The following is a 144,179-nucleotide window of genomic DNA, read 5'->3' as shown; positions in this document are numbered from 1 at the left end:
TGAGGAAAGAGACACGACATCAATTGTCCAATCTCAAAAAAAGAAGAAAACACGACGGAAGAGATCGCAATAAACAGTGAAGTCAGACCACAGTTCAAAGACCAACATAGGGACTGGTGACGACCCCGTATATATGAATGACGTTGAAGAGGATTATGATTCAGGTGAAACCATGGAGACCAAGACAACCACTAAGATAGAAACCAACAAGCTTCATGAGCCACAATGGCCAGGATCCAAGAAGAAGATAGAAACTTATCCAAACCCTACAGAGGAGATTGAGCGAGTCAAGCAATTAAGGAGTTTGGTAGAAGATACCCAAAGGGATCTAGAACCAGCACCTAGGCAGATCGAGATTACAGACATCGTGTTCCCTATGCAACAACAACCTCACCAAGTCCATAAACCCTTAGCCATACCTAGAGTCATCCAAGAAGAAAGTGACTTAAAAAAGTCATGGGAAAGTGGGCGTACTCACTTCTTGATGGAAAGAATGTTTATAGAGGGACTACCTGATCCTATCAAAGAAATTGAGATCTCGTCTTCCCCACGTCAAGGGACTGAAGTCCAAAAGGTGCCGTTAAACATTGCTAATTTGATGGATTTCATGTCTTCAAAAGTTAGAACCACCATCATGTCCATACTATATAAAGACCCTGAGCTAGTCTCAGCTCTTCGAGCCTTCCTCAATGGAGAACTAAAGTTTGGGCTACCACAATTTGCATAGATGGATGGGATTGGGGAGATGCCAATAGAGGAGGAACACTTAGATCCACAACCCAACCTAGATGAGAAACTTGTTATAAAAATACCTATTAACAAGTTGGGACAATACTTTGAGGGTGATGAATCCAATGCGACCATACCAATCACTACCAAGGGATTAACTGTGAAGGAAATCCTTGATGGTGGCGCTGGGGTTAGCATTGTGACTAAAAATTGATGGGAAACTATGGGAAGACCTCACCTTGCGACCACCACCATAGTAGTGAAGATGGCCAATGGGTCTATTGTGAAACCTATTGGGATGCTAGAAGATCTCAAGATCAAGGTCTTTGGACGCATAATAAGGATTACCTTCATTGTTATGGATTTCTCCAAACACACTATGGCATCGAAGATGATCTTAGGATGTCCTTTCATGAGGGAAGCAAAAATGGTGCATGACTGGTCTAAAAACCATGTCTACTTGCAGTTCCAAGATTCTGTCATTCGAGTGGATCTTGTGACTGGTTGAGCACACCCTCTACGAAACAGGTTTATAATTGATCATAGATCTGACACCACAGTTCACTCGGCCCCATTGCAGTATTGTTACATGTGTAAAGCGGACACTGATGTTGGGCAAGATTCTCCTTTTATGGATTTACGACTTGGGATGACTGAGTCGGACAATGTGGATTGGGTCCACCTAGCAGCAACCATAGACACTTGGGGAAATAGGGGGACGACCTGGGTAACACCTGAGGGGGATAAAATGCCCGTACAAGTGGGTCCCTAAAGCTTCTTTATTACCATAGCTAGTGCTAAAAGACAAAAGCCTGGTAAGAGATGTCCCACTCGCTCTAAGAAATGTAAGGAAACGTGGTGTTGGATTCCTAAACGACTATCGGAAGCCCAAGGCTACTATCAAGGAAATGATCAAATCTGGGTGCCAAAACGCAGATTGTGTTCTTACATGTCACCTGACCCATGTGAGAGCAATCCCATAGCTCCAAAACAAATGAACAATTATGGAAAGAAAAAAATCACAAAATGCTACACACCCGCTCCAGAGCTAGTTTGGGTACCGAAGAAAGAACGATTTGTTCCACCTAGCTTAGGAAGGGGGGAGTCCCATGAAGCTTCCAGCTCCTCGTGTAATGCATCCATAGAGGTAAAAGCTTCTCCACAACCTCCACCTACAATAGTGGACCTCCATAAAGCTACAAAGAAATCCACACTTCCCAGTGTTCAAGAATCACCTGAAGAACCACTTCAAGTTTGATCCTAGGAGAGTACCTTACCACCCTTGCAACTCGACGAGGCACCTAAGGTAATAGAAAACTATTGGTTAAAGCCTTCACCTATAACAAATTGGAACAATTGGTTTCAAAGGGTGACGAGCATTTCAAACGGTATAATCTACCCAAGGAAGGGGCGAGTGTTTGCTGACATCCATCATTCACTTGCTTTCCTCTCAACCTTCCTCCCCGACCTCCCGATCTCCCAATCTTAGGGAATGTATATATAAAGCCTTATACTCATAAAAAATAAAAATAATAAAGAGCAAGAGCAATTAGCATATGAGTATGCACAATAAAAGTCAAAACATTGACCCATACCTACACATTCACATCTGGTACACTGAAACAGAAACCTATGTCATAAAACACATTTGATCCTCATCACTCGAGTGATGGAGGGTAGATAGGATTAGTATGATAGGAGTGTTTCTGTTTTAGAGTTTAGTGATTAGCAAAGTTCTTCCCATTGATGTGCCTCCTAGAGGTATTCTTTGTGTTTCCTCATGTGTACAGGAACATGTTGCTGTGGTTAGGATTTGGACCTCCATGGAATCTTCTCTCATTCACTCTTCAAACCAAGCGTGATTATCAACACAAACAGGTGTTTCTTGTCCATTAGCATTGCCCCTTATCTTTTTGCATCCATGTTTGTCTACTTTAATTGTGATTGGTAGCATAATATCCAACACATTTGCTTGGTATCAAACATTAAATTCAATGTAATTTTTTGTCATAATCACTTGTCTAGGTTTAAAAATCATAATCACTTGTCTAGGTTTAAAAATCAAGCAGTCTGACTAAGCTAGTTTAATCAAGCTAGGCGTTAGAGATCTTCTCTTAATACCATGGGGAATGCCTTCCTGATTATCAATGGTTACTTAGGTTCTTAATCCGATTTAGGCAGCATTGTGTGAAATGAACTAGGGCTTTCTAGTGAGCTTAGTCCCTATTGACCTTTAGCTTAAGTATTATAAAGGGAGTTTACTAGTGTGATGAGCCTGGGGAGGGTAACAGTGTTATATGACCCCCCAAAGTTACAAAATTAAAATGTTGAAAACGAACAAACAAAAAAATCAAAGTGCCACAATGTAAAATCTTAAGCTCGAAGAGAAATCTCAGTTTGATTGGGTACTTCACTCACATGTATCGCCTATGGTACTAGAGCCTTAGAGGTTCCCAGTGTGGGCGCTTTTCCTTGAAAAGCAAAAAACCCAAGGCATACAAAATAAGCACACACATCAAAATTGAAACAATGTGAAAAGACTTTTGGGGGTCAAAGAAAAGGAAATAAGTCAGGCGATGATTTCATGAGCAATTTCATTTATCGTAGCTTAACTACACCTCTAGGTATAGCTTCTAGTCAGCCCTTGGACATGAAATACTTGGCTCTCGCGATTAAACAACTTAATTGACCAAAGAAAATTGAGAAGTTTGCCCATGGTATTAATAGTCGATCTTTAGTGCCTTTCGACCGTTAAATTAGCGACCCCATACTTGTTTAATTTTTTATCTTTACAACTGTTTATGCATTTGATTATATTGCAATTTAATGTTTATTGCTGACAAATGGTTTAAAATCCTGTTACCAATCAAATTGTCTGCCTACAACTGCATATGCTTTTTAATTGTATATGAGAATGCAATTATTGTGCCAATGTTGTTTTATTTTGCAGTGGATGAAGAAGGCTAAGGACATTCATCTCAAATGCTCTTCCACCTCGACGAATGAGCTTCAACTCAATAGCTTCCGAGGACGAAATCTACATCAGGAAGGGGGGCATGTTAACCCTCACGCACATTCCTATCACCTAAGACGGACGCTGTATTATTTATTTGGTGGAGTCAGGTACCGAGCTTGTCGGTCCAATAGGTAAGAGTGATCGCCGATGAGAGGTGCACTCTAATTGGAACATTCAAGGGATTAGTTGGCTAAGCAAGGGCACCCAAGTGTGAATGGGGCGAGCTCATATAAAAGTCAACTAAACCTAAAATTCACTCATTCTCTCATTTGTGCAATTGAAGAGTGCTCTTCCTCCATCTCCATCTTCTTCTTCTTCATCTCCTTGTGTGTATGTGTGTGTGTGTGTGTGTGTGTGTGTGTGTGTGTGTGTGTGTGTGCGTGAGAGAGAGAGAGAGAGAGAGAGGGAGTGTGTGTGTGCGATCGAGCATTGCGGTGGCACGATGGCGGCGAGACGGTTGAGCGCGGCGTCTCCCTCTTCTTCGTGGCGAGGAATCCTCCACGACAGCAAGCGTAGAGCGATGAGTGACACACCATCGCCATCTTTGAGCTTACTAGTTTAGGCTTGTTGTGTGCTTGGAGCCATTTGTGGCTCGCACACAGTGTATCAGTAAGTTCCTTACATTGACACGTGCGACATACGTGCACACTTACATAGCAATGTCTCTATGTAACTTTTTTGACACAAGGCAATACCACCATCACACTGCTTAAACTGTATACCCAAGTAATGATGCAACAGCCCCAAATCTTTCATCTTGAAAGTAGCATTCAAATCAGCCTTAAATTCAACAATATGTCTCTCATTTGGTCCAGTTATCAGCAAATCATCGACATAAAGGACCACAATGAGAAGTACATCATCCTCACACTTTACATACAATGTGCTTTCTGTTGGACTGTTACGAAAGCCTCGTTTGACCAAATGAGTGTCAGCTTTCTCACACCAAGCACGAGGAGATTGCTTCAACCCATACAAAGCCTTCTTACATCTGCACACTTTGTCCTCTTGTCCTTTTATGACAAAACCGCGAGGCTGCGTTAAATAAACTTCCTCAAATATGTCACCATTCAAGAAAGCAGTAACAATGTCTGATTGATGTACATCCCAACCAAAATGAGCTGCCAATGCACATAGAAAACGTACAGTAGTCATACGAAAAGTGGGAGCAAAAGTCTCTTCATAATCTATGCCTTTTTGCTGTGCATAACCCTTTGCAACAAGGCGAGCCTTATGGCGATCGATCTCACCATCCAGCTTGCGTTTCAACTTGTAAACCCACTTCGTACCAATGGCCTTTTTGCCAGGAGGCAAATCGCATAAATGCCATGTGTCATTTTCTATAAGTGCATCATATTTTGATTGCATGGCAGCCATCCAATTTTCTGAATTTTGTGCTTCATCAAAAGTCAGAGGCTCCTCAACATCATGTAAGCTAGACACAGCCAAAGCATAACAATTTGATGCATAAGATGCATGGCGAGAGCCTAAACGAGTACGACTAGAGAAACGTGCATCCAATTTACTGTCACGCAAAGTGTGCACCAGCCATTTTGGCATACCTCTAGCCTGCTCATTTTCAGCCCTTTCCTCATCTAGTACATCATGTACATCTGCATCAGTAATAGGCTGATCTAAAACATTTTCAGTACATTTGCCTCATTAGAACTTACATTCGTATTTCCACCACTGAAAAGAGGCAACAAAGTGTCATAAATGTCCTGTGAGCTTACATTACTGTCTCTAGTACATGACAGCAAGGGCTGAACAGAATCTTCCACAAACACTACATCCCGTGAAACCAGAATACGCTTTGTTTGCGGATGATACAACCTGTAACCTTTGCTTTCAGCACTATAACCAACGAAAATACATTTGACAGCCTTATCATCCAATTTTCTGCGCTGCACTTGTGGCACCAAAGCATATGCCAAACAGCCAAAAACACGCATGTGCTCAATAGAAGGCTTTCTATCATGCCATGCTTCATATAGAGTAATAGACTGCAAAGCTTTCGTAGGACACCTGTTAAGTACATAAGTGGCACACATGATGGCCTCAAGCCAAAAAGAATGCGGTAAAGCTTGACTTTTGACTATACATCGTGCCATTTCCGTCAATGACCTGTTTTTCCTCTCAACAACACCATTTTGTTGAGGTGTATAAGGCACTGTACATTGGTGTTTTATCCCACGACTAGCTAGAAATGCATTAAATTCATGAGACATATACTCCCCCCCTCGATTGGAACGGAGGGTGCCCATAGTACATTTCGAGACATTTTCAGCCATAGCCAGAAATTGTTTGAAGCACATAAAAACTTCGGACTTCACTTTAAGCGGAAATACCCATGCATGCCTGGAGTAATCATCAATGAAAGTCACGAACTACAGGTAATTGCCCAAGGACGGAGTTTGCATGGGCCCACAAACATCACTATGCACAAGCTGCAACCTGCACGTGGCCCGAACTGAACCATCGTGTGGAAATTTAGAACGCTGCATCTTACCCAAAATACAGCCTTCACAAACATGTTTGACAGGTGCTTCAAGAGGCGGCAAAGAAGCAACCATATGAAATTTCTGTAAACGCAGCAAACTGGCAAAATTCAGATGACCAAAACGTGTATGCCAAAGTTTTGCATCTGAAATTAGCCCTTGAATCTGCAACATCATTTGCAAAATTTTGTCGACACTTGTCATACAAAGTGAGCTTATACAACCCACGGCACAAAAGGCATGATGCAACAATTTCATCACCAAAACTGAGATCATGAACTGTACATCTGTCATCCACAAATTTGACTACAAGTCCAAGTCTAGCAAGTGCGGATACAGACAAGAGATTCTTCTTGATCAAAGGTACATAAAGTGCATCAACAAGTGTGAAGGAACTGCCATTAGCAGCAGTGAGCACAATCTTTCCAACTCCTTGAACTGGATAAGAGGCGTTGTTGGCACAAGTGACCTAATTCCCATGAGGGACAGACTCGAGAGAGGTGAACAATTCACGATGTGAGGTAATGTGCTTTGTAGAACCACTATCGAAATACCACACATGTGAATCTGCAACAACTGATAAGCATGCATCATGGACAACAGGATTGTAAGTGCACTCTGTGCTAAAAGCCCGTTCTGCATCAACATCAGCAGTACAGTCTCCTTTTACAGAAGACTCAACAATGGCTGCATTTGTAGTGGAACTAGCATTTGCAGTGGAACCACCCTCTTTCTTCTTAGCCTCTTTGGCCTTCAACTTAGGACACGACTTGATCAAGTGATCATTGGCTTTACAATAATGGCAACGCGTCTTCTTTTTGCCCTTATCACCAGAATTGCCAGACGAAGTGCTGCGTGCAGAAGCATTGGGAACATAAGTTTTGCCACTCGTCGCAGCAGAACAATAAGAAGTGGCTACATTGCTGTTACCACCCTTTCTTTGAGAAGCAATAAAAGCCTGTTCAACTGCACGCTATCTAGTCCTGTTTTTTCTGGAAAGTGACTCTTGCGATAGCAATGTGCATAATGCATCAAACTTGACAACTTCTAGATTTCCTTGGGTCATTTGTGTTGCTGTTAGCCATGGTAAATGCTGCACCTGATGTGAAAACTGCTCGAAAATAGGAGAAACGGAGCGGGAACAACACGTGCTATATAGCACAAACCGTAGAAGACTGTAAGGCACCTGTTATGCAAAAAATGGCACTGACAAAAATTTTGCACAAAATGACGAAATAGCCTGTGCAGACCTACCTGTAGTGGAAACGGAGGCCAAAATGAGCCCGAATCAAAAATCTGAGCAGATTGAGCTCTACAAGCCTTCCTGAAATATTTGTCGACTTGCGAACACTCGCCAAACCTCACTGTAATCGGAGAAAGTGAGCAAGCGTGTGCTAGAGCAGCTGGCGACTAAGCCCGAGAGGATGCATCCTGCTTTGATACCAATTGTTGGAATTAGGGTTGCAGAGAAATGCACACAGCTTGGAGAAGACGAAGGAAGCTCAAGGCATAGAATAGAGAGTGTATTACTTAGTGTGCAATGAAAAGATAGATAGCCCTGGAGTGATGGGCGTATATACAATGCTCGGGGGAAAAAACCTCCTAAAGAGGAAAAAAATGCCCTGGCAGTCCTAGTGTGTTCACACACATCACTACCACATGTATATGGTAACAAACCTTTTCAATCAAAAATTAGTGACAAACCACTTATACGGAGCATATTGCCAAAGTAGCGCATGTATAATCCTCATAATGTTAATTGTTAGGTAAAGGCGGTGTGCCTCACCATGCTTTACCCATGTCCGCCGACCAGTGTCCGGCCGCCCACATTTATCTCCTTATTCTTTATACATACAAAGAATAAGGAGCTCTCACTCACATTCTCACATGGTGCTCACACTGTGAGATTTGGGAGCTCCACCCCACATCCTCTCTCTCTCTCTCTCTCCTCTCTCTCTCTCTCTCTCTCTCTCTCTCTCTCTCTCTCTCTCTCTCTCTCTCTCTCTCTCTCTCTCTCTCTCTCTCTCTCTCTCTCTGCACGCGCACCGCATCCGCCTACTCACAACTGGTATCAGAGCTGGTTTCATTCACGAAATCGCTTCCGCGTGCGCGCACCTTCAAGAGTGCAAACAGGGTTTCGACTTCGGCATCGGCAAATTCAGCTTTTCGAAAGCGTTTCCACTAGGTGTACTGGCGTTTTACCCCCCTTTCGAAGCCATTCGAGTCATCAGAAACCTCATTCGAGCTACGGTTGAGGAGTTGCATTTTTCAGCCCTCTTTTGGCAGTTTATGCTACGTTTTTGGGCCGACACGGAGGTTTTTGGCATAGCTTTCACACCTAGACTCAGATACATGTGATCCAGGAGTCAACCTTGGGGTTTTGGCACACTCCGGACGCGCTCGTTATATCAAAAATTTAAAATTCTGAACGTTGAATTTTCTGCAGCAGCAGTTGTTTATTGTGTGGTGAGGATTCCACACATGGTTTGCTCTCAAATATGAGAGTGATATTTGCTGCAAGTTTCCTCACAGGTGGGAGGATACGATGTATGCCTTATGTGGTTTGATGCTCAGGGAGACTAATGTGATTGCATTTTGAGCTCAGCAATGTATGCCTCGAGCATGTTTTTTGGCATCACAGGTAGAGCAGATATTTGTGTAGTAGATTTGCAGGTGTTTGCGATGATGTATGCAAAGTGTGGAGATAGGTGCATGCATTTGGAGTGCGATTTGATGCGCTTTGGTTGCTCATGGTTTTGAGCATGCGGTCAGTTTGGTTACTGGTTTGGTAGCCGTTTTATTGACGAAACTCTGGCGAAATTTTCCCAGGAGTTTTATCCGCATTGTTGGTGCGATCGAGATTGCAATTGCTTATAGCACTCAAGATTTGCGTGCAGTGTTTTCCCTTTTGGGTGGTGCATTGCGAGCATGTTTTGCTCTACATTTTGGTCTTGAGTTGTGTGTGCTCGGCCATTTGGAGCTTCCAGTGTTGACTCCTAGCTATACAGGTTGAGTCTAGTACTCCCACAGGTGTTGCCATTTGCAGTTGAGGACATCTTCTGCAGTGTTTTGGCTTGCATATCGGTTTCGACACAGCATGTGTCTTGAGCTTTTGCTTTGTGTATGCGTTTGTGGGATAGTAGTTGGCGATTACTCGCCATAGTTTGTGATCGAGCTTGGCTCTCACATTGACAGGTTTGCCATATTGTTTGGCAGTTTGGATTGCGACGTGTATTCCGCATCCATCTCTTTTGCCCATAGATTGTGGTTCTAGTGGGAGACCTTGTGCGTATTTTGTGCCGAGCTATTCCGCACTTGCTTTTTTTGGTTCTGTCTCACTTGTGTGGTTGCCAACAATTTTTTGGATTGGTTTTACTGCTCTTTGGTTGTACAAGTTGCCAGACATGGCAGTATGCACGTCAGAGTTTGAGCTCTTTGTTACGAGATTTGATGGGTCAAATTTCGCTTGGTGGAGCTCGCATATGCTTGATGCATTGACTTGTTTGGGCCACACATTGCCACTGCAGGGCAAGGATGTGTCATAATAATCAATATCTAATTCTCCTAAATGATTTTCTCATATTAAACTGATCATTTAATGTGGGGAAGGCCAGGGGAGAAAAAGCTAGAATATTGGTTAAGCTAGCAGACCGGCCACAGGATCCAAAGGAGGGAAAATAGGGATCTAAAGGGGGGGCCATCTGCAAAAGAGCCATGTGCAACAATGGGCTAAAAAGACCCTAAGGTTCAGCCCATTAAGACTTCCAAAATGCTAAGGTTCCAAAATTCAAAGGTTGTGTCCAAAGGTCAATCCTAGGGAAAATTGGATGCTTTGTGTGTGCCCTGAAAGTCTTTGCACATCCCTACATGGGAGGGGGCGAGCCCTAAAGGTAGGGGATGAGAGAGAAAGCCACACACACACACACACAGGCTCCCTTTACACAAAGGGAATGAGGGACACATGTCAGCTCCCTAGCCAGATGCCCACAAGGTGTGCCCAATTTCTATTGGATGACCCTTGAAGTGGACCAATGAGAATTAAGCTAGAGTAAATCTAGTTTAATTAATTTAAAAACATTTAATAAAAGAAACCAATGAGAATTAAGTCTCCTAGAAGACTATTGGGCAGTCTCCCAAGGGGTCCAATGAGCATTCAGGAGCCCCATGGCTTGCATGATTCCTATTGGCCAGGAGGCAAAGGGGTCCAATGAGAGTTTAGTTTAATTATTTGATTACTTAAAGCTCTCACAAAAGGGGAAAGGGGGACACATGTCAGAAGGCTATCACTTATGCTGCTTAACACCCATTGGCTTGACTTGGGGAGGGCCAATGAGGCAAAAGCCAGACCAAATTAGCAGCAAGGGCTCGCCCAAGAGAGAGAGGGGGCTGATTTTTGCAAGGCATTATCACACATACACTCACACAAGCTCATGTGTGAAGAAAGAATACTCTATCTCCTCCCAAGCTTTAATGGAGAGCTCATCACCTACTCCAAGCTTGTGAGATAAAAGCCTACATCAACACTCTCTTGGCATGTGGATGCAAATCCAACCAAGAGCCAAGCTTCAATGCATGCTCATCTTCTCTACCAAGCTAATTACTAAGCTAAGCTATGCTAATATGAGTGATTATGTGAGGAGATGTACATCTTTCTCGTAAGATACTCCTTCTTCCTCTCAATCTACTCTCATACCCTGCTAGCTCTCACCATCTTCGAAGGTGTGTGAGGTCTTGGGTCTGAGAACGGGGATAATTCAAGTTGTGTTTGATTAAGTGTTTTGCTTAGTGCATGAAGCTTCCATCTTCATTGCACTAGCTAGTCTCGAAGGAACACAAAGAATTGTATTGTACAATGTCTCTCTTAATGGGAGAAACCATAATACAAAGCCTTTTGGAGGGGGGACCGGCTCCATGCAAATCCGGTCCTCAATTGTTGTCAATAGCTTAATTTCTCTCTCTTTTGAAAGTATTGTTGATGCTATCTAACTAGGTGTTATGCTTTTTGTTGCTCTCTCCACCCAAGCACTCTTGTAATTCTCATTAGGAATCTATTCTAATGAAATGCCCACTATGTTCATGCTAATTTCCGCTACACATAAGTTATTAAGCCATTAAATGTTACAGGATGCGAGGCCAGAGTCTATGTCTAACAGTGCATGGGAGGACTTGGATGCACTAGCACGGTCGACGATTATGTTGAGCCTAGTAGAGTCAGTCTATTGCATAGTTATGCATGCATGTACAACTAGAGATTTATGGCAGTTGTTGTGTCAAAGATATGGCTCTTCACAGTCCAGAGATGCGCCTAGAGCGAGATGCAGGTCTCAGAGACGGAGACTACACACTTGTTGGCATTGTGGACACACAGGACACATTCAAAGGCATTGTTTTCGCACGATGCGACAGCGCAAACGTCAGTACAGGTTGGATGCTTCAGCTTTGACTACATCGGAGGCAAATGTTGTGTACGAATCTACACACGACGGTGAGGTCGTTCTTGCTTCCATGTTTACTCCTGAGGTTCTCATGTCATGCGATGGCACATTACCTTCGCAGTGGATGCTAGATATTGGTGCTTCATTTCACGTCTCAACGAGACGCGAGTACTTTTGCTCGTATGCTAGTGGTTTGCTTGGACATGTGCGCTTGACTGATGGTTTAGTCCATGACATTGTTGGTGCAAGAGATGTTCGGATGTCATTGCCGAGTGGAGCAATGCTAGTGCTGAGGCATGTTCGCCATGTGCCGAGTTTGACTCGGAGTTTGGCCTCCATGAGTCAATTGAGAGACAGTGGGTGCCATGTTGTGCTAGATGAGCATGGTTTTAGTTTGCATCATGGACAGCTTGTTTTAGCTAGAGGTGCTAGTGTTGATAGCACATAACCGATGCATGTTAGTCACGTGAGAGAGGGCACTATCTCTGTGACATTGTTGTAGCCATGTAGACAATAGAGACGGGTTTCCTTTGCTAGTGGGTTGCATACTACTTTGCCTTTGTGTCAGCAGAGCAGTGAGACAGTTGTGTGTGTGCCTACTGAGGTTAGACAATTAGAGCAGGGAGGCTCTTGTGAGACACAGCAGGTTGTGCATCTGTCTTGTGGTGACGTTCACGCAGACAGTGGTATCTCTGGGGATGCACACCTTGGTCAGTCATCCATTGAGATGGCATTAGTTGAGCCAAAGACCGATGCATTATTCTATGATGCGTCTGATATGTTTGAGGGCGATAGTGTCCTTCAGACAGCTGTGTGTGATTGCAGTGGTGCTTATTTTTTGGTTTTGCAGTCATTCTCAGTAGATATGCCTTTGCCAGAGGATGCTGACATGGTGATGCATAGTCAGGTGGTTCTTGATGAGGATGCATATGGCACTAAGGTTGCTGACAGGGATAGGTTGGCACACATAGTGCATGTTTCGTCAGCTTTCGGGTCTCTCATGTCTGACCTTTTGGTCTCGAGACCTGATCTTGCTTATGCGGTTGGTGCATTTGCAGTGGGAGTTGTTAGTCGTGCAATGACTAACACTGGCATTGTGCATTGTGGAGCCATGCAGGTCATCACTCGATACCTGCATGAGGGGTGTCATAGTGGCTCTAGCCATAGTGGTATGCATGTTGCATCTACACTAGAGCGGTTACAGAGTGAGCCAGTGGGCATAGGTTGAGAGCCGTCTTCTCTCACCTCTTGTATATACTAGCTGTAGGCTAGTCTTCTCGCCACTTATCGGCACACAGCCTTTAGTGGGAGAATGTTAGGTAAAGGCGGTGTGCCTCACCGTGCTTTACCCGTGTCCGCCGACCAGTGTCCGGCCGCCCACATTTATCTCCTTATTCTTTATACATACAAAGAATAAGGAGCTCTCACTCACATTCTCACATGGTGCTCACACTGTGAGATTTGGGAGCTCCACCCCACATCCTGTGTCGTGCTCTCTCTCTCTCCCTCTCTCCCCTTCGCACTCTTTGTGCACGCATATCGCATCCGCGTACTCACATTAATCAAACACCATAGTCAAAAAACCATTTAAAACAACAAGCTACGGTAGAAAAAGACTAGAAACAGATTGCAGCAAATGGTTCAGCAACCAACCTGAGAAGCGGTGCTATGCTCAACCAACCCCATAGTGCAAGGCCTTAGTGCAAGAAGCTCATCAATCCAACACATAAAGACTTGTAGTAAGCCCACAAACTTTCTTTCCATGACACACACAAATGCAAGGCAAGGCTATGTGATCTTTCACCTTTGAGGAGGTACCCCCTGTCAATTTCGGACAACGACACCCAACCCACAATCTCCGTTTCCAGAATCGTCCTAGAATCCAAGTGACCAAGCAGATCCATTCACCACATATTCCTACATGAGTCTATGGTCATGGCATGGGGGGGGGGGGGGGGGGGGGGGGGGGGGAGAGGGAGAGAGAGAGAGAGAGAGAGAGAGAGAGAGAGAGAGAGAGAGAGAGAGAGAGAGAGAGAGAGAGAGAGAGAGAGAGAGAGAGAGAGAGGATCAGATATAGCACTAGGCGGGAATGAAGCACTCACTGATTTTCATATATGGCTCAGAAGGATAACCACAATTCAAGGGCGTGTACTCGAATGTACCAGGGTAATTAACCCCTTGAGAATAACTAATAGGGGGTGTTCATACCACTACAGGATGTCAAGTTACCCCCAATGTATTTAGGGATAAGTTCCACCATAATTTAAGTGCCCAAAGAGCTATGCCAAACTCGGGATAGAACTAGCACGGGTTCAACTCACTAGGATAGCCTATAGAGTATAAGCATTAAGTGAAAGGTCATTTAGGGCTAAAAATTTTCCAAGACATGATTTTTCTAGAAAAAAGTTAGGTTATACAGGAGTGTTTAAAGGTGAGATCATCCCTACTGGTCATACAAACTTTAGGCCACGTAGGGGTGTTTAATGGTTAGTTCATCTCTAAAGAAAAACAACCAAATTACTTTACTTAACCTAAGGTATTGTCGGAAGGGATTTGGCCCGAGAGGGAGCTATATTACTAAAGCCTCCAATGGAAGGTCTTTCCTTGAATAGGGTCAGATCCAAATTAATATTGTAGTTTAAACATTTGAGACATAAGTTTCAAGGTATAGAATAGGCCAATAGTAAGTCACAGATAAAAGTGATGTGTGTGTGTGTGTGTGGAAGCTAGGGGTGAGATCAACCCAGAGCATAGTAACACCCACCTCTTACTTGAGCCAAGAAAGTGCCAAAGGTTTATTGTCACTTGTTATCATTGATCTACCCCTTTTAGGGGAAGATTCTGATATCCTTGTACCTAAGACCATCATAGACCATTGAGACACTTTGACATGTAGTGGTATATTCCATCGCAAGTATTTGCTTAAGGATAAGAAACATGGCCTTGAAAAGTGTCAAGTGGATGTCAAAGAGGTTTTTTCGCTCTCATCCTAGTATCCTGGAAGAATAACAAACTTCTAGAAACTGAAAGTTTTTCTTCTTAACCTGAGCTGATGACTATGGTATTTCATACATCAGGTTCGTCCTTTGACAGCTCATTCGGTGGTAATTTGATGTTGAGGATTGATTGCCCTTGACTGCTAGTTTGTGGTATTTGGTACCTGAGGTTTGCCTTTGATAGTTATTAAGTGTATCATTTAGATCAATACTTGATTGATGTTTTTCCCTTTGAATAGTATAAAAGGTGATTGCTTTTTGTTGTTGTTATGCTCTTCTTGTATTTATTAGAGGGCATGCTAACAAAGATCTCTTTGAGTTTTGTAAATATTTTGATATGTGAATTGCACTTACCTTTTTGGTCTCCTCTTTGTAGAATTTTATGATGAGCAGTGGGAAGTTCCCTTTTACTTGATTCAACATATGTCATATGGAGATATGCCTCGTCTCCACACAAATTTTGAAGATTCCTAGTTTTTTTATTTCCCACAATTGAGGGCAGTTGCTTCCCCATTGGGAAGGATTGTTATCGCTATTAGTACTTTTTAGCATTTTATCAATTTTGCTTATGTTTTATTCCCAAAACCGTTCAAAAGAAGCAATGTAAATAGAGCTCCCCTTATTGAGAGTTTAAGTGAAAAGCAACCTCTTATATTTTGGGTGCATGCATGTAAGTGATGAAGAGAGAAAGAGAATCACGTCATTCCATACACGGCACTTTCTCAGCACGAATCATCTTCTTGACCCTCCACAAGGAATGAGTAATATGTGAGTATCTTGATTAGATGAGCTATTGTTTTACCCCCTCTTTGAAGCCAACAAAGCCATCAAAATCTCCATTAGAGCAAAGCTACAAAAGATGCGATTTTTTTCTCTTTTATGCTAATTTCTCTCTTAATCATAGCATACACTCTCTTGATTACGTAGGTCACGCTCTCTAATCTTTCACATGTTTATCTTATTGTAATTCATGCTCCATAACATGAATAAAGAGGCAGAAGGCAAATACTTAAATCATATTGATTGAGGGAGATGGTTGGTACCCACTACAGTGTCTTATGTTTTGATTCTTGTTAATGTTGTTCTCTTTACATGTTGTGATTATTCAATCAACTGTTTTGTTGAATTTATTTTGATTTAAGGATTTGAAATTGTCTTAAAAGTGTTCGAAAGATATCAAGAAGCCAACATTGTAATAGTCATTTTTTCTATTCTAAGCCAAACATATTCGGTTTCTTAATAAGTCATTGATCCACATTTCTTTTTATCTATTCGATGCAATGACCTTGATGTTTCTGAATAGCTCAAGTCACTTCGGAAAGAATTTGAGTCCAATCTCTAGCTATTCTATTCAATAGGTATGAGTGAGCTTTACCAATTGTGCACTTTTATTGCACGTATCGGAAGTTGGGTGTTACCATATACATGCGGTAGTGATGTGTGTGAACACACTAGGACCGCCGGGGCATTTTTTCCCTCTTTAGGAGGTTTTTTCCCCCCGAGCATTGTATATACGCCCATCACTTTAGGGCTATCCATGTTTCCATTGCACACTAAGTAACACACTCTCTATTGTGTGCCTTGAGCTTCCTTCGTCTTCTCCAAGTTATGTGCGTTTCTCTGCAACCCTAATTCCAACAATTGGTATCAGAGCACGTTGCATCCTCCCGGGCTTAGTCGCAAGCTGCTCCAGCACACGCCTACTCACTTTCTCTGATTATAGTGAGGTTTGGTGAGTGTTCGCAAGTCGACAAAAAATTTGGGTGAGCTCGTAGAGGTTACTCTGCTCAAATTTTTTATTCGGGCTCATTTCGGCCTCCAATTCCACTACAGACAGGTATGCACATGCAATGTCAGTGCCGTTTTTTGCATAACAGGTGCCTTACAGTCTTCTATGGTTTGTGCTATATAGCACGTGTTGTTCCCACTCCGTTTCTCCTCTTTTCGGGCAATTTTCATATCAGGTGCAACATTTACCATGGCTGACAACAACACAGATGTGTTAAAGATGTTTGCTGTTGAGGACAGGTTGGATGGGGACAATTACCCTATGTGGGCTTATATGATGCAACACGTTCTTGTGTCAAAGGGCATCTGGAATATTGTGCAGGGCATTGATGTACGTCCTGGTTCTGAGGATGTAGGCGATGTTGAGGATGTTGCAGGTCTTGCTGCAAGGATTGCTGCTATTAGAGTTGTTTTGCCTACGGCAGAACAAGCTCATTGGGATGTAAAGGATGCGCATGCTCATGCATTGATTGCGATGTCTGTGAAGCGCACCATTGTTCCTCACATTCGTTCAACAAAATCTGCAAAATAGGCTTGGGATATTCTAGCAGGTCTTTATGCAAGCCGCAATGAGGCTAAAATTGCTTTGTTGCGTAAAGAGCTGAAATCGAAGATTATGCTTGAGGAAGATGATATGGACACTTTCCTTGTTGGTGTCAAGGATATCAATGAGCAACTTATTTCTGCAAAGTGAAGTCATTTCAGACAGTTCCCTTGTGCAGACTGATCTTCATGCCTTACCAGATTCATACCAGACTTTTGCTAGTACTTGGAGACTGATGACCCAAGGAAATCCTGAAGTTGTCAAGTTTGATGCATTATGCACATTGCTGTTGCAAGAGTCACTTTCCAGAAAAAACAGGACTAGGCAGCATGCAGTTGAACAGGCTTTTATTGCTTCTCAAAGAAAGGGTGGTAACAGCAATACAACCACTTCTTAAATTCTGTTCCTAATGCTTCTGCTGGCAGCAATTCGTCTGGAAATTTTGGTGATGAGGATTTTAGGTCAAATGGACCTTTTATATGAATCGGACCCATTTACACATGGGCGCCCACAATGGTGAGTCATAGCAAAAATGTTGTAAAAATAAGATAAGTGGTGCGCCTCTCATCGGCAATCACCTACGCACCTATAGGACTGACAGGCCCGGTCTAATAAAGTGATAAGGCGTCTGTCAAAGGTAATAGGGTGTCCGTAAGTGGTTAACATCAATAGACAATTTCAAAAGAGGCGCTTTGCTTTGGTTGAATGCACATGGTTGCTACAAGCAAATTGTAGTCAAGTTAAGTCTTTATTTGGAAGAATCCAACAAGGTACCATGATACTTGGAGGATTTGGTATATCTAAAGATGATTTCCCAAAATTTTCCAAATTGTAGTCACGGCTACTATTTGAATGGATATAAAAATACAAAAAAATGAGTCCTTTTAAGCATGAATGAGTTTAATAAGGTTTATATTATTCAGTTTGATAATATTATGCTTAGAGCAGAGCTATAGTCAATATTTAAAGCCTAGGTATAAATTCTAACTCCCAATTAGAGATAAGGATCTCCAGTCTAGTGTCATTACTATAGAGAGAGAGAGAGAGAGAGAGAGAGAGAGAGAGAGAGAGAGAGAGAGAGAGAGAGAGAGAGAGAGAGAGATCGAGATCTTAGTATGTTGCAACAAGGAGCTCCATTTAGCACATTATACTCAACATATGGTGCAATTAGGAAAAGTTTAGTTGATTCGATCCATTGTAGTGTCACTTTTGCTAAGTAAATTGCTTTAATCACAAAGGATTTCTCACATATAGTGGATTCCTACTTGCTTTTCAAGCTTCTTTGGTGAGTTATAGTAGATTTATTTTTCATTTCTTTAGCATAGTCGTATTGATGCGAGCTATAGATGCTCGCATGTAATCACTTGCATATTCGTGCTAGTTGTGTATAACTTTCTATTTACAAACACTAAGTGTTACCACTTTTATATTTGAGAGATCTATCCCTCATTACGGTCGAGTCTGCTACACCCTGAGATGGCTTAGTCTATAGTTGTTGTGAAGTTGCTTCATCCATCACACAAGAACTTGCTACATTTCCATCATTGTCAAGGTTCTAGTGGCCTAAACTAAACAAATAGAGTAGTATAATTTAGCTCTTGAGTCCCTCTAGACTTCACTATACAATGACGTTCACAAGATGATTGATGTAGGAGAGATATATATGCAATCCCATGCTTGCGTGGTTGTTATTCTACCCTCTGGTAGGCACCATCAAAGTACAGATTGTGAGCCTCTTATAGAAGCTCAAGCTCAGGGAGGGGTGGAGCCTTGCTAGGTTGCACCTTCTCTGGTCTCTCATAGCATCGCTGTGTTAGCACATCTGCCAAGCATGCCTTAGTAGCCTTCTCCACTTGTAGTGTGTAGTCAAATTCTTATAACTACACCACCTATTTTGTTATCCTTGGGATACTTCCATGTGTTGCAAAGCATATGGGAAGACATCCGCAATGTGGTAAACACAACAAACCTTTTAGGTAACAAGTAGGCCCTAAACTTTTCCACCACAAATTTAAAGCCCGAGACTAATTGTTCTATAGAGGTGAAACTCTTCTCAGATGCAGTCATAACCCTACTTACAAAATAGATAGGTCTCATCAGAAGTGTCTTTGGATTCTTTTGTATCAAAATTGCCCCCAATGCTTCACATCCAAGGCTAGGGTTGACATACAAGATATCCTCCCAGCAAGGCTGCAAGACAATAGGTAAAGAATCCAAAATTCTCTTAACCTCCTCAAAGCACCTCTCACTACTCTCATCCCATGCCAAGGTTGCATGTCTCGTCAGCTATTATAGTGAATAGATTTCCCGTGAGAGGAGGTGAATAAAGTGACTCAAATAGCGTACCTTTTGTAGAAATGATACCAATGGATTCATATCTAAAGGTGGGTAGAGCAAGGAGTGACTTCAGTTTTCTGCGGTTGGCGTCTATTCCTCTTTGGACATTACATGTCCCAAAACTCTCACCTTGGACTCTCCAATATGACATTTATCCTTGTTAAGTTGCCGCCCAACTAATCCAATCGTGTAAATCCTTCATCTACCTTGCTCAAGTGTAATGTCGTTGAGCTATAGATGCAAAAATTATCAATGAACACTCTTATGGACTTACCAAAATATGCTCTCTTCTCCCATTCTTGTGCTAGTGATTGTGGATATTCCTACATTGTTGTCATGCTCTTGTGTCGCCCCGAGAGTGACCTCTATCCCCCTTTATAAAGCAAAAGAGAGGGGATTTAGAGAGATTATTTTAGTGGAAATCTTATCCCAGACACGTGGGGACCAAGCACATGGCCCCGATGCCCACCAAAAGACCACTATCTTGGCTTATTAAAAAAGGAGATGCAGCTAGATGCTCCCTCTAGTGTGTGGGTGGCCACAACAGCTACTAGAGAGGGAGAGGATGAGGGGGGGTGTATGGTGTGTGTGTGGTCCTGCTTACACCACCGAAGGAGGGAGAGGGCGCTTGTATGCTCTAATAATTGGGGGGGGGGGGGGGGGGGGGGGGGGAGAGAGAGAGAGAGAGAGAGAGAGAGAGAGAGAGAGAGAGAGAGAGAGAGAGAGAGAGAGAGAGAGAGAGAGAGAGAGAGAGAGACTCATATGCCAGAGACAGGAGGAGAATGAGTCCGAGGGAGAGAGAGTTGAGGGGAGAGTGATGCATGGCAGTGTGGGGGAAGGTCCCTCCTCCTCCTCGACGCTTTGGGAGGGTGGCGGCAAGCTGCCACCTTCCAGCATAATAAATAACGTTTCTTTTCTTTATCAATAATGCCCTCATGGGCTAGTTCCCACGGCCAAGGGTGGTCAAGGCTCTTCCCTGACTCGTTCTCGAATGGTAGTGCCACAAATTCTACCAAGCTTTTCGGACTTAGACACTCGTCAAGCCTTTTTTGTGCTAGTATCCTACATTCAACCTCCGAGTAGCTTGTGCATGTGTATGTCATCGAGACACGAGTATAGGTAATTGCATTTGGAGAAAGACCCTTCCCTTGGTGAAAATGGTCTCCTCGTGAACCCTTCTGCTTCTTAATTTGTCATACAAGCATACATCTCAACCAGAGCATTGCCGAGCATTTCTTTTCCAAGAATCTTCCGACTAGCTATGGTACTTTGCCACCCACATCGGCATCTCGTATAGTGTCACATACCTTCAAGATGCAAGGTGGGAAGTTATATTCTTTTTTTTAAAAACTTCTAGCTATATACAGTTGATGGCTTCTAGGGATAGTGGTGAAAAGCATGCATCACCAAGCATTCCATTATTCAACACATTTACTCATAACACACAACATGACACGCAGGGGATAGACTGCCTTCTTTCTATGTAGGTTCGAATTCAGTAAAATTTCTTACTTGCATCGTAAGAAGCTAGAGTCCAAGGTTATGCATGAGGAGGATGACATGGATTTGTTTATTGCAGAGGTTAAAGATTTGAACAAGGAGTTATTATCCATTGGTGAGGTCATTCCTAAAATAGAACTCTTACATAGACACCTCTGATGCTTTTCCATATTCTTATCAGTGTTTTGCCTCTACATTTAAGAGTATAATGTGAACTTTGATGGTATTGTCCTTCAATTGTTGTAAGAGGCATAGTAAAAGAAAAAAAAGACCTAAGCAACTTGCTATTAACAAGCATTTGTGGTTGCACAATACAAGAAGATTACCATTGTTGCCACCTCCAATGCTTACAAAATTATATTTCTTTAAAATACAAGGGTTTATGTAGGGGGATGCCTTTGAAGAGGCAACAATTGTGTGCTTGAATTCCAAAATCACAACTCAATCCAAAGCTACAAATATTTGTCACACGACAATTGGATGATATTTTCACCAAGGTTGTATCAATATGAGAAGCATTTTTTGTGCATGTAACATGTTTGCCAATAAGATCCCTTGATGAAGAGAACTCGATGAATAGTTGATGAATGCAGGCATGGTGAGCAGGTGCGTGACTATGTAGGGTTCTGGGTGTGCAGGGCTAGGGTTAGCTCAAGCACTGAGAGCAATTGAGGGAATTGTGAAGAAGGAGAGGTAGTGGGAGACATAAAAGGAGAGTTGCGTTTAGGGATTCCAAGTTGAGATAGGCCGCGCACTAGTCTTATGCTCCTTCGTGCTTACCTTCCTCTAAGGACTACCTCAATGTGCTGTTGATAGCCCCTATTGCCACCTTTTGGTGGTGCCATTACTCCCCACCCCTTCACTCAAATCGGGATTAATAGCCCCCCTTTTTGCTTTGGGTGTTGTTCTTGATTACAATGCCTTCAATTGTTGTCAAATCGTCATTAATAGCCCCCCCTTTTTTTTGCTTTAGGTTTTGCTCTAGATTGCAAAGCCTTCAATTGTTGATACAACAACGATATTAATCGTTGTTTTTTCAACATTTACTATCATCCCGCTTGTTAGTAGAAGCTTTTTTTTCTCCTCCTTGAACTTTGCAGGGATTTTTGAGGGTGTGTAGTTGTGCTTGGTGTGGCACGGATAGTCAGTGCAAGCAATGGATATTGAGACCTTGCCCATGGAGGAGGATATTGTCAAGTTCTCACAAACATTCATTGATAGGAAATTATCGTTCGTCAAAGCAGTTGTGCCAATGGAAGAAGGGGGAGGGGTCAACCCCGACCGTCGATCAATACTATAATGACAGGTGGTGCCTCGTCAAGGAATCCGACCACGGATAAAGAAAAAGATAAAATGATTGACCAAACTGCTCAAAGGACTAATTTTGAGATAAAGACCCTTAAGGCCAGTGAGCCCCAGGGTCTGATATGTGCGAATGGAAATAAAGTGGCAACTGGTTGTGCATCTCTCAAACCAGGCATTTCATTTGCAAGCATTCTTAAGGGCCCTAACTATAATATTTGCGCTAATGTTAAATTGGATGAGTCATTAAAGGATGGAGACATTGAAAAATTGAAGAATCTAAAGGCTCGTCTTGAACACGAGCTTAAAGAAGTCAATAAACAAATGGAGTATGGCCTAAATGATAATAAAAGATCTTGCTCTCGGGCGGATTATAGTGGGCCTTTCAAAGACGGGTTGGTGGATGGGGCCTTTAGTGGTATAAAGAGATCTCTGTAGTAGAGCAGGTTGAGATTGCATAGGCTATTTTTGTGGCGATCCCACCCATTCAAATTAAATAGCATTGAGCCATGCAAGATAACCTTACACTGGTATTTGGATTTAGTGGGAGAGTCCCGAACAAATTTGAGTTGATTCAGTGGCTGCAGGGACCGCAGGTGATTGGGCATGGAGGAGCAATTGTGAGAATTTCTTACTTTTCCAAGGGGTTCTGTTCAGTTAGATTCAAAGAAGCCTCCGATGTATCAAAGATCCTGGAAAAAGGTCCCCTTATATTTAACACGACTATTGTCTGTGTTGTGCCATGGGAGCTAGTGTTTGACTCGGCAGAATCCCTCCATGGGTTTCATCCAATCTGGCTAGAGTTTGTGGAATTGTCTGTCTGGCTTTGGGATAATTTCAAGATGCTTGCCAGTCAACTCGAGACCCTTTTGTTTGTGCCTAACAAGAGAGGCCTAGGCAAGGCCTCCAACCAGGTTTGTTTTGGTTTTGACTGTTTCTTAGACACCACCTATACGAGCATGGTGATCAATGTTGGTGCAGGGCTGGTTAATATTCCACTCAATTTTGTGACTTACTTTGGGGCATGCTTTGAATGCAACAAATTTGGACACTTTGCCAAAGATTGTCCCATGAAGGCTAAACTGACTATGGATCCTACAACACAGGTCTCTGGTGAAAGGGAAACCATGGTGGAAGGGATTAAGAAACAGGTAAAGAGTAATGAAGGGTCAAATTTAAAGGAGGTAAAGGAGGATATGATATGCGACAAGATGGGCACCGAGCGAAACCCTCTCAGCAAATCCCTGAGGGCCCATGCAAAGATAAAGCATTTGTTTCTCCTTCTTCCACCCTTAAGTTTATGACAATGACAACTGCATGGGCTATGCAAGTACCAGGTTTCAAGAGGGCCAAAAGGTGAAGGCAGTGGCAAGAGATTCCATGGCAATTTACGCTACAAGAGCCTTGAAGGGGAAAGGCTCTACTCCACCCCCCACCCAACTAAAAGGAGGGGCGTGTGTAGTCCCACTACACACAACCCATTTGCGGTGTTGTAGGAAAAGAAATCCCCTAACCTAGAACCCTCAGATTCTCCTAGGGCTAGGGTTATGGTGGTTGGGACGTTGAAGAATTTTTCCCTCTCTCCCAATGATGGATTCTCTCGCTATTCAAACTTGGAATGTGAAGGGATTGAAGACTCGAAATAAGAGTGCCCTCTTTTGGGAGGAAGTTAAAAAGGAGAAGGCAATCAATTGTTGGGCCATCCAGGACCACCATTTGCATGCTCGCTGCAAGAGAAAGCAGACATTAGGAAAAAAGCTTGTGTTTTATGGAGAAGGAAGTGATGGATTTAGTGGCATTCTTCTCATGCCGATAAGTAATTGGAGCCAAAGATGGTTTTGAACCACCCTTTGGCAGAGTCCTTGGGGTTAGGATCAGGTGGGAAGATCGGACCCTAACCTTATTGAATGTGTACGACCCTTGCAATGCAAAAGATAGAGCTAAATTGTCGATGCATTATAGAGATACTCCTATTGAAGGGGAGTGGCTGATGGTTGGTGATTTCATTATGGTAGAGAAGAGCGAGGATAGAACAGGTGTCTCTAGTATACTCAATGGCATAGAAAAGGATAACTGGCAAAGCTTGTGTGAGAAGTGGGCTATGATAGACTTATGGGAAGTAGGCACATGGAACAACATGCTTGGCTAGTCTGCAGTATGCCTGCACCGCCTCCAAATTGGACAAATGTTATTGCTGTCACCAAGTTGATTGGATCTCACCGTTGCTAGGGATGAAGGTGATTTCAACAAATTTTTTTCCGATCACATGCCCTTGCACATACAACTCAAGAAACCTAAAGGGGAGTAGCAGATCCCGAGAGAGGAGAACAACTCCTTATAGCAGGGGCACACCTGTGCAAACACCCTCTTTTCAGAAATCTCACCAAGAAAGTAGTGGATCTTAATTTTAAAAATGCTTGGAACCTATTTTCTTGGAGCATACAAAAAGAAATCAAAAGCTCGGGCCCTCAAAAAAAAGAAGGCTGTGAGATGCACCTCAAGCGTCTCACATAGGAGGTGGCTTGGTGAACCTCGAGGAAGGCTGTTGGACTGGCTACTAAGTATAAGCATAAGAGGTGGCTTGAAGCTAAATCTAACCTGGCCAACAAGTAGCTCGAGGAAATCAAGAAGGCAAGATTGCTCTCCAGGGAGACCTTCCTCCAAACAAAAGCCTCTAATCAAGCATATTCCTTTAGGGCTGTGAAAGTCAAGAAGAGCCGAGGGCCACGTCCAATTGCTCTTGATGAGAATGGGAATGCCATCCAAAACCAAATGAGATGGATGGACTAATGCTTAACTATGTTAGCTAGATTATTGGCCAGCCAGAAACCCGATCGCAACAACAAGTCGATGAAGCGAGAGCAATTGTTCTTGAGAGTGTTGAGAAGAAGTCTTAGATTCCCTAATCAGAAGCCAACCACGTGGAAGTTCCCTTTTCCAACGACGAATGCTCTCTTGCATTACAAGACCTGGGAAAAGAAAAGTCCCCTGGCTAGGTGGGCTATCGGCTGAATTTTTTTGATAATTTTGGGATGATTTCAAGGTGCCAGTTGGCTAACCAAGCCATTATCGAGTGTAAAGAGTCGTTAGATGCAAGTGTAAAGAGAGGGCTTATCAAACCCATCCCCAAGTAGGTTTGATGTTCTTAGCTTAAGCATTAGTGCCCCATTATTATGATGTCAGTAACATACAAAATTATTGCCAAGGTGGTCTCCCTCATAATTGCCCCCATTTCTGAACAGAATCATTTCTCCTCATCAGCATGGGTTCATTAAAAAAAGATCCATTTATGACAACATATTGGCAGCAATGGTGGGCAATCAATATGCAACCTTCACCAAACAAGAGTGCATTCTGTTGCAACTTGACCTCGACTAGGCTTATGATAGAATACCATGGTTATCAATAAAAGATGTCATGGAAGCTCTAGGCTTTGAGCCTTACCTATGTTGTCTCATTCGTGTTCTGGGTATTGGCAACCATCAAAACTCCTATTCAATGATAGAATTATGGGCTCGTTCAAGATTAGAAGGTCTATTAAGCAAGGATGCTCCCTGGACCTCTTACTTTTTGCCATCAGGTCGCATCCTCTTGTAATGATGCTTGAAGCCAATGTTGCACGAGGGGAGATACAAGGCTTGACTTTGTCTGGCAACGACCAGCTCCTGGAAAAAATATTTGTAGATGACATGATTATTTTTTTGAAGGCGTGCCCCACGTTGTTAGGAAAGCTCTAGAGATTGCGCAAACATTCGTCGTGGCCTCAGGTTTCAAGTGTAATATAGAGAAGTCCATGTTGATCTCCCTATCGAAAAAAGACTCTTTTGATCCTTCTGTTTGGACAGGGGAGATTGTTTCAAAAGGGAATATCTTAAGACATTTGGGAGCCCCCTTGGGTATTCTTGTTACCCACAGACAAAGATTTCAATGGGTCCTTGAGAAAGTGAGAACAAAAATGAGAAGGTGGGAGTATACTCTTCTCCCGTTCCCAAACAGAATTAAAGTGATAAACTCATTTATGCTCCCCTACATTGCCTTCACAAGCCCTCGTCTCAAGATGACTAAGAAAAATTGGAAAGAGTTCTTAAAACCAATCAAAAGTTTTTTATGGAAAAACAACACAAAAACCTCCCGGCCATGACAGTGGGCGAAATGGGAGTCAATCACTTGTCCAGTTGAACAAGGAGGTCTCGGGATTATCAACCCACTTGTCCATGTTGTGGTCTTGTGTGCCAATTTTATGGTCTCAATGGCTAAGCAGGACCAAGTCTGGGCTACCATGACCAAGAACATGTTAGCTACATCAAAACTTGGATCGAAAGGCGGACAATTAAAAGGGGTTGATATTCACAACAAACTTATCGCCCTAGATTGGTTCAATTGATGTCTTGGGGGCATCTCAGGGGAGCTGGTGAGGAAGTGCAAAAGACTAGCCGAGGTACTGGGGTGGGGGGAAGAAACCAGGTACTTCAAGAACTCCGTCTTGCACTAGTCCTCCCGGCTCTCCAAAGTACTAAGGCCACTTCAAAGTCCCTTCTAGATAGAAATTGCTAGGAAAGTGAATAATAAGGTTTATAATGGCTTTGTCACGTTTGGAATGGTAACAATAAGAGTTGGAAATACATTGACGTGCTAGCAATTTAGTATCAACTAAATGGCTATGAGATTTTTCTATCCACCAATAGAGTGCTTAAAGAACTTAACAAGGTTGTAATGCCAATATGTGAATCCAATTTTGAGTAGAACTCCTAGAGATGGCCCGGAAGTAGCCTATAATGGAAACCTAATTCAAAAGGCATTTATCATAGATTAATGCATGAGGATAATTGGTTTAGCCCCCTCAAAAAAATATGGAAGAGACAATGGCCTAGAGAACAATGGGAAGAAGTCATGGAGGACATCTGAAAGTCAAAGTGGTCTCAAAAGGTATTCTTGTGGAAGGTGTTATGGTGTGCTCTGTTGACATGGGTAAAGATCCAGGAAAGAGGAATTGGATCAGATCGTTGCTCAAGTTGCAGGATAGCTAGTGAGGACCTAGCCCACCTTTTCATGGAACGCCAGGTTATCAGGGGCCTGGCAGGGAAGCAAGTGGGTCTAAAAGACATGGCAGATCAGGTTCTTCAAGACTGATTTGTTCTTTGGAGGCAAAAGGATGAGAAATCTTGCTCTTCTTATTTGCATTCAAACTGTCTGATACTTCTTTTATTCCATATATGGCAGGCAAGGAATCATTGGGTGTTTGAAAGAGAGCCTACTATGGCAAGCTTCTCAAAGATCATCTAAGAAAGCGAAGCAACGATCTATCTGCTCGAAAGAAAACAAGACTCGAACGATTAGTCTAGGGCTACCCATGCCATCTTGGAAAACTGCGATAAGTAAAAGCTTGTCATTATAGTACATCTATTGTGTTCTTGAGGACATCCAAGTTCTAATGCTCAGTACCTCGAGGCTTGGCCTCAATAGCTATTGTGAGTTTGACAAAAAATAAAAAAATTCCTTGATGATATAAAATAGATCCTCATCAAATGCGATGTTCTTATTTGAAGATCATCCCTATGCCTCTTGATCCCCTTAAGGCACTCTAGCTCATGGTCCCACTCTGTTTGAATAGCCATGCGCTTTGTATATAATTGGTTAAGGTTATAAAGTGGGTTTCTTCACGATAATTCAAGCTTATGTATATGCACCTACTATTGGGGATAGCTAAAACCTTACCCACACATATGTTGGGCCAAATACCACAGTGCTTGAGACACTTGAAATATCATACAAATAAACAAGAAATAATGTAAATTTAAATACATACAAGAAGCTACATTTGCATCATTTGAAGTGAGCATTGAAAATAAATTACATGGTTATTGGACTCTTTGAAATCTCTCTAGGTTTATGAGAATAATGGCATTCTTCTTTCCTTACCTCTTCAACTAAGACTTCATTCTCACCTTTTAGTATGTTTCACACTCTTGCCTTTACTTCAAAAAACTAAGCCACCATTGCTAATATTAGAAACAAACGTGCTCTTTTCTTATGTATTATACTGGCTCCTTTTGATTTTATTATGCGGAATCTCTGCATTTCCCACTCGTCTCCACACCAAAAGCACCACAAAAGGGGGGTTGAGAAATGAACATTCTAGAGTAGGTATCAAGCAATGGTGGCATACTTGGGGCCAAAAATACAACAAGGGAGAGCACAAAGATCCTAAAAATCACATGAAAATACCAAATACAAGTGAGGAACTCAAGCATGCATTACCTTCAACGACAATTTATGCATAGATCTAATGGCAAGCCATGCAAGAGAGGGTGAGAGTGAGAACAAACATGCATGCCTAAACTCGAGTGCTACTGATGCACGTGAGAGCGAAGATGAGAGGTAGAGAGGAAGGAGAACAACACAAAACTGGAGAGTGTGACAATCATCATTCCACAAAAAAGATTTGACAACAATGAAAATCGAGTAGTAATGCTCCTTTTACAACTCATCAACAGGTTAGAGTGTGCCCCAAGGCAAAACTAGGCACCCCTCTTCTGCCAAGAATAGGCCCTGTTTTTTTGGGTTTCTAGCTAAAAACATGGCATAGCATTTGAAAGTTGCACATAAGTTAGAGATAGCCTCCTAATAATGCTCCTAATAATCTATTTTTACGTTGTTTTTGAACTACAATTGAGTGTATTTACCTATTCTTTGATGAGTGTGCTGCAAAATGCTAATGAGAAGCTAATCTTTTCAAAGTTATTTACTATGAATGCTTGCTCATTTTCTTCTTTTAAGGAGTTTTAAATTGTGAATTTGTTTTCTACTTTTGAATTGTGAATTTGTTTTCTACTTTTGTGATTCAAGCTAATGTTTCCTAAATCAAAATTCCCACAAAGATTGAATTAATTTATCTTTAGCAACATATAAGACCTTATACATAAAATAGGAGTATGATATATTTCTAAATTGCAAATCACGAAAGGGCCATCGTATTTACCTTTTATATGTCGTAAATAGAGGGTCTTCTCAAACTTTTCACTCGTAGGTGACATGTTCCTTTCTATGGGTAGTAAATTGCTAGGGGGTTTAGGTAATGCCACCTTAGGGTAGATTCATCGATTTATGAGCACAATCTCATTGCAAATTTGTTGGTTTAGGCCGCACACACCAAATGCCAATTTATCGAATTAAGAAACATGTCTAGTGGGTGTTGAATTACCACTTCGGGATGCACCAATTACAAAACCACTTTCATTCATGGGCTTTTGGTAACTCATTGTTTTCGTAACCAATCGGAATGTGTATTTGGATTTTTTAATAATGTGTAGCTGCTTTTGATTTTACAAATGGTGCATTGACTAGGTGCCCAAAATTACTTTTTGAGAAACCCATTAATTAGTTTGGGGGGGAAAGAAAGGAAAAGGGAAGGGTGTGGGAAAAAAGGGAAAAGAGAAGGAGGGGGGGGGGTGGTTTTATTGATTAGGTCTCCCAGATCTTAGAAAAAAATTTAATCAAAACATATTATGTGCATAAGTGAAGGGTGAGTTTAAGGAATGAAAAAACAAATGAAGGTGGAAAGTTAAAAGACTAATGAAGGTAGAAAGTCAAAAGACAAATGAAGATGGAAAGTCAAAGAACCTTTTGTGTTTATATAAATAGGTTTTTCTAAACTCTTTCATTTTTCCTTTAGCGTTTTTTTTTAGGTTCTCTTTAGAAGTTTTCTTGCTCTCTCTCTCTCTCTCTCTCTCTCTCGTAATGTTGTATTCATCTTTCTTAAGGTAATATTGTTGCAAATCTATCTGCTTCGTTATTGTCTGTCATTACGTGATATAGATTAACGCATCGTTTTTCTTGTTTTTGAGTGGAATCTTTGAATTAAGAGAAACTTTTAATTTTTTTAAGCCATTAGGAACACTTTTTAATTTTTTAAATTTAAGAAATAAATGGTGCATTGATGATGATATGATGACATTGTATTAATCATTATGTTTGGTTATGTTTGACATAGTATCAATCATTATGTTTGGCATGATGAGCAATGGCTTCAAGTCTGGATTTATTCAACTACATCTTGTATGTAGATCACGTGCACCAATTATATCTACTTATTGGCTACTCCGTTGGATTAACAAGAATCTCCAGAGATTCTTTATTTTTGCAAAAGCAAAAAAAAAAAAGAGCGATGTCGCCATCATCCCCTGGCTCACGATCGCCTCTGCGAAAAAAAGATTGATGTCGCCATCATACCCTCGTTCGTGATCGCCTCTGCACAGGGCTCTCTCTCTATTTCTCACTCCTGCCTTTGCCCTGTGACACACAACGCCCCACTTCGCATGCGCCATCTCTGTCTCCGAGTCTCTTTCCGTCTCAGTTTCTGTACACACTATCTCCTCCTCGCACTGCAAGGCAGCACTAAGCTATGATTTGCAGCAGCAGATCGACCTCGCGATGGAACTCTTCCATTGTAGGGCTCCCTAGTCTTCCCACTGGTCTGCAGCACGACGCCGGTCCCCTGCAATTCCTTTGCAAAACGATGATTGCTCTACAAAGCTCACGGCATTGTTTGTTTTGCTCGATCGCAGGACTACATCCCGATCCCCATCGTCGCAGGCACAATTCGTTCCAACTATAAGCCAAACACACACACACACACACACACACACACACATACACACACACACACTGACCTACATCGTACAATGCTCGCAACAGAGAGATACTTTTACTCCTTTTCTATGTGCACCACGCCACCAATGGATATTTTTTTAAACTCTGCTGACAGCTAGAATGTTAAGGCCCTCTCTCTCTCTCTTACTCTCACTCCTGACGTGGCACTCCTCCCCTTTTTTCCCCTCAAACGCTTGGGAGGATCTCATCAGATTCTCCCTAATAAACCCGTTTTGCAAATTTGGGGACACCTACTGGCTTTTTAAAAGAAGCTTTAGTGTTGTGTTGGGTTAGGAAGACTTTCATTCTTTTCAGTGCCATGATGGAGATTTACCTTAAATGTTATTTCTATTTTAAAATATTAAATGAATTTTTCTATTTCACCTTTCATTTCACATCCTTACAGGGCTTGACTTCACTTGCATTCTATTCTTTTAGAATGCTAAAGTGAAGCTTCACCTTGCATAATTCTAGTAAATTCTATATATATATTTATTTATCTTACACACACACACAAGCACATATATACACTAAATGAGCAAGCCACGGTAAAGGGAAGAAAAAATGGTGAAATATGTGACAACTTAGTTCAAAAATCTTGCAAATTCAAAAATTCGACTATTATTTTCAGTTTGCTTCTTTGCAAAGAGGAAACTCGGTCCGAGATATTCTTGAATAATGCTTTACCTTATATAATTCTAGTTAAACTCAACCTAATGATTTTATCATTTTCTTGTTATTTTAGAAAGCCACCGTGACCCTTTCACTTGTTATTATAATGATTGTCATTTATTCTAAATAGAGCTTGGGGACACTTCTTAACTTTTATCCAAATTGGAATTCATCAATTTGAGAATGATTTTTTACTCATTTTTATCTCTCTCTCTCTCTCACATTCTCATTATGATTTTCATAGGTTAACCATGGACTCCACTACTACAAAAAAGAGTAGAAGATGCCAAGCAGCAAGTAGGCCTGCATTCAGGGGAAAAAGAGAAGCATGGAAGGTGGATCAACGTGGAAGAGAGAGGGAGAGAGAGAAATGCCTCTCTGTCTCGCTATCGTTTGTGTGCAGGTGCACTGTCAATCAACTCTCTCTCTCTCTCTTTCTCTCTCTCTCTCTCTCTCTCATTTCTCTACTCGGAGAGTACAACATGCTTAGGGTCATGGAGATATGGACATGAGGAGAGCTGGAGGATGTGTGTGTGGGGGGGGGGAGAGAGAGAGATGAGGAGAGTTGGAGGATCTGTGTGCCGGGGGGGGGGAGAGAGAGAGATGAGGAGAGCTGGAGGATTTGTGCGTGGGGAGAGAGAGAGAGAGAGAGAGAGAGAGAGAGAGAGAGAGAGTTTGTTATGTCTCGCACTCGTGCAGACTATGGGCGTTGTCCCTCTTTGATTGTGAATGCCATGGCGAGGAGGGCGGTTCAGTTTGCAGAGGCCATGACGGCAAGGGGGTGGGTTTTTTTTGCCTTCGAGTCCTCAGATTAATGTGGGTGGAGAGAGAGAGAGAGAGAGAGAGAGAGAGAGAGAGAGAGAGAGAGAGAGAGGTGCCCATTTGTCAGGCCGAAGGGGGAGAGACAGAGATACATATTTTGGTCTGAGTCTTCATTAGTAAGTGATTGCAGCCATCCGTTGTTGCCAACGGCGGTGGGAGTGTACGTGGTTGTAGCTATTGGCCCATCGCACCTCAAGCTGTGTGTGCCTAGCAACTCAGAGATTGTGGGGAGACGTCTATCGACAAAGTAAGGGTCAAAGCTATCATGTGCAGACTATGGTGAAGAAGGGGAGGCAGAGGACTGGAGCACACGATAGAGGGGACGACGATGGTGATTGAAAAGATGGAGGCGACGGCAGGCAGGGTTGGGAGAGGGCTGCCATTACCTAAACAGAGGAGCAAGCAACAACACATCGAGAGAGAGAGAGAGAGAGAGAGAGAGAGAGAGAGAGAGAGAGAGAGAGAGGATATGGACGATGGGAGACACACAGAGAGTTATGAGGATGAGCAAGTGGGAGAGGAGTAGGGTTGGACTGCCGTGCGATGGCGGACGGAGCTTGGAGCAGGCAGCCAAGGTGCAGGAGGGGGGGGGGGGGGGGGGGGGGGGGGGGGGGGGGGGGGGTGGGTGGGTGGGTTTCGCTTTTCCCTTAGAATTGAGGAATCTTCTTAACTAATTAATGGATTTTGAGAGTGTAGACAACATTGCTAAACAATATCCATTTTAGCAGGGCTATACCATTTTTATAGACAATGATCGTAAAGAGAAGAGATATAATCGTCTCTCTCATCTTCCAAATGACAAAGGGAAATCCATTTTCTATATAAAAATAAAAAAAAAACACAGACATATAGGATCACTCATATGGCTTTAGAGTTTTGGCTTAGGAATTATGATAAAATGTGAGTGACATGCATACCCCTACTCATGTCTTTTGGACCATGTTCTTGTTAGACTTTAGGCATCTCAAGTGAACTTCCCAATGTAATCCCATTATTTGGTTTTTCTTTTAAGTATTTATTTTAGTTCTTTGTCAAAGCCTAGGTAGGGTAATTTATTGAGGCTGCTATATAAGCAACCCCCAACCCCCATTGTAATTGACAATCAATTATTCATTGCCAAGGTTGGTTGGTTAGGAGTCTCTCTCTCTCTCTCTCTCTCTCTCTCACACACACACACAGCTTTCACATATTGTCAACTTTGACATGGTATAAGAGCTTCGTGCTTTGTGACCTTGGTGGAGCAAGGCGACATCTTTGAGAACAGGAGATTTACCTTGAAGAGGTCTCACCCCCTCCCTTGTCGCCAGAAAGCAAAGCCCTCCCCCCCCCCCTCCCTTTCTGTGTCTTGTGTTTTAAAATGTTGGCCAATCGGAGCACCCCAAAGCCCTCTAGCCCTATGCGGTGCCTCTCCACTGTAAAAATAGGGCCACTGTAGCCATGGTTTCAAAACACTAGTGTTGTGCCCTCTTGGCGACGACAATACCAAGAGAAGCCTAGCGTTTTTGTAGGTGTGTTTTAAAATGTTGTAGCGTGTACGCTCTGGCAACAAGAAAATCAGGAAGCCTCTTTGCGCCGACAGTAACACCCCAGTGCGTTTTAAATGCTCGTTCATCCCATTGGAGACGACAACCGACTCACCAATCCCTTTTGCGTAGACAAGATTTAAAAATGCTACCGTGTTTCCCTTTTTTTGCTCTCTCTCCATTGCCGACAACTTACCCTTTATTCCCCCTCTCGGTGACGCTACCCTCAAGGCACCCTAAATTGCTTTACAGGTGAAACATAGAGGAGGGAATCAAGGGATCTTTCTTTTCTTGATCGGCTTTGGGAGAAGTGAAAGAGGTTTGCGAGCTTTGAGCAGCGATTTGGAGCGAGGAGAGTGGAGTCCATAAAGGGGCCTTATCGAGCCTTGATGAGTGGCTTGGAAGACGTGCAGATTGGAGCCTAAGAGAGGGATAACAGATTTTGCGGAGCCGTTTGGGAGTACCAGACGAGTGGACCGCTTGGGAATTGGTACAACTTGGAAAACTTATGGCTTGAGTAGTGCGGACATCTCTTGGAGGGCGAGAAGGATCCCTAGATTTCCAGATCTTGTAACTTCAACATGCCCCCCCCCCCCCCCCCCCCCCCCCCCCCCCGGCCCCCTTGCTCGAGTGCCAACAACATCAACCAAAACCAACAAATGGCTATGGATAGCAGATCAACCATCCAGCTAGTGGCCTATGCACCGTCACAACTCTCTAGGAAACCATCAAATTGTTTGGCTCAAGATTATGAAGCAAAAAGCAAATGCACAGGTTCGCTAGAGGACAGAGGCAAAGGCAAGCTCGACAAGGATGACAGTAGCAATACTAGTTAGCTGCCTTGGTACCCACAAGGTCCAACAACATTTGTTATAGATGTGACACGATGCTTTGTTTGGCTCGAGAGTTTGAAGCCAAAGGCAAAAGCAAGAAGTCAAAGATAGACAAAGACAAAGACAAGCTGGACAAAGATTACGGTAATAAAGATTTGACAGAGGAGATCAACATGGCACATGTGGTGGCAACCACAGTGGCCATGGCATCAAATGTCTAGTTAGAGGGCAATTGCTGCCACTAGCTTCAGCCAGGGAGAAGCTAGTGAGTGGCAGATAGGGTCAATGTGCTCCTTATAATGAATTTGGACCCTTGTGTTGGAGTTCAATTATCGGTGTTTGAACTTGTGGGTCAGAGTTCAAGGCACATGCATCTGGCCGGGAACCAATCCATTGTTGTTGGTTGGATTATAGATAGGATGTGTTTCAAAGTTCATTGTTTGGAAAGTATTTTGAGGGTGATGTGTTCACAATTCATGAATGGGAATTCTCAGACATAGGTGGTCTATAATTTAATTTTCTATAAGGCAACTGATGCTCAAGATGGAATTCTTCTAAGGTACAAGTTGAGGAGTAGCAAATGCGAGGTGTATCCAGTAGTCTGCAGCTCTAGGGATGTCCATGGTAGCTTCTTGATTTACTTCGTCTCACTATTGCTATCCACTATGAGCTGCAAAGAGAATGTTAGAGTTCAAGTGAACTACCCAATGTGATCCCATTATTTAGTTTGGATTTTAGGCATTTATTTTACTTATTTGTCAAAGTTTGGATACGAGAACTTACTGAGGTTGCTATATAAGCAACCCTCAGCCCCCATTGTATTCACAATTAGTTATTCATAGCCAAGGTTGGTTGGTTTAGGACTCTCTCTCTCTCTCTCTCTCTCTCTCTCTCTCTCTCTCTCTCTCTCTCTCTCTCTCTCTCTCTCTCGTGCTTTCTCCCTACGCTTCCACATTGTCAACTTTGATAGTTCTATGTTTGTGAGTGGTACATGTGTATAGAGAATAGATAAGACAGGAATGACACGAGAGAGGTAAGTGGAGCTCAACCTGCAATGTGCAACAATATGCTACATAACTCCTTATTGTGTATATGAAAGTATGCATGGTTTGGTCAGTGGTTGGGAGATCCATTGGACACGAGCCACCAAACAAAGGGCAACCAGGCACTTAGCCTTTATATCCATCGACCTCCAACTTAAAATCCAACATGGCTTGTAAGTGGCAAGCAATGAGAATGAGAGGGGACATGTCAAGCGATGTGGATGCTTATGTGGCAATTGAAGAGAGAGGAGAGGGAGGGAGAGAACGATTAGAGAGAGTGAGAGGGAGGAGGGGGAGAAAGTAATGGATATACAAATAAATGATGAAAGATGATGTCACAAATGGGCAAACCATGTTCCATTTAGAGAGAGAGAGAGAGAGAGAGAGAGAGAGAAAGAGAGAGGGACTCAACAAGGAGAGAAAGATAGAAGAGGGGGGGGGAAGTGATGTTTGGAACTCTCATCTAATTCTTAATATTTAAACCCTCAACTAACTATACCTTTCTCATTGTGTCTCTAACTCTTTCATTCTTGTTCTCAAATCTCCTACCCTTTGCCCCATCTAGATGTATTGGTTTCTAGAGTTTCCCATGGAAACATAATATATTCCCTTCACTAGAAGCAAAGTTTTCATCAACAATGTGCTGTTTGTCGAGAAAGTCAAGCCAAAGAAGTTTGAGCGGTTGGGCGTGAAGATTCAAATCAGTACAAAGGATGTCACGATGGCCGTTTCTTCTTTGTGTTACAATAGTCCTTTTCTTCAAACTGCAAGCTTTCATGTGGGGCTGCCTTAGAAGAGGCAATGAATGTGTGCTCATATTTTAGAACATCCGTGAAATCAACTCCACCCCATAAAAGGGAAGAGTGTCGTGGAGTACTTACTAAGCTTAAAGAAAAGGAATTTCTTGTGCAAGATTCTCGAGTGCAACACAAAGGAGCTAGACCCCAAAGCACTATAATGGTGACGATACCTTTGAGTTTCCACCTATTTTTTGGACAATGTCATACAAAGGAATGGATGGAATGGAGTCCAAGTATAACGGTGATGTTACCTTTGAGTTTCCACCTATTTTTAGGACATACAAAGGAATGTATGGAATGGATTCCAAGTATAATGGTGATGTTGCCTTTGAGTTTCCACCTATTTTTAGGACATACTAAGGAACGATGGAACGGAGTCCAATTATGATCCACACCTTTAGATAAAGGCCATAATGACCAATGTTTCATTCCGTGGAGTGTACAAAAAAGCCTATGTATTGGAAGTCCAAAGCTACGCAAACTTTAGTCATCCTAGATTTCTCACCAAACAAATTATATAAGGTAATTTTTATATATTTAATAGTGCATCATGCACTGTGGCCTTATGGCATACCAGGTACACATCACTTTGAATTTGACCACAACTTACCTACTTCAAAGCATGCTCATCCTCTCCTTCATGTTTGTAGGGCAGGCAAAGAGTAGGATATCATCAATGATGCAGAGTATGTTTAGTCAAAGGAAAGGATTTAAAGCATTAGATGCAAGCATTGATGCATTAAAGCACCAAATTATAGCATTGAATGACAATGTTATACAGTCATGGATCTAATTGTCAATTGCGTGAGTCAGCAGGATGTAGTAGGGTTGCAGCTTGCAACAACGAAGGCCCAAGTAGCTGCTCTCGCAGGAGAACTCACTCAAGAGGTTGGTACTTCGAATGAGACTAATTTGTTTCCATGTTTAGACCTAAAATAGGTGGAGCAATTCTATCACCATTTTTTTGTGGTGAGGAAAAAGGCCGCAACAAGGATACAATGCATATATTTTGTAATACCATTTACATTTTAGTATTGATGCATTTAATGCATTGCAGATACATCTTTCCCTTGAAGCCAAGGCCTATGAGTGGTGAATGACTTATGAATCACAAAACCATCCTAAAACATGGGCTACCTTTGTGAAAGCATCTTGAAAGGAGTTCCTTCTTGCCAATTAGAAGTCCCAAACTTGGTCACATTGGAACTCAAGTTGATGCGCCAACGTCATTTATAGAATCAATATGTCTCGTGTTAAAATTGAACAGGTTTGATGATTTTCAACAAATTCATAGTTTGTTATAGGTATAATCTTAAGAAGTAGGTCAAGACCCAGGATCCTAAGACTCTTGAGGATGAAATTTCTTAAGCACACATTCATGATGACCCCAATAATGATAAGCCACTGGTTCAGCCATTGCACAAGCCACACCACATCATGCACCATACTACTGAATAAGAGGAAGTCTTCACGTGTAGCTACTAGTGATCAATCCAACGGACTAAGGGGGCATGAAGTACCTTCTTTCTTGTCAAGACTTTGAGAGAGTTAGACGGTGCAACTAATATCTCTTTACTTTTCTTCCGAGTATGTCAACGTGGAAGTTCTAACTACCTATATGTGGCAACCCACTTTTGGACAACACAATCTTGTAAGAATACATGGAACTGTCGAGGGGCACTAAATGCATATCTTGGTAGATAATGGTTCCAACAACTTCCTTAACTATAAGTTAGCTAAAAGTTTAGTCCCCCACATTATCCTAGTTTAGATCTCTACGAGGTAGTAGTGATTGATAAAAATGACAATGAGATGTGGGAGATTGAAGCTAAAAACATCCCCTCAAGGTGCAAGAGCATAGCATGAATTTAGATTTCCAAATTATGAAAATGGATAGGGCAGCTATGATCCTTAGCAAGGAGTGGTTGCGTGGGTTGGGTCCTATATTACACCGTAGCAACAAACACAATATTCTAATGTTTGAAGCCAATGATTTTTGCACATGCTACTATTCAAAGACAAGGACATCCCTCCCAAAGCACTTGCGTACATCTGAAATTTCCCAACTTGATTCTGATAAAAAAATAGATTAGGTTTTGCTTTGTTACTTGATAGTAGACATATCATTTTAGCACACAACATATTAAAAAATACTTCCAAAGTGGCTCCTATTCTTTAATGGCTTCATGCTACTAAATTGGGAGAGCTCCAATTTTGTTTGGGATATGTTGGCTTCAATTGCAACTTTGTTAAGAATTATACAAAATTTGTTGTTTCTATTACGGACCAAGTGAAAGATAAAGGCAAGACTTTCTTTTGGGGAGAAAATCAACAAAGTAGTTTGGAAAAGCTCAAGGCAAGAGAACAAGAATTTTAGTCACATGTAGCACAATTACTTCACTTACAAAAAAGAACTCTATGCTATACTTTACTCTTTGAAAAAGTGGAGACAATATTTGTATGGAGCTCAGTTTGACATTGTGTTTGATCATGAAAGTCTAAATGGTTTACAAATGAAACCGATTTTAGGGTTGATAGGCCAAGTGAATTGAGATTCTTCATGAGCATGATGATGGAAACCTCTGAATAGAACACCAAATACTAACTCTTTCTTGTTCACAAAATACAAAGTGAGTTTTTAGAATCACTAAAGAGAAAATGTGAGCATGCCGATGCATGCTCAGAGGTGTGGAGGGCCATGTTAGAATTAGGAATCCTTCTCACACTAATGCTAGTAGTGTTTATAGTACCTCCACAGATGGTTCTCCTTTATCGATTAAAAAACTAAGCTGATGGAAAAATTTCTCTATCAAAGATGGGTATGTACTCAACAAGGGGAGAGCGAGTGCACTAGTGGGCACGTTGTTTCAACTCCAATTTGTTTATGAATGTCATGATAGTTTAAATGTTATGCACCCAGGCATATGGAGGACTTATGCATTTGTACAACACCAATTTAGTTCTAGGTTTACATTGTCATATTCAAGATTTTGTCTTCCATTGTCAAACATTTTAACAATGTAGAGAGCATCAAAGCATGTGGACTTTGCATCCCCTTGAGATTTCAATGGTAAATGGCTACACTGACTAGCTTTAGTTTAATGTCTCAACACCCTCCCTCAAACTCTACATTCTAACCTACCTAAGGCTGGGTACAGACAAGCTGTTTGGCAAGAATCCTTTAGAGCATACAATACAAGTGTGGTTTGAGCCCACCACAAAAGTGGGCAACATGCCTTGGAAGAAGAAGGTGACTTGCATGTTTTTCAGTATGAAAGGTAGGCAGTGGCCATGATCTATACGTGTTCTCGTCCCAACCAATAGGCATCTGACAAAAAGAACCTTGTGTGAAAATTCCATTGGCTCTTGTAAAGAAGGTGGTGGCCGGCTCACTTTTCAACACGAAAGGTAGATAATGGCCATGACCTGTAGGCGTACTCGTCCCAACTAATAGCATTTGAAAACAAGAAGCCTACGTGCAGCTTCTATCTGATCTTGTGAGCTGAAACAGTGGGCGGCATCCCCCTTGGGAAGAAGAAGGTGGCCTGCTCACTTTTCAACACAAAAGGGGATAGTGGCCATGACCTATAGGCGTTCTCTCTGCTTGATGACGAAAACCCCGCATACAACTTCTATTGGCTCTTGTGAATTGAAATAGTGGAGGCAAAAATGAAGAGAGAGGCCTACCCCTTGTTTGAACCCGGCCCAAGTATACAATGCTACCGCCTAATCATGCTAAGGGCATTATCTCCACACTTATATCCGTGGTTGTTACCATGGTGAGCCTAGCAGAGCTTGTAAGCATGTGTAAGATGAGATCTAGCCTAGCTGTATGGTGAGCAATGTTTGGCTCAGCTAGGGTAAAATTAGCATTGTGAGGTTTAGAGGTTGTATGTACAAAGGCTTAAGCTCATAGCGATTATTATTTGAGGTTTTACCGACATGCTAAATAGCATGGACAATGTCTAACCCTAGACATATAAAAACTAAATTAAGTTTTCATAGACCCAATAATATTTATTTATTTTCTCATTTTTCAGGGTGAAGATGCTTGAGGGAAATCTCCTTCCATCATCTCCCAAAACCTATAGTCATGGTTGAAGTCATACTTGCTTGCTTATGGTTGGCTTTTTTGGCTTGTTCCCTCCTTGAAGCAAGGATATTGTGAAGCCCATTTGAATAAAATTTGTGAAGTCAAATGAGGCATTATGTAGCTCACTGAGAAACCCTTACCAAGCGTTTTTCACATATAAATCAAAGTGGATGACTTTAATGAGAAAGCAATCAATTTTCAACACCAAATAGAGAAAAGTCAAAATTTTAAGTTTTCTCCTTTTTTTTTTTAGTAAGATTGATTGGACAACAATCATCAAACTTGGGTAATGTTAGGCTTGATCAATATTTTTGGTAAGCTTTTTAAATCCACAGAATATTGACAAATGAATTTTTCCCCAGGCTCAAAAGATGAAAAAAAATAAAGCCAAAAATAGCATGTTTGCCTCTTTTTCAAGAGAGATTGGCTGGTGCGAAGCTTTAACAAATTTCAAATTTGACTACAATGGGCCTTGATATAAAGCTCTTGGAGAAGGTTGTACACACACATGTGAGATTATAGAGAGGTAAGTAAAGAATAAATAATGCTTATAGTTAAGGCTACTATGTGGATGTACTACAAGAAGTTTCAAATGTCATGCTTAATCAAGGAATAATTTAGGGATTGGAATGGGCATTAGCAATAAGTCTCTCAACCTTGGGCTTTGATACCATGTTAAGAATCATAAGATCGATTAGAGAGTAGTTAAACAAAACCCAATAGACTACACACATTGAGCGCAATTAATCAATTTGATTATGAAAGGGGGGATGTTTATACAAGTGAAGAGGTGCATATTGCGGAAGCAAGGATGCTAGGTATGACCTGATCAATGATGTCATATGGATACTCCACGCTTAAAGATGTTTCCAATTGAATGAGAATGAGGTCTTAACACATTGACTAAAGTTGAGTTTGACGTTTCAACATGTGGGTAGTGGGATCTATGCCAAGTTTTTCTCTTGAGAAGCTTGAGGAACTTTGGCACCATGCCACCCTAAACACTAAGTTCCATGCGCTCTTGAAAGCCCATGGGTAGAGGGATTGACGCCATTGCCCACGTGGATCTTGAGGGAGATCAAGGACCCCAAAAAATTGATTACCATGTGGACTTCAACACAGAACCCCCTCAAAAAAGCTTTGCACCCGCATGTGTTCATTGTGTTGGAAGCATAATTAACATAAACATGACCATCTCCCTTGAGAAAACTTTATCTACCAAGTTGACTCCCCCGATAGATTATATGAGTGTCTGGGCATCACAATTAGTGTTCAAGTTTTGCAATCGTTGATACCCATTGTCTCTCAATTCATTGAAAACCTAGGGATGCTCTTAGTTCTGTAATGGAAATGGAAAATCATTTATTTATTGCAAAAGACAAGTGTAAAAAGCATGAAAAGTTTATAGATGAAACATGATAGCATTTATGGACATTTCATTATTAAAGTGCTCTTTATGAACAATGGTCAATTTATGTCCAACGAAAATTTTGTAGTCAATTTGAGCATTCAAGAAATCTATAAATAAATACGTGCAAGGGGAAAATGCTCATTCTTGCACAAGGGGAGATTGCACCCAGTGTCCGTGTAATTCTTCTCTCCTCTCCTCTTCCAGTGCTTGTGTCAAGCCTAAAGGAGGGGATGTAAATAATGTAAACAACTACCGGACTATAATGATTGGGTCACTTATGGCAAAGTTGTTTGGGAGCATAATCGAGATGAAATTGAGTGATTGGGTTGAAGAGAATGACAAGCGTGCAAAAGAACAAGTGGGTTTTCATTGACACCATAGCACCATTGATCAGCTTGTCACTCTTCGTGTCGAAGGCAAGTGTGATTTTATTGTTGTTTTGTGGACTTTAAGAAAGCCTTTGATATGATTCCACAAAACAATTTGTGGTGAAGTCTGGAAGAACTCCAAGTGCCTAGTGAGTTTATGCTTGCGGTTTCTTGAATCTATGAGAAGGTGATGCGTGAATTGCACATGGAAAGAGGAATTTCAAAAAAAAATTGCAAGCACTATTGGGTTAAAAAAGGATGTTGAACGCTGGGTCAACAACACAACATAACTCAACTTTCGTACCAAAGTCTTATCTTTTGCGAGTTATGAAATGTTGCGGATTATGGCTATAAACGTCATTTGTAATGAGTAGTTATTCTAGTTTCAGAAGCCGGGGTGCAATGGCACTTCCAGATTGTAAATACAAAGCCATTTGACCTTTTCAACCCCATTTTTGGTTAAACCTAAGGTAGCCTTAGTATATAAGGTACCTAGGTCATTTTGTAAAAGAGACTTTTATCATAATCAAACTTTAGCACTGCCGTCTACTGTGTGTGAGAGAGAAAGAGAGTGAGCGTGAGCTTCATCCTCTCGCTACGCCCGGCTCGCTCAACGCATTGGAGATCCGACTGCACCATTGTTGTAGGCTCGAGGAGAGCTAGGCGACGACGCCAAGCATTCCACGCGAGACGAAGCGCACACGCCGACGCATCTACAAGCTATTTGTGGTCGTAAGTGTATCAAACGATGTCTGTTTTCTGCGTGCTAGTAGTCTATAGAATCGTGGCGACATAAGCTACGCATAGGTACTCATAAATTTCAATTTCGGGCACTTTCAAATTTCAGCTCTGTGATCCTATGCGTTTTCCGCAGATGGGTTTAGAGTGAGGATTTTGAGTGTAGAAGCTTAGGGACAGGTGTATCCTAGTGAGGGAATGGTGTTCCTTAAGTTTCCTACGAATCTGGCATGATTAGGTGAGTTACCTTACGTATGTGTGTATGTGGCTAGGTGGTGTAGTTGAGAGCAGTGAGGTTCTTGATTGTGGTTTAGTTGGCCTTCTAGAGTGTTGTATGTGTAGGATGGTCTCAGCTTGACAAGCTAAAGAGATTTCCTCCGTGTGCCTATCGTGTCATCTGTGTCCTCGATTGACATTATGTTGATCTAGGTAGTGTTTGCATGCACTTCATGGGGTTGTGAGACTTCCCGTCCAACATTGGCGCCGCTGCCGGGGACACAAGGACCTAAGTAGGTTTCCTACTAACACTCGTGTGATGGTTGCTTGATTTAGTTTCGGCTAAAGAAAGCATTTTTCTTAAGTGGATCCGGAAGAGGATATTCCGTGATCAAGTGGATAGCCAGGAAGCGTGTGTCTTGCCGAGGGTCTGCGACTAGATAGGTTTAGTTAGGATATGTGGATTAGAGTAGTTGTTGGTGGTCGAGTGATTTGTGAGGTGATAAAAGCGTTTACTAGTCCGTGTGTGGCAGTGAAGCGTTTTTCTACTCATAGATGCAAAACCCCATATGGTTTGTAGGAGTAGCTTTAGGTAAGTGTTTCGATTCTGATCTAGAGCTATTCATCATTGAATTATTTGCTAAAGTGCTTGATTGCATTTGAAATCACGAAAAAGTGTGCTTTTGAGGGTAAAAATGCATTAAACAAGCTTTTGTGGATATTTTTGTATGACTGACTGATGTTGTGCATATAAAAGAGCAATTGCAAGGGTTCTGTGAAGAAAACCTGCAATTCTGTAAACATAGACATCCTACGCGTAGGATGTCTCAAGAGGATTCTGGAGACCAAATTTTGAAATTCTGAGTTGACCAGTGAGTTCAGAGGATAGGTTTTACTCTAGTAACATATTGACTTGGGTGTTTTTCCCTACTTTTGTTGACCAATAGCCAAAAGGCGGAGTCAGAAAACGTAAAATTTCAGAAAAGGCTTAAATTGAGTGATTTTTGCATGTTTTTGCAATTGTGAAGCATACTTGCACTTGCTGAGAGCATAAGGAAGCATCAAGCACACTTCAGTCTGAAAAAATAAGCAAAAGACATCCTACGCATAGGATGTCTACAGGGTGATATGGTGGAAATTTTGAAATTTTGAGGTTACCAGTGTGTTCAGAAGGTAGGTTTTACCCTAGTAACACCTTGAAAGTGGAAATTTGACCAAATTTTTACAGATCAAAGCCAAAAGACGAGAATTGCCAGACATCCTACCCAAATTGTGCCCAAGGCCTAATTTTGAGACCAAACCATAGGGTGACTTCATGTGCATGTTATACATGATGTTTTGAGTGCATGTGAGAGTTTTCAGCTCATTTGGGTCAGTAAAAGTGAAGATTGAGCAGACTTTAGCACTTTTGACTGAAAAAGACAAGAACAATTAAAATTTGGGACTTTTGAAATCCAAACCAAAATCTAAGCATACCACTGGGTTGCTGACATCAAGGGGAAGCTTTGGGTCAAGTCTGGGGTCAAACAGGCCAAAAAGACATCCTACACGTAGGATGTCATATGTGTGATTTTGCACTCCAAACTTAATTTTGAGCATACCACTGTGATCAGCACCTTAAGGAGAGTCTGTGATTCAAATTTGGGTTAATTCTGAGCAGTTAGACATCCTACGCGTAGGATGTCTAAGGCATGATTTAGAGGCCAAATTCAAACTGTGACCATAGTAGGGTGTTGTATAGCCTTAGGCAAGCCTCCTAGTCAAATTTGGTCCAATTTGGAGTTGATTTGACTTAGGAATTCATCAGAACGGACATCAGGCTTTTGGAACAGATTCTTGATCATTTGACCAACCTATAGGTGTCAGAATCAAAAAGTAAAAATAGCTGTGAGTTAAGCACATCAAGGGGAAGCTACAGTGCAAGTTTGAGCTGAAACAGAGCAAAAAGACATCCAACACATAGTATGTCTCTAGCTTGATTTAGGACTCCAAACCAACTTATGAGCACACCAATGTGATCAGCACATCAAGGAGAAGCTGGGGTGAAAATTTCAAGTCATTCTGAGCAAAAAGACATCCTACGCGTAGAATGTCTCAAGGCCATTTTTAAATCCAAATGAAAATCTGAGCATACCATTGTGTTGCTGGACTTAAGGGGAGTCTCTGGACCAAATTTTGTTAAATTCTGAGCATATAGACATACTACGCGTAGGATGTCTCTAGGCCAGTTTTAGGGTCCAACTATACTTTTGACCATACAGAAGTGTTCACAGTGTCACAGAGATCCCAAATATTTTTTCAAAATTGAATTTGGACTCATTTTGACCAGTCTAAACTGCAATTCACTGTTTTGGCCATAACTTTCACAAACGGTATCGGATCAGAAAACTTTTTATATCAAAACGTAGCTTGAGAGCGGCTCTACAGATCTTAGAGCAAAACTTGAACTAAATGTATGCCATTGGCAGCCATTCAGTTCAATTTTGAAAAAAAAAACATCGTTTAAGGCCTCAAAATTCATCCGGAAGTCAGGGGTGTCTAAAAGCGACAATTTGCGAGAATTGTGACGAAACGGTTGCGGTTTTGGACATAGTTTCGACTTTTCCCTAACCAAAGCACTTGAACACAGTGGACTAAGTCTACTTGAACCAAGCAAAAGCTCTTAAGCCCATAAATCATGTCTACCCTAGATTCAAACGCAGCTTACACAAGCTTGGAGATCCCGACGATAGAGGAATATCCTCCCACAATGGATCTTCCAAACTTGCAATTGATAAAGATCCATCTTGTTCAGAGAGTTTGGATGATTGGTCATGAGAGTGAAGGACTATATAGATACATTGACGACAATGAGGACAATCTTTATAGGTGCTCAGATCCATACCTAGAAGAGATAACGGATTACAAGCTCTTATATGTCTACACATACGAAGTCGACTGTCAATGGAGATCTATAGTTGTCGACAAGTATGGACGAGAATACAGAGTTGTAGAAAGCACAAATCCATAGACTGTACTAGAAAGAGGTGGATATTTGGTCAATGAAGGACCACAAATGCCTCCACCAAACACGAGAATTCCTATAGGAATTCCAAGAAGAGAGCCACCAGGATTCCCTTCAAGAGAGATAACGAGAGAAGGATTGGGAGAGTCTCTGGTTAGACTTGTAGACAATCGACGAGTTAGACCATCCCAAGTCCAGAAATGGGTAAACAGAAAATACTCCGGAGATGAAGATCCGAGAGATCACGTAGCGGCTTTTAGAAGAGTGATTAGAGCAGAGGGAGTTTCAGATTTTGCGACACAGTTTGCGGGATTTGGATTGACTCTAGAAGATGATGCAGCTACATGGTTCGACTCGGTGGAAAAATGGGATTTTGAGACCCTAGATGAGCTGTTTGAGGAGTTTATTGAAGAATTCTCGCCAAAAGGCATTGCTCACAACACGGTCTCGCAAATCCATAGATTCAAACAGAAAGAGGATGAATCAGTACGCAAAGCATCATTACGGCTCAAGAGATATGTTAAGCTCTGTCCGAGAGCGGAATTACCTACGCAAGCACGATTGATGCTGATCTTTATCCAGGGAATGAGACATGCGGGCCTTCAAAAGGATCTGCATATGATAAATTGTTGTAGGCTCGAGGAGAGCTACGCGACGACGCCAAGCATTCCACGCGAGACGAAGCGCACACGCCGACGCATCTACAAGCTATTTGTGGTCGTAAGTGTATCAAACGATGTCTGTTTTCTGCGTGCTAGTAGTCTATAGAATCGTGGCGACATAAGCTACGCATAGGTACTCATAAATTTCAATTTCGGGCACTTTCAAATTTCAGCTCTGTGATCCTATGCGTTTTCCGCAGATGGGTTTAGAGTGAGGATTTTGAGTGTAGAAGCTTAGGGACAGGTGTATCCTAGTGAGGGAATGGTGTTCCTTAAGTTTCCTACGAATCTGGCATGATTAGGTGAGTTACCTTACGTATGTGTGTATGTGGCTAGGTGGTGTAGTTGAGAGCAGTGAGGTTCTTGATTGTGGTTTAGTTGGCCTTCTAGAGTGTTGTATGTGTAGGATGGTCTCAGCTTGACAAGCTAAAGAGATTTCCTCCGTGTGCCTATCGTGTCATCTGTGTCCTCGATTGACATTATGGTGATCTAGGTAGTGTTTGCATGCACTTCATGGGTGTGTGAGACTTCCCGTCCAACAAAGGATGTCCATTGTCACCAACTCTCTTTGGTCTATGCATTGATCAATTGGAACAAATGGTAAACTTTATGCAAGAAGAAGGCATTGAAGAGGTCATTATTTGCAATGCGGTAATCGCTTTCGATGTATGTGGATGATGTAGTGCTTCTAGCACACACTTTAGAATATGCACAAAATCTTATGGTTGTCCTTGAGAACTTTTGCTTGCATAGTGGGATGATTGTGAATGAATCCAAAACAAAGGTTATGCTTGTAAAAACCAACCATAAGGAGAAGCCATGCATTGTGTAAAACAATAAGACACTTGAAGTTGTTAAGAGCTTTAAGTACCTTGGCCTTGAGGTTCTGGCCAATCACAAGTGGCAAGAATGTACTATGCATCGTTTGGATGCGAGAAAGAGAGCATACTATGCATTTGAGAACATGTGTAATGCGGAAAACCTTAGTGTTGGGTTCTCAAGAAGTACATTTTTGACACATTGGTGACACCGGTTCTTCTTTATGGAGTTGAAGTGTGGGGTGGGAGCATCGCAAAGCCTGCTTGGAAAGAGTTTGAGAATGTCCAAAAGCGTTTCCTTACAAGCTTTCTCCAAGTTAAGACACAAACACCATATACTCCTACTTCTTGAGTCTGGATCTCTTCCAATTGAGGTTATGGGCATGGAAAGGGTTGTGGAGTACATGATAAAGATGCGTCAAAACCCCTCACATCGACTTCCTACAATTGCATGGGGAGCAAACAAAAAAGTTCAAAAGATGCATTAAAAGCAAGATCTTCAGCACGGGATGGATGCAAGACATAAAGAAGTGGTTTGAGAGATGGGATGCATTACACTTGCTACATGATGCCTCAATTGACTTGCCAGTGAATGAAGCTTTTCTACAATGCCAATGTATACGGCTTGGGAGGAATCCGGTGGGTCACGCTTCATACATTACACCACCCATATAGTCCCCCAACTACAAAACCATGTTCTTCGCTGAAAGGGGAAACCGTACTCACACTTACATGCTTGAGCCTATCCCCTTGTCAGTGATACGCACTATCGCAACCATTGACTTAGCTCCCCCTCCCTTCGATGTGGGACAGGGCATTGGGGCAATGGAGAAGAGTCAAATCGATTGTGCACATTATGCTCACTTCAAGTTTGAGAGTTTGAGTACCACACACTACTAGAGTGCCCAACTTTTGGTGACATCCGAACTTGCTTCCCTCACATTTTTAGCCATGATTTAGACCTACACACTTTCCTCTCCCACCCACAATGTGGGCTCTCCATTGCGACTCTCATCACCACAATTTAGGAGCATTGAGAGTCACTCATCAATCATACACATACTACATCACATGTAACTTTGGTCCTATAGGTCATATGACTTCCGAGGACAATAATAAAATCTATCTATCTCACCATGCCAGCGTAGCACTCCGCTTTTGGAGGTGCATCTGCACGTGCTTCCTTGCTCTCTCTTGCCCTTTGTCTCTCTCAAATCGTGTGTAGCTTAAATAATGTGCTTGTAGATTCACCAAGTATGGAGAATTGTTGTTTTATGGCTTGTAGCATGTCCTTTTTGGGTATTTTGCAAGGATCTCTACGCTCCTAACTGCTACAGTGGTATCAATTCATTGATTTAGGCAACACGAGTGTAGATTCACCGATTTAGGCAGCACACCAACAACCCACATATTTACTATTTTAAACAATATTAAGTTCAAATTTGTCGGTTTAGGTAGCATAAGTGCAGATTTACCAATTTAGGCAACAATACTCACTGGTATTGATTCACCGATTTAGGTCACACTGAGCACAAAATCATGTTGCAGTGGTTGGCCACCACTGCTGTCTTTAGTATGCTTTTGTTATCCGAGTATAAAGTGTTCTGGATTTGGTTTATGATGATTGATGGTTGACACTGTGTATGGAATTGGACTTGAAATTTATGAGAATTGACTAGCGACCAATGATATCTTGATACATCATGATATAACACTTACTGCTTATTCTTGTGGTATGGGACACTAGAATATGCGATATGTGGATGGCGACAAGCAGAAGCAAATTTGCATGTTTAACTTTATGTGTTTTATTTTGTTACATGATATTTCTGACACACAATTTTAACCATTGTTTTGAACAAGTATGATTTGCAGTTCTTATCTCCGCGACTGAGGACAATTGCTTTCTAACGAAGAGGTATAGACATTTTATTATGAAAGTGCTCTTTATTATGAGCAATTGTCAATTTATGTCCGGACGGACATTTAATATTCAATTGAGCATTCAAGAAATCTATAAATAAATATGTGTAAGAGGAAAATGCTCACTCTTGTTGTAGGAGGGGAGATTGCACCCAGTGTCTGTGTTATTCTTCACTTCTCTCCTCTCCCCTCTCTCGCCATGCCGGTGTGATGGAAATGGCCTATGAACTTTGAGAACAGCGGAATTAAGAGAACTAGAGCGAGCATTTTTAAGAGACTACTTTGAGAACATAGAGGGTGAACTTAATTAGTGGTAGCAACATAACCATTATACTTAATTAACGTGGAACAAACAATACTTTTGCAAGAGAGAGAATTAGAGAGAACAGTTAAGGACCGGATGTGGAGCCAGTCCCCCTTCCAATATGCTTCTGTATTATAGAGAGACTTCCTACAATACAATCTTTCGTTTCTTGAGAACTAGGTGATGCAATGAAGATGGAAAAATTCCTGCATCACAAACATAACACAACCTTTGTAAAAGCATTAACCATCCCAGGCCTCAGTCCTAAGGCCTCAAACTCCTTCGAAGGTGGAGAGAGCTAGCGGGGAATGAGGGTAGGGAAGAGGAAGAAGAAACACTCATGTGGGAAAGAAATAGTTTCTCACTTATCATCACTCTTCTTGCTTAGCATGGCATAATAGCATAGTCATGAAGATGGAGAAGATGGAAAGCTTAAGCATTGAAGCATGGTCTTGGTTGGATTTGCATTCCATAGCCAAGAGTGTTGGTGTAGGCTCTCAGCTTCTCAACAAGCTTGGAGAAGGAGATGGAGTTCTTGCACTTTCACCAAGTAAGTTAAGCATGTGAGTGTGTGTGAGAGAAAGTATACCCCCCAACCACACCCCCAGCTTGCTTTGATCACGACCCCTCCTTGTAGCTCATGCTTGCATTTGATTCGACCTCTACAAGCCTAGCCAATCACATGCATAGTGCATATCAAGCAACCATGCTAGCATTAGGACAAATTTCCTCCTTTCCCATTTGAGAGAGAGGACTTGATAAATGCATAAACAATTAATTAAATAACCAAATTCTCATTGGGCCCCTTTAGAGGTCAATCAATAGGCTTTAGGCACCTTATCAGGGCAACATGGGAAGGAACTTGACACGTGTCCTTGTTGCCTCTTTCGACTAGGCTTGCCCTTAGCGAGGGTGTGTGTGTTCTCTCTCATGCTCCTACAAGTAGGGCTTACCACCCATGTGTAGGGATCCTTGTTGATTTTTGGAACACCTTAAGCCCCTCAAGAACCTTAGTCACGAAGTACCTTAAGCACCTTATTCATTTAGCACCTCAAGCACCTTATTGCCACCTCAAGCACAACCCTAGTTTGCCTAAGGTCCTAGGTCTAAGGACTTTTAACACTAACCTTTGGAGGTCTTTAATGAAGCTAACCCTAGGGTCCTTCAAGCTCCATTAGCTAGCATTGCTCTTTGACATACCATCTCTCATTTGGACTCATTGCCTTCGGCCCCGTGTCAAGATAGATCCATAAGCACATGTCTATATTCTAACTCTTGTTCCCGTTTATTCTTCCACATTAAATGATCAATATAATATGAGAAAATCATTTGAGTTAGTTAAATATTAGATTTTATTACACCGGTGTAGCGCTCCGCTCTTGAAGGTGCACTGCACGTACTCCCTTGCTCTCTCTCACCCTCTTTCTCTCTCAAATCGTGCGTAGCTTCAATAATGTGCTTGTAGATTTTCCAAGTATGGACAATTGCTGTTTTATGGTTTGTATCATGTTATTTTTTGGTATTTTGCAAGACTCTCTTCGCTCCCGACTGCTGGAAGTTCATCAAAGACCCATGGGCATTAGGTTGGGTTTATATGAGGAGGAGGCACAACTAACTCATTTATTGTGATAGTCTTTCATTCATAGGACAACTATGTCTCTTGCTACTAGGTCCATAAACTTTCTATTGACCTCCCCCTCTCAGAAGAAAGAAGCTTCCACCTTCAAGCTCTACGAGGATTGGCTGTAGCTTTGGCCCTCTTCCAACTCAACTAATAGCGTTTGATAGCTCTCTCCTCTTTCGTTTCTTTTATAATGAGCACAAGGGCTTGTTAGCTGACTAATTAGTGACATGTAGCACACTTTTTGCTAGCTGATCGCAGACATAGGGCTACCTCTTCCATCCAACAATTTTGGAATGAGTCGGGCTAATGAGACGTTGCTCCTACTAGTCTAATGATGTCTTCAACTTCTCTTGACAACAAAGAGATGTCTAGCTGATCGCAGACATAGGGCTACCTCTTCCATCCAACAATTTTGGAATGAGTCAGGCTAATGAGACGTTGCTCCTACTTCTCTAATGATGTCTTCAACTTCTCTTGACAACTTCTCTTGCTCCTACTAGTCTAATGATGTCTTCAACTTCTCTTGACAACAAAGGCTTACTTGCTTCCCCATGTTGTCCAATGAGTCTTTTGATGTGCTCAACCCCTCAAGGAAAACTCATTGATTGTGGCAAGTGGAATTCGGAGCCCCTTTGTGCAAAGGCTATTTGTGTTGATTGGTGTGAACAAACTAGGTGGAGGTAAAGCACAAGGTGTTGCCTTGCTTGTCCACGACACTATATACCACGGGGTCTTAATGACTCTAGGTGGTGGGATTGACTGTTGATGCCAGTTTGTGTAGATCTCGAGGATAATCAACAACTCAAAAAAAATCAATAGGTTGATCATCTCCATCTCATCCTAGTTTCAAACCCAAGACTGCTTGTTGGTAGCTTGCTGCTTTAAGCACGTGCCTGCGTGAGATTCCTTGTCCTCTAAGCCACTTCACATTGCTATACAATGAACTTAGATAGGAAAGGCAATGGAAAAAGTAAATTAAGCAAAAAAGTAAACTTGACAAATTTGACGACATCCACAGTTTGTGAGAATCATGCCTCACTTTAATGGCATCAATCTCACCACTCGGAGTTCATTCAATAACTCGTGGTATATAGAGGGCTCTCCCACATACCCTTTAGAGGGTCTTAAATTGGGGGTCCCTTTACCCATTCGAGGGCCCTCTAAGCATATTGAGAGTGCTCCATAGACCCAACTCCTACTGTAGCCAACTTGTGATGACAGAAAACACGTTGGGTTCAATCACCTATGCCCATGATCTCACCGCCACGAAGACCGTGCAATGGTGCAACAATCCACTGTTGAACATGAGGTCACTTGCAAAGCTGCATTTAGGAGAAGCTGCAATGGTGAGGTTGTATATGTAGCAGCTGCAAAGCTATAGTTGTAAGCGCAATTCTAATGGCAAGCTTTTGTTTGCAGGCTTCTTATTGCTACAATTGAGTGCACGTTGGCAACCATGCATCAAATTTGGGTGGTGTCGATTGTAAAGGTGATTTGTGAATGTGGGGGGTGGTTGAAGCACCCCCCAACAAAACAGCTGCCTCCAGAGTTTGTGCAATTGCCATCCGAAAAACGTTATGACCTTTAATGGGCCTATGGGAGAGCCCTCTTAGTGTTGAGGCTCGTTCTTGCGGACCGAGGGCAATGCAGGTTTTTAGCCGGCCAAAAATGTTAGCTTGCAAGCTAGCCCGCCTAGTTGATCTGTTATTATAGTCCGATAGAATCTCACGAGATCCGTTTGCTTCTCCCCTTTTGCTGCAGTTTTCAAAAACTACTACGCAGGGTTCGAACATGGATGCCGGTAAAGTACACTTTACAAACTCTGAGCTAACCATTCTGCCTGTGTCCGGACAATGCAAGTAATAATAGTTGCTTGAATTACAAAAAAAACAGTCTTCCTGGCTCCTAATTCTCTCTCGCACTTCCTAGTTGCAGTATGCTTGCAGCTGAGGGATGGCAGAAGGACGCGCGGGCGATGATGAGCAAGACGGAGGTACTGACGATGAGACTGTGCCTCTACGTTGAGTGGCTGAGCCTTTGCTGCTCCTCACCTCATGCACCTTTGCCTTTGTTATGTAATACAACGCATCTTCACAAGATTCTTCCTATTACGCCATTTTCTGAAATGTAAAGGACATACTAGTTCATACATTAATTAATTTGCCTAGAAGATTCTGTCAAGCCCTTAAGTTTTAGAAAAAAGGAGCTGACTTGGAGCCGATGCACACTCCCCTCTCTGGGTCCCCTCTCCTCGCTTCCTGCGTCCTCCTCCATGCCGACCTTCTTGCGCATTGGCATGAAGTCTGCACCCCTGGTCTGGCTCATGCCATCCACCTTTGGTGTTCACCCTCATGCTCCGCACTCTGCCCGCCTGCCTCTCAGCGTGCTCATGCAGCAGAATGCGCCTCTCTGCCCTCAAGACGAGCCGTCGCACCATCTCCCTGCCTACGGGGCCTGCACGAAACCGACAGAGAGACAACACAGGACAGCCGCACCTTCTCTGCTCGTGCTTGTGCATGATTGCGTCCCCCCTTCGTCTCCTCGCTACACAACCCTCCTGCAAACCCTTGCCTCGTGACGCTGATGTAGCCTCAAAGAGAGAGAGAGAGAGAGAGAGAGAGAGAGAGAGAGAGAGAGAGAGAGAGAGAGAGAGAGAGAGAGAGAGAGAGACGCGCCTCCATGAGAGAGAGAAAGAGACCAGTGCCTGGTTGAGCTTCTCCTCAGATTGCTTAGCGCCTCCCCACCCTGCCATTGTATCAAGCAGCACCTTGCATAATCCTGCCGCTCAACTGATTCGCAACCTATCGACAGGGAAAAAAATCAATCTCTCATTTCCCCGCCCACACGCGGCATTCCTTTTTCTCTCTCCTCCACGTGGTAGCTCCCCCCTTTTTCACTTCGAAGTTGTCGAAGGGATCTCCCAAGATCCCGCTTAATTGACCTGCTTAGCAGAATTAGAGGCACATATTTAGTTTGAATGATATAATAAAGGGAAAATTACCAAAATACCCCTCTAATTTGAGGAAATTCCCAAAATACCCCTCAAATTTCAAAAATTCCCAAAATACCCTTGTATCTATTTTGGTTGGAATGTTCAAGATTTTCTAATCTTCATTCGTTGTTGACAATTGAGATCCGTTTTTGAGTGCTCAGCATGTAATTTGTCACCAGTTACCATCGCAAAAAAGGCAATTATGTCTAAAAATAATGAAGCAATTCATCTCCAAAGCCTTCGTAACCAACTCAAATTGTAGTTTTAGCATCTTGTACGATAGACAATCACTCTTCTTGTGAAGACCTACATAAAAATTTATTTTTCGAGAAATTTAGTCTCACAACCAGGGGTATTTTGGGAATTTTGGAAAATTTGAAGGGCATTTTGGGAATTTATGACAAAATAACGGGGGCATTTTGGGAATTTTTGAAATTTGAGGGGTATTTTGGGAATTTCCTCAAATTAGAGGGGTATTTTGGTAATTTCCCCTATAATAAAGGTGTTAATGAAACAACCTTATGAGCGGGTGCTGAATGTCGCTCTTTGGGCTGTGCAACATATGCGGAGGGAATGACCTACAAGGAGGAGAAGATGGCTACTTCTATTGCTCAGCATGCGGCTCTCAATCACAGCAGTTTCAGGAACAACTGCTGGATTATGAAGCGATGGCAGGGTACACAAAACGAACCCAGCGGAGCGTAGCTGCCCCGGAAGAGGGGGCAGGAGGCATTGCGACAGCAAGGGATGATCCAAACCCTCACTTACCCTCTTCGCAGGCCCCCTTTTTCTCACATGTGGGCTTCACAGATTCCTCTAAGCCCTGGGAAACCCCTTCTGCCACATGGGTCTCTTCCGACACCCCTGCCCCTCAACCCCCTCAGCCTGTTGATCCCATGGAAATTGTGGATGCTGATGCTGCTGCCATCCGTAGCCTCTATATTGAGGGCTTCCAACACATCATTCAGTTGCAATGTGAGACGCTTGTGCAAAAATTTCAAGTTAGCCCTCTGATTTGTGGAATCTTTGGCCCCGTTTGGTTGCGTTTCATCTCTTTCACTCGGGTCCTGGAGAAAGACTGGGGAAAAGAAGCCATTCAAGTGGAAGAAGCTAGGAACGAGAAAAGAAAGGGGAGATCCAATGAAAATAAGGAGGAGGCATCAGATGAAGAAGAAGTTCTTGATGGTAATTTAGCTATCTCTAGCCTTTTGCACGCATGTGTTGTGCAGTTGATTCCATAACAAGCGTCATCTTACTTATGAAATACAGACAAATGCTATCCACAATATTTTCCACCTGACTGAACTATCTCAATGATGGCTGACAAATTGTGTTTTATTTTAATTTCTTTAAGGCATCCTTTTACCGTGTATGTAAATTATAAGGCTTTTTCTTTTTTAAGTAAAGATATAGATTGTGTGTGTTTGCATCAGATCAGTTCATGTTGCAATACATGCAAACATTCTTTCATGATGCGAGACATGTCCCATAAGCTAAGTATTTATCTTAAGTATGTCCTGGCTGCTCATCTGTTGTATTGCCTTATTGTTTCATGTGGATCATTTTCATGCTGTCTAGCTAGTAATATACCGTGGACAGAGAATTGATGTATGATTTTGTGCTGGTAATGATGTATATAATCACACAGATAGAGTGGATGCAGTTCAGATGAGGATGGCTCTCCGCTTTATTTGGCTTAATGCATTGAAAGAGCGTATACCTCTTGCTGCATCACTGGCTATCATATACTTAGCGTGCCACATTGCAGATGAGGCCATCCTTACAACTGACCTAGTTCAATGGGCTTCGAAAGGCAGTCTACCTTATCTAGCTGCTTTTAGTGAAGTTGAAAAGAAAAGATACGGGCTTGCATGGCCAATTGAGGCAAGGCTTATGTTTAAACCAGTCGATGTCGTTGGTGCAAGAAAGTTGGAGTTCATGGCTGCATCCATTGCAAGGCGCATAAAACTTCATCTGCCTCCGGTAAACTTTGACGCTACATCATGTCGCTTTTTGAAAGAGTTGAACCTTCCTGTGGAAAGGCTGTCTACTTTTGTGCATAGAATCTATGACTGGTATAGGCCTCCAGGGCTTCACCTCTCAGATGAACCTTACGCGCTTCCAACTCGGGTGTATGTCATGGCAATGGTAATGATTACTCTGAAAATTTTGTATAAAGTTGATGGTCAGTTGTATCGAGATACACATGAAGGAGGATGTGGTAAAAGGATTGGGTCACCTTCTGACAGGGAAAAACATGATCATCAAGCAACACTCAAAAAGAATCAAACAACTGAGAAGGATACTCCACAGGCCTGTGATTCGGGGGATTGGCATGTGGATGACAACATGGAGACTTTCATGGGGAAAGCAACACAGAGTTCATGTTACAGACAGTCAGAGGCTCCAGATGAAAGGGATGACAAATGGAATGCCCATGTCCTTCTAGAGAAATTGGAGAAGTCATGGAAAGATCATGCCACGGAGCCCTTTGGTAAGTTCCAGTTGTGGTTTGTGTGCCCTTTGTATCTCGTCTTCACTAGATGCATTCTCACAGCATGTGATATTATCCCATGCAGATTATGAGAAAGACTTAGACTCCTACTTAAAGTACTGCAAAGATTTCATTTTCTCTGGCTTGAAACTAGAAGGGGAGGAAGAAAATATGTGTGAGCGTTTGTGGAGACTCTACGAGCATCCACCAGAGAAGGTATGCCAACGTGGGTTCGTTCGAGTGGAGAAATTGTTTGCTTTGAGCTATCATAAGTTCGTGTTTAGTTGGGGTTACAGTGTAAGGAGAATTTTGTTTGCTTATGAGCTTCTCTTGGGAAGAGATATTGTGGCCTCTTTAGGGTGTGGTACGGGCCATGAAGACGAGTGTAATTTGCTGTGTTTGGTTTGTGGTAAGCCTCAGAGTTGTTATCAGTCTACTCTTTTCTTTTTTGCCCCCGGCCCCGTTTTTGAAATTTGCTCCAAATTAAATGGTGAAACTCATTTACAAGCGCGCACGCATGCACCCATACATGTGAGAGAGAGAGAGAGAGAGAGAGAGAGAGAGAGAGAGAGAGGAGGAGGAGGAGGAGGAGGAGGAGGAGGAGAAGATTTTAACATCGTAGGAAACTATCCCAAGAGACCTTAAAGATCTATCCAACGAAGAGCGAGAGAGGCCAAGTAGAACCCCTACCTTAACTACTCGTTGCGACACTTGCCTCTCCTCATCTGTGTGTTGCACTATTTGCATCGCCTTGCGCTCGCCTGCATCCCTTCCGCCTCACCGTGCTCCGCCATAGTGTCGCTCACTATCGCTCAACTTGCGCGACTCGCCAATTGCATTGCCCTGCGGCCCCACTCTTTGCCCGCATTGCCTTGCTTGTCCTTGCTTGCCCATCCTATCTTGCTTGCCCGCGCCTGCGCAATCTATCTGTGCCTGCCTCCGCCCTGTGCACATTTGCCCCGCTTGCCCGCCTGTCCCTGCCTTGCCCAGCCGCCCTCGCTCTTCTTGCACACCCCTATCTCACTTGCACAGCCAGCCAAAGGTGTTGCCTTCACCTTACTTCGCAAACTCACCCCTTCAGTGCAACCCCTCTATCGCTCCATCATCATCTATTGGGATTCAGGTTGGGGTGTCAATTTCATTAAAGAATTATGGCACCGTTTGTCACGAGATTGACCACTACTATATATATTTGCTGGTTTCTTTCCCTTGATTTTATTTAATTTTTGGGACCCTCTTGTTGAAATCATAAATGCTCGGACATTGCATGGCCGGTGTGAAATGGCCGTTGGCCGAGAGTTTGACCCGCAGTCGGGAAGGGCAGGTCGCCACAAGATGGTCGGGTCAGTTCAAAGTCATTTAGGCCCCTCAACAGGACTTTTAAGTTACCAGGAAATTAAATCGAAGGGAGTCAACTGGACACTTGGTAGTAGGGGAGGTGCATGCAAGCCAACACATACTTTCGAGAAGCCTCATCCAAGAGGGGACGCCCATTTTTGAGTGGGGCCTGATTTTTGGACTTGATAAGTATGCTATACAGTGTGTGTGAGTAGTGGGTGCAGGTGCTCACAGCTTTAATGGAAAGCTTGCCTTCTCCCTTGCTCTATGTAGCGCGATGATTTACTCTCGCACATCTTTGTCACAAAGTGATGAAGTGGCATCACCACCCGGGCATGACGTTGACGTGGCAGGCAATATAGATGTTGACATGGCACGCTGTACGGATTTCCGGATTCTATGTTGGCATGGTGACTGACAGACTGTACGGATAGTCCCGAATTTTGTGACACCACTGTAACAAACTTGGACACCCCAAGTCTAAATTCTGTCGCGACATGAGAGAGATTCACTTTACACACTTCACAATCTAATTGACTCGACATGGCCCGGCATAGTTCTGTGCCAAGAGAGATTGGCCCCAAAGACTGGCGCCCCTTTCGGTATTTCTTTTTGTTGATATAGCATATTTTGGAGGCCGCTATATAGAGCACTCCAAGATAAGACGGACAACATTCTTTCCGAAACGCAGTGCACGGACATGGTGGTCCACTCTTTTGTTAAGAAAAGTAGCACTGACAGAGGCTGAAATTCAAGAAACTCTTTATTTCTTGATGGCTTACTCAAGAGTGTGAACGAGATGTGAGAACCGATTGGAACCACCTTCGGATGATCAGAGGTGACACTTTGGATGATTAGTGTGAAAGATTTTGGGATACTTTCCTATCGACCTCTTCTTTCAAGAAGATCAGTTTTAAGGAGCAGATTGAGAGGTTTCGTTGTGGACTTCCCAAAGAAATTCGAGACTACTGTCTTGAGAAGAAGTCAGAGTCCATTCAACAATTGATGGGACATGCTAAGCGGGGATTGGCTATGCATTCGGGTAACTTGACTTACCCACATTCGACAAGTCAGAATAGAAACAGATTGTAGACGAATACACGAACTCGATTGACAGAAGATCAAAAAGATATACGATCTCGACTGACTGAAGACTAGAAAGATAAATAATTCAAAGCAGGATAGTGTTTTGAGTGTAGAGAACAAGGACATATTGCTGCACGGTGTCCCAACAAGGCACAAGAACGAGGATGACTGACGGAATGGAAATACAACGGGACGAGGAGATACTCGTTCCAGAACAAATTTTAGATAGAACATTTTGGATGATTAACATTATTTTGCTGTATGAATTTATGAAATAAGACTTTTCGGAAGAAGATGTTGAATTTATGGATGAAACCAATATTGTATGGAAGAACCTGTTATTTGTGAGCATATAACACGATTATGAATGAGACAATGATGATGGCTTTGAAGCGGTGATAGCTCTCCTGGATGAACCTGAATCGGAAAAGAGCGAGAAGATACTTGTTCAGGAATAGATATTGGCTTTCCAAGATAGGAAAGAGAAAGGTAAAGTGAACGGTGGTTCTACCGTCCGGCATTTAATGTGGATTGGATGGAGGAGGAGGACCTTGTAGATACTTCTGAGATTTGGAACTTTACCTCGACGCTTTTGGGCTAGTTGTGGCTATTCTAAGAGTTCCCACAAATCAACTGGTTGAATTTGGTGCAGGTAGGACTGCACAAGTGGGGAGTTACTCCACTCCTTCGTCACAGATTACCTGGATAGAATAAAAGTCATTGATTCTCTCTTTGGGTTTCAGAAATACTGATGTGTTGACAGTATTTTGTTGAATGATTGTATGAGAGAAGTACTTCGACATGGGATCCTCGAAAATGATTACTTGCACACGACTGTGCTTGAGTGGAATGATTGATTAAATGACTGAAGCATTTTGGGCTCAGAATCTATGGACGTGATCGCGATATGGGATTAGTTAAATTGACATCAATGAAGTTCGATGCAGATCTAGATGCGATTGCTAAATATGTCGCCAAAAATCACGGTCCTAGATTCTATGTGAATGTGATTTGAATGCGATTTAAATGTGATCTGATGTGATGTGACTGTTGTCTTTGTACAAGTACTGGATTGGTGTCGTCTAGTCCGTCGATACTTAGAGTGAGTGTCTATTGAACTGGTTTATGGCCTCTGTTTGATTTTGCAGGTGTAATCGAGGGCGATGCCAATTCTTTCAAGAGGGGGGGATGTCATAAATTGATGACGTGGCATGACCACCCGAGCAGGACGCTGATGTGGCAAGTAGTGCAGGTGTTGACGTGGTAGGAAGTATGGATGCGGACATGGCACGTTGTACGAATTTTCGGATTCTGTGCTGGCATGTTGATGTGGCATATTGTACGGGTAGTCTCGGATTTTGCGTTGACACACTGTACGAAATTTTTGTAATTTGCGTTGACTGCTTTTGGCAGCATGAAACGGCCGTTGGTCAAGAGTTTCACCTGCAGTCGGGAAGGGTCGATGGCCACAAGATGGTCGGGCTAGTCAGCACTGAAATCCGAGCCGTAAAAGGTTGGCTAGGCTCAATTCAAAGTCATTTAGGCCCCTCGACAGGATTTTTAAGTTGGTGGGTACAACCAAAGGGAGTCAAATGGACACTTGGCAGTAGGGGAGTTGCATGCAGGCCAACACACACTCTCCAGAAGGCTCGTCCAAGAGGGGGCGCCCATTTTTGAGTGGGGCCTGATTTTTGACTTGATAAGTGTGTTATACAGTGTGTGTGAGTAGTGGGTGCAAGTGCTCACAGCTTTAATGGAAAGCTTGCCTTCTCCCTTGCTCTATGTAGCGCAATGATTTGCTCTTGCGCCTTTCTCTCTCCCCTTTGCACACATGGTAATGTCCCACTAGTTGGGCTTCTCGGATGACCATGTACAGTTCTGGGGGTTTTATGTGCGTTTGCTAAGGCAAGAGCCTTCTGTACAAGAACCGGATTAGCTAATTGCTAATCCCCTTCAAGTACGCACAGTTCCATCGCGAAGGAATGCGAAAACGGAGAGTTTTCTCGCGCGAAAACTCGTCCGAGTTATAGGGGAACTGTCCTATTGCGTACGGGAGCTCTTGACACACACTTAGATGTGTTTGTTCCGCTCAAAATGATGCGAAACAGGGAATTACAGCCTGCTGTGTTTTCTTTTGCAGGTTTAGGGTTTTGCACCTAAACTGCAAGGTAATGCCAAGGGAGCCTCAGCAAAGTCTTGGGTGCTTGTACATGACAATTTAGAGATATTTCCCGCGAGGACTCTCATTTTATTTAAGGGGCAAGTGACCGTGCAGGTGCGAGATGAAACCGGCCTGTTCAATCCAAAAAGGGCGGTAGACTTTACTTTAAACCTTGATTTAGCTTTCACCCATTATTAGTCGTACTTTCAAGACACAACAAAGGGGAGAGGGATACAGGCTGCTAGATTGCACTTGTATGAGTAGACGGACACCAGATTGGCCCCTAACTTAGGCGCCCCTTTCGGTATTTCTTTATTGTTCAAAAGAGGGAATATACGCTGTGGTTCCCTACAAGCTGCCCCGCACAAACTCGGCTGAATTTCCACTGTTCCAGCCCGATTTCGGCAGCATAACTGTACTAGAACCCTTCACGGTCAGTATTCCCACGCATTAAATGACTTTCTCGACGCATACGGGCACTTTGCAAAACCTGGCGAGAATCTGCAGCACGCTGAATTCTCTGTTTTCAGCCCTGAAAATGCGCCAGATCACCTGTACAGCGGTCCCCTTGCGTCCCCGAACCTCCTGGGGGTATTAGGGTCCGTTTAGGGCCAAAACCCTAAACCTGCAAAAATACACAGCAGGCTGTAATTTACTGTTTCGGGCTCCGTTTCGCGTGCCGGTCGCATCCGTAGCAAGTCCTCGAGCTCCCGCACCTGTAGGGCTACTTGCCCTTTGAATCGGACGAGATTTCTGGCGTGAAACCTCTCCGAATTCACCTGTACTTGCGGGGGGATTAGCTGCTAGCTAATCCAGTACCTGTACAAGAGGCTCTTGCCTCGGCAATCGCGCATGAACCCACACAACTGTACATTGGTCAAATGAAGAGCCCACTAGTGGGGCATAATATACTGCCAAAGGGGAGAGAGAGGGCAGTGCGTAGCGTGCAGGGCATCACTCCTGGCACCGCACTGTGCATAAGAGGGAAAGCAAGCACTCCATAGCTCTTAACCTGTGACAAATTCTGAAAATCAGCCTCCTCTCTCATTTTAGGCGCTCCCTCCTCTGCCAGAAGTGGCAGAAGGCTCACAGAGTGACACCTCGCCCAGTTTCTGATTTTGGCCAACTGGGCTAAAAATATCTCAAATGGTGCGTCAGTTGACTTGACAGCAGAGTAATAAAATGTTCCTCTTGTCATTCCGGAGCTAATGACGCAAACACATTTTCAGGTCCCAAAATAGCAGTTCCCTAAATTTTAGGAGATGCTGCCATTGTATCTTTCTAGGTCATCCGACCCTCTTTGTACACTGCGGCCACATCCAGAACTGAAATGTAGCCTCTGTAGCAAAGGATTCCACTTTGGCTAGTCAATGACCCCGCTTGGCTAACCATAGTCCTTGTCCAACCTCAGTGCTCTCTTGCCCTCAGGCCTGGACTCCCTCTGGACAGTTCCACACTAGCTATGCAATGCAGGGCAGTTAGATTTCTCGAGGGGTGTTTCCAAAAAGTGAAAGTAAATAGATAATAAGTAAGAAATCAACAAAAAGGATAGATAGTAGTCACACGTTGGTGACATACCCCCCTCTTGAAATCTCAAACGTCCACGTTTGCATCTATGTCGTACATGCTTACTGTCAACACTGATGTATTCAACACCTGTCGACACATATACGACACATACATGCTCATTGTCAACCCTGGTGTATTCAACACCTCGTCGACTCATGTATTGCTTGCGTGTGAACCCTGTCCCAATGACATAGTGGTAGCTGCGCACTCTGCCATTGCTTTGAGTCACTAACTTTCCAATGACAAAATGGTAGCTGCACATTTTGCCACTATCTTATAGTACACGTTGGATCCTGTAACACTTTCGAGCATACCCAAACCGACAGTTTTAAGAATGCAGTTACACATGTACTCTTCAATAGAAGCAATCACTGTATCCTTGACAAACTGACAAGAAATACTCACTTCTATAGCACTAACCAAACTTTTGGACATTCCATAAGAGCAATTGCCAAACTGACAATCTGTACAGCTCTAACATTCATGTAACAGGTATTTGATGTGAGCTCACTTTAAATACCATGTACATCATTTGCTTCAGAAGCCATTGTCACACTGACAATCCATGTAGCTTTGAAACTCAAGGGGTCAAGGTAGGTTGCAAATCGAAGGCTTCCAGGTAAAGTGATAACACAGTTGGTGACTCTGCAAGTTCACCTTCTTCCATCCACTTAGCATCCATTGGTGGATAGTTTCTGAACTTTACCAAGTAACGCCTAGCAACCTTGCCTTTCACTTTCCTTTCTTTGTGTGCCAAAATCTGTTTAGGGACCAAGATCTCGTCAAGTTCCTCGACTTCCGGCTGATCTTCAGCTGGCATATCTTCTGGCACATCACCCACATAGGGTCTGAGAAGACTCACATGAAACGCATTGTGAATCTTCCAACTGTCAGGCAATTTCAGCCTATATGCAACATCACTGATTATGTCGCATACTTGAAAAGGCCCATAGTAACGCATGCTGAGCTTTGGAAATAGTCTTTCCTTGCCCTTCATCTTCTTTAACCTTGCCTTTTCAAAGCATAAAAGCACCCAATCACCCAGTGAATATACCACTTCACGACGGTAACGATCAGCTGCTTTCTTTTGCTTTGCCTGAGTCCTTTCTAAGGCCACTTTGACCTTCTTGTACATTTCATCCATGTCCTGAACATACTTATCTGCTTCAAATATCTTGTCCTTTGTATGCAGTACGGGAGGAACTTTCTTGCCACCTTCAACTATCTCAAAGGGTGCCTTGCCAGTTGATGAATGCACTGTATTATTGTATGCATACTCCACCAATGGCAAATACTGCTCCCACTTTCCTTTATGCTCTGACACATAGCACTTCAGCAGATCTAGGACAGTAGAATTTGCCTCTTCTGACTGCCCATATGTTTGAGGATGAAATGACGAAGAGAATTTGAGCGTGGTGCCCATATTCTCAAACAAGCCTCTCCAGAACAAACTTGTCATGCGTGGATCACGGTCGCTAACAATCGACTGTGGCATGCCATGATACTTGAAAATATTGCTCATAAACAAGCGTGCCATCTGATCTGGTTTTATCTTCTTCCTGACAGGAATAAAATGAGCCTGTTTGCTGAATCTGCAAATAATGGTTCAAATACAATCGTTTCCTGTCTGCGTTCTCGGAAGATCAAAGATAAAATCCATAGCAATACTTTCCCATGGTTTATTTGGAATAGGTAGTGGTTGCAATAACCCTGGTGCCTTTTGCCTGTCAAACTTGCCTGTCAAACTTGACCTTTTGGCATATTAGGCATTCTCGCACAAAGGCATCCACATCCCTTCTCAATGTAGGCCAATAGAAGAATGTCTCAACCGCTTTAACTGTAGCATCGATACCACGATGCCCTGCATACGGTGGGACATGACTCTCTTCCATAACTTTGCGTCGCAATGGCTTTGTGACACACAACCTGCCATGCATCATCATGAACCCATCTTTGAGAAGATAGTGTTCATGACGTCCTTCCATTAGTTGCTCGAAGACCCTTGCAAAATCTTCATCATTTGCATACTGTTCTCTCATATCATCAAGTTCATGATGATAAGGAATCGACACAGCTGAAATTTGTGGCTTCCTTGACAAGGCATCAGCGACAACATTCTTCTTGCCTTCCACATGCACAATCTGAAAATGGAACATGGACAAGATATTTGCCCATCGCATATGCTTTTCAGATAACTTTGTTTGTGTCAAGAAGTATCGCAAGGTTTGATGATCCGTTTGGACAACGAAATCTGCACCTAGCAGGTAGTGTTTCCAACTTAAGAGCGCATGAATAACAGCCAGTAACTCTTTCTCATAGACCTGCATGGTCATCTCTGGCCCTTGCAAAATTCTGCTCTCATAGGCTACTACCCTGCCATCTTGCATTAGCACTGCACCAATGCTACTACCGCAGGCATCACACTGGACCACAAATGACTTCCTAAGATCTGGCAACACAATGACTGGATCTGAAGTTATTTTTTTCTTTAAGAGATTAAAAGCTGAAATCTCTTTTTGTGTCCATCTAAAGGTGACTGCCTTCTTTTGAAGAGCATGTAAAGGTGAAGCAATCTCAGCGAAATTTCGGATAAACCTTCTGTAATAGGAGCATAGTCCCAAAAAGCTTCGGACATCATGCACCGTCTTCAAATTTGGCCATGACTTGATCGCTTCAACTTTTGCAGGATCCATTCTGCCACCATCCTTTGAGACAATGTGTCCCAGAAAGTGAATCTCTTCCAGAAAAAACTCACTTTTCTTTGCATTGATGAGCAACCTATGATTGCGTAGCTCTTTGAACACAATGGCCAAGTGATGCCTATGCCCCTCTTCATTCTTTGAGTACACTATCATGTCATCAAAGAATGTACCAACAAACTGCTGGTGTGGACGGAAAATTCTGTCCATCATCCTATTGAACGTAGCAGGAGCATTTGTGAGACCAAAGGGCATCACTAAAAATTCGTAAAGGCCAAACGTCGTTCTAAAAGCAGTCTTGTGCACATCCTCTTATCTAATGCGGATCTGATGGTACCCACTCTTTAGATCTATCCTGCTAAACATAGCTGCCCCTTCTAATTTGTCCATAATATCATCAATTCTAGGTATAGGGAACCTATTCTTCATGGTATTCTTGTTCAGTGCACGGTAGTCGATGCACATACGCCATGAGCCATCCTTTTTCTGCACCAACAACACTGGAGAACAGAATGGAGATGAATTGGGCTGAATCAGCCCCTTTTCTAACAACTCCTGTACTTGGCCCATTATCTCTTTCTGTTGAGCCGCACTAACCCTGTACGGAGGCTTATTTGGTGGGCTACTGCCTGGCACCAAATCTATCGCATGGTCCTCGGGTCTCTCTGGCGGTAATTGAGACGGTAATGAATCGGAAAAACAGTCACTATACTGTTGTAAAAACATTGACCTTCCTTTATCTGGCACATATAAATTTGATTCATCACAATCTGACACTTCACGTGCAAAAACCAAGCACGCCGAAAGATGCTTTTTCATTACAGAAGTAATAGCAGAAGCTGATACAGTAGGAATAGACTCCCCTTTAAGCTTTACATCCAGAATATGAGTCTTTCCCCTGCTCTGTACAGTGATCTTTTTGTTTAAGGCATCCATGATTCCCTGTACACGAAACAACCGAGGAATACCTAACAACACATCACATCCGTCCAGTGGCATGATGTAAAATTCTTCAGCATCTACATAGGACTGGATATGTAGACGCAACTTTCCAATGATGGGTGTCACAGCCTTTGTATGGCCAGGACATGCCAAACCTGCCTCTGCTGTATACCCCATCTCTTCAGGTCTGATTCCCAACTTTGAAGCCAATTATGGGGAAATGAAGTTGGCTTTGGCACCTGGATCAAAGAAGATAAGCACTGCTTGATCCCTGACCTTTCCCCATGCTCTGCAAAGCTCACTTGCATCTGAATTTGGCTCATCGCCCACCATATCTGGCACTAGACCAGCCATGGGCTTCCTCCCTTTCTTGTCTTCCTTGTCATCAGAATCAGCTGTCCTTTTTTTTGTAGGACAATTGTAAGCAATGTGGCCAGGCTGCTCACATATAAAGCATTTGTTCTCTGTCCTCAGGACCTTCTTTTGCTCTTCTGACTTGCGAGGAAAACGTCTTTTCCATTTCTTTGCTGGTCCTTTTTCTGATTTAGCCGTAGCTTTATCTTTCCCTGCGTTGGCTGACTCCTGAGTCCCTTTAGGAGCCTCATTGGGAACGTGCTTCTTGGCTGAATTTTTCTTGCCTGATCCTGCCTTGACGCCAGTGTTAAATTCACAATCTTCTCCCTTGAGCAAACCATTGCCAGTGTTTGCTACCTCGATGAGCTGCGTCAAAGTAGTGACTTTTGTCTTCGTACAGTACTTTCTCAATCCTTTAGGTAGGCCACAACAATATTTTTCAATCTGTTCTGTCAATGGCACAAACCTATAGGAAGTTACTGGAAGTAGAGCTTTCCAAAACTTCCGATTGTAATCATCCAGATTTCTACAAGTGGCAGCATTAAGCTGGTGCCATTCTGTCATGACATCTGCTTCAAAGTCATCAGATAACCATGCTGTTGCAAAAATCTGCTTAAAGTAAATCCATGTGGACGGAGCTTGCCCTTGAAGCAATAAAGTTGTCCACCATTGTCCCGCATTCCCTGTCAAGAAAGTGGCTGCCTTGCGGACCTTTGAAGCCTCTGTAAAGTTTCCCCCTGCATAGGCCTTGTCAAACTGTTGGAGGAATGAGAGAGCGTTCTTCCTGTCATCAAACCCTGTAAAGGTCGTGAAAGACACACCTTTGCCACCTTCTTTGTACGGAGTTGGCCTCTCCAGCGGCGTTAAATTGTCATATGGAAGTGACTGAAACATGGGAACACTATTAGGGTTCATCTGTGTGCCTTGGCCGCTATTAACTTGACCTGAAAATGCCATATTTGGCTGCTGATTTGTAATTCCAGCCATACCAAAATTTGTCTGTGGCATCCCAAATTGGCCCTGAGTGCTCTGAAACCCTGGTTGCATACCCATGACACTGTACATGGGGTTAGGCATCATCGTTTGAGCACCCCCAAACACTGTTCTTGGCGTGTAAAACTGATTTCCAGGTGCATGACCAGCCATGCTTTGGAATACCGATCCACCTCCAAAATAGCCAGGGTGTACTGAAGGTGGTGGGAAGACTTGTTGCATAGCCTATAGGTTGCTTCCCTGCCCATTAGAACCAGCTATAGGCTGTTGAAAGGTGGCGGGCTGAACTAGTACAGCTTGAAAGACTGGCATCTCAGCCACCTGTTCTTGCACCTTAGGCACAGGTTGTGGAGACTGCATGTTACTGCATGTTCTCCGTCAAGTGTACAGGTGTTTCCATTGACTGTGCGGTATGAATCACCTGTGCTCAAGCCTTAACAGGCTTTTGAGACGGAACAGGAGGTTGCAGAAAGGCTAAAAACCTCGGGTTCTGCATTACTTGTGTGAACATAGCCACAGCAGTAGCGAACTGGGTCCTGAATATATCGTCATCTGTCTGTGGTGGTCTTGAGGACTCACCCACTTCATGTGTCTGTTGATCCTGTGAAGAGGAAACCTCTTCAGTCACATCATATGGTCTGTCAGCCATAATTGCAATTCTCTGTGTCTGGTCTATGATCCCTTGTGTCTTCAAGCCCAAAACTGACCAAGGCTCACTTCTATGGGAAAAAGTGATTTAATCCCGTCGATGGAACCATGAAACCGGCTTGTTCAATCCAAAAAGGGCGGTAGACTTTACTTTAAACCTTGATTTAGCTTTCACCCATTATTAGTCGTCTATTTTACCTGTACTTTCAAGACACAACAAAGGGGAGAGGGATACAGGCTGCTAGATTGCACCTGTATGAGTAGACGGACACCAGATTGGCCCCTAACTTAGGCGCCCCTTTCGGTATTTCTTTATTGTTCAAAAGAGGGAATATACGCTGTGGTTCTCTACAAGCTGCCCCGCACAAACTCGGCTGAAGTTCCACTGTTCCAGCCCGATTTCGGCAGCATAACTGTACTAGAACCCTTCACGGTCAGTATTCCCACGCATTAAATGACTTTCCCGACGCATACGGGCACTTTGCAAAACCTGGCGAGAATCTGCAGCACGCTGAATTCTCTGTTTTCAGCCCTGAAAATGCGCCAGATCACCTGTACAACGGTCCCCTTGCGTCCCCGAACCTCCTGGGGGTATTAAGGTCCGTTTAGGGCCAAAACCCTAAACCTGCAAAAATACACAGCAGTCTGTAATTTACTGTTTCGGGCTCCGTTTCGCGTGCCGGTCGCATCCGTAGCAAGTCCTCGAGCTCCCGCACCTGTAGGGCTACTTGCCCTTTGAATCGGACAAGATTTCTGGCGTGAAACCTCTCCGAATTCACCTGTACCTGCGGGGGGATTAGCCGCTAGCTAATCCAGTACCTGTACAAGAGGCTCTTGCCTCGGCAATCGCGCATGAACCCACACAACTGTACATTGGTCAAATGAAGAGCCCACTAGTGGGGCATAACATACTGCCAAAGGGGAGAGAGAGGGCAGTGCGTAGCATGCAGGGCATCACTCCTGGCACCGCACTGTGCATAAGAGGGAAAGCAAGCACTCCATAGCTCTTAACCTGTGACAAATTCTGAAAATCAGCCTCCTCTCTCATTTTAGGCGCCCCCTCCTCTGCCAGAAGTGGCAGAAGGCTCACAGAGTGACACCTCGCCCAGTTTCTGATTTTGGCCAACTGGGCTAAAAATATCTCAACTGGTGCGTCAGTTGACTTGACAGCAGAGTAATAAAATGTTCCTCTTGTCATTCCGGAGCTAATGACGCAAACACATTTTCAGGTCCCAAAATAGCAGTTCCCTAAATTTTAGGAGATGCTACCATTGTATCTTTCTAGGTCATCCGACCCTCTTTGTACACTGCGGCCACATCCAGAACTGAAATGTAGCCTCTGTAGCAAAGGATTCCACTTTGGCTAGTCAATGACGCCACTTGGCTAACCATAGTCCTTGTTCAACCTTAGTGCTCTCTTGCCCTCAGGCCTGGACTCCCTCTGGACAGTTCCACACTAGCTATGCAATGCAGAGCAGTTAGATTTCCCGAGGGGTGTTTCCAAAAAGTGAAAGTAAATAGATAATAAGTAAGAAATCAACAAAAAGGATAGATAGTAGTCACACGCTGGTGACATAACTCAAGGGCTACCCATAGAAGTGATCGGCACGTGAATCAGAGTGCAAAAGAGAGACTTTGATTTTTTGCAGGTGTAGGGTTTTGGCCAGTTTTGATGCCTATAGGTCCCTGGAGCTTCGGGGAAGCTAGGGAATCACCGAACAGGTGTTTTGGTGCAAATTGGAGGCCAAAAACAGAGATTTCAGCGTGTTGTTATTTCTCGTTAGGTTTTGTAAAGTGGTCTAAAGTGCGTGGAAAGTCACCGTTTACTTGGGATTTTGTCCGTGGAGACTTCTACTGTGGTCATGTTGCCGAAGTCGGGTTAAAGTAGGGGAATTTCAGCCCGAGAAAAGTGGGACAGCTTGTAGAAGTTTACAGGTTTTTCTCAAGTGTAATAAGAATAAAGAAATACCGAAAGGGGAGCTAGTCTTTGGGTCCAACAGGGTGTCGCTGTCTGCTTGGAAACGCTCGAGCTACCAAGTCACAGGTTTAATCGTGAAGTTCCTTTGTGTCGTAAAGTTAAATAGTGTAAAGATTGGGTAAAAGCTAAAGTCTACCACCTTACGAGCCGGTTTCATGGTTCCATCGTCGAGATACAATCACTTTTTCCTTAAAGAGTGAGCCTTGGTTGGTTTCGACGAAGACACAAAGCACAGGAACTTGGAATTACACTATGGCTGGCAAGACAAATGACGCCAGGAAAGAGGGTTTCTCTTCGCAGGACAGACAGGAAGTTCCTCTAGTGTTTGAGTTTGGTGAGAGTTCATGGCCACCACTGTCTGTGTCTTTTGTTGATGTGAATGCTCCAGGGTTTATGACTGGGCAATTAGATGAGGATGCGTTTAGGACACAGGTGGTTGCTGTTGTGAATGTGTTTTCTCGGTTGGTGTAGAATTTTAGGTTTATGGAATTTTTGCAAGGGCCACCAGTGTCACAGCAGACAAGGAAATTTTCTCATGCAGGAGAGCCCGTTGAGGCTCAAGTAGAGGTCCGTTATGCATCACGGTAGAGCAAGGAGAACTCGCATGTTGTGGAGTCGGTTGGGAGTCTGAGGCAAATTCCTTCTGTCCATGAACAGGTGACTAAGACGCCAATTTTACATGTTGGAGCGCTAGCAACAGGAGGAGGGTAATGCAGGTTGTGCTTTGCAGAAGACAAACGGAGAGACGGAGAGAGAGAGAGAGAGAGAGAGAGAGAGAGAGAGAGAGAGAGAGAGAGAGAGAGAGAGAGAGAGAGAGAGAGAGAGAGAGAGAGAGAGAGAGAGAGAGAGAGAGAGAGAGAGAGAGAAGAAAAACGTACGTAGGTTTTTGGCGTGTGCTATTCGGCAGACTAACTAATGTTATGTTTTATTGATTTTAGAGGGTACACACTATAGGGTCACTTAAGTGACCCTAGGGGTGGTTCACACCCAAAGAATAAATAATAAGTACAAGGGTAGCCAAAGGGCCTTTAGACCCAACAACCTCCCACTTAGAGGCCCGATGTGGTACCTTTAAGTAACTCCCACTAAGTGCAAGCAATGGTGATGTTGTGTCTTAGCAAGACACTTAGTGAGAACATTTGCGGGGTTATTCTGTGTTTTGACCTTTGTCAGTGTGACAAGGCCATCTTCCAGCACCCGGCATATAAAATGGTATCGCACATCAATGTGTTTGATACGAGCATGGAACATGGCATTTTTAGCCAGGCATACAACACTCTATCACAACCAAGCACTAGAGCATGAGCTGGAAGGCCAAAAGTCCTCACAAGACGACCAAGCCAAATGGCTTCTTTTGAAGCCTCTGTGATTGGAATCTATTCAGCCTCTGTAGTGCTCAATACAACAATCTTTTGCAATCTTGAACACCAAGAAATAGCTCCACAAGCCAATGTAAAGACATAACCATTGATATATTTCTGAGTGTCAAGATCACCTGCCATGTTCGAATCACAGGATCCCCGCACAGACAATGTACCCTTTCCATAACATATGCATGTGTCCTGTGTACATTTCAAGTACTTGAAAATGCTTTTCACCGCCTCCCAATGTGGTTTGCCAGGGTTAGACATAAACCTGCTAACGACTCCCACTGCATATGCAATGTCCGGTCATGTAGCAACCATGGCATACATCAAAGAACCACAGGCTGATGCATAAGGAATACTTTTCTTAGCATGGGTAGTTGCATCATCTTTTGGGCAATCATGCTTGCTAAGCTTTGTCTGTGGTGGTAAGGTACACCAAGAGGCATAGCATCAACCATATTAAATCTCTCAAGCACTTTCTTGATGCACTTGCCTTGAGAAAGGAATAAGAGACGCTTCTTTCTATCCCTTGTAATGCGCATACCCAAAATATGTTCAGCTGCATCCAAATCTTTCATAGAGACAGCTGAATTCAGCTCCTTCTTAAAAGCATTCAAAGTTTCCTTATGCTCAACATATCATCCACATATAGGACTAGCACAATAAGACTACCATTAGATGTAAGGTGCAGCGGAATGATTGTTTTCGCTTTGCTCAAGATGAGTGCTCCGAACTGTGCTCAAGGTTCCTTTTGTTCTTATGGAAGGTAAAGCCTTCCGTTCTTAGTGAGAGAATGCTATGATCACAAACAAAGTGAATGGACACTGTGTGTGCAAGTGTATGAGACTGAGAGAAAGAGAGAGAAGAGAGATACGACACCAGAGACGTAAAACCCTCCTCCGAAGGCCCCACTCTTGTCGGCGAGAGTGGTCTACTTATGATTGCACAAAGTGGTACAATGCGTATGCAATGGACTGATGCAACTTGGACTATGCCGACGACGACGACGACTTTAGGGCTGAAATCTGTGGTCTTCTATCTGCTCAAATTCGGGACTGTTTCGGTGGCTGAAATGACTGTTTTGGCTGTGTTTTTATGGCTGAAAATGGGGGGATCTTCTGCAACCAACTGGGGCTGAATCTGATGCTTTGCCTTAGGCTGAAAACGTTGCTGTCCTGATGTCGTTGAGGCTGAAAATCAAAAACGCTGGCTGACTTGTGTCCTTAGCAAAAACGCTAGGCTTGATGGCATCCAAAAACGCTGATGGGCTGAAATGGAAACGCTAACGAAACTGATGCTTCTGCTGGCGATTGGGTGGATCTGCAACCGCTAGGGGACTGGGAGATGAAGGCGATCATGCAAGGGATGGAAACACCAGGGATCTGGGTACTGTTGCTGATGCAGAAACTGTCAAGACAGAAAACGCTAGGTGCTTGAGGGTGTTGGCGATAACGGCAATGGAAAATGCCAAAGTTCTTGCTGGGTTCTGCTGAGAAGGTGCCTGTTGAGCGGGAAGCTCCTGCTGCCTCTTCTGCCAGAAAGTGCTAACTTGGGTTTGCTTATATATTTTCTTAGCAAAGTTGCCCTACCTACTTTTGTTGGAAAGTCACTTAAAAATAATAAGTGAAAATACTAAAAATAGGGAAAATAAGCTAAATGCATTGGAAAATTCCCCTGACTGAATCTGATAGATTCTGAAGGGAATATTGATGATCATGCTGTGTGCAACCAAAGGATATGCATCTACACTCGGTGACTGGGCATGTACGGTCTACGAATAGACTCACAAAAGTGCCAGATCACTGCTAATCTAACTTGATGGAACTGACTGATCCTGCTGTGGTGTAGCTTGTCCACGGACACATAGGTTGGGATGTCACGTGACATCTCCTCCTTTTCAAAGTGAGGGACTGGTACCGAACTGTATGGCGTCGAGGGAGATCGCCAACAGCATCCGGAATCCTGGAAGGGACTCTTCGCCGGCCCACTCTGATGTGTGGGTCGTGCGGTACTTGAACTTCATAAAGGTCTGCAACGCTTGCTTCTTTGGGCTGCGCTGAAAGCGACAAAGTCTTCTGAATCTCCTTCCTTGCTTCAACTCCGTCTAGAGTCCTGCCTCTTTCGTCTTCAAGAATCTGCATGGCTGAAAATTCCTGAAACCATCTCCAACACAAAACCATGAACATACCATTCCATGTAAAGTGAAGGAAAAAAATCTTGTCTTCTCTAAAGACTGTGTATGCAATGTAGATGAACAAATAGACGGAGTGACAACCCGTTCACCATACACATGCAAACAATGAGATCGCATCTTTTTTGTTTGATCGAAATCAATCAACTGTGGCAAATCACAATGGAAATGCCCATGCTTGGTGCTCATACTTTCATGTGCTCGTTCGGAAACTGTGTCATGCCAAGGAAGAGACATGGAATGTGACTTCCTGACATACATACTTTTCAACTTTTCATGAAAATTCCGCATACATTCGTGCTCATCCATGAGAGAAACGTGCTCAACATACAATATGTCATGCCTAGGAAAAGGGATCACATAAAGGCGTTGACTAAAATACAGGAAACGATCACGAATGAAACATTCGAACAGTGCGTGCGTATCAATCATGCGAACACATAATACTTCCTGTGATGGTTCTTGAGACCGAGGCTTGAGAGCCAAGATTGCTTCTTCGTGATTGATCGAATCTGCAATGATGTTAGCTTCGCTAGAAAAAGCATCAACTCAGCATCCTGGTGAACAATCACATCTTCTTCATGCAACTCATCATGCTTGTGAGAAATCACATCTTGATCATGCAAATCATCATGCTTATCTTTGTCATCCAAACCATCATGTAAATCATTATCATTCAAATCTTCATGCTTCTCATAATCATGCAAAGTCTGTGTGTCATGCTGTTGAGAAAAAGAGACTGAGAGAGTCTCCTATTCTTGAATCCTTTCAATCTTGTCCTGCATATTAGCAATGAGAGATGGAGAATGAGCAATGTCCTCTCCATGAATAACAATAGGAGAACCACTTGTGGCATTGAGAGTTTTAGTGTTAGTTGTAAAATCCATGAGAGCGTCATTATCACGAAACCATCGAATGCCCAAAATCATCACATCCGGAGAGAGGAGAAACAACAAATCTTCTAGTGAAGGCAGTCTGTTGAATTGCAAACAACACATCAAGGCACTCCTTCGTGATGAGAGCGTCCATACCGGGACGAAAGCCAGAGACCTCGATAGGAGATCTCGGACTAACTTCGAGGCGGGCTCTCTCAACAAGAGAGGAAGTGACCACATCATGCATACTACCTGGGTCAAATAATATGACAAAACGGTGCCCCGACGTACGACCATAACCTTTAATGAGAGAATCATCAATGGGAGGGTCCTGAGAAACTTGGGGCATACTCGTGTTATCATTCATTGCATTGACAAAGGAAGTGGGTTCTGTGGATTCTTTAGATTCATTCGATTCAAGCTTAGGACATGTTCTTTTTATGTGACCCTTAATGTGACAATGAAAACAACGACCTTCCTTAGAATAAGTGCTTTGCTCTTCCGACGTGATGTATCCTCCTACAATTCCTTGTGCTACCTTTTCATCTGGAGTAAGCTTAGGTTTAGCAATTGTGTTAGCCTTATCCTTAGATTCATTGGAAGAATTCTTTTCTGAGATACTGTTGGAAGATTGGTTAGAAGAGTTACCATTCTTACCAGTCTTACCGTTCTTACGGTTCTTACCGTTCTGAGGGTTCTGAGAAGTCTGCGAGGTACTTGTGGAAGTCTTGTTCTTCTTAGGGTTTCCCTTGTTGTGCTTCATCTCTTGTGCGAGAGCAATCGCTACCGCCTTGTTGAGATCGATTGGATCGAGCACCTCGACATCGTACTTGATATACTCGTCCAATCCAAAAAGGAATGCCTCTTTGCGTTCATCATCCGACTTGCGTAATTGGGTGCCTAGCTGCAAAACACAATATGACTGGCATACCATTTTGCTTGAGAGAGTGCCAATCGTCCTTCAATCGTGCGAGGTACTGAGGTGGCATAAACCGCGCCTTGAGCTTGTCTTGGAAATCAGCCCAATTGAAGGAAAGGAGCGTGAATCCGTCGGCTTCCTCTAGGTCCGCGGCTAACTGTGCCTCTTGCCATGCGTGGTACCAATTGATGGCATCACCGGCAAGGTACATAGCTGCCGTCAAAATTTTGCTATTTCCTGTCTTCTTAGTTGTCGCAAAATAAGCATTAAATTGATGCAACCAAGAATGAATAACTGTAGCATCCATCTTACGGTCATACTTACTGAAAGTCAACTTTTCTATGACTGTATGGTTGGAATCCACGTCGTGGCTTGCGCCACTTGATGAACTCCCACGATCTTTGGGTGGTTCGGTCTTCGAGGCAAGTACCTGTCGAACCAATTCTTGAGTTCGTAGTTCTCTTTGAGCTTCACGCTCGGTGTCCAAGGCCGCGTTCGTGCTGCCGCTTTCTTCTTTCTTAGTTCTTTTCTTTCTTTTCGTGCATTGCGTTCGCATTCTAAAGCAAGGCGATTGTCTTCTTGTTGTGCGGCAAATCTTGCGTGTCGCGCTCGTGGTCCTTAGCTGCTTGCTCACGGTCCTTAGCTTCTTGTTGTTTTGCTTTGCTTGCGAGTTGTGCCAACGCAACTCGATTCGTTTCTTGTTGTTGTGCCATCGTGTCCAACATCGACTTGACCATCATCTCCATAGGAGTTAGTACAACTCGTGGCGTAGATGGCGAAGGGGGAGGGTCGAAAAAGTCTCCTGGTGGGGAAAAATCTTCGCCGCCTCTCTCATGCTCATCACCTGTATGCGAAGTATCCATTCCGCTTCTGGTGACGACCATGCACTATGATCTTTGGTTCTTAAGTTCACGAGGAACTTGGGTTCTTGAGGGTCTTGGTTCTTGGGTTCTTGAGGATCTTGAGGTTCTTGAGGTTTTCTTTCGCTTGCAAATCGCGTTTGAGAAGGATCTTCCCCGAGTTCTACTCTTTTCCGCGGGCGCACCCCTTGGCGGCCTTGCGCTCACACCAAGGTTGCTTTTTCCCACCTCACGTTGATTGGCCGGCCGCTAAGTGCACGGTCCGCTCTCAATGAGTGAAAAGAGACACAAGGGGAGGTTGGACAAGCCCTTCTTTCCTGGGATTCCTGTCACTCTTCAACAAAACACGATTAGGAATCGACACGCCCAAGCGAACTTGGGTTCGTGCGACCTCAACAAGGAAAAAAAATTCTTGTGATTCTTGTGGTTCTTTCCTTGAGTGATACAGAACACTGCCAAAGCTCTGATACCCATGCTAGGTGCAGCGGAATGATTGTTTTCGCTTTGCTCAAGATGAGTGCTCCGAACTGTTAGGTGCAGCGGAATGAATGTTGTATTTTCTCAAGATTAGTGATCTTTATTGCTCAAGGTTCCTTTTAGTTCTTAGGGAAGAAGAGAGCCTTCCGTCTTATGGAGAGTGCTATGATCACGAACAAAGTGAGTGGATATTGTGCGTGCAAGTGAATGAGACTGAGAGAAGGAGAGAGAAGAGATACAACACCCGAGAGGTTGTAAAACCCTCCTCCGAAGGCCCCACTCTCGTCGGCGAGAGTGGTCTACTTGGATTGCACAAAGGTGTACAATGCGAATGCAATGGACTTATGTAATGGGACTATGCCGATGATGACGACGACTTGATGGCTGAAATTTGAGATCCTTTATCTGCTGATTTTAGGGACTGTTTCGGTGGTTGAAAATGACTGTTTTGGCTGCATTTTTATGGCTGAAAATGGGGGAACATCTGCAACCAACTTGGGAGGGAATCTGCTACTGTTCTAACTGCTGAAAACCTGCGTTTATCTATGGCTGAAATCTGCGTTTTCTTCAAGGCTGAAACTGTGGATCTGCTACCAAAACGCTGTCATGGTTGAGGTTCTGCTGGTTGGGAAACGCAGCAGATCTGATGCTATATGCTTGAATTTACTAACGCTAGGCTGGTTGGTATCTGCAAATCAAACGCTGAAGGGGCAGCAATGCAAAAACGCTAAAAGGCTGATCTGCTTTGCTGGCGTTTTGCTGATGGGCTGATATCCCGAAACGCTAAGTCTCTGGGCTGATCTGCAGAGAACTGTCGCCAGAAGGGGGGGGGGGACTTCAAGGCGATGTGCACTGCTGTGAAAAACGCCAAGGGAGGGATGGGGATGGCGAGGTCTACTGTTGGGGGGGGGGGAGGGGGGGTTCTGCTGAGAAGTTGCCTGTTGAGCGGGAAGCTCTTACTGCCTCTTCTGCCAGAAAGTGCGAACTTGGGTTTGCTTATATATTAACTTAGCAAAATTGCCCTACCTACTTTTGTTGGAAAGTCACTTAAAAATAATAAGTGAAAATTACCAATAAATAGGAAAATAGGCTAAATGCACTGGAAAATTCCCCTAACTGATGCTAATGGATTCTGATGGGAATTCCGATGATCATGCTGTGTGCAACCGGAGGATATGCATCTATGCTAAGTGATTGGGCATGCACGGTCTACAAATAGACTCACAAAAGTGCCAGATCACTGCTAATCTAACTTGATGGAACTGATTGATCCTGCTGTGGTGTAGCTTGTCCACGGACACATAGGGTTGGGATGTGTCACGTGACATCTCCTCCTTTTCAAAGTGAGGGACTGGTACCGAACTGTATGGCGTCGAGGGAGATCGCCAACAACATCCGGAATCGTGGAAGGGACTCTTCGCCGGCCCACTCTGATGTGTGGGTCGTGCGGTACTTGAACTTCATAAAGGTCTGCAACGCTTGCTTCTTTGGGCTGCGCTGAAAGCGACAAAGTCTTCTGAATCTCCTTCCTTGCTTCAACTCCGTCTAGAGTCCTGCCTCTTTCGTCTTCAAGAATCTCCATGGCTGAAAATTCCTGAAACCATCTCCAACACAAAACCATGAACATACCCATTCCATGTAAAGTGAAGGAAAAAAATCTTGTCTTCTCTAAAGACTGTGCATGCAATGGAGATGAACAAATAAACGGAGTGACAACCCGTTCATCAAACACATGCAAACAATGAGGTCGAATCTTTTGTGTTTGATCGAAATCAATCAACGGTGGAAAATCACAATGGAAATGCCCATGCTTGGTGCTCATACTATCATGTGATCTTTCAGAAACTGTGTCATGCCAAGGAAGAGACATGCAATGTTCTTGACATACAAACTTTTCAGCTTTTCATGCACAATCCGCATACATTCGTGCTCATCCATGAGAGAAACGTGCTCAACATACAATATGTCATGCCTAGGAAAAGGGATCACATAACGATGTTGACTAAAATACAAGAAACCTTCACGAATGAAACACTCGAACAATGCGTGCGTATCAATCATGTGAACACATAATACTTCCTGTGATGGTTCTTTGGACCAAGGCTCGCGAGCCAAGATCGGTTCTTCTTGAAGGGTCGAATCTTCCTGTGGGGGTTCTTTGGACCTTGACCCAAAAGCCAAGATCGGTTCTTCGTGATTGGTCGAATCTACAACGAGGTTAGCTTCGCTAGAAAAAGCATCCACTAACACATCATCCTTGTGAACAATCACATCTTCTTCATGCAACTCATCATGCTTGTGAGGAATCACATCTTGATCATGCAAATCATCATGCTTGTCATTGGCATCCAAATCATCATGCTTAGCAATATCATTCAAATCATCATGCTTATGTTTGTCATCCAAATCATCATGCTTATCATTATCATTCAATTCCTCATGCTTCTCATAATGATGCAAATCCTGTGTGTCATGCTATGGAGAAAGAGAGACTGAGAGAATCTCCTTATCCCGAATTCTTTCAATCTTGTCCTGCATATTAGCAATGAGAGATGGAGAAGGAGAAGTATCCACTCCATGAAAGACAGTAGGAGAATCACTGTCGGCATTGAGAGTTATAGTGTTAGCCGCAAATTTTATGACTGCATCAGTCTCACAAAACCACTTAATGCCTAAAATAATATCACATCCTGAGAGAGGAGAAACTACAAATCTTCTAGTGAAGGCAGTCTGTTGAATTGCAAACAACACATCAAGGCACTCCTCTGTGATGAGAGCGTCCATACCAGGACGAAAGCCAGAGACCTCGATAGGAGATCTCGGACTAACTTCGAGGCGGGCACTCTCAACAAGAGAGGAACTGATCACATCATGCATACTACCTGGGTCAAACAATATGACAAAACGGTGCCCCGACATACGACCATAACATTTAATGAGAGAATCATCAATGGGAGGGTCCTGAGAAACTTTGGGCATAATCGTGTTATCATTCATTGCATTGACTGATATAGTGGGTGCTGTGGGTTCTTTAGATTCATTCGATTCAAGCTTAGGACATGTTCTTTTTATGTGACCCTTAATGTGACAATGAAAACAACGACCTTCTTTAGAATAAGTGCTTTGTTCTTCCGACGGATGTAACCTTCTACAATTCCTTGTGCTACCTTTTCATATGGAGTAAGCTTAGGTTTAGCAATTGTGTTAGCCTTACCCTTAGATTCATTGGAAGAATTCTTTGTTGAGATACCGTTGGAAGATTGGTTAGAAGAGTTATCATTCTTACCATTCTTACCGTTTTTACCATTCTGAGGAGTCTGTGAGGTACTTGTGGAAGTCTTGTTCTCCTTAGGCTTTCCCTTGTTGTGCTTCATCTCCTGTGCGAGAGCAATCGCTACCGCCTTGTTGAGATCTATTGGATCGAGTACCTCGACATCGTACTTGATATACTCGTCCAATCCAAAGAGAAAAGCCTCTTTGCGCTCTTCATCCGACATGCGTAATTGAGTGCCTAGCTGCAAAACACGATTAGAAAAAGACATAACCGGCATACCATTTTGCTTGAGAGCGTGCCAATCGTCCTTCAATCGTGCGAGGTACTGAGGTGGCATAAACCGCGCCTTGAGCTTGTCTTGGAAATCAGCCCAACTAAAAGAAAGGGGGGTGAAATCGTCGGCTGCCTCTAGGTGCGCGGCTAGCTGTGCCTCTTGCCATGCGTGGTACCAAATAATGGCATCATCGGCAAGGTACATAGCTGCCGTCAAAACTTTGCTATTGCTTGTCTTCTTAGTTGTCGCAAAATAAGCATTAAATTGATGCAACCAAGAATGAATAACTGTAGCATCCATCTTACCGTCATACTTACTGAAAATCAACTTTTCTGTGACTGGATGGTTGGAATCCGCATCGTGGCTTGCGCCACTTGACGAACTCCCACGATCTTTGGGTGGTTCGGTCTTCGAGGCTAGAACTTGGGCAATCAATTCTTGAGTGCGTAGCTCTCGTTGAGCCTCACGCTCGGCCTCTAAGGCCAATATATGAGCGGCACGATCGGCCTCCAATGCTGCGTTTCGTGTTGCGGCTTCTTCCTCCCTTAGTTCTTTTCTTTCTTTTCTTGCGTCGCGCTCGCGTTCTAAAGCAAGGCGCTTGTCTTCCTGTCTATCCATCATGGCCATCATCTGCTTCATCATTGCCTCCATAGGGTCTGGCGTAGATGGGGAAGGGGGAGGGTTGGAGAAATCTCCTGGTGGGGTGTCACCAGCGTGTGACTACTATCTATCCTTTTTGTTGATTTCTTGCTTATTATCTATTTACTTTCACTTTTTGGAAACACCCCTCGGGAAATCTAACTGCCCTGCATTGCATAGCTAGTGTGGAACTGTCCAGAGGGAGTCCAGGCCTGAGGGCAAGAGAGCACTAAGGTTGCACAAGGACTATGGTTAGCCAAAGTGGGGTCAATGACTAGCCAAAGTGGAATCCTTTGCTACATAGGCTACATTTCAATTTTTGATGTGGCTGCAGTGTACATAGAGGGTCGGATGACCTAGAAAGATACAATGGCAGCATCTCCTAAAATTTAGGGAACTGCTATTTTGGGACCTGAAAATGTAATGACAAGGGGAACATTTTATTACTCTGCCGCGAAGTCAACCAGGCAACCGGTCGGGAGATTTTTAGGCGGCAACCCCGAAACGGGAAATGACTTGTAAATGTGCCAAGTGGCACATTTCTGTACACTTTCCTCATGCAAGAGAAGGTGGCGCTGAATTTAGAGGGAAGAGGCTCATTTTCAAGCTTCTGTCACCTCACAGGTTAAGAGCTATGGAGTGCTTCCTTTTCCCTCCTATGTACAATGCGGTTTCAGGAGTGATGCGCTGCACGCTACGCACTGCCCTCTCTCTCCCCTATGGCAGTATGTTATGCCCCACTAGTGGGCTTTTCAATTGACCAATGTACAGTTGTGTGGGTTCATGTGCGATTGCCGAGGCAAGAGCCTCTTGCACAAGTACTGGATTAGCTAGCGGCTAATCCCTTGCAGGTACAGGTGAATTCGGAGAGGTTTCACGCCAGAAATCTCGTCCGATTCAAAGGGCAAGTAGCCCTATAGGTGTGGGAGCTCAAGGACTTGCTACAGATTCGACCAGCACGCGAAAAGGAGCCCGAAACAGTAAATTACAGCCTGCTGTGTATTTTTGTAGGTTTAGGGTTTTGGCCCTAAACGGACCTTAATACCCCCAGGAGGTTCGGGGACACGAGGGGACCGCTGTACAGGTGATCTGGCGCATTTTTGGGGCTGAAAACAGAGAACTCAGCGTGCTGCAGATTCTCGCCAGGTTTTGCAAAGTGGCTGTATGCGTTGGGAAAGTCATTCAATGCGTGGGAATACTGACTGTGAAGGGTCCTAGTACACTTATGCTACCGAAATGGGGCTAGAACAGTTGAAATTCAACCCAGCTTGTGCGGGGCAACTTGTAGGGAACCACAACGTTTATTCGCTCTTTTTAACAATAAAGAAATACCGAAAGGGGCGCGTAAGTTAGGGGCCAATCTGGTGTCGGTCTTCTCATACAGGTGCCCAAGGTTTTTAGCCTTTCTGCAACCTCCTCTTCCGTCTCAGCAAGTTGGGTCACTGGATCATATTCAAAAGCCTGTTAAGGCTCGAGCACAGGTGATTCATACTGCACAGTCAATGGAAACACATGTACACTTGATGGAGAACATGCAGTCTCCACAACCTGTGCCTAAGGTGCAAGAACAGGTGGCTGAGATGCCAGTCTTTCAAGCTGTACCAGTTCAGCCAGCCACTTTTCAGTAGCCTATAGCTGGTTCTAATGGGCAGGGAAGCAACTTACAGGCTATGCAACAGGTCTTCCCACCACCTTCAGTACACCCTGGCTATTTTGGAGGTGGATCGGTATTCCAGAGCATGGCTGGTCATGCACCTGGAAATGAGTTTTACACGCCAGGAACAGTGTTCGGGGGTGCTCAAACGATGATGCCCAACCCCATGTATGGTGTCACGGGCATGTTACTAGGGTTTCAAAGCACTCAGGGCCAATTTGGGATGCCACAGGCAAATTTTGGTATGGCTGGAATTACAAATCAGCAGCCAAATATGGCATTTCCAGGTCAACTTAATTGCGGTCAGGGAACACAAATGAACCCTAACAGTGTTCCCATGTTTCAGTCACTTCCATATGACAACTTAACGCCGTTGGAGAGGCCAACTCCGTACAAAGAAGGTGGCAAAGGTGTGACATTCACGACCTTTACAGGGTTTGATGATAGGAAGAAGGCTCTCTCATTCCTCCAGCAGTTTGACAAGGCCTATGCCGGGGGAAACTTTACAGAGGCTTCAAAGGTCTGCAAGGCAACCACTTTCTTGACAGGGAATGCGGGACAATGGTGGACAACTTTATTGCTTCAAGGGCAAGCTCCGTCCACATGGATTTACTTTAAGCAGATTTTTGCAGCAACATGGTTATCTGATGACTTTGAAGCAGATGTCATGACAGAATGGCACCTGCTTAATGCTGCTACTTGCAAGAATTTGGATGACTACAATTGGAAGTTTTGGAAAGCTCTACTTCCAGTAACTTCCTATAGGTTTGTGCCATTGACAGAACATATTGAAAAATACTGTTGTGGCCTACCCAAAGGATTGAGAAAGTACTGCACGAAGACCAAAGTCACTACTTTGACGCAGCTCATCGAGGGAGCAAACACTGGCAATGGTTTGCTCAAGGGAGAAGATTGTGAATTCAATACTGGCGTCAAGGAAGGATCACCCAAGAAAAATTCAGCGAAGAAGCACGTTCCCAATGAGGTTCCTAAAGGGACTCAGGAGCCAGCCAATGCAGGGAAAGGCAAAGCTACGGCTGAGTCAGAAAAGGGACCAGCAAAGAAATGGAAAAGACGTTTTCCTCGCAAGTCAGAAGAGCAAAAGAAGGTCCTAAGGTCAGAGAACAAATGCTTCATCTGTGAGCAGCCTGGCCACATTGCTTACAATTGTCCTACAAAGAAAAGGCAAGTTGATTCTGAAGACAAGGAAGACAAGAAAGGAAAGAAACCCATGGCTGGTCTAGTGCCAGATATGGTGGGCGACAAGCCAAATTCAGATGCAAGTGAGCTTTGCAGAGCATGGGGAAAGGTCAGGGATCAAACATTGCTTATCTTCTTTGATCCAGGTGCCAAAGCCAACTTCATTTCCCCAGAATTGGCTTCAAAGTTGGGAATCAGACCTGAAGAGATGGGGTATACAGCAGAGGCAGGTTTGGCATGTCCTGGCCATACAGAGGCTGTGACACCCATCATTGGAAAGTTGCGCCTACATATCCAGTCCTATGTAGATGCTGAAGAATTTTACATCATGCCACTGGACGGATGTGATGTGTTGTTAGGTATTCCTTGGTTGTTTCGTGTACAGGGAATCATGGATGCCTACAACAAAAAGATCACTGTACAGAGCAGGGGAAAGACTCACATTCTGGATGTAAAGCTTAAAGGGGAGTCTATTCCAACTGTATCAGCTTCTGCTATTACTTCTGTAATGAAAAAGCATCTTTCTGCGTACTTGGTTTTTGCACGTGAAGTGTCGGATTGTGATGAATCAAATTTATCTGTGCTAGATAAAGAAAGGTCAATGTTTTTACAACAGTATAGTGACTGTTTTTCCGATTCATTACCGTCTCAATTATCGCCAGAGAGACCCGAGGACCATGCGATAGATTTGGTGCCAGGCAGTAGCCCACCAAATAAGCCTTCGTACAGGGTTAGTGCGGCTCAACAGAAAGAGATAATGGGCCAAGTACAAGAGCTGTTAGAAAAGGGGCTGATTCAGCCCAGTTCATCCCCATTCTGTTCTCCAGTGTTGTTGGTGCAGAAAAAGGATGGATCATGGCGTATGGTGCATCGACTATCGTGCACTGAATAAGAATACCATCAAGAATAGGTTCCCTATACCTAGAATTGGTGATATTCTAGACAAATTAGGAGCAGCAGCTATGTTTAGCAGGATAGATCTAAAGAGTGGGTACCATCAGATCCGCATTAGATCAGAGGACGTGCACAAGACTGCTTTTAGAACGACGTTTGGCCTTTACGAATTTTTAGTGATGCCCTTTGGTCTCACAAATGCTCCTGCTACGTTCAATAGGATGATGGACAGAATTTTCCGTCCACACCAGCAGTTTGTTGGTACATTCTTTGATGACATGATAGTGTACTCAAAGAATGAAGAGGAGCATAGGCATCACTTGGCCATTGCGTTCGAAGAGCTACGCAGTCATAGGTTGCTCATCAATGCAAAGAAAAGTGAATTTTTTCCGGAAGAGATCCACTTTTTGGGACACATTGTCTCAAAGGGTGGTGTCAGAATGGAACCTGCAAAAGTTGAAGCGATCAAGTCATGGCCAGATTTGAAGACGGTGCACGATGTCCGAAGTTTCTTGGGACTATGCTCCTATTACAGAAGGTTTATCCGAAATTTCGTTGAGATTGCTTCACCTTTACATGCTCTTCAAAAGAAGGCAGTCACCTTTAGATGGACAGAGAAAGAGATTTCAGCTTTTAATCTCTTAAAGGAAAAGATGACTTCAGATCCAGTCATTGTGTTGCCAGATCTTAGGAAGTCATTTGTGGTCCAGTGTGACGCTTGGGGTAGTAGCATTGGTGCATTGCTAATGCAAGATGGTATGGTAGTAGCCTATGAGAGTAGAATCTTGGAAGGGCCAGAAAAGACTATGCAAGTCTATGAAAAAGAACTGTAGGCCATGATTCATGCGTTCTTAAGTTGGAAACATTACCTGCTAGGTGCAGACTTTGTTGTCCAAACAGACCATTAGACCTTGTGATACTTCTTGACACATGCAAAGTTATCTGAGAAGCATATGCGATGGGCAAATATCTTGTCTATGTTCCACTTTCAGATTGTGCATGTGGAAGGCAAGAAAAACGTTGTGGCTGATGCCTTGTCAAGGAAGCCATAAATTTCATAAACTTGATGATATGAGGGAACAATATACAAATGATGAAGATTTTGCAAGGGTCTTCGAGCAGCTAATGGATGGACAACGTCATGAACACTATCTTCTCAAAGATGGGTTCATGATGATGCATGGCAGGTTGTGTGTCACAAAGCCATTGCGACGCAAAGTTATGGAAGAGAGTCATGTCCCACCGTATGCAGGGCATCGTTGTATCGATGCTACAGTTAAAGCGGTTGAGACATTCTTCTACTGGCCTACATTGAGAAGAGATGTTGATGCCTTTGTGCGAGAATGCCTAATATGCTAGAAAGTCAAGTTTGACAGGCAAAAGGCACCAGGGTTATTGCAACCACTACCTATTCCAGATAAACCATGGGAAAGTATTGCTATGGATTTTATCTTTGATCTTCCGAGAACGCAGACAAGAAACGATGGTATTTGGACCATTATTTGCAGATTCAACAAACATGCTCATTTTATTCCTATCAAGAAGAAGATAAAACCAGATCAGATGGCACGCTTGTTTATGAGAATATTTTCAAGTATCATGGCATGCCACAGTCGATTGTTAGCGACCGTGATCCACGCATGACAAGTTTGTTCTGGAGAGGCTTGTTTGAGAATATGGGCACAACGCTGAAATTCTCTTCGTCATTTCATCCTCAAACAGGTGGGCAGTCAGAAGAGGCAAATTCTACTGTCCTAGATCTGCTGAAGTGTTATGTGTCAAAGCATAAAGGAAAGTGGGAGCAATATTTGCCATTGGTGGAGTATGCATACAATAATACAGTGCATTCGTCAACTGGCAAGGCACCTATCGAGATAGTTGAAGGTGGCAAGAAAGTTCAAAGTTCCTCCCATACTGCATACAAAGGACAAGATATTTGAAGCAGATAAGTATGTTCAGGACATGGATGAAATGTACAAGAAGGTCAAAGTGGCCTTGAAGAAAACTCAGGCAAAGCAAAAGAAAGCAGCTGATCGTCACCGTCGTGAAGTAGTATATTCACTTGGTGATTGGGTGCTTTTACGCTTTGAAAAGGCAAGGTTAAAGAAGATGAAGGGCAAGGAATGACTATTTCCAAAGCTAAGCATGCGTTACTATGGGCCTTTTCAAGTGTGCGACATAATCAGTGATGTTGCATATAGGTTGAAATTGCATGACAGTTGGAAGATTCACAATGCGTTTCATGTGAGTCTTCTCATACCCTATGTGGGTGATGTGCCAGAAGATATGCCAGCTGAAGATCAGCCGGAAGTCGAGGAACTTGACGAGATCTTGGTCCCGGAACAGATTTTGGCACATAAGGAAAGAAAAGTGAAAGGCAAGGTTGCTAGGCGTTACTTGGTAAAGTTCAGAAACTATCCACCAATGGATGCTAAGTAGATGGAAGAAGGTGAACTTGCAGAGTCACCAATTGTGTTATCACTTTACCTGGAAGCCTTCGATTTGCAACCTACCTTGACCCCTTGAGTTTCAAAGCTACATGGATTGTCAGTGTGACAATGGCTTCTGAAACAAATGATGTACATGGTATTTAAAGTGAGCTCACATCAAATACCTGTTACATGAATGTTAGAGCTGTACAGATTGTCAGTTTGGCAATTGCTCTTATGGAATGTCCAAAAGTATGGTTAGTGCTATAGAAGTGGGTATTTCTTGTCAGTTTGTCAAGGATACAATAATTGCTTCTATTAAAGGGTACATGTGTAACTGCATTCTTGAACTGTCGGTTTGGGTATGCTCGAAAGTGTTACTGGGCCCAACGTGTACTATAAGACAGTGGCAAAATGTGTAGCTACCATTTTGTCATTGGAAAGTTAGCGACTCAAAGCAATGGCAGAGTGCGAAGCTACCACACTGTCATTGGGACAGGGTTCACACACAGGCAATACATGTGTCGACGAGGTGTTGAATACACCAAGGTTGACAATGAGCATGTATGTGTCGTACATGTGTCGACAGGTGTTGAATACATCAGTGTTGACTATGAGCATGTATGACATAGATGCAAACGAGGACATAGATGCGTAGCTCTTGTCGAGCCTCACGCTCGGCCTCTATTGCAGGGGATGGCGAGGTCTACTGTTGGGGAAGCTCTTGTTGCCTCTTCTGCGAACTTGGGTTTGCTTATATATTAACTTAGCAAAATTGCCCTACCTACTTTTGTTGGAAAGTCACTTAAAAGTAATAAGTGAAAATAACCAATAAATAGGAAAATAGGCTAAATGCACTGGAAAATTCCCCTAACTCATGCTAATGGATTTTGATGGGAATTCCGATGATCATGCTGTGTGCAACCGGAGGATATGCATCTATGCTAAGTGAGTGGGCATGCACGGTCTACGAATAGACTCACAAAAGTGCTAGATCACTGCTAATCTAACTTGACGGGATTGACTGAACCCTGCTGTGGTGTAGCTTGTCCACGGACACATAGGGTTGGGATGTGTCACGTGACACGAACTGTGCTCAAGGTTCCTTTTGTTCTTATAGAAGGTAAAGCCTTTCGTTCTTAGTGAGAGAATGCTATGATCACAAACAAAGTGAATGGTCACTGTGTGTGCCAGTGTATGAGACTGAGAGAAAGAGAGAAAAGAGAGATACGACACCAGAGACATTGTAAAACCCTCCTCCGAAGGCCCCACTCTCGTCAGCGAGAGTGGTCTACTTATGATTGCACAAAGTGGTACAATGCGTATGCAATGGACTGATGCAACTTGGACTATGCCGATGACGACGACGACGACTTTAGTCCTGAAATCTGTGGTCTTCTATCTGCTCAAATTCGGGACTGTTTCGGTGGCTGAAAATGACTGTTTTGGCTGCGTTTTTATGGTTGAAAATGGGGGGATCTTCTGCAACCAACTGGGGCTGAATCTGATGCTCTGTTATAGGCTGAAAACGCTGCTGTCCTGATGTCGCTGAGGCTGAAATTTAAAAACGCTGGCTGACTTGTGTCCTTAGCAAAAACGCTAGGCTTGATGGCATCCAAAAACGCTGATGGGCTGAACGGGAAACGCTAGCAAAACTGATGCTTTTGCTGGCGATTGGGTGGATCTGCAACCGCTAGGGGACTGGGAGATGAAGGCGATCATGCAAGGGATGGAAACGCCAGGGATCTAGGTACTGTTGCTGCTGATGCGGAAACTGTCAAGACAGAAAACGCTAGGTGCTTGAGGGTGTTGGCGATGACGGCAATGGAAAATGCCAAGGTTCTTGCTGGGTTCTACTGAGAAGGTGCCTGTTGAGCGGGAAGCTCCTGTTGCCTCTTTTGCCAGAAAGTGCTAACTTGGGTTTGCTTATATATTTTCTTAGCAAAATTGCCCTACCTACTTTTGTTGGAAAGTCACTTAAAAATAATAAGTGAAAATACCAAAAATAGGGAAAATAGGCTAAATGCACCGGAAAATTCCCCTGATTGAATCTGATGGATTCTGAAGGGAATACTGACGATCATGCTGTGTGCAACCAGAGGATATGCATCTACACTCAGGGACTGGGCATGCACGGTCTACGAATAGACTCACAAAAGTGCCAGATCACTGCTAATCTAGACTGACTGGGTTGACTGAACCCTGTTATGCTGGAGCTTGTCCACGGACACATAGGGTTGGATGTGTCACTTGACATTAGAAGCCTTTTTAGTGTAAAGGCAGTGATTTGCATCATTGCGTTTGAACCCATGGTTAGGCATAAAAGTATCAAACTTCTTGTACCACCGTCTAGGGGCTTGTTTCAGCCCATACAAGTTGCGTTTCAGTTTGCATACCAAATGCTCTTTCCCGGGAATGACAAAGCCCTCATGTTGGTGCATGTACAACTCTTCATCCAAGTCACCATGTAAGAAAGCAGTGATAACATCCATTTGATCCAACTCGAAATCCAAGAGAGCACATAAAGCAAACAAAACACGGAGCGTAGTCATCTTCACCACAGGTGAAAAGATCTCTAGTCTATGCCTTCCTTTTGTGCATAACCCTTAGCAACCAAAAGTGCTTTGTACTTGGGTTTGTCATCAACACATTTGATCTGATAAACCCACATGTTAGGAATAGCCTTCCTACCTTTGGGCAAAGGTACAAGCTCCCATGTATTGTTTGCATACAACGATTGCATCTCAGATTTCATAGCAAGCTCCCACTTACTTTTGTCTTCACAAGATTGGGCCTCTTTGTATGAAGAGGTTCCCCTTCATCTGTCAACAAAATGCAATCCATAGATGGTTGAAACCTCTGTGGTTGCCTTTTAACACGAGTAGACCTTCTCACCCAATGATCTACATCAACTGGTAAGGGTCTACATCGTCCGGAATGCGCACACCATCAATTGGCGGCTGATTTCCAGCATTACCTCGTTGTTGTAATTCATTTTCAGGATGCTGGTCATGCGGTACAATCCCATTTTGTGGATCTATTTTGTTGTCCATTGTCTTCTTGCAATTGCACAATAGGTTGCTGCTCATTTTCAGCATCAGAAGGAGTCAAAATTTTCAGCCAAAGGTGGCTTTATGGCTTGCTGATTTTGTTGAAATTTGACCTTCTTTTTGGCAATGTCTACATGTGTAGCATTTTTTTGCAATTTAACCTGATTGAAAACTACATCTCGGCTGCATATTATCTTCCTGTATTTAGGTATCCAAACTCGGTAACCCATCTCTCCCTCATCTCCATATCCCATGAAGATGTCCTTGATATATTTCATGTCAAGTTTGGTCCTCTGATCAATAGGTACATGCACAAATGCATTACAACGAAAGACTCGTAAATGGTCATATGAAGCCGGTTTGCCAGACCAAACCTCTTCAGGAATGCCATTATCTAACGCATGATTCAGAGAGCGATTGTACACATGAATTGCAGTTTTAAGAGCCTTCCCCCAAAACTTTGAGGAAGATTAGCCGTGGACAACATGCATCTCACTCTCTCACAAATTGTGTGATTATATCTTTTAACTACACCATTAGATGATGGATTATAAGGGGCTGCCAATTCCCGCTTAATACCATACATCTCACAAAAAATGTTAAACTCACGTGATATATACTCTCCTCTATTATCCGTCCTAATAGCTTTAACTCAAAGCCCTTTTGTGTAGTCACAAATGCATGAAACTTCTTGAATGAGTCAAGTACATCAGTTTGACTTTTTAGTACATACACCCATGTCTTTCTATTGTGACCATCAATAAAAGACACAAAGTACTGTGCACCTTCATGTGAATTCACAGGCATAGTGTAGTTTGCGAGCGACATTAGAGGATTAAGAGAACTTCACTTGCTTTCCATAGATACAATCATTACAAAAATCAAGGCCAGGGCCTTTTACATCAAACTTCTCCAAAGAGGAGAAAACATCAAGCCTTTTTCGCTCATATGGGCAAGCCTTTTGTGCCAAAGCTCCTTGTGAGAATGGACTTCAGCCATAGCCAAAAACTTGCCATGTTAATGCCTTGCAATATAAATTAATAAAGAGTTTCCTTCTTGCTGTTAAAACCGGCCTGTAAGCCGTTGGACGTTAGCTTTCACCTGATTCTTTAACACTAGACTTTATGTAAGGTGCAACGGAATGAATGTTTGCGCTTTGCTCAAGATGAGTGCTCCGAACTGTGCTCAAGGTTCCTTTTGTTCTTATGGAAGGTAGAGCCTTCCGTTCTTAATGAGAGAGTGCTATGATCACAAACAAAGTGAATGGACATTGTGCGTGCAAGTGTATGAGACTGATAGATAGAGAGAGAAGAGAGATACGACACCAGAGACGTTGTAAACCCTCCTCCGAAGGCCCCACTCTCGTCGGCGAGAGTGGTCTACTATTGATTGCACAAACTAGTACAATGGGAATGCATGTGATTGATGCAAGTCTAGGCTATGTCGGCGATGACGACACCGCTCTAAGGGTTGAAATCTGCAAGTGAGTATATGCTGTCCAAAAACGCTATAGGTTGAAATCTGCGACTAGTCCAAAAACGCTGATTTTGGGGGCTGTTATTGTGGGTCTTTGACGCTGAAAATCTGCAGGTTTAGGGCTGAAAACTGAGGTTCTTAAGGGCTGAATCTGATGGTCTTTCCAGGCTAAATCTGCTACTCTTTCTACTGCTGAAAATCGCCAGGCTGAAGACTGCAAAGGCTTAGATCTGCAAACGCTGGGATATCAAAAACGCTAGGGTTTTAGCTTTCCAAAAATGCTAGCCGATGTCTGTAAAAAACGCTAGGTGCTGGGCTTCGGTGGCGATGATGCTGATGCAAAACGCTAGGCTTGGGAAGGTCTTGGCGGTGATGGTTGCTGGAGCTCCTTCAAAAACGCTAGGCTTAGGCTGTTGAAGAAAACGCTAGGGGATGGGAGTTTCTTGCTTGGAGGAAATCCACCAAGTTCTTGTTGGAGAAGTTGCCTGTTGAGCTTGGCTCCTGTTGCCTCTTCTGCCATTTAGTGCTAGTTTAGGTTTGCTTATATACAAACAAACTCAATTTGCCCTACCTACTTTCCAACAAACACTTAAAAATAACAAGTGAAAAATGTCAAAATAGGTAAAATAGGCTAAATGCACTAGAAAATTCCCATGATGGAATCTCATGGATTCTGATGGGAATGCTTATGATCATGTTGTGTGCAACCAGAGGATATGCATCTACACTAAGTGGGGATATGCATCTACACGAAGTGACTGAGCATGCACTGTCTACGAATAGACTCACAAAAGTGCCGGATCACTTCTAAATCTAGATTGACTGGACTGACTGAACCCTGATCATGCTGTAGCTTGTCCACGGACACATAGGGTTGGATGTGTCACGTGACATCCCCTCCTTTTCAAAATGAGGCACTGGTACTGAACTGTATGGCGTCAAGGGAGATCGCCAATAGCATCCGGAATCCTGGAAGGGATTTGTTGGCCTAGTCTGATGTGTGGGTCGTGCGATACTTGAACTTCATAAAGGTCTGCGAAGCTCGTTTCTTTGGGCCGCGCCAAAAGCGACACAAAGTCTTCTGTGGCTCCTTTGATGCTTCAACTTCGTCGAGTGTCATACTTCTTTCTTCTTCAAGAATCTCCATGGCTGAAAATTCCTGAAACCACTGTTTTTGGGTTTGTGCATACGCGCAACCAGTGTGGATGACAGTTTGTTGTTTGTTGATTAGAGTGGTATAGTGTTAGAGTTTAGGCATCCCTTCGGATTCGTTCAGTCGGTCCCAGTTTCTCCTAGGGATAGGTGCCAGGGAGTGAGGGCTGTTTTGTGGCTGTACCCGACCAGTGTGAGGTAGGTTTCTCATGTCGGGTTGAGTCTAGCCATGTTTAGCCTTGGGTTTTGGCTCAATTCCATGGCCATTAGGCTCCTGTAGGGTGGGAGTATTGTTCCCATCCCTGCCGGTATTTTTCCTATGTGTCCCATGGGCACCTGATGCCCTCTTCCCGTATTTTTCCATTTATGCAGGGTCGTGGCTGGTGGACAGCTGGCCGACCTGGAGGCTTGGAGGTATATACCAGAGAGCAGGGCGCCTGTAGAGGGACACAGTGCACAGGCTTTGGGGAGCACAGGGCGCCCTCAGGGGGCAAGCCCTAGGAGGTGCAGTGGGTAGGAGGAGGGCCATTCAGCCCAGCGTTTTCTGCTTTCCCAGCGTTTTGGGCAGCACTCAGCTGCAGGTTTTTGGTGGGCAGCAGGTGCAGAGTTTGGATCATCTCCTTCGTGTAGCACCTTCTCAAGGCAGCCTCTCATAGGCCCTTGTGACCCCGCAGTAGCAGGTTTCCTCAACCGAGATCTAGATCCACACTAGATCTAGCCAGGAGGAGATGCACCAGTTCTATGCTCGAAGAGCATGTTGGAGTTGATGCCCATGTGGAGACCGTGTCAGTGGTCTCGTGTGCAGGAGCAGTAGGCAGTGTCAGTAGCAGTCGTAGTTGTGTGTGCCTTTGGTCTATCCATTGGGCATGTCAGTTCTATGCTGGACCACCCTTGGTCACTTGGATGAGCAGATTGTTATTAGCATGGAGGGCCCCTCTCTCTCTCTCTCATTCATTCCCAGACGTCTTGTCTCTTTCTACCTCAGTGATTTCTCTTCTCCATAGGTGTGCCTTGTTCATGTGTTTGGCATTGCAGGTGTTTTAGATCGGAGTTGAGGTACCCACCGGATCACGAGCCAGTTCTTGTCTTTATTGCGTCTTCCGTTGTCACCTTTGACACACAGACGATGGGTTCATGACCCGGGCAGGGGGGTGTAGTTCAGCTTAGAAAAAAACGCCAAGGCCTAGGGAAAATATGTGGGCAACTCATCTATACTATCCCCACATGTTTATGTTTTATTGAATAAAAACTTATTTTAATGCTGTATAAAATTATATGTCATGCATGGAATTATATACGAAATCAAATATTTTATGTGTAGTTTGAAAGGGGTGGGGGGTACATGTAAGGATGGCTGACATTGCTCCTGTCTCTCTCTATAAGGTCGGATAGATCTTTAAGGTTTCATGGGATAGTTTCCTACGACGCTAAAATTCTCTTCTTCTTCTTCTCTCTATGGGGCATATGGCACATAGTAGCACGATCTTACCGTATTGTATTGGTTGGTGTGCTGCCTTTTAATGTATGAGTTTTGGAAAGAGAACCTGTCTTTGCACTGCTGAACTTAAATTTTTTTTGCCATCACAGGAGGATGGTGTCTCTCAGAAGAAGCCGTCAATTCAGGATATACCCGAGGTCCAAAGCCTCAGTGAAGATAGCCATTTTAGCTTTGCCAGCTTCAATGTAGCAGGGTCACAGAAGGAAGGAGCAGATACGGTATCAGATCCTCATGATTCTAAAGCTGAGAAAAGTCATGGTAAAATACCTGATGACATGACATGCTGCAAAAAAAACGCGGAAATTTGCAGCGGATTTCTGAGTTTAGAGAAACTTGCTTGTCATATGGAGTCTCTTGGTTTCCAGTGCTTACCACCTCGAAAACAACCTCTTGTGGCTGGTAAATACCTCAGGTATGTGAGGAAGAAGGCCAAAGGTGGAAATTCTCTGCAGCTTGTACATGCTGACTACTTCATGGTCTTATGTGCATGTGCACATGTGATTAGAGTTCATCCTGTTGCATTGCATTGGTGTGTCCAAAGGATTGAGAAGTCTTTACTCGCTATAGAGGAGAAGGCGAAAGACTTCTCAAATATGGAAAGTTGATTAGCTAGATTTAGTGTGCCCATGCTGCTAGAAAAGGTGATGCCATGGTGCTAGCGGTTTGTTTAAAAAGAAAGTTTGTGCTCCTCTTGAGTTGACCAAGGATCTTCTGTAAATCACATCCATCCCATCCCCCCCCTCCCCCCCCACCGCCCCACCACACACACACACTTCCCCCTTCTTTCCATTCTATTTGGTGCTACCTTTCTAAACAAGGTGAAGGTCTACGTAGGCATTTCAAAACCCTTCTTAAATGAAGGGACGCTTTCACTCATATAAATCTTCACAAACATTTGTATGTCTTTCTCCCTTCTCTAACAAAAAAAGGCAGTGCCCATGCTTGAAGCTTGGCACCGTGTAGTGCAGGTGGAAGTATGGGTCAGCCATACCATGTTTGCCCTCATCAGCATCTTTCAATTACAGGGGGCAAGGCTTACCAGTCAATGATGAATGTTTGTACAATGCCATTTTATTGCGGCAATCTTTTGAAATGTCAATTATGACGGCAACAATTGCTATGTGCATGATATTTTGTTAAGGGTTCGTAGTCAAGGTGTGGTGAACTCTCATGACTAACACCAGCCACTCCAAGAAGATTCAATTCAAAATTAGTTTATTGATTAGTTCTCTTGACTTCATGTGACGGCTCATTTGAGAGTGCACTCTCTCAAGGGGAAGATGACCACAAGGTTGAACTCACTCAAGATGTCACCTACCCAAACCGGAGAAATTACGGCACTATGCTTCGAATATGAGCGATACATTGAGGAAGTTATCTATTTTAGCATGCCAATGGATTGCTACAAAGCCATTGAGGCTCAATATGATTCATGTGGAGCTTGCTTATGAGTAGTCCTTTAAAACCGTTAAAAGAGCTAAAAAATTTGAAGTTTTAGCATGCCAATGGATTCCTACATAGAACATACTGTGAACAAAAAGCTATCTAGTGCTTGGATCTTAAAAAGCCTTTGATGGTCACTACGATGCATGTGAAGCTTGCTTAGTAGTAGTCCTTTGAGAACATTAAAGTGCTATAGACTATGAAGACTCCTACAATTTTTTTTTTTGCGTGTGGTTCTAATGCTTTCTTTGGGTTCGTTTAAGCACTTTGAGTTATCACCCCATTGATCACAAGGACACATCATTGGAATATCAAGTATTTCATGACAAGAGAATGTTGAAAAGCAAGTGAGATAAGTGGATTTTTCTCTTTCTTTTGGGGAGAGAGGTGAAAAATGATCCCCTTGTGAGTATTTGAGGTTGCATGTGCATGCATCAACTGTGAGGAGTGAGTATTTCTTGCTTTTGAATGTATATATATTTTTTCACAAACTAATTATGTAGAATCTCAATACAAATTGAATAAAATAATCAAGCTGCCAATAGGTGAAGACTTAAAAGCTTACAATGACAAGAATGAATCTTACCTTGATTGGTCAAGAACGAGGTTTCCATGATCGAGGCATCCATTCCAACACAGGAGAAGCTACTCTGGCAGTGGCTATGAATGCATGTTTACTAGTGGTAGTTGGAAAGGTGAGTATAATAACAATAGAAAATAGGATGGTATATATGAGTGCGGTGTTGCTAATGCTTCTTGTGTAGGGATGTATTGAGCTTGGCAAAAAAGATGGAAGCTTAGAATTCAATGGTGAAGAAGTTCCATGCATGTGTTACACATGATTGCGGTCTGTCTTCTGAAAAGGCATTGCAGGGTTTTCGAGAAGATCACTTCGGCAAAGCATTTGTGCGATGAAAGTCAATCATATAGGCCACATACAATGGAGAGGAGTAGCCACACCATGCATATACAATGCGATGCGTAATATACATGTATTGAATAGTTATGTTATATGCGTATGTATGATTCATATTGTATGTTTTGGTCAATTGGAGTCAATATTGTGTGTTGTCGATGATGAGTGGGCGTCCTCAAGAAAAGCTCAGGAGATTCGAGCCTCGAGAATCCAGTGAGTCACAGAGAGAGGAGAGTGGGATCAATCCCGACAAGTGGATAGATAAGCTCCATGGTAAGGATTCGTGGAGAGGCTCTCCATGGTTCTTGGACTATGTCGATGGTGAGTTGTTTGAAAACAAAGCGAAAACATACAATGGTAAGTTCTATATTTTTTATGCAAAGAACGTAATATTTGTTGGTGTTTAGTGCCCTCACTGTTGATTTGATTTGCAGCATTGCATAAGAATGCGAGGGGAAAGGTATGTTTTTTTCAACTACTATGTATTACATAGAGCATTGTTTTGCATACAACCAATTTTCACTCCTTGGTGAAATAGGATGCAAGAACTTCTCACTATAGCCACATGCAAAATGAAGGATGAGGACATGGATTCACATTGCCTCTTTTAGGAATGCCTAACTAATGACACATTAGTTAACCATGGATGTAAACCGGAAAATTTCTTTGGATCCATGGAGGGTGAAGCATAAGCAAATTGGAATGCAATGCGCCATGTGTTCAATGGTGGTAAGGGCAATGTGATGGAGGGATGAGAGTGCCTTTGCCTATTTTATCGAAAGCAAAGTATGAATCAACACACGGTCAAGTATATAGTCGCTCCTTCACAAACATCATGAATCAACACACAGTCAAATATATAGTTGCTCCCTTGCAAGCAACACATAAAGAAATGTGTGAGAAGTGAAGACAAGTACTATCTAAGGAGGTAGTTGCAGCCAAAGCCCGATTGATACGACAATGGTGGCGACTAGAAAATTGCATGGACAAAAAACTTGCATACATGTATTCATGGCTAAGTTGGTGGGAGCTCTGCAGTGCCCATTAGGATAGCATCATGACCTTTGTTGAAAATAGTACGGATGGTCTCAACATCCCGTGGATAGATTGTACTGAAAGAAAACATGGGAGTTGACTGGTAGGAGAGGGATTCAAGAGGTGGACATCATTGTATGAGGCATGTACCACTTACTTAGCAAATGGACTTCTACAAAGAACAAAGGCTATTTCATACTTGTAGGGAAAACATTTAGAGAAAGGTGGATCCTTACAAAGACTTGTTGAGTGGTTGAGTAATCGACCATCTCATGTCATATGCCTCGTGAATGAAGCTATGATGGAACCCTGTGCGACACGAAGCTCTTAACGCTAGCGGGTGACAAGAAAACTTCTCAGGTTTTTAAATAGAGGTGATTAATGTTGAGGATGATTCAACTCATCGATTGGAGTATAATTTAGTCACAAAGGATCGATGGCCTGGTGGATGGCCAAGAAAGATAAATTTTGCAGGTAAAGGGTCGTCAAACACACCTGCTCTGCAAAACTAAAAAATACCCCAGTCTCTCTCCTTCTCTAGCCCTTGCACGTCCTATGCTTTCTCTCCGTGGCTCCCTTGTGAAGGAGTACGAGCGGAAGTGCGACGCCAGAGAGAGTGCGAGAAGAAGAGCACGATGATATGGTGAACTCGCTCTACTGTAATGTGTAGAGCATAGTGAGTTTGTTTTTACAAAAGAATATGTGTACATACCTGGTGGCCCGCCCACTTACCTGGGCGACCACATTGGGCTTTATACCCCAACAACCTCCCACTTAAAGTCCAATGTGGTACTTTAAGTGTGAGAGAAGCTACTATACAAGCTAATATACAAGAGATGTAGAGAAGTGATGTACTACCCTACACCTAACTGCTTGCGAAAATGCGCAAAGCTCTCTGAGGGAAGTCCTTTTGTAAGTCGATCAGCAGGATTTTCTGTGGTGTGAAATTTGACAAGCTGAAGTTGCTTATCCTCGAGCATTTCCCTGATGAAATGATACTTCACATCCGCATGCTTTGTCTTTGAGTGATAAACTGGATTGCGAGCCAATTGTATAGCACTTTGACTATCACAATATAACACATGTATCTCTTCTTTGATTCCCAAATTTGTTACTAGTCGATTAAGCCAAATTGATTCTTTGCATGCCTCTGATGCTGCAACATATTCAGCCTCTGTAGTAGACTGAGTAACACAATCTTGTAATCTAGAACGCCATGATACTGCTCCACCAGCCAATGTAAAGACATGCCCTGACGTAGACCTTCGGTTGTCTAAGTCACGTGCATAATCTGAGTCTGTAAAACCCTTTACACTTAGCTCCTGACTCCCATAGCATATACGCATACTCTTTGTAGCTTTCAGGTATCTCAATATTCCTTTCACTGCCTCCCAATGTTTCTTGCCTGGGTTTGACATGTATCGACTTACTACTCCCACTGCAAATGCAATGTCTGGGCGAGTAGCAATCATTGCATACATCAAACTACCCACTGCAGACGCATATGGAATCTTATCCATTTCAGCCTGTTCTTCCTCAGACACAGGACAATCTTGTTTGCTAAGTTTCACATATGGTGGCAATGGAACACTCAGTGCCTTTCCCTTCTCCATATTGAAACGTTGCAAAACCTTGTCAATATACTCTGTTTGAGATAACCAAATCAACTTCTTTGATCTGTCTCTCTCAATGCGCATACCAAGTATATGACTTGCCTCACCCATGTCTTTCATGTCAAACGATTTTGCCATCTTTGACTTCAAAGCTGAAATTTCTTCCAAGTGCTTGCCAGCAATCAACATGTCATCCACATACAAAATAAGGATCAGCCAACTACCATCCTTAGCCTTCTTTGTATATAGACAGTGATCGAACTCACTACGTTTGTAGCCTTGAGAAAGCATAAACTTGTGGAATTTATGGTACCATGCCCTCGGTGATTGTTTTAAGCCATAAAGACTCTTTAACAACTGGCATACCCAATCTTCCTTGCCTTTCTCAACAAACCCTTCTGGCTGCTGCATGTAAATTTCCACATCTAAATCACCATGCAAGAACGCTGTCTTGACATCCATTTGGTGCAACACCAAATCTAATATGGCAACCAATGCAAGAAAGCATCTCAATGTAGTCATCTTGACCACCGGAGAGAAGACTTCATCAAAGTCAATGCCTTGTTCTTGCTTAAAGCCCTTGGCAACAAGCCTTGCTTTGTACTTTGGCTGACTATCATGAGCGGTGATCTTATACCTGTAAACCCATTTACAAGGTAGAGCCTTTTTGCCCTGTGGTAATTTAACTAGCTTCCATGTCTTGTTTTTATGCAGAGCTGTCATCTCTGACTGCATGGCCAATTGCCAATTCCCGGAGTCCTTCATTTGCACTGCTTCCTTGTAACATGAAGGCTCATTGCAATCAGTCAACATGACATAGTTCATAGATGGAACAAACCTATCAGGAGGTCGGTGACACGTCCAGATCTACGCACAATAGGTGGCTCAGGCTCAACCACAACCTGTGGTTCCACTCTATCCTGTCCTTGCTCCTCTTGAGCCCTGACATTTTGTCTTGCACGTGCAGGTCCATCTTCTTGGAAGACAACTCTTCTAATCTCCTCAACCCTCTCTGGTTTAGAATGATATTTGGATTCATTAAAGTGAACATCATTGCTGCGGACAACCTTTCTGGATTCGGGATCCCAAAGTCTGTACCCCATCTCACCAGAATTACCATAGCCTAGAAAGATGCACTTTCTACTCTTTGGCTCAAGTTTGTTCCTAAATTCCTTTGGAACGTGAGTATATGCCTCACAGCCAAAGACTCTGAGATGCTTGTATGAGGGCATTTTGCCTGACCATACCATCTCTGGCACTGAATCCTTCTGCAAAACCTTGCTAGGAGATCTATTTACAAGATGAACAGCTGTTGATACAGCTTCAGCCCAAAACCCATTTGGCAGCTGTGCATTAGACAACATACTTCTGACCTTCTCTTGTATGGTCCTATTCATCCTCTCAGCAACACCATTTTGAGGAGGATTGTAAGGAGCAGTAAGTTCACGTTTTATACCTTTTGACTCACAAAAGTCCTGAAAGGCCTTTGAAACATACTCTCCACCATTGTCAGTGCGTAAGCATTTAAGCTTCTTGCCACTCTGATTCTCCACAAGTGTCACAAACGTTTTGAAAACACTAAACGCTTCATCCTTGTGCTTGAGAAAGTAAACCCATACTTTCCTCGAGTAATCATCTATAAATGTCATAAAGTAAGAAGCTCCCCCTAGAGATAGGTTAGGCATAGGTCCACACAAATCACTATGAACAAGTGCCAACTGTGTATCTCTTCTACTGCTTCTATGCTTATGTGGCTGCTGTGTTTGCTTACCATACAGACAATGTTCACAGAATTCAAAATCATTAAATGAAAAGCCAGGCAAATAACCAGAACGAGACAAGATTTCCATTCCCTTCTTGGACATATGTCCTAACCGGCTATGCCACAAAGAAACGTTCGGCTGCTCGGTTACATTGATTACATTTTTAGAGACATTTGATACATAAATCATGTAAAGTCCTCCAGACTTTACTCCATGTGCTACTGTCATAGAACCCTTGGATATCTTCCACATGTTCTGTCCAAAAGTGGTGACGTAGCCAGCATCATCAAGTAAACCTGTGCTGATCAAGCTCTTTGTAATTGCGGGAACATGTCTCACATTCTTCAGCGTGAAAGAAGAGCCATTCTGAAACTTCAATTGAACATCTCCAACACCTAAGATCTCACATGTCTGCCCATTGCCTAGCCGAACATGATCTTTAGTGGTCACATAAGAGGTAAACCACTCCTTGTTTGGAGACACATGAAGTGATGCCCCGAGTCTATAATCCAGTCACTCAGTGCATTTCCATCAGATGCTGTAAGAAGAGCTGAGTCCATTGTATTCTTCAAGAAGTAGATGTCTCCTGACACTAGACTGTCATCCTCTGCAACAGTGTTTGTCACATTTATTTCTTGAATCTTCACTGAGGACTTGTTCTTCTCACCATGGTCTTCAGCTTTCTCTTTGCCTTTTTCTGCTTTCCATTCTCTGCAGTCTCTTTTCATGTGACCCTTCTTGCCACAATGGTAGCATTCTATGTCACTCTTGCCTTTAGCACTGCGGGACTTGCTACGAGACTGATTCCTCTTTCCACCTTTGTACTTTTCTTTGGTCCTTCCCCTAACAACTAAGGCTGTTCCTTTGCCTTTGTCCATTGTCTTTCTATTGGTTTCTTCAGTAAGTAGACTTCCTTCTACACCTGCTATGTTCAAACCATATGGAGGTGCAGAATTCAAAGCTGTGCGAAAAGTGTCCCAACTTTCCGGCAATGTGATCAACAAGAACATAGCTCTAATAGGTTTATCAAACTTGACACCTTGAGCTGACAACTGGCTATAGATTGTGTTGAATTCATTCAGATGATTGGACATAGGTGTCCCTTCTTTCATCTTCAAGTCAACAAGCTTCTTAAGCCAGTATACCTGTGAAACTGCACTCTGCTTCTCATAAAGATCACTCAGCTTTAACCATGCGTGATAAGCCGACATCTCGTCTGCTACATTGAAGTAAACGCTTTCTGCCAAAGTCAGCATAATGGTAGAAAGTGCCAATTCATCCATTTCGCTCCATTCATCTTCGTCCATATCTTCTGGTTTTATCCCCTTGAGCTTTATAGGTTTTATCTGCTTCTTTTGTACCAACACGTGCCAAATCTGCTTCTTCCACAATGGGAAATTGGTTCCATCCAGCTTCTTGATATTGTAAAGAGCAGTGTCCTGTGATCCAGCCATAGCTACGCTTCACAGTAGTTTACTTTCCTGGGAAAAATTCGGCAGAGTTTCCCCTGTAAACTGATCTCTGAACCAATATCAACCTGTCAAATGAACTAAGAAAGCTTCAGATTCTGCAGAAATTTTGGCAGAGTCTCCTTTGTAAAATGGCTCTGGTGTACTAAAAACAGACCAAAAAACAGCTCCAAAAACCACTGTCTCTCTAACACTGTAAGTTGTGGGTAAACCTGTCCTGCACCTGTACTGTCTCTGACTGTCCTGTCACTGTCCTGTAAGCATAGACTGCGACAATGCCTCAAGGGCAGTAAAGCAAAGGTGCAATCCCAACTGTCTAACTCACAGTCAATACATCCTAGCTGCCTATCTAAGGGTGCTCGAGGGATCGCTCCAAGACCTGTATCACCGAAAGGATCTTAACATTCGAGAATCCCCCAGCTCAATAAAACCTCACTCGACCCTCAACAAAGGCTGCAGTAAATCTGACAGTACATAGACTTCCCACAAAGTCATACATCCACAAATTTCCCACTATATGCTGTAACCGCTGCGGCGGTTGTTTGCTGCGTGACTCACAGCCACCAAACCCTCAACAAACATACATCATCTCTGACAATACATCCCATGTGGAAGTACCTGCAATGTCAGGATGAAATTTGGAATATCAAGCAGCAAACACAAGCTACTTGATGAACTAGTGGATGTCGCCTACAGTCTGTGTGTAGATGCGCCCGTGTCGTATGTGACACGCCTCCAAGAACTGTGAGCAGTCCTTTGATGTGTAGACAGCCACAAATCAACACTCTGGGAGTGTCGATATCCTCATCACCTGCAGTCGTAGGCCGAAAAACCCCAAATTTGCAGAGTCGGATTTGCACCCGTCGAGACCATGTAGTCGAAAATGGCCTACGCAGACCTTTGTCGAAGCCGAACGGTGGCCGAGATGACCTCAGAATGAAATTCTGACAACACCTAGTCCTTCGGGCTTTACCACGAGATTTGGGGTCGTGTCTTCGCCTGTCGAATTTCACTCCAATCTGAGTTGGTGACTCTAGCCTCCTGCAGTGCTGCCCCGAGCCTCGATCTAAGCTCTGATACCAGTTGAAGGAGTACGAGCGGAAGTGCGACGCAAGAGAAAGTGCGAGAAGAAGAGCACGACGATATGGTGAACTCGCTCTACTGTAATGTGTAGAGCATAGTGAGTTCTTATTAGGTTTTTACAAAAGAATATGTGTACATACCTGGCGGCCCGCCCACTTATTTGGGCGACCATATTGGGCTTTATACCCCAACACCTTGTGGCAATGACTTGGCTGGAATGCAACGCTTCACTCTCTAGCCTCTGCATCTACAGATCTCTTCAGATCCCGAGCCAAAGGGCCTTGAGTGGTGTGGATGATGATGGGCACTTCGTGATGCTATTTAAAGAGAGGTGAGGGTGATTTCCCCTCACTTAGCCTTGAATCGGTTCTTCTCTTTCATTTTGTGAGTTAGGGTCATTGACTGCATGTTGACTCCTTGTCTACAAATGTAAATCATTAAGAAGGGCGATGCTCCACATGTCAGTGGCATAAACAGACATTATTTTTTGTGCTATTGTTAGCTATTTTTTTAATTAAAAAAATGTGTCTCTCTAAGTAGCTTAACATTTGATCATGGTAGCTTTTGCCATACTGGCTGAGGCCAAAACGGTGGTTCCTTTTTTGATTTGAAAAAATACCATCACTGGTTGGAAAAACTTAAAACTGCTGAACTATTTCACTTAGGAATGTTGCATACTATTGATAACCGTGCAAAAATACTACACCGCTTCTTAGGTTGGTTATTGATGATTATACATGCGTTACTTTGGCATTATGCTCCGTATAAGTGGTGCATTTACTAATTTTTGATTGAAAGGTTTTGCTAGACCAGGCTTTGTTTGCTTCAAATTCTACATAATAGATATTAAGATTAATTGAGCAAATGTATGCTCCTTCTCTTTGGTTCCATATAGCAGAAAATTTCCAGGGTTTTTTCTAAGTGATGTTGGTAATCTAGGTGATGTCGGCCATCTGCTTGCTTGGAATGCTTAGTTGATATGGTGCTATTAAGCTTTCCTACTTATGTCTTGTTGATAGAGTTAAAAACAATCCACTTTTCCCCTTTAGGATTATAAAGGGTGTGTGTTATTTCTACTTGTCATTGCTCATCTGCTGGCTCGTAATGCTTAGCTGGTTTGGTGCTATTAAGCTTTCCTACTTATGTTTTGTTGATAGACTTAAAAACGATCAAATTTGTTGATAGACTTTCCTACTTATGTTTTTGTTGATAGACTTAAAAACGATCAAATTTTCCCTTTAGGATTATAAAGGGTATGTTTTATTTCAAATCGAGCTAAACTATGGTGCATACTTTGGTTACTATTGGTTCATTACTTGCCCGATGCTGGGTTGGTATCCAAAATAAGAACTAAAAAATGAAAAATAGCCGGTGGCTTCTGGCTTTTAAAGTTTTAATAGTACTATGAGTTTTTTTAATTAAAAAAACTGGTTACTTTGGAAAATTTAATTGACATTATGGCTGCTTCTTGTATGGCTTGGGAACTCATTTTTGTTGGAAATTTTTGGCGCAAAAAAACATGTTTTAAGTCTATGAATGAAGCCCTACTGTATGATAGGTCTAAATTTGGGTTCGTTTTGGATGGCCTTAGTTCTACAAGGATTGGGCTGGTGCCTTTTTACCTGGCTATATTGAGATTTCTTAAAAACTGCCACTTGAGACTTTTTGAGTAGTAATTTAATGACTGTTATCAAGACTTTACCTAAAATAACTGACATCTAGACATTTTAACATAGAGCTTTAAGTTGATAAACTGAATAATCCAAGAGCATAAGGTATGATTAGTCAAAATATACTTAATTTATTTGATAATGGTTTCACCACTTGAATCAGAAGAGGGTGATGACTTTCTGATCCACATAACAATAAAAAAAAATATCTTTGTTTGCAGTAAGAAAGTTGCAATGAATACATAATGTTTATAAAAAAAGGGGGGGGGGGGGGGGGGGGGGGTTCTCTCTGACACTTGGATCATAAGGGGTGGTGGCATTCTGATCACAATGAATAAACTTTAAAATTAAGGGGAACTTTTTGACACTTGGATCATGAGGGGTGGTGACTTTCTGATCAGTACCAAAACATATGGATATACAATTTTTTATTATATACTTAAGGGTCTTTTTGACACTTGGATCAAAAGGGGTGGTGGCCTTCTGATCATAATAAATTACTCTAAAATTAAGGGGAACTTTTGACATTTGAATCAGAAGGGGTTGTTGCATTTTGATCACTATCAAAACATATGGATATACACGTCATCTGGATTATATATTTACTCTTTGATTGGCTGTTAGTCTTCTTGATACTTTGCTACATGTGATACTCTAAAAAGGATAGTAGTTTTAAGTAAAAAGTTTTTAAGTAGGACATGGATAACAACTGATAGGTTTGTTGACACCTATAATACGTATTCAAAGCTAACAAATCTATTGTCTTGTTTATATGGATGCATGTGAGAATTCTATCTTTACTTATGAGCTTTTTGACTTTGCTGGTGTTTGTCTCACTGAAGAACATACCTCCTATACTTTAAAGCAAAAAACTCTTTTGGCTTATCTCTTGTACAAAAACACTAAAATGATATTTCATTCTTAGTTGAATGTACAAAAATAAATCAAAGACTGAGTCATTTTTGTACTAACTATTGTCCATAGTCTAAAGCAAGCTATCTTTTGAACTGATAAGTTCTTTTGTGTATAAGTATTAGTTTAAAAATAGCAACACACACGTCCTAAACACAAGGTTTCCCAGTCTACTGGGTGAACAAGATGTTGGCTTTAGATATAGTTTGATCTATAGTGCTTTGAGGGACCCACTGTCTATAAGTCCTGTTTAGGTTGACTGCTGTTAGGCGCTCCATTTTAGACTATAGGTCGGATTCCTGCTCACGGCTATCATAGTCTTTGGACATTGCTAGTTTTAAGGTTGTAGGTTAATTCAAAATTACTTACCCTTGTTCTAAATGATTCTTTCAGGTCCAAATTAAAGACAAGATGACTGCTTGAATGAGGGTGATCCATGACCCTTTGAAACATGCAAATATTAAGGAAAATATTGAGAAATATTTAGTGGACCACCCATTACATAAACCCTCTTCTCCCAGATCTAGAAGATAGGAAAGCAAAAATAAAAAGATCACTTGGCCCAAATAATTACAATCTAACCCCTTACCTTTTTTTGTACAAGCCCTATCCCTTTCCCAAGGGCTTGAGTTAGCTCAGAACCTCATGTTGCTAGTTCCCTTGTTCTCTGATGTATTAGCGATTTGGATGCGTCACAAAGTATATATGATTCTATCGTGACTGCTGACAAGAAGTCTTCTATCTTACACATGTTGTTCTTCAATGACTGGGTCAAGATTTTGACTACTCTACAAAAAGATTCAGAGGATGGTGTGGCTACGATCTCTCTATACGTCTCCAAATTACTTGTATTAGCTCAACAATATAATCAAGATCTTGCTCATTTTTTTTATTCTCGTGTTGAACTTGCCAATTTTCTTTAAAAGTTATGTGGGCTTTATCCTGCCTTCATTAGTACTTCCGCTACCCCTATTGTGCCACAAACTGGTGGCCTCTTCTGTAGAGACATTGCTACTTTGGAAGATGTAAAGGAATTCCAAAATAACTTATGCACTCGCAATGACTCTACCCTCCTAGAAATGGTCCCAAAGGTTTCTAAAGTGTTCCCGTTTGTACCTGTCAGACAAGTCAAAGTGGAATCCTTTGGAGTTGACCATCAACTTTGGATTTTCCCTAGCAAGGCGTTTTTCTCACCCATACTCAGTCAGATCTGATTATACTTGCCACCCTACCAACAGCTATTGTGGATAACTAATGACTGAAAATTCTTAAAGGTGACCAATTTGTGGACAAAGGATACCTTATAAATGTTGGAATTAGGGTTGCAGAGAAAGACACAGAGCTTGGAGAAGACGAAGGAAGCTCAAGGCACACAATAGAGAGTGTGTTACTTAGTGTGCAATGAAAACATAGATAGCCCTAGAGTGATGGGCGTATATACAATGCACGGGGAAAAAACCTCCTAAAGACGAAAAAAATGCCCCGGCGGTCCTAGCGTGTTCACACACATCACTACCACATGTATATGGTAACAAATCCCCCCTGGAGTGATACGGTGAACGAGAGCTGGCACATGAGTAAAGGGAAGTGCCATGCCCTGAGGACAAGATCAGTCCACAAAGGGGAGTAAGCCCAAAGCTTTGCGGAAAGCTTCAAGCTTCTCACGAGACAATGCCTTTGTGAAAAGATCTGCAAGGTTGTCCTGTGTTGGCACATAAGCCAAGGTGATCTCTCCCGCTGAGAGCCTTTCCATGACATAGTGGTAATGCACCTCAATGTGCTTTGTGCGAGCATGAAAAACTGGGTTCCTCGCAATTGCCAATGCGCTCTGACTGTCAGTGTAGATAGTGTTGGTAGTGTCCTGTCTAACACCCAAATCAGCCATAAGGCGTCTGAGCCATACACACTCAACCGTAGCTGTGAAGACTGCCCTGTACTCAGCCTCACAACTCAAAGTGGCCACAGTAGGTTGCTTCTTGCTCAACCATGATATACATGAACTGCCAAGCATGAAACAAAAACCACTTGTGGACACTCGCGTGTCAAAACAACCAGCCCAATCTGAGTCCGAAAAAGCATGTAAGTCTGGCGGCAATGATCCCCCCTTGGGATAAAACAAGCCAAGATGTAAAGTGCCACTAAGGTAGCGGAAAATCCTCTTGACAGCCTGCCAATGCTTAGACCCTGGGCTATGCATAAATCTGCTGACCTGTGAGATTGCAAACTGAATATCCGGCCTCGTGTTGCATACATAAATGAGGCAGCCAACAGCGGTTTGGTAAAGAGTGACATCAGCAGGATCGCCATCATCATGTAGACTCAACTTCAAACCTGTTTCCATGGGAGTGGCAATAGGTTTGCAATCCTCAAGTCCAAACTTACATAGCAATGTCTCTATGTAACTTTTCTGACACAAGGCAATACCACCATCACACTGCTTAAACTGTATACCCAAGTAATGATGCAGCAGCCCCAAATCTTTCATCTTGAAAGTAGCATTCAAATCAGCCTTAAATTCAGCAATATGTCTCTCATTTGGTCCAGTGATCAGCAAATCATCAACATAAAGAACCACAATGAGAAGTACATCACCCTCACGCTTTACATACAGTGTGCTTTCTGTTGGACTATTACGAAAGCCTCGTTTAACCAAATGAGTGTCAGCTTTCTCATATCAAGCATGAGGAGATTGCTTCAACCCATACAAAGCCTTCTTACATGTGCACACTTTGTCCTCTTGTCCTTTTATGACAAAACCGCGAGGCTGCGTTACATAAACTTCCTCAAATATGTCACCATTCAAGAAAGCAGTAACAATGTCTGATTGATGTACATCCCAACCAAAATGAGCTGCCAATGCACATAGAAAACGTACAGTAGTCATACGAAAAGTGGGAGCAAAAGTCTCTTCATAATCTATGCCTTTTTGCTGTGCATAACCTTTTGCAACAAGTCGAGCCTTATGGCGATCGATCTCACCATCCGGCTTGCGTTTCAACTTGTAAACCCACTTTGTACCAATGGCCTTTTTTCCAGGAGGCAAATCACATAAAGTCCATGTGTCATTTTCTATAAGTGCATCATATTCTGATTGCATGGCAGCCATCCAATTTTCTGAATTCTGTGCTTCATCAAAAGACAGAGGCTCCTCAACATCATGTAAGCTAGACACAACCAAAGCATAACAATCTGATGCATAAGATGCATGGCGAGATCATGAATGAGTACGACTAGAAAAGGTGCATCCAATTTACTATCACGCAAAGTGTGCACTAGCCATTTTGGCATACCTCTAGCCTGCTCATTTTCAGCCCGTTCCTCATCAAGTACATCATGTACATCTGCATCAAAAATAGGCTGATCTAAAACATTTTCAGAAACCCCCATAGGCTGTACATTTGCCTCATGGGAACTTACATTTGTATTTCCACCACTGAAAAGAGGCAACAAAGTGTCATAAATGTCCTGTGAGCTTACATTACTGTCTCTAGTACATGACAGCAAGGGCTGAATAGAATCTTCCACAAACACTACATCCCATGAAACCAGAATACGTTTTGTTTGCGGATGATACAACCTGTAACCTTTGCTTTCAGCACTATAACCAACAAAAATACATAGGACAGCCTTATCATCCAATTTTCTGCGCTGCACTTGTGGCACCAAAGCATATGCCAAACATCCAAAAACAGGCATGTGCTCAATAGAAGGCTTTCTATCATGCCATGCTTCTTATGGAGTAATAGACTTCAAAGATTTCGTAGGACACCTGTTAAGTACATAAGTGGCACACATGATGGCCTCAAGCCAAAAAGAATGCGGTAAAGCTTGACTTTTGACCATACATCGTGCCATTTCCGTAAGTGACCTGTTTTTCCTCTCAGCAACACCATTTTGCTGAGGTGTATAAGGCACTGTACATTGGTGTTTTATCCCACGACTAGCTAGAAATGCATTAAATTCATGAGACATATACTCCTGCCCTCGATCGGAACGGAGGGTGCCCGTAGTACATTTTGAGACATTTTCAGCCATTGCCAAAATTTTTTTGAATCACATAAAAACTTCGGACTTCGCTTTAAGCGGAAATACCCATGCATGCCTGGAGTAATCATCAATGAAAGTCACGAAGTACAGGTAATTGCCCAAGGACGGAGTTTGCATGGGCCCACAAACATCACTATGCACAAGCTGCAACCTGCACGTGGCCCGAACTGAACCATCGTGTGGAAATTTAGAACGCTGCATCTTACCCAAAATACAGCCTTCACAAACATGTTTGATAGGTGCTTCAAGATGCGGCAAAGAAGCAACCATATCAGATTTCTGCAAACGTAGCAAACTGGCAAAATTCAGACGACCAAAACGTGCATGCCAAAGTTTTGCATCTGAAATAGCCCTTGAATCTGCAACAGCATTTGAAAAATTTTGTCCACACTTGTCATACAAAGTGAGCTTATACAGCCCACGGCACAAAAGGCTAGATGCAACAATTTCATCACCAAAACTAAGATCATGAACTGTACATCTGTCATCCACAAATTTGACTACAAGTCCAAGTCTAGCAAGTGCGGATACAGACAAGAGATTCTTCTTGATCCCAGGTACATAAAGTGCATCAACAAGTGTAAAAGAACTGCCATTAGCAGCAGTAAGCACAATCTTTCCAACTCCCTGAACTGGATAAGAGGCATTGTTGGCACAAGTGACTGAATTCCCATGAGGGACAGACTCGAGAGAGGTAAAAAATTCACGATGTGAGGTAATGTGCTTTGTAGCACCACTGTCGAAATACCACACATGTGAATCTGCAGCAACTGACAAGCATGCATCATGGACAACAGGATTGTAAGTGCACTGTGCGCTAAAAGCCCATTTCGCATCAACATCAGCAACACAGTCTCCTTTCACAGAAGACTCAACAATGGCTGCATTTGTAGTGGAACCACCCTCTTTCTTCTTAGCCTCTTTGGCCTTCAACTTAGGACACGAATTGATCAAGTGATCATTGGCTTTACAATAATGGCAACACATATTCTTTTTGCCGTTATCACCAGAATTTCCAGACGAATTGCTGCCAGCAGAAGTATTAGGAACAGAATTTTTGCCACTCGCAGCAGAACCATAAGAAGTGGCTGCATTGCTGTTACCACCCTTTCTTTGAGAAGCAATAAAAGCCTGTTCAACTGCACGCTGTCTAGTCCGATTTTTTCTGGAGAGTGACTCTTGCAACGACAATGTGCATAATGCATCAAACTTGACAACTTCTGGATTTCCTTGGGTCATAAGTCTCCAAGTTCTAGCAAAAGTCTGGTAAGAATTTGGTAAGGCATGAAGAACAGTCTGCGCAAGGGATCTGTCTGAAATAACCTCACCTGCACAAATAAGTTGCTCATTGATATCCTTGACACTAGCAAGGAAAGTGTCCATATCATCTTCCTCATGCATAATCTTCGACTCCAGCTCTTTACGCAGCAAAGCAATTTTAGCCTCATTGCGGCTTGCATAAAGACTTGTTAGAATATCCCAAGACTGTTATGCAGATTTTGCTGAACGGATGTGAGGCACAATGGTGCGCTTCACAGACAACGCAATCAATGCATGAGCCTGCGCATCCTTAACATCCCAACGAGCTTGTTCTGCCGTAGGCAAAACAACTCTAACAACTGCAATCGTTGCAGCAAGACCTGCAACATCCTCAACATCGCCTACATCCTCAGAACCAGGACGTCCATCAATGCCCTGCACAATGTTCCAGACACCCTTTGACACAAGAAAATGTTGCATCATATAAGCCCACATAGGGTAGTTGTCCCCATCGAACGTGTCCTCAACAAGAAACATCTTGAACACATCTGTGTTGTTGTTGTTAGCCATGGTAAAAGCTGCACTTGATGTGAAAACTGCCCGAAAATAGGAGAAACGGAGCGGGAACAACATGTGCTATATAGCACAAATCGTAGAAGACTATAAGGCATCTGTTATGCAGAAAACGACACTGAAAAAAATTCTGCACAAAATGACGAAATAGCCTGTGTAGTACCGCCTGTAGTGGAAACGGAGGCCGAAATGAGCCCCAAATCAAAATTCTGAGCAGACCTGCGAACGCTTGCCAAAGCTCACTGAAATCGGAGAAAGTGAGCAGGCGTGTGCTGGAGCAGTTGGCGACTAAGCCCGGGAGGACGTGACCTGCTTTGATACGAATTGTTGGAATTATGGTTGTAGAGAGAGACACACAACTTGGAGAAGACGAAGGAAGCTCAAGGCACACAATAGAGAGTGTGTTACTTAGTGTGCAATGGAAAGATAGATAGCCCTAGAGTGATGGGCGTATATACAATGCACGGGGGAAAAAACCTCCTAAAGAAGGAAAAAATGCTCCGGCGGTCCTAGTGTGTTCACACACATCACTACCACATGTATATGGTAACAATAAAGGCTCCTTTCAACCTCAATTTTGTTGATCAAGCTAAATGTGCCTCCAATGCTGGTCTTTATATCTGCACTAAAGGCAATATGGAGTTTGTAAAGAGCAATCCTTACTTCTACACCAAATAACAGTGGAATGTCTCAACCATATTTAAAATGTGCCTGCAAATTCCTCGACCCTAAGGCAACTTGTGACTCTAGAATTATGTGGTTTGACCATGCTATTGGTATATTCTTAATCATTTGGAACAACTATTTCCTGAGAAACCTATGACTTTCATTTGTCTCTAATTTGCTCTTGGTTGGGCAGGCAAGCTAGATCCCTTGTTGTAACATTTAATGCACTAGTAACTTGTGTGTAGCGGAAATTGATAACATAGTGAGCATTTCATTAAGAACAAGTTCCTAATGAGCATAGAGAGAGTACTTAATTGAGAAAGAAACATAGCAATTTACACCTAGATAATTTGGCATTGACAATACTTGAAAAGAGAGAGAAATAGAACAAGTGACAACAGTTGAGGACCGGATTTACATGGAGCCGATTCCCCCTCCATAAAGGCTTTATATTATAGCTTGACAAAACTAGTTCCTTGACAAAACTAGTTGGTGTAATAAAAATGGAAGCTTCATAAACCAAATTATGCTTGAAAACACACCTAGTGTCCCTAGCCTCAGTCCCAAGACCTCACACACCTTCAAAAATGGTCTTGAGTGCATTACTAGTGCATTAAATGTTACTAGTTTTACATGTAAGATAGGGGTATGATAGTTTTCTTCATTGAGTGTCGTATAAGCGTAGAAAGCGGGGTCATATTCCCTAATATGAGTCGTATATAGGGGTTTTATCAAGGTTGTCCGCTCGTAGAGGTGGCGTCCCATTTTATATATAGAGTGAATCCCCTGGGATTAGACATAGGTTTTCAGAGGGAGAAAAAGAGACTCACTTAGGGTGAGTTCGTTAAGTTGGGAGGGTTTACGTAGAAATTATGAGCAAAGGAGTCTTACAAAAAATTAGGTAATACTTATGGAAGGATTCCAGAGATTGGTTTGGATTTGATATAGCTTTGGGTAGAACAGTCAGGGATATGCACGGTACTTGTTTTGGTAGGGAGAAAAACAAATAAATTAATTTAGCGGTAGAGATTTATGGTAGAGTATTGACAACGGCGGTTAAGAGTAGTGTCGGAGGAGGTTTAGAGTCGTAACCAAAAAAGATTTTGCCCGTTTGTGGGGTACTAAAAAGGGTTTTCCCGTTCACTGGGTGCAAAGAAAAGGGTTGCAAAGAAAAAGGGTTTTGCCTATAAAGTGGGGTACACCAAGAGGGATTTTGTTTATACGTGGGGCACAAAAAATTGGTTTTGCTCGTAAGTGGCGTTCAAAGGTGATTTTGCTCATAAGTGGAGGTAAAAAAGAATTGTTTAGCTCATAAGTGGGGTACAAAAGATGGTTTTGCTCATAAGTTGGGTACAAAAAATTGTTATGCTCTTAAGATGGGTACAAAAAACCTCTGGATCATAAGTGGGGTACAAAAGCGGGATAGATAGTGACAAAGTATGGGTATACTTGGATATGGGGCAAGCGGTGATAAACATGCGCCGAAGTAGTATGATCCATCAACCTGCACAGAGAGTAAGGTAAAGACAAATGAGGGTAAGTTTGGGCAGGTTGAATGTCATTATGGTGCATAAGGTTTGTTTTTGAGGAGTGTATGTAAATGGGTTCTGTGGTCCAGCATGTGATGGGTTTATCTAAGTGGGAGAGGTTTGGAGAATTTAGGCAAGCTTGATGGATAGGTTTACCAATTGCCAAGGAGGGTTTAAGTTTTCTAGTTTCGGGGGTAAAAGGTATTTTAAAGATGGTTGGGGAGTGGTGGTTTTTTGTTGAGGAAGGTTTAATCAAGAGGTTTTCCCTTTCTAAATAAGAGATTGAGCTGAATACTTTGAGAAGCACTTGCCTAGGATAGCCTCTTTTCCTGAGTCTGATAAAAAAGAGATTCCTTGTGCTAAGGTAGTGTTCGAAGGAGCTTTCTCTCATAATGTATCTCCTAAGTTATGACTTGATGAAGGCTATTTTCTGGTGGGTAGGGTGCCAAGAGATCCATGGTATATAGTGGAAAGAGTTTAGAGGTTTTTGGAAGCAATTAGAGTCTAGGATGCCATGGGTTAAAAATTTGGGTCCCTTGAAGAAGTGGATGTCTAGGATTGTGGCTTGATTGGTAGAAATGGAGGGGGTGATTTTAATGTGTTCAAGCAAAGTTCCCGCATAGGTGTTGAGGACGACTGTTAAAGATTCAATGGGGCCAGTCCATATTCCAAAGGCATCATCAATGAATCTTCTGAGTATGCCAGGTTTGGGTCATTAAGAAGTGGGGATTGGGATTCTAGGTGGTAAAGGAAAAGACAAGCATAGACCACGGCAAAATTGGATCCCATTGCTGTGCCTTTGATTTGTTTGAAAGTTCTATTATTGAGACTGATGTAGTGTTGTGTAAGGATGAGGGTAGAAAGAGAGATTATGAAGTTGGTTTTTGGAGGATCGAAGTGTTTACAAATGGTTGTTTTAAGAGCAAGGAGTCCTTGGTCTATTGGGATGCTAGGATAGAGAGAGTTTATATCAAAAGTAAAAAGGAGAGAATTTGGTGGAAAATGGGTATGGTGTAGGCCTTTGATTAGGGACAAGGAATCTTTTAGATGTTGTTTGTAACTCAAGAGGATAGGGTATAGCTCTATGTGTAACCATTTTGATGCATTTTCCAAAAAATAGTCATTGTAAGCACAAATAGATCTAGCAACAAGGGATGGTTTATGTAATTTGGGGAGGAAGTAGATTCGGCAGGGTTTGAAAGGTTTTGAGAGGGGTGCAAGTATGAAGATACGTCGTTCCATAGGGAGGAGGGTGTATCTGTGGATGATGGCAAAGAGGAGAGAGGCTAGGTAGTTGTGAGGAGGTGGGGTGGTTGGTTGATAGGTGATGGGGTCATTGAGTTGTCTAAGTGCCTCATTCTCATACCATTCCTTTGAGAGGATAGTAAGACCAAGGTTTTTGTCGGCGGGTTTAATAACAATGGAGTTATCGTGTGAGAGAGATTTGAGGGCTAGATGTACAAACTTTGGAGGTTTAGAGAAGGAAGTGTTGTAGCTATCCAATTTATGTTTAAGATGCAGTTTGTTAAGTTCTGTGATAATTTCTAGAGAGGGATTCTTTTTGGGTGGTTTCCAATTGGGGTTGGGTAATTTAAATGGAGAAAAGGAGGAGGCTTCTTTGGTTTTGAAGAAATCTTTAAGTTGTAAGCTTCTTCATAAGGTTTTATGTGCTTCTAGGAGGTGTTTGGGTGTAGGATTGGGAGTGTAAGGTCCCTCCCTAAACCCTAGAGCCATTCAAAAAAAAATTCGGCTTAGAAAATAATATAGAAAAAGTAAGACCGAAAAAGAAGTTATACGGACAGCGAGACTTTACTTCAGAATGAAAAGACAAGGATATTTCAGATAAGAAATTACGTCATCCCTATATTTTTCCTTTAAGATTAAGATTATTTATATTTCTTTGACAAAAGCCGCGTGGGAACTGATCTAGATCGAGAACTAGGAGAAAAAGGGACTAACTTAATTGAAAGGTAAAGTTAAGAGATAAGAACTAAGAAGAAAATTGGGGTCCAATAGCATTTGAGAAGAGAAATGGGGTCCAATAGCATTTGAGAAGAGAAATAGGGTCCAATAGCATTTGAAAAGAGAATTTGGGGTCCAATAGGAATTGAGAAGAGAATTGGGGTCCAATAGGAATTGAGAAGAAAATTCCACCCACCATTTCCTATATAAGCACCCTCTCTCCTTTGTATTTTTACACACATATTGCTAAGCTACTTGCATACTTGCCATGCTCAAGACTATGCTTAAGTAACTCAAGGTTTCCATTAAACCTTGCTCTTGCTCTCTCCCTCTCTTGAAGGCCAAACCCTCAACTCTCTTCCTCTCTTGAAGGCCAAAACCCTTGAGGGTTTTGTGAAGAAGCTCCTCTCTCCTTCCTCTTCACCATAAATCCCTTCCTTCCTCCTTGAACCTCACATCTCTTCAAGAAGGACTTCAACCCCACACCCCTCTTGCTTAGAGGAGGTAATCTTCATTTCTAGTAGGTTTAATTAAATGTGTTTTAATACTAGGAAGGTTTATGTGCATCATTTTAGGTTTAAGCTTTAATGGAAACCCTGCAATTAGGGTTAAATGATAAGAGTATCTACGCATCATAAAGTTAAGCTTCAAAGGTAGATTTGTACTCGTAAGCTAAGCTTTAATGGTAACTTTGCACTTAGATGTAAGCTTTAGTGATTAACTTGCATTTTTAGGTTTTAAGCTTTAATGGAAACCTTGCAATTAGGGTAAGTGATAAGAGCATCTATGCATCATAAAGCTAAGCTTCAAAGGCAGATTTGCATTTGTAAGCTAAGCTTTAATGGTAACTTTGCTCTTAGATGTAAGCTTTAGCGATTACCTTGCATTTTTAGGTTTTAAGCTTTAATGGAAACCTTGCAATTAGGGTAAGTGATAAGAGTATCTACGCATCATAAAGTTAAGCTTCAAAGGTAGTTTTGAATTCGTAAGCTAAGCTTTAATGGTATCTTTGCACTTAGAAGTAAGCTTTAGTGATTACCTTGCATTTTTAGGTTTTAAGCTTTAATGGAAACTTTGCAATTAAGGTTAAGTGATAAGAGTATCTACGCATCATAAAGTTAAGCTTCAAAGGTAGATTTGCACTCGTAAGCTAAGCTTTAATGGTAACTTTGCACTTAGATGTAAGCTTTAGTGATTACCTTGCATTTTTAGGTTCTAAGCTTTAATGGAAACCTCGCAATTAGGGTCAAGTGATAAGAGTATCTATGCATCATAAAGTTAAGCTTCAAGGGTAGATTTGCACTCGTAAACTAAGCATTAATGGTAACTTTACACTTAGGTGTAAGCTCTAGTGACTACCTTGTATTTTAGGTTTAAGCTTTAATGAAAAGCTTGAAAACTCATAAATTATAGGATGATCTTCTAGCTTCCTAAAATGGAAAGCTAGGTACCATAAGAAAAGAGTCGTTGTCTAAGCTCGATAGAAGAAGTTCAATTTTTGGTATTGAAGAGTATTTCTAAAGTTTTCAATTTCAAGTTTGTTTGCAAATACGAGATGGGGGAGATAGGGGATAACTTCGCGGAATTGATCTCCGTGTTGTTTGAACCGAAAACTCTACAAGCTTCCATGGAGATGCCCCATGGATGGCAAAGGATTGTAAAAACCTGGGAATCAATAAGACGGGGATTGAACTTAAAAAAAGTTGGCATTTCCGAAGAGACATTAACCATCAAATGCCTATGGCAAAAACTCGCTTGTATTTTCTAAATAAACTTGGCTGGTAGATAATTAATGAAAGTAGGAATTAAGGTTGATAAATGAATGAACGTGAAAATTACCAACTAGGAGTTAAAAAGGAATCTCGAGAGGTGATAGAGATAGCCCATTGCAAAACATAGATTTAACTAGGAGTTTTGAAGATTGTCTGGAAATGACCGGAAACCAAGATGGATGTTCTTGGGGTCAATTTCATTGAAAGGCCGGCCCATTGAGAGGATACTCTTGGGAAACTTGTCGGAGATTGGCCCTTTTCGGCTAGGGCAGCGTAACCGGAAAGTTGTTATACCTAGGTCATTCATGCCCGAGGGATAAGGGATGAATGGGTTTGTTTTATTTTTGCCCGGCCGGGTGAAGTACCCGCGGTATCTTATTGGAAATCGGCCATAATCCGGGTATGTCCTGATGCCAATAGTTGGATGAGAAGGTTATACTCAGGGAGGATCATGTGAATTTAATTAAGAAAATTTGTTCGACTTGGTTGCTTAAAAAGGAATTGGAAAGGCTAGGAATATAGGGGCTATCCTGTGCATCTGTCACCAGATGGTGCTATACCTCTCGAAATAAAATGCTTAGGAAGGAATGATTAAATTACTTGATGAGCCTTTCCCAAACACTTAATTCTGGGAACTATTGTGAAGGTGATACCATTTTGATGGCTTGTAACCGATTATCTTGGCCTGAATGGGGAGGTAAGATGAATTGGTTTGAAACTAAATGTGTTGCATGATTAGTTAGGAAACTAGTTACAAGCTAATTATAGCAAATAAAGGAAAGGAAACGAATTAAAAGTTTCTAAATAAAGATCTGGTGGGAAAAACCAGATGAATTTCCCTGAACGAGGGTATGCAACAGATTGCATGCTGCTTGTTGTTTGATGATGTTTGATAGAGTACTGTCTTCCTGAGTTTGTAGTAGTTAAGTACTACCTCGGGAAGGGATTTTCATGAAATGGGTGGGTGGATCCGGAGGGTCAGATGGCTGGATGTTGATTTAAAATTTTTATGTTAAACGCTAGGACTACGTGGGATAAAAAATGGGTAATCGGGGACGAGCGAGACCAGGTAGGATTGCAAGATCCCTCTTCTTAGGGGAAAGTGATAACTGGCGTACTTGCTTGTCAAGAAAAAGGGGTTATCGCCATGAACTAGGGGAGAACAAGAAAGCAAGAGCAGATCCTCAAGTTAAAGATCAAGAGAATCAAAACTAAGGACCATGATTTTGGGTGCAGAAAGCTGTCAAGGACATATTGATTATGAGAAGCGGATAGAATCATTGAATGAAGGGATGTACCCCCTTGGGTTGGCATTCGAGATAGGCCGGAGTCCCGTCTGAATATCGATCCCAAGTGGGAGGGATACCTGCAGATAGATCTACGTCACTCCCTGGAACTATCTGGAGGACTGAGGGAGGTGAGTAGAGTCGAGTCTGGGTATGGCCCTCACAAGTGGTATCAGAGAAACAGAAGGATGAACCTCCTTGGGTTGGCATTCGAGATAGGTCGGAGTCTTGTCTGAGTGTCGGTCCCAAGTGGGAGGGATACCTGCAGATAGATCTACGTCACTCCCTGGAACAGTCTGGAGGACTGAGGGAGGTGAGTAGGGTCGAGTCTGGGTATGGCCCTCACAAGTGGTATCAGAGCCTAATGTTGAATCTTGGACCTTGGAATCTAGAATTTTGGATTTAAGATTAATGCATGAGAGAAAAACAACTCAGTCTAGCACCCAAATTTCAATGATATTACAAAATGAAGTTTTGATGTTCCAATAAATTATTCAAAAATTTTCAAGATGGCTTGGGATATGCCAGAAGAAATTCAACGGATTATCTATGAGAGGATGGAAATTACGATGCTAGAGCAAAGGCTCGCTATGCTGGAACATTTTAGGAAGCTCATAAATCTCTCATTTATGAAGGTTGGAATTTATCAGGATTGGAAGATTACATGGAATGGAAAGGATGGCATTTTTGTTTACATCAATACAATGAAAAATTGAGTACTTATCCATTGAATTGAAGAAGTCTTGTTGAGCACAAGAGTTGCGGATTTTCCAAGTTTTCTATTGTTAGGACTTCATGAGAATTCAAGAGTACTGTAAATCGTACCAAGATAATCTTCAAACAGAAGGATTTTTTTGATCAAGTGAGGAATTGGATTGCCAAATTGCAAATCATAAGAGTGCAAGTGATGACCAAGTGTTTTTTTTAAGTCCGACCAAAAGAAATCCCTTAAAGATGGGAAAGTGCTCACAAATTCTACGGATCATTCAAAGACTTGAGAAGAATAAGAAAACAAACTTATGAGTTAGCCAAGAACTTTAAAGTGGGAATCTTTACTCAAGATTATTGTAGACGAAAGATCATTTGCAGAAATTAAAATTACACAGTAAAGAGAAGTCATTAAAAACTCATTGGCAATTGAAGAAGAGAGACTGACATTTGAAGAAAAGGAAATACTGACAATACCCAATTTTTTCAAAAAGGGTTATTTCTTCAATTAAAGCCAAAAAGGATTACAAGGGAGGCAGGAAGTAATTACAAAGAGAAGCAAGAAAGCTTACAACTCATGAAGATCCTCTAATATATGGTCACATAACCAAGTATCACAAGCGCCACACATGTTAGGACGCTCACCCTCTGGAATGGTTCTACGAGAAACAGCTTGAGCAATTTCTTGGGTATGAGCGGAGAAGAAAAAATGACCTCTAAGAGGAAGACTCCAGATGGTATCAAGGCAAATCTTAGAATGGGGAATAAACTATACAAGTAAGAAAAACCTTGTGGAGAACCCAGGATCTCGTGTACTTTTGACGTAGTAGTATCGAGGGCCAAGTCCCAGAGCTTCTGTAACCATAGCAAGTCGAGTATTGTTGCGAAAATGGTCTCTACCCCGGAGAGTCACTCTTGTGAGATGTCACCATGTCTTCCATATCGTCTTGCTGATACAAGAATTTGGATGAGGAAAGAGGATATCTTTGTATTGCTCTCAGAACTGTCTTTTAGTTGCCTCATTTGCACTCTGCAAGTGAGAGATGCATACAGGAAGAACCAAGTCTTCTTGCCAAGACGCCATCGGATAATAAAATGACTAAGTTACAAGAGAGTGAAGATCGCAAAAATAAGAGGATAACAAGTGGTGCTGATAAAGAAGAGATTACCGGTATCTTATAAAAAAGAAGTAGCGTATCGAAGAAGCCACAAACATGATGACTTATTCAAAAAGATGGCTTATTAAGAAAGATTTTCCATGACTCCAATATTATATTAGCAGATTTTTGGGGGATGAAGAAGTGTAAGAGAGAAGTCAAGCTGAAAGCGTTAACAAGAAGTTAAGTCGCGAGACGTATCCAAGAAGCTTCATCAATTACGTATTTTATTTGAGTTGAGGACAGCTCTTTATTTTTTTGTTGGGGAGAGATGTTGCCTTCAATAGACTCAAAGATCTCTTGACCAGCAGTCCTGTCCTCATCAACCCTGACTAATTTCACTCCTTAGCTCTTCTTTACCCGAGGAAGTTCAACAACAAATTTAGGTAGACCCCTATTTTAGACCTCTTCTGCAAGAGATTCAAGCTCAAAAGCCGAGGGAGCATTTTGCTGACTATACCCTAGCAGATGGTCTTCTTTACTTCAAACAGCGGATGTGCATTCCCACCAGTTTGCGCACCCAGATTTTAAAGGAAGCCCACGATAACCCATTGACAGCTCATCCTAGGTACCATAAAATGTTTGCTACCCTCCAAAGGAATTTTTACTGGCCTAAGATGAAGAAGGACATCTTGGATTATGTTCGCAAATCCCTTACTTGCCAGAAGACCAAAGCAGAACGCGTCAAGCTACCTGGTAAGCTTCAGCCCCTAGATATTCCTCAGATGAAGTGGGAATGTCAGAGTATGGACTATAGATCTGACCACTGTAATCCATGTACAATAGATCTGACCACTGTAATCCATGTACAATGACCCTGATTTCATATGCACCAAATGGATGCTTTGTGGACTTGTGCAGATTTCTAGATAACCACTTGAATCCATCTTTTTTACTTCTATCTGCACTTTGTCTTTGAGCTTGCAATACCTGGCTCCACTAAAATCTTTGAACATTTGGGATCTCTCTGAATCTGAGTTTCTTTGATCAATAGGATCTTGGCTCCTGTGTTACTTTTGCCACTCATAAGATACCTATGGCCTTCCGGATCTGTATACAAAATCTTTTCTCCAATGTAGCCATATAGCTGTAAAATTTTCTCTGTTGCAGTTGTATCTATGTTGCCACTGCTACTGGCTTGCTTTGTTGTACTTGAACTCTTGGCTCGAGATGAGTCCATGTCGACTGGTTTTGTAAAAACTGTTTCCTAGCAGATTTTTGTATTGATTAGCAAAAAAAAATTTCCTGCTCGGGTTTGATAAGACTGCTTTTGCCAAAGTACTTTTGGCAATTGATTGCTTTTAGACTCACAAGAGTTGATTAAGTCTAGCTCGAAAGTGTCAAAATTGATTGCAGCCTTTGAAAATGATGAAAATTTGGGCCTTGAATAACCTAAACGGCGGATTAGATTGTTATCCGTTTTTATACTTGACTTGAATTCAACTCCTGTCCATCTCCCAATTCTTTGCCTGCAACCTGGTTCTTAAATTTGAGCTAAGTGAGTCAGCAAATGAGAATTCCAAATTCTATCCTTGCAAAGAGCTAAAGGACTAATCTGCAATCTGGAAACTGAGTTATCATGTATTAATTAGGATCCGATTGAACCCAAACTTGACCAGTGGCCTTGTATTATGTTGTTCCAACACTGTACAAGCTCAAAAGTCCAAAATCTTGTTTCTATGTATCAGAAGTAAATAATCGCGATTATTTACTTTTCTCAAATTTTTACACTTTTTGGCTTGTTTTGCCAAGTAATCAATTTGTTAAGGTCTCTGGACAAGTTCCACTGAGTTTGAACAAAATTTGTCCAAGTTATCAACTGTTTCGTATCCGCAGACTCTGATTCCAAGAATTTGCTTTAAGTCTCACTTTTATGATCCAAATTTCACCAAATTTGATTTGTGGAATCTACTTGATGTGCTTGACCCTGTGGTATACTCAAATGTGCAAGATTATCAATTTTTGAAGCAAATGTAAATAATGGCAATTATTTACTACTAATTTTTTGCAAGTTTTTGTTCCAACCTTGACACAGATCTGTTAAGCACTTCAACTTAAGGTCTCTAGCCAAGTTTCATCAAGTTTGGACAATTTTTGGTCAAATGGTCATCAGTTTTGTGTCCGTAGACAGACTTTGCAATGTGGTTACAATTTTCAATCCGATGATCCAAATCTTACCAAATTTGGTTTGTGGGCTTATTACAACATGATAAAGCTAGTGGTATGCTAACTTGGTCAAAAAAGTTGAAAAATGGGGTAGATGTTAATAATTGTGATTATTTACATCTGACAACTTTTTGCATCTTTTTGATCAACTAAGCATATACACATGTCTATCACATCAATATAAGCGTATGAATCAAGTTTCATTGAGTTTGGACATAAATTTCTCCAATTTACACTCAAGTTTTCAAGGTTAAAGGGTCCCGAACATAGCTTAAAATGTCACCCATGAATTCACAAATGGGTTGGACTGATGTAAAGCTTCCTATGATGTCATGTATGATGACAGATGGAATGACTACACTAGCTCCATATAATCAGCCTCTTTGTACTCACCCTGAAGCAATCTAATAATCAAGTTTATGTCTACACTCTACTCCATTTTCTAGTGGTGTGCTTAAATGATGTTTATTATGCAATGCCATGAATGGTTCTCTTAATTGTCATCCCTAAACTCTACAAAACCTACAATAACAAGAATATTGCAATGCATTTTTATTTATCACTCCTAGACAATTTGTTTTCACAAAGAGAGATAGGAAGCTTGGTTAGGTGAAACCAATGCTGTGCCACTGCAACATAGTAAATTACAAACAAAACATATATCCCATTTCAAACTTGCTATTTGCTTTAAAATGCTTCAGAAAAACTATACTTTCTCAAGTTTAGAGAAACCATAAGATAAACAAGGCAAGTAATGCACCCATGGTGTTGTGACTGTTCCCTTGCCAGCCGAAAAGCTTCATTATATTCTACTAGGTTCAATCAATAAATACCAAAATTGTATCTGTGTGTGGATGAATTGAAACTCATCAAGTTCAAATCCCTTTAGCTTCTCAAATTGAGTCATGAGATCATTGTCATGAACCTTATCCACTACCAAATACCCCTTGATTCCAAAGTTGTTTCTTGCATCCCAACATAACCTGCATAAGAAACAAGGTGTTCTCTTAATATCTCAAAGCTATTATACTATTTCGCATGGAATTTTTCATGACATAAAATTGAGAAAAACACTAAAAAAATTCAACATAGCACTATGGACCAAAAGATGGACTAGTCCCCCCCCTTCGCTGAAGGAGATTTGTATTACTTTCTGAATTATTACAAGCACAAGAACCCAAAACAATATTCAATATTCATGTCCCATACAAATTTTTTATGCATAGAAATGCATGGATTCATAAGCCTGTTGGCTAAAATTCATCATACTTGTAGCTAAGAATGACCATGTCTGCTTCTCACTGGAATCTTCTAGGCGAAAGAAGTTCTTATTGGTATCTTCTCATGCAGGGGTTTCAAGAGGGCCAAAAGATGAAGGCAGTGGCAAGAGATTCCATGGCACTTTACGCTACAAGAGCCTTGAAGGGAAAAGGCTCTGCTCCACCCCCCACCCAACTAAAAGGAGGGGCGTGTGTAGTCCCACTACACAACCCATTTGCGGTGTTGTAGGAAAAGAAATTCCCTGACCTAGAACCCTCAGATTCTCCTAGGGCTAGGGTTATGGTGGTTGGGATGTTGAAGAATTCATCCCTCTCTCCCAATGATGGATTCTCTCGCTATCCAATCTTGGAACGTGAAGGGATTGAAGACTCGAAAGAAGAGTGCCCTCTTCTGGGAGGAAGTTAAAAAGGAGAAGGCAATCAATTGTTGGGCCATCCAAGAACACCACTTGGATGCTTGCTGCAAGAGAAAGCAGACGTTAGGAAAAAAGCTTGTGTTTTATGGAGAAGGAAGTGATGGATTTAGTGGCATTCTTCTCATGCCGATAGGTAATTGGAGCCAAAGATGGTTTTGAACCACCCTTTGGCAGAGTCCTTGGGGTTAGGATCAGGTGGGAAGATCAGACCCTAACCTTAGTGAATGTGTACGACGCTTGCAATGCAAAAGATAAGCTAAATTTTCAATGCATTATAGAGATACTCCTATTGAAGGGGAGTGGCTGATGGTTGGTGATTTCAATATGGTAGAGAAGAGCGAGGATAGAACAGGTGTCACTAGTATACTGAATGGCATAGAAAAGGATAACTGGCAAAGCTTGTGTGAGAAGTGGGCTATGATAGACTTATGGAAGTAGGCCCATGGAACAACATGCTTGGCTTGTCTGCAGTATGCCCGCACTGCCTCCAAATTGGACAAATGTTATTGTTGTCACCAAGCTGATTGGATCTCATCGTTGCTAGGAATGAAGGTGATTACAACAAAAGTTTTTCCGATCACATGCCCTTGCACATACAACTCAAGAAACCTAAAGGGGAGGAGCAGATCCAGAGAGGGGAGAACAACTCCTTATAGCAGGGGCACACCTGTTCAAAGACTCTCTTTTCAGAAATATCACCAAGAAAGCGTTGGTTAAGCTCAAGAAATACATGGATCTTAATTAAAAAAATTCTTGGAACCTCTTTTCTGGGAGCATAAAAAAAGAAATCAAAAGCTCGGACCCTCAAAAAAAAAAAAAGGCTGTGAGACGCACCTCAAGCATCTCACAGAGGAGGTGGCTGGTGAACCTCGAGGAAGGCTGTTGGGCTGGCTACTGAGAATAAGCATAAGAGGTGGCTTGAAGCTAAATCTAACCTGGCCAACGAGTAGCTCAAGGATCAAGAAGGCAAGATTGCTCTCCAGGGAGACCTTCCTCCAAACAGAAGCCTCTAATCAAGCATATTCCTTTAGGGCTCTGAAAGTCAAGAAGAGCCGAGGGCCACGTCCAATTGCTCTTTGATGAGAATGGGAATGCCATCCAAAACCAAGATGAGATGGATGGACTAATGCTTAACTATGTTAGCTAGATTATGGGCCAACCAAAAACCCGGTCGGAACACCAAGTGGATGAAGCGAGAGCAATTGTGCTTGAGAGAAGTCTTAGATTCCCCAATCAGAAGCCAACCACTTGGAAGTTCCCTTTTCCAAAGATGGATGCTCTCTTGCATTACAAAAGCTAATAAAAGAAAAGTCCCCTGGCTAGGTGGGCTATCGGCTGAATTTTTCAAAGAATTTTGGGATGATTTCAAGGTGCCAGTCACGTGGTTGCCTAACCAAGCCATTATCGAGTGTAAAGAGTCGTTAGATGCAAGTGTAAAGAAAGGGCTTATCAAACCCATCCCCAAGTAGGTTTGATGTTCTTACCTTAAGCATTGGTGCCCCATTATTATGATGTCAGTAGCATACAAAATTATTGCCAAGGTGGTCTCCCTCAAAATCGCCCCCGTTTCTGAACAAAATCATTTCTCCTCATGAGCATGAGTTCATTAAAGGAAGATCCATTTATGACAACATATTGGCAACGATGGTGGGCATCGAATATGCAACCTTCACCAAACAAGAGCGCATTCTGCTGCAACTTGACCTCGACAAGGCTTATGATAGAATACCATGGTTATAAATAGAAGATGTCATGGAAGCTCTAGGCTTTGAGCCTTACCTATGTTGCCTTGTTCGTGTTCTGGGTGTTGGCAACCAATCAAAACTCCTATTCAATGATAGAATTAGGGGCTCGTTCAAGATTAGAAGGTCTATTAAGCAAGGATGCTTCCCCTAGTACAACTGCGTCACCTTTGGCATTGGGTTTAGTGAATCTCACCTACAAATTCTGATATGGAAACCTACAAATTTTAGAAAAATTTAGTGCAAAAAAATTAAACTCTATTCAATTTACCTGTACTATTTCTCATATGTAGGTTACCCAAGTTTTTGAGAAAAAGTTTTTTTCGAGCATTTCTCTCTCTGTTGTGTCTGCCAAGTAATTGGACAACCGCGTCTCTCTCTCTCTCTCTCTCTCTCTCTCTCTCTCTCTCTCTCTCTCTCTCTCTCTCTCTCGTCCTTTAGTTAGCCCCTTAGGTGCACACAACCCGTGGCTTTCCTTGGTTGCCAAAGGCTTCCACCAGTATTTGGGAAAAATATGTCTCAGCTTACAATTGTTTTGAGAAAAATAGTGTAAAAATAGTACAAATCTACTCTATTTTTTAATATTTCCTCTTGGAAATTCCATAAAAAAGAGTCGTGTATGGTTGTGAAAATGCTTTCTCTTGAACACAACAGCTCATTGCTCAGCAATTTGCCTTGCCTAGACACGAGGACCATCGCCAGCAAAGAAGCCTCTCTCTCTCTCTCTCTCTCTCTCTCTCTCTCTCTCTCTCTCTCTCTCTCTCTCTCTCTCTCTCTCTCTCTCTCTCTCTTACAGTGCACACTGGATTGGACGTTGAACCTGTCAAATGAAAGAGACGTTGACATGTGGCTGGGAAGAGGCCGAAAAATCTTCCCCCATTATATATAGTATAGATAATGCAAGTCTCTCTCTTTTTACTCTCTCCTCTGTTTCCTATCTCTCTGCAGTTCTTTCTCTCCCCCCTTCTCAAATTCTCTCTCTCTCTCTCTCTTTCTCTCTCTCTTAATTTCTCAAATTCTCTTTTTCTCTCACCCCTACCCTCTCTCCACATCTATTCTTTCTCTCTCTCTCTCTCTCTCTCTCTCTCTCTCTCACACACACACACACACACACACACACACACACACACACACACACACACACACACACGTACTTCTCTTTTCTCACACACAAGTATGCATAAACAGAGAGACTCACACACACACACACACACACACACACACACACACACACACACACACACACACACGTACTTCTCTTTTCTCACACACAAGTATGCATAAACAGAGAGAGAGAGAGAGAGAGAGAGAGTATGTAGTGCTTAATTCACTTTGTGTGGGGCTCACTGCTCGGGAAAAGTGTGTCTCACCTTAATATCGTACCGTTTCAATTCCAAAATTGTTGGTCGTGGGAAAGGAGAAGAGGAGAAATGATGCCCCAAGAAACACAAAACCAATGGGAAAAAGTGCGAAAATAGCCTAGTTTATAAAATTTTCTCTTGGAAATTGAAGGAAGGAAAATTGCATGTTTGGCAAAATGTTTTTTCCTGAACACTGGTCAGTGGTGGGGCTTGGGATGGGTTTGGGGAGTAGGGGTCCTCTCTCTCCTCAGGACTAAGTGGCACGGATATGGGAGGGTGGGATCTACGACGGGGGCATTATGAGCTGTAGATCCCAGTGGTGGCACCAAAAATCTAGGATACCCTAGATTACTTTTGGTGCCCGCTGCTTTGCATACATGTTTTAAGTAAATTAGGGCCCCCACGTTCCAGAACGCGTGCATGGCGAAGTGGTTAGGGCATGCGTCTCTCATGGGTGAGGTCACAGGTTCACATCCCACGCCCCCAAAATGGGGTACCCTAGATTACTTTCAAAATGCGGGTACCGTACTCGCATTCTAGATCTACGACCCACAATGCCCCCGCCGTAGATCCCACCCTCCCATGCCCATGCCACTTAGTCCTGAGGCCTCTCCCTCCTTCTCTCTATCTCTGTCTTTTGTTGGGAAATTCAAAATGCCACTTGAAAGTTGAGAGATAAGCAAAAGGAGAAAAATTGGATAAACTCAAGGAAAAAATCCATCAAGGAGTGAATAAGAAACTGAAAGGTTTTGTGTAAGGATTGAGAGCACCTACATAAAAGACTGAAGTGATTCGTGTAACTTGTAAGGAGGTCAAGTCCTCCCCCCCCCCCAATCAAGTCCCATGCTAATCATCTCTCTCTCTCTCCCCCCGTCTCCGTACTGCAATAATTCCTCCCAATCAATCCCTTCTATCTCTTCCCCTCTCTCTATTCTCTCTCTAATTCTTTCTGTTTCTCTATCTCTCAATGCATTAACTCTCTCTTTCTCTCTCACATTGCCGGATTCATCCTCCTCATGCCGGATGAAGGAGGATGCAACACGTATCAAGGGGAAGGGCTGGAAAACCTCCCCCCTTTATACTTAGTATAGATCTATGGCCCACAATGCCTGTGCCATAGATCCCACCCCCCCATGCCCATGCCACTTAGTCCTGAGGCCTCTCTCTCTCTCTCTCTCTCTCTCTCTCTCTCTCTCTCTCTCTCTCTCTACTCCTATTGGGAAATTCAAAATGCCACTTGAAAGTTGAGAGATAAGCAAAAGGAGGAAATTTTGTATAATCGCACACAAGGTTTGGCTTTAATACGGTTGAATTTCCTGGCCAAAGGGACATAGATGTAGCATCTATCAAGCCGTCCTGGGGTTTTCCCCTTTGGAGTAGTTCTGCCAGGTGAACTCCCCAGGCGTTCCAACATCCCAAAGTTCGAGTTTGGCTTTGAGGATATCCAATAGCTTGCCCTTTCTTTAAGGCAACAACTTTGTATGGAGGAAGACCTCACCATGAAGCACACAGGAGATTTCTTCAGAGACTGGTGGGCAGGGAAGATTGACAAACTAATTAAAGAGATGTTCAAACTCCTAAAAAAAAAACCAAAGGGAAACCATCCCTTTCCTTCTGGGTCCCAATGGTAAAGCTACGTCGGAGGCTAAAAATTCAGAAATCGCTAGATCTTACTTCTCTGACCTGCTCAGCCCTTCCGAAAAGCTCAGCGATTCTATCTCTACTGCTAGAGTGATATCCAAAACTGGAAGAAAAAAATTGTCCCTCCTCTAGTTTCCTCCTAGCTTTTGACTCAGACCTCTCGACATGGGAAATCAAACGGGCTAGAGACTCTCTAAAATTCAAGAAAACCCCGGGCTTGGATGGCCTCTTGGCTGAGTTTTACCAAGATTTCAAGGAAGTTATGGCACCCATTTTGGTTATAGTCTGGGAAGAAGCAGTGTCCTATGGCGCTCTCCCTGTACAGGTTAATACGGGTGTCATCAAGTTACTGCACAAAAAGGAACGAAAGATGAATTATCTAACTGGAGACCCCTAACTATGCTCAACTCTGCCTACATAGTTTTTGCCAAAGCCATTGCCCTTAGAATATCGCCAGCACTCGCTAAATGGATTTCCTCTTAGCAAAAGGGCTTCATCAAAGGCAGAAGAATAATGGAAGCAGTCATCACAATGTGGGAAGGGATAGAACACGCTGAGGAACCAGCACAGGACTACGTTTTTGTCAAAGTAGACTTCGACAAAGCATACGACACGCTGAAATGGTCCTTCCTGCTAGATTGTCTAGTAATGATGGGATTCGGACCCAAGGTGGTTAGATTTGTCCAGACTCTACTGGGAAATGCCAAAGCTAGAGTGGCACTCAATAACTCCCTTTTTGACCCGTTCGCTCTTAACCGATCCATCAGAAAAGGATATCCATTGGCCCCCTTCCTCTTTGCCACAGTAGTTGATTCCCTAAACTGGTTAGTTAAAGCCAAAATGGCCGATGGTTCTATCAAGGGCATCTCCCTGCCTAATGGAAAACAATAGTGCCTCTCTCAGTTTGCGGATGACACTAATGGTTTCCTTCACAACAATGACCAATCCCTACACCAATTTTGGGAATGCTTACAAATATTCTGTACGATATCTAGCTCCAAAATAAACCACTCTAAAATAGGTATCAAGGCTTCTCACTCCCCTCTCCCTAGCTGGATCATCGAGCAAGGATGCTCCAACCTACGAGATGGAGTGATTTTCCGACTCCTATACCATTTGGATTCAAAGTCACCATGAAGCAGAGGTGGAATTGGGTTATGGAAAAGTTCTCAACCAAACTGAATCGATGGTTGGGTTTCCAAGCTAATCTAGCAGGTAGGGTGCTAGTCATCAAACACTTCATCACCAGCTACATACTATATTTCCTCTCCTGATGGAGACCCCCCGATAATCACTTAAAGGACTTCATTAGGGTGTGCAAGAACTTTCTATGGACAGGTGACCCCCTCAAGAAAGGGATAGCCAAAGTCAAGTGGGAATTTTATTGTCTCCCTAAGGAACAAGGAGGGCTAGGACTGACCAACATAAACGACTGGTGGGCTGACAAGCTAGTAGTTAAACTCGTCCTAAGAGCCCTTGAGCAACCTGATGAAGAATGGGCCTCCCTTCTGTTTCGGAGCATGGACAAGTTCCAACTGAAAGGAGTCCAAGGAGTCTCCAACATCCCATGGTTTACCCTTTTCTTTGGCCCTATCAAATCATCTGCAAAGGGATCGGATCTCCTCAAGTCGTTGTGGAAGGCTTGGAACAGGTATAGACCCAGCCTGACGGTCAATAGGGAGTCAAAGTACAGCCTCTTCATTAGAGCCCAAAAAACATTATGGTGGTCTTTCCCCCCCATCCCGCCTCTCTCCCAAGACCAAGCTCGGACTGCAAGACACATTCACAACAAAGGAATAACTTATTGGAAGGACCTGTGGCACGCAGCAGAGGCACGATGGTTCACTCACTTCGAACTTCTCAGGTACCACCTACTGCAACCCTCGGAGCTAACTCTACTAGATACAAGAAAATATTTCTTCCCGAAAGGCCTGGAGTGGTCCCTCTCATCCACACATGATCCATCCCCCAAGGCCCTTTTCTGGGCCAACGGCAGCGCTCTCCACCATCCCCTGAATCTACCACCCAACCTATAGGTTCCCGTGCACACCACCCTCAATAAGAAATGGAATGTTAATATGACAAAGAAGCAATGGACCTTCAAGTTCTAGAACATTTGGAATAAAGGAATCCCGGCAAAACACTCAGTCCTTCTTTGGCTCATCCTTCACAAAGTAGTCTGGACATGCTGCATAATGAGGACTGCTGGAATGGCACAGGAGTCTGCAAACAAAAGAGGACATCACCCACCTCTTCATGAACTGTCCACCCAACTCTACTATTTTGTTCCCTTTAATTAGTGCTTTGGGCTCCACCCCCGGCTGGAAACAATTTATTGTAGGTGATTCAGTTTTAGTGTTTTCAGTTATTTGAAACAGGGTCAGAGGAGAATTTTTATGGCTAATCTGGCTTGAAAGGAACGAGAGCATATTTAACAATGCTTACCAGACTAAAAGTCTGAGGATACTCTTTGCTCATTTTTCCCTGCAGGTCAACCAGCTCAAGCTGGACCAATGCAAACAAATCCACGAGGCTAATCAAAAAGTCCTAGCTGACTGCATGGGCTTTTACAACAGTGCAAACATAAACAAGCAACAGGAGGTCCTGCTAGACGGCTCATACACGCACCTACAGCAAATGATTGATGATTGTAGTTCCGAAGAAGAAAAGCTAAGAAGGCAGCACTTCAATGGCCTTCGGCTCATCGTGCACCTCCAGGATGTCCTCAACTCACTGCCAAATAGTAGTAGTTGGTGCCTGCGAAGTATGGTTTGTATAAAGGATCATCTAGAATGACTGAAAAATCCTTTGTAATTTTGAGCATCTGCGGAAAAGTAAAAAGCAGTACCTCCGACCGCCATGTAACTCTCTATTTTTGTCATGTTCCCCTGTTTCATCTAAAGAATGTAACCTTGTTTCTTTTCTAATATACACTCCCAGTGCCTTTTATGGATTTTTTTTTTTGTATAAACTCAAGGGAAAAATCCATCAAGGAGTGAGTAAAAAACTGAAAGGTTTTGTATAAGAACTGAGAGTACCCACATAAAGGACTCAAGTGATTTGTGTAACTTGTAAGGAGGTCAAGTCCTCCCCCCCTCTTATTTCTAATCAAATCCCATGCTAATCATTTCTCTCTCTCTCTCTCTCTCTCTCTCTCTCTCTCTCTCTCTCTCTCTCTCTATACACCCCCCTCTCTATCTACTCAAGTCCCTATGCTAATCCTCTCTCTCTCTCTCTCTCTCTCTCTCTCTCTCTCTCTCCCCCCCCCCCCTACTGCATTAATTCCTCCCAATCAATCCCCTCTATCTCTCCCCCTCTCTCTATTCTCTCTCTAACTCTTTTTGTTTCTCTATCTCTCAATACATTAACTCTCTCTGTCTCTGTCACATTGCCGGATTCATCCTCCTCATGCTGGATGCAGGAGGATGCGACATGTGTCAAGTGGAAGGGCCAGAAAACCTCCCCCCTTTACACTTAGTATAGATGTTTGACACAAAACTCAATGTCCCTCTTTAAAGACAAAGGCACATAAATGTCAACACGCTCTCACAAGGCTCTATAAAAAATAGATTAAAATTATAATGAGCTTGTCAAGTGGCATTCCTCGACAAGCTTTTTCCAATGGTCCAAATTTGCACCCAAAATCCACCCTTCACTAAGGACTCCTCTAGTAGGGTTGTACCTCGTGTTTGTTAAGGGGAATCAAGGAAGATACCGTCGGCTTTAGCAGGAGAGGATACAAAACAAATCTCAGTCCTATAGTTTTGAGGAAAAGGGGCACAAATGTCACGTGGAAAGAGAGACTGAGAGAGACACAGAGGACGAGGCTTTGTAGTTGAAACGCGTTGCATGCATAGGACAGCTTGCGAGAGAGATGCATGAGGTTAAAGCGGATCACAGAGGAGCCAGCGAGAATCGGAGGCGAATTGTAGAGATTGAGAGTGAAGGCAGGCCACGTAGAGGCAAGCCTACTCTGTGTGTGTGTGTGTGTGAGAGAGAGAGAAATTTGGCATGGGGCGAGCCGTCAACGGCTTGCTTAGCTGTTGGTCTGTGTCAAGTCACGAAGGGATTTTTTGGAAAGGGGCAAAAGCATGCAAGTTAAAAGGAAATGGAGCCGTCGATTGCAAGCGAGAGACATGAGGCAATGGTGGAGGAGGGGGAGCACAAGGCAGATGGATAAAGAGAACACGATGTTCACTTTATGAATTCCACAATGGCCTACCCGATTTAGGGAATATCCATCTTATGAGGTAGGGAAAGATTGTCTAGTGACCTTCCCGTTTCCCCGTAATATGTGTGACCCCATGGTGACAAGCGGAGGTCGGGAGTCGTGGGGGAGCACATATTACGTGGGAAAGGTCCAAGATGACCTGTCCCGATCGTCGCTACAAGCGTCAGGTCCAATGTGTTGCACTTGAGAGAAAGAAGGACATGCACCTGAGCACACGTGCAACTGAGCAAAGTGAGTCCTGAGGTTACATGCACTTGAGTATTGAGGAGTTGACATATAGACATTCCGGCTGCTGATGTGAAAGATGCTCGTCGCTGTAAGGATTTCTGAATTCTAGTGGTTGAGGTGTCGGTTGCTCATGGAGTTCAGACTGCTGAGGTATCGCGCGTATGTCGTTGCGGTCGTTTCTTTGTGACGGCGGTTGAGTTGGCAAAAATTTGGCAACCATGCACATGGAGTAGTGCACATAAAGCATGCTAAATGAACGGTCCAGATGTGTAGCCCCCCGACCCTAGACCGTGACGGTTTGCGAGGGGGCCTCCTATGGTTGACGTGGGTAGCTTGCAAGTGCGCAGAGCAGGGAGCTCAGAGGGGCTAGTACATGAGGATTTGTCCAAGCTAGGCAGTCGTTTTGGAGTCAATATGAGGTGCCATGCTTGCAAATGAGATGAGGGTTTCTTGGGAGGGAGGACCGTGCAGTGTCCACCTCGAGCTTCTTCCTCTACTTCATCCTCCACCCATTTTTTTGCTATGGGGGTGGGCCCTCTCCCACCTCTCCTTGGAGGGAGCTTTGGGGTGGGTGTTCTTTTGTGTTCCTGGTTCACGGGCATTACAAAAGAAAAATAAATGATGTTCACTTTGTGAATGTGGTCGTTGTAAAGACCCATACATACATACATTATTGGCTCTATTGGCACTTCATTAGGTGGAATCTTCATAGATTCTTCATAGATCCAACCCAAACTTACCCTAGTTGTACACTGCAACTGTAAAATACAACAAACATCCTGCATGCGAGAGCACTCGAAAAAACACAAAAAACATCCTGCATGCGAGAGCACTCGAGCCCACTACTTGGGTAACGTCAAATTGTTGGGCTAACCAACTCGGCCACAGTGCGTTCATGGCAAGCTGGGGCCATCTTGCATTGAAGAAAAAAACTTTCGTCAACCCCCGCAATGCCATCTCTAACATGGATATCTAATTAAATTGCATCAATGGGTAATGGTGTTAGAACCTAGTAAGGTGTCCAAAGGGTGTTATCCTAGTGGTTGAGGTGAGGGCCTTTAGGCACACCGAGTATGGTTCAACCCATGCGGACATGAGGTGTGTGTGTGTGGGGCCAATCTTGTAAAACTAGCTCGTGCAAGCGAGACAACAAAAAAAGAAGAAGAACTTAGTAAGGTAGGTGTGCTAAATTTTGAAATTTAGAGGGATTCTATAGAGATGTCCTACACATGGGAGGAAATGACATGTGTGTGTGTGTGTGTGTGTGTGTGTGTGTGTGAGAGAGAGAGAGAGAGAGAGAGAGAGAGAGAGAGAGGGAGAGAGAGAGATGCCATTTGGAAATGGTGCCTCGTGAGGAATTTCCAAGGTTTTGTGAGCATGCCATCCTACGCATCCCCATGGGCCGCCTTTTAGCTGCATGCACTACTTTGTGGAGCAAGACAGAGAGAGCAGATGGAGGAGCCGATGCCATCACCGTTAGCCCCTTATGAGAGACAAAGAAAGAGATGTACGAGCTGATGTCATGCTCACAATCGGAGGAAGTGGGTCTAAGAATTGGCGCATTGACTGAGCGTACATGCAAACTGGCACAATTTTGCTAGCTGAAGTGGCACATCATCATTTGTGCTAGCTATATAAATTCCAGGTGCTAATCTGGTCACGATTGAGTGACTGCAGGGATTCTTTACGTATGTCGATTGGGCATGTAATCATTGGAGGGTAGTAGTAAAATTATGGCTACTGAGATGGCGCACGTAAAATTATGGCTGCACATAAAAGTTCTGATCAAGAAACTGTCTTGTTTGTACAAGTGTCCCAATTCCCTCAATAATGATGATCTGTGAAGGCGATGTCCGAGATAGATAGAGAGAGAAAGATGCTATATGTGAGACCGAGCTTTGAGGGCAAGAGGCAACGGGGTCTGTTCTTTTCCTGTGGGGTTGAAAGAATCTGAGGGACAAATTAGCGAGTTTTGGAGATATAAGATAGGAAATTGTCTATGGAATGCCATACAATTTTAAATATAATGCCTTACTACCCCAAGGGTGAAGGTCCTTCAATTTTCAATGTTAGACAAGTGTGCCAAAGGGACCTTAAAAGTCCTGTGAGTAGGTAAGTGATACTTTCAATTGCACTACCATGTTCGAGAAGTTGTGGAGTCTGCTTATCTAGATTCAAGGAAGACTCTGATGGCTTGAAGGTTTTTGATAAAGGTCCGCTCATTTTCAACAGGACAATAGTTTGTGTGGTACCATGGGAGCTAGTATTTAACTCGATAGAGTCTCTCCAAAGGATTCATCCTGTCTAGGTCAAATTTGTAGGCTTGCCTAGTTGGCTCTAGGACAACCTCAAGATGCTTTCCAGTCACCTGAGAACCCCACTTTTCGTTCCAAACAAGAGGGGTTGAGGCAGGACCTCCAATCGGGTGTGTATAGGTTGGATGTGTCTAGATCTCCACCAAAGAGCATGGTAATGAATGTGGGAGCTAGACTCATAACAATTCTCTCAACTTCAAGACCTGCTTTGGGGCTTACTTTGAATGTAACAATTCTGGGCACTTTGCCAAAGGACTGTCCCAGGAAGGCTAAAGTAAGTTCCAATCCCAAAGTGCAAGATCCCATTACAAGAGATGGCAGTCAAGCCCATGTTAGGGAAACATATGTGGAAGAGAGTGAGAAGCAGATGAAGATTAATGAAGAAAAAAGAGAAGGTGAGGACAAATAAGCTATGATTTGTGGCCAAGAAGACACAAACATGCAAGAGAAGACTTTGGAAAAGCACATCGTCACTCGGCAAATCCCAGATACCCAAGCAATGAAAATGATTTTATCTTTCCTTCCTCTTCACCTACACTTCTAACAGTAACAGACACGTCAGCCAAAGCTGAAGAGGGTCAAGAGGGTGAAAGCAGTAGCAAGGGAAACCATGATATTGGGGGTAGCTAGTGCCTTGAAAGGGAAGAACACCCATCCACCCCCCACTCCACTAAATGGAGGGAAAGTTGGCTTCCCTCTTTGCAATCCCTTTGAAGTGCTACAGGAAAAGAGGCACTGAGTTCTCATGGGACCAATGCAATGGAGACAGGGTAGGTGTCGGCCGAATATCAAGGATTCATCCCCCTTTCTCCTTGAATTCCACACTTCAAATGATGTTTTGGAATGTGAAGGGGATAAGAATGAAAGAAAAGCAGGGAAAGCTTTGGCAGTGCATGAAGAGGAGAAAAGATATTAACTAATGGTGTCTATAGGAACACCACCTTGATGCATCACTTTTGAGAAAGCAATCACTTGGTGGACTGCTATTCTTCTATAGCACTAATATTGATGGATTTAGGGGAGTGATGACACGAGTCCACAGGCATCTAGAGCCAAGGCTTGTGTATCAACACCCATCACGGAGGGCTCTTGCAGTTTGTATTAAGATTTATAATAACTTTCTCACTATTGTTAACATCTACTGAAAGGGCGGTGGTAATGCGTGTGCTAGTCTCCACCCAACCGTGCTATCTGATAGCCTCCCCCTAGCGTACACACTATCCGGTCATGCCGGTGGCCTTGCCCATAGGACCCACAACCTTACATTACCCCCCCCCCCCCCCCCCCTTGGAGAATCGTTTTCGTCCTCAAAAACAAACGTAGGAAGACGTTTCTTAAGTGCGGAGACATTCTCCCATGTAGAACCTTCTTCAGGTCTATCTAGCCATTTTACCAACACCTCTCGTTTGACATGATGTCTGGTGCGAAGCTCATGAGAATCCAAAATCTTTTTGGGCTCATGAGGAATGCTTGGCGGTTTGATAAGGTCAACTAACACACCTGTGTCAATGACGTTATCATTCTGTCCTAGCTGTTTCGTAAACGGCTAACATGAAAAATAGGATGAACTCGTGAGTGCTCTGGGAGAGCTAACTTATAGGCCACTTGACCTATACGTTTGAGAACGGTAAACGGTCCACAATAGCGTGGTGAAAGTTTAGCAACTTTTCCCGTCTTCAGACTTTTTGAATGCTCCGGAACTTTGAGGAAAACCTTGTCTCCTTCTTCAAAAGTAGCAAGACAACGATGCTCATCTGCGGACTTCTTATATCGATCTTGAGCTTGCTTAACATTTTGTCGAGAAACTCGAAGCATGTCAAAATGGTCTTGGAGAAAATCCTTCACTTGCTGTATCTTCTCCTTAGCAAACCCCACCGTAACGGGTGATCTAGGTTAAAATCCATACAAAAGCATAAATGGACTAAACCTTGTAGTCACATGCTTTGAACTATTATAAGCAAATTCCACTATAGGTAAGTAGTCTTCCCAATTGGTTTGCTTCTTGCTAACGTACGCTCGTAGCATATTCTGTAGCACTTGATTAACTCTTTCTGTTTGACCATCCGTTTCTGGATGATCAGTCATACTTAAATTAAGTTTAGTTTCCAACTTTTGGAACACAGCTCTCCAGAAGTGATTATCGAACTTTCGATCTCTGCCACTAATGATACTAGCTGGAAGACTGTAGAGTTTATATATATGCTCTACAAATAGCCGTGCTAATTTTGGTGTCTTAAACATAGTTTTAGTGGGAATGAATCGACCCATCTTTGTGAGACGGTCTACAATTACCCAAATGGGATCATGGCCACAATTTGTAGTAGGTAGTCCTACTACAAAATCCATAGAGATACTCTCCCACTTACCTTGTGGAATCTCTAAAGGATGTAAAAGGCCACCTACCTTGAGGCTCTCTGCCTTATTAACTTGGCACTATTGGCAGTTTAGTACGTACTCTTGAACATCATGATGTAAGCCCGACCAATAAAATTGCCATCGAACTAAGGCATACGTCTTATGAATACCTGGATGACCAGCACTTGGACTATCGTGACACTCAAAGAAGATTTGGTGCCTAGTGTCTGAGTCCTTTGGCATACATACTCTACCTTTGTGGAGTAAGTAGCCATCATCAATGGAAAAATTCTTCCATCGCTTAAGCTCTTCCTGAGTAGGGGTGGAGCTCTGTGTGTTGGAGTTTTTATCTACACGTGCAGAGATATGTTGATCTGGCTGTTCAGAGACATGTGAATGTGAGGGATCCCTTTTTAAAACTGCACTCCACACTTTAGAATATGATTGATCTTGTGCACACTTGCCACGTAATGACTCTAAAAACCCACTCTTTATTTCCGTGAAAGCAAGTGAATTAATATGAGGCATCCGACTTAGTGCATCCGCTACTACATTAAATCGCCCCTTGCGATATCGTAGCTTACAATCATAATCTTGAAGGATTTCGGCCCATCGTAGCTTTACGGCCCTTCAAGTCCGTTTAAGTAGTAAACCATTTGATACTCTCATGGTCAAAAACTACTTCAAACTCGGCACCATATAAATAGTGTCGCCACTTTCGTAAAGCGTGAATTATGGCGTAGAGCTCTCTCTCTCTCTCTTAGATAGAATAATTCTGTTGAGTTCTATCTAACTTTTTACTTTCAAAGGCTATAGGTCTTCACTCCTGAGAAGTATCGCACCAATTGCTTTATCGCTAGCATCGGTATCTACCACAAATGGCTTAAGTAAGTCGACGATTGCTAGGATGGGAGCAGTGGCTATAACTACCTTGAGCTGTTCGAAACTGCATTTGTGGGCTTCTTCCCAAGAAAAGGTTTTACCTTTTTCTTTAAGTTGATGCGTCATAGGACCAGCAATTTTGGCATAATCACGGATATATTGTCGATAAAATCAAGCCATGCCTAAAAATATTTGAAGCTCCTCAACCGTGTTGGGATGTGGCCATCGAAGAATGGCAACGACCTTGTCAGTGTCCATCTTGATGCCAGAATAAGAGATCACATGACCGAGGTAATGTATCTCTGTTTTAAAGAAATCGCACTTGCTTTTCTTAGCATAATCCGTGTGAGCTTGTAGCTGTTCAAACACTAATCGTAAGTGTTCTATGTGTTCATCTTCAGTCTTACTGTAAATGAGAATGTCATCAAGGAAAACCACAACAAATTTTCCAAAATAGGGACGTAAGACAGTATCCATGAGTGTCATAAATGTAGATGGAGCATTGGTTAGACCAAAAGGCATAACCAAAAATTCAAAAAGCCCGAACCGTGTTCTAAAGGCAGTTTTGGAGATATCTTGCAGTAGGATACGTACCTGGTGGTATCCTAAACAAAGATCTATCTTTGTATATTATCTTGCCCCATGGAGTTGATCAAACAACTCATCTACTCTTGGTAGAGGATACTTGTTCTTGATGGTTATGGCATTTAATCCGCGATAATCTACGCACATGCGTATAGTACCATCTTTCTTTTTTACCAATAGAATTGGTGATGCTCAAGGCGAAGTGCTAAGTCTAATGAAACCACGGGCAAGGTAGTCAGCCAACTGAACCTCACCCTCCTTGGCTTCTTTAGCACTCATACGATAAGGTGGTTTACTCACCAGTTTAGTGCCTGGCAAGACATCTATGCCATGCTGCACATCACATGTAAGGGTTTACTCACCAGGCACTCAACTGGTTTACTCACCAGTTTAGTGCCTGGCAAGACATCTATGCCATGCTGCACATCACATGTAGGGGTAAACCCGGTGGTAAATCACTTGAGAACACATCACTATACTCCGTGAGTAAGTGAGTTAACTTTTGCCGTGTAAAAGGCAAAAGTAAACTAGAGTTATGCTGGGATGGATAATCTTGTAATTCCTATAATGTTTGTTTTACAATAGTTGCACGTTGCTCTATAGAATTAAAATTGAGAGCACTTTGCTTCTTAGATTTGTTAACACTTTGTTTATCAGTAGAATTCATTGCACTTTGCATGCCATTAGAATTCATTGCACTTTGCATACCATTACTAGAATTCACCGCACTTTGCTCTTGAGAATTCACAAGACTTGGAGACAAGCAGCAACACAAAAAGACTTCATCTATTAAATCTGCTTTCTGCAAAATAGAAAGCTTGGCTGTACATATAAGAGGTTCAGATGGTATATTTTTCTCACCGAGCAAAAGCACATAATTACCATTGGCCATAAAGGATAAGGAGTTGTGTTCATAACTATTGTGCAATGTGTTTCCTAAACCATGCAACCACTCCCGTCCTAAAACTACATCAACACGGTCCATTTTCATAACTTGGAAGTCAAGGGTCATCGTATGATCTTGAACAATAAGCTCAACCCCTTGAACTACTGTGTCCTATACTTATTTATCATTCCCAGACATCTGCTCCACCACATACTTGTGAGAGCAGGGAGTTTGTGTAAGCTTCAATTTCTTGACTAGCTTAAAGTTCAAGAAGTTATGAGTTGCACCATCATCCACTAAAATACGAACACGTTGTCCGTTAATAGTGCCATGCATGCAAATCAAATCATGGGGGCCAAAGGTGTGGGCTGCCACATTAAAGCAAGCACACAACATTTGTGCTTTTCTTCCATATGAAGAACCTCTACATCACAATATTTAGGAGATGAATCTAATGTGAGGCGTTGCACCGTGTGCATGGCCTTTTCTTTGCCTTGCAAAAGAGGACAATCTTTCTTGTTATGTTGGTCCAAAAGACATCTAAAACACAAATTGTGTTTCTTTGCACGCTCATAATCAACAGTGCTGAGAGACCCACATGGAGTATCTTGTGATTGCTTAGGCTTCTTAGCCTCTTGTGGGCGTGGAGAGGTAGATTGTCTCTTATTCCTCTTGGAACATGTGGGAGATCTACCTTGCCATTGGCTCTTAGCCACATTGCTCTTAGCAAAAGTATTCTTAGAGTATGGAACATTTCCTTTTCTCTCTTGGTCATCATCATATCTTTGGGCATGACTGATGGCTTCTTCCAAAGTTTTTGGATGTTGGGTCTTGACATGAAGACAATAGCCTTTGTCAAGACCCCTATTAAGAACCCGTATCTTTTGGAATTCATCTAGACCTTCTAGTTTTAATATGATTTCCCAATACTTCAAAAGGTACTGTGTGAGAGAGAGGCCAAACATGGGGCATGCATCCCATGCTAGCCAATTCTTATCTTCTTCATTGGAGTCCAAAAACTCTTTGGAGAAAGAAGCTTGAAACGCAGCCCAAGACAGAGGACGAGCATCTATTGGAAATGTCATCCACCACTTATAGGCCTTGCCTTTAAGAGATAGACTTGTTTCCACAGCTGTCTTTATATCCGGAGTGTGTCTCAATCGATGAATATCACTTCATTTGTGTAAGAACGTATTGACCGCATCCTTGTTGCGATCATGCTCTTCCCCATGAAATTCAGGAATGGTGATATTCTTAAGTAATGCATTGTTATCTTCTGCAGCATTTGTCTCTTGGACTCCGTGAGTCGTGTGAGCTTGGTTCCCTTGAATCGTACCACTTGTGGCTCCTTGAGTCGTATGTGAATTCATAAATTTCACAAGTAACTTCGTAAGATTGGTAACATTTACATTAAGTGCAGAGAGGTTGCGTTCAAGTACGCTTTGGCAATTTTTCAAAGTCTTGAAATCAGCCATATCTACAAGGCCATGATCTCCTAGATCATCGTCATCATGCATATTAGTGTTAGCCGCACCCGTGGTGCCCTAATTTTGATCTACTTGCTCAAAATCAAACGTGTGTAGATGGGATATCCTCACTAGCCATGGTAAACACACACTAATGCAAAGAGAGAGAAAAAACAACAACTACCTTGAGAAATTGAAGTCTTTGTGTTTTGTATGATCCGCGATTTGCGTAGCATGCGAACTCGCCTTGCGGGAATTTGAGTGCTTCACTTGTTGTTCGTTGTAAGAGCTTTCCCTTTCCTTCTAGTTTTCCTTTCAACACAAGTATGATATCTTGCCTTGTTATACACAACAAGGGTCAATAGCTTGATGGTAAAGTGTTGGCCTCTTACCCTCATGGAATGGGTTCAACTTTCCTTTATGCAAGGGTTAACCGGGCCTTCCTACGCCTACAGCCAACAGAAGCCTTGGGAGCCTCGGTGCTGTCGAGTTGCCAGTCAAGTTTGCCTTGGTCGCCCACCTTCAAGAGAGGCGTAGATGCAATAGCCACAGTCAGTGCGCTCTTCGTGCAAGAAATTGTATTTGTCTTCTTTTTGTTGCACAGCAGGGACGTCGTTGTCTGCGGAACGT

The 144,179-nt window shown here is 42.8% G+C and overlaps 1 protein-coding gene and 1 pseudogene across 1 annotated transcript; one reads left to right on the top strand and one right to left on the bottom strand.

Moving 5' to 3' along the window:
• The first annotated feature begins 55,161 nt into the window (after nucleotides 1-55,161).
• Nucleotides 55,162-96,257, top strand: LOC147462988 (TATA box-binding protein-associated factor RNA polymerase I subunit B-like). The gene is made up of 4 exons (XM_086486555.1): nucleotides 55,162-55,825; nucleotides 56,289-57,134; nucleotides 57,220-57,350; nucleotides 95,221-96,257. Exons 1-4 carry the CDS (start codon nucleotides 55,177-55,179, stop codon nucleotides 95,734-95,736), a joined length of 2,142 nt encoding a protein of 713 aa, XP_086342681.1. The 5' UTR covers nucleotides 55,162-55,176; the 3' UTR covers nucleotides 95,737-96,257.
• An 11,715-nt stretch (nucleotides 96,258-107,972) lies between these two features.
• On the bottom strand, nucleotides 107,973-112,912 carry LOC147462987 (uncharacterized; annotated as a pseudogene).
• Between the last annotated feature and the right edge of the window lie 31,267 nt (nucleotides 112,913-144,179).

This window comes from Adiantum capillus-veneris, chromosome 2 (genome assembly GCF_014529385.1).
Source record: "Adiantum capillus-veneris isolate H3 chromosome 2, ASM1452938v2, whole genome shotgun sequence".
In the NCBI taxonomy this organism is placed as follows: Eukaryota; Viridiplantae; Streptophyta; class Polypodiopsida; order Polypodiales; family Pteridaceae; genus Adiantum; species Adiantum capillus-veneris.
This window is presented reverse-complemented; position numbering and strand designations above follow the sequence as displayed.

Excerpts from the sequence above, each read along its gene's own strand:
- LOC147462988 (XM_086486555.1), top strand. The coding sequence starts at position 55,177 with ATGTCGCTCTTTGGGCTGTGCAACATATGCGGAGGGAATGACCTACAA. Across the intron at positions 55,826-56,288 it reads TGAAGAAGAAGTTCTTGATG|ATAGAGTGGATGCAGTTCAG; the intron begins GTAATTTAGCTA and ends ATAATCACACAG. Across the intron at positions 57,351-95,220 it reads ACGAGCATCCACCAGAGAAG|GAGGATGGTGTCTCTCAGAA; the intron begins GTATGCCAACGT and ends TTGCCATCACAG.